Source organism: Gymnoscopelus braueri (genome assembly GCF_963280865.1).
Source record: "Gymnoscopelus braueri genome assembly, chromosome: 13".
NCBI lineage: Eukaryota > Metazoa > Chordata > Actinopteri > Myctophiformes > Myctophidae > Gymnoscopelus > Gymnoscopelus braueri.
The window spans coordinates 12899236-13042533 of record NC_137615.1 but is presented as its reverse complement, the minus strand read 5'-3'; the positions used below and the strand labels follow the sequence as shown (position 1 = coordinate 13042533).

Below are 143298 nucleotides of genomic sequence, written 5' to 3'. Positions count from 1 at the left end.
ATCTGGATGGATGATGTGGGTTGTTCAGGAAGTGAAATGTCTCTAACTCAGTGCCCACACAGAGGATTTGGTGAACATGATTGTAAACACGGCAAGGATGCTGGTGTCGTCTGTTCAGGTAAGAGTGGATGTTGTTTCTCTCATCTCAAATAAATGATTATTTATAAAAAACAATCACAAAGGTGCAACACTATTTTTTTGTTTCTTTCTGACTAAATCCAGTGGTGAGGCTGGTGAATGGTAGTGGACGGTGCTCTGGCAGGGTGGAGGTCTATCATAACAACCGCTGGGGAACAGTCTGTGATGACTCCTGGGACCTGAATGATGCTGAGGTGGTTTGCAGAGAGCTGAGCTGTGGGACGGCACAGAGTGCTCCTGGAGGAGCCTATTTTGGCCAAGGGAATGGTTCAACCTGGCTTGAAAACATGGGTTGTTCAGGAAGTGAAAGGTCTCTAACTGAGTGCCCCCACAGAGGATTTGGTGAACACAACTGTGGACACGATGAGGATGCTGGTGTCGTCTGTTCAGGTAAAAGTTCTGATTTATCTAGGCCAGGCCGAGATAAGATTCTTCCACCCCTGTGTGTGTGTCGGGGGGGTGGGGGGGGGGCAACTGCTGGAGTGTTCAATGCCAAACATTTCTTGCACGCAGCCAGTAGGCCAAGGTCAAACTGAAAATTTCAAGTCTTCAAAAGAAAATAATGCTCTATCAATATTCCTCTCCCTCCAGAACTTCCATTCCTTCCTCCCTCCCTCCCTCCTCAACCTCCAGAATGTCCAACATATCGTCTGCTGGTGTTTGTGACTGTAGCAGCTCTGCTCCTCCTCGTACTCCTGCTATTAATTTGTCGCTGGCTGATGTACAGAAAGCCTGCAGCCAAGACTAACCAAACAGTTTGTGAGTAATGTTCTTGTGGGGGCACTTGGCTGCTTTGTTTATTTCTGTAACACAGTTCTTATATGACGCAATCTAAGATTCCCCTATGGTAAATCCAATGCAAAAACAAATAACGCTGTGTCCCAGGGGGATAGCGCCCTCTAGCGGCAGTGATGTGAGACTTCGGTGCAAGGCAAGGAAACTTTATTTAGACAGCACCTTTCGTACACCAAGGTATTTCAAAGTGCTTTACGGGATAAGAATACAATCAGAGTGCAACAATGCACTTTAAAAAGAAATGGAGAATATAATAGATACAATTACAGTAAAATAAGGTAAAGGAGTATATACTGTACATTATAACAAATACTCCCACCTTTGATACCATAAATATTAAAAAGTGACAGCACAGCTCATTTAAAGCCCAGGCAAGACCTAGCTGTTCTTAGTCATTATTGGGTAGAGTAAGCAATGTTAAATAAATATGAACGGCTATGGTTGGGGATTGTCTAATGTAACCTGGAATATTGTTCCAGGTTTGTGGTGCATAGTGGTGAAATGCTGCTTCACCATGTTTTGTTCCAACTTTCCTTGCCTTCATTCTCGCACGCATGCATGCATGCACGCACGCACGCACGCACGCACGCACGCACGCACGCACGCACGCACGCACGCACGCACGCAAGTTTATTTGATTTAACATATGACACCAACACTGATATACCTTTATGAATGTATATATTTCTTCTAAGGTGTGATGAACGCCTACAATATAGAGGGGAGAGATGATGAAGAGGTTGAAGAAGACTATGTCAATGCAGAGGTCTCCACCTGTCACCAAGGCACAGATGATGACAGTGATGATGACTATGAGAAAACGTCAGTACATTGAGGGTTTGAACTGAACCTTCTTTTCTTCCTATTCGAAGTAGATTTTTAATGCAGGCTAAATGTGTTCCCATCTCCTGTGCTGGTCATTAACTCATTCACTGCCACAATTATTGCTGGCCGCGTTTGCCCACTGCCAGAGATTTTTCATTTAAAAAAAAAAGTACTCAGGAGCCGAGATACAGAATTTTTAAGTTTTAAGTTAACAAGGAAGTGGATGGGAGTGTAGATCTTTAAACAATCATATCTCCTTGGTCTTTGGGTCAAATTTGAAAAAAAAACTAAAAAAAAAAAAAATGTCTTCTCATGTCGATCTCAGAGACTGCATGGCAGCCAGCAACATACACAAACACGTCTGCAACCCTGATAAGGAGGAGAATGACGTTATCTACGATAACACAGACATGTACCCCGAGAGAAGCACCAAAGAACATCCCAACCCTGGAAGGAGAGCAATGGAGGGCCAGAGTGTCGATGAAGAAGGACACTACGTGGCCATGCATCCCTGCAATGGACATGAGCAGGACGACATCTATGTTAACCCAGACATGTTCCCCGAGAGCAGCACCAAAGAACATCTCAGCCCTGGAGGGAGAGCAGCAAGTCTACTAAGTGTTGTTGTTGTTGATAAAGAAGACGACTACATAGCCTTTGAACCCTGCGATGAAGATAAGGAGGACAACATCTATGATAACTGATGCCTTGTAGGCTAAGACCATGTTCAACGTGTAATTATGATTCAGTTTTATTAAATCGAAATCTGTTTTACTTCGGGCAGAGAGAGGAGAGAAATGCGAAACAAGACTGTTTTGGATTGGAATCCAGGTCCTCAAATACCAACTGGCTCAGCCAGTTGAATGTAATGTATTCTATTTATTTATTGAATAGAATACAACATACGCAGGATGTTTGTTATTTTGAGTTGATACAGTAGGAGCAGACTTTATTATTAAGTTTGTGATATTTTATATACCATAAGTATTTTACGTTGACTAAACCGTTATGATAAAGAAAGTTCTTCGAATAATTAAATGATATCCAAACACATTTGGATGTCAGGAGATAGACTTCCTCAGGTAGAATTTTAGTTCAGGTTTGCCGATTTTGAAACATTCCGGTAAAAAGAAAATGCGGAATTGTCCTTACAATGAGCGAATGAAAATAGGCTAGATGTCTCTTTTATACTGTAAATAAGCTGCTTTTTGTTATTAGTTTGCATGCATTTTAATTAAGGAAACCTTTGTAATCTATTCTAAACAATCATAATGTGACAATTGAGAGAAAACTCACAAATATTCCAAAGGAATTGGTTTTGGTTGTAATTTTGCTTTTCTGTTATTTGTTGCCATTGCTTTTGCACACTTTAACATGGAGGTCAATTCTGGCCTGTACAGTATACCATGGATTCTTTATGAAATATGAGGCCTGGTTTGTTTTTGATGACTGTCAACTGCAAACAACTCACCATCTCAATATGATAGTTTGACTGTGCACAAGACCCCCATAATTCCTCAAAACTGTATATTTATGATATTTCTTTTTTTCATTTCTAAACAAACAAAAGTAATGGTTGGGATGTTAAAGTTTGATTTGGAATAAAGATACTGCAGACTGTACAGAGAATATGTTTCAATATTCACTGTGTTAATCCTCCATCCATTCATCCATCTATCCATTTATACATCTATCCATTTATCCAGAGACAGACAGGCAGGCCGGCAGGCCGGGCATCTAGGTACCAGCATGGAGATATGATACCGACACCTTGTCCTCGGTCTTCCCTGTGGCCTCCTCCCAGCTGGTCATGCATGGAAAACCATCCCTGCAGAGACGATCAGGACGCATCCTTAAGATGGCTGAACCACCTCACCTGGCTCCTTTCTATATATTTATTGAGCACAGAATAGATTTGTTTGCTCACATACATTTTTATTTGCTTACATACAATTTTTCTTGAAAATATAATTCATGTGCTTGCTTCAAATCTACCATTGCTCACTCAGGAATGAGGCACTTACAGTAGGTGTATATAACGCCATAATTCAGTCCTGCTAGCAAGCTTATGGAATGACTTGTAGGGCCACTAAATGGTGTTTTCCTATCTTTGAACAGTAGGATAACTTTTGCTTCATTCCAAACCTTGATTGGCTGTTTCATGCATGCAATTATGTGACAAATTGGGCTTGCATTTGTGATCTGGCTCAATAATGAGGAAGTCTCACCATTATCATGGTTTCCTGCACACATTCATTGTAGAACTCACCACTTCTTCCTAGTTTAGTCTTCACCTTCACCGGAGACTGACAGAGAAGACCCTATCAATTTATCTCTGCACCATGGGACTCGTAATATGGAGAAAAATCCTGTATTTGTACATGAGTGAGTGTCAGGTTTTATTATTCTATCAATTGATGTTTCCGGTGTATTAATAGAAAATAAAGGTATGACTATGGGTGTGTTTTTCTATTTCAATGAAGTGAGGGCTCCTTCGTAACATTCTAGGGCAATTTATGATAGTACAGTAACTGGTGTTGAGTTGAGGGATTGCTTGATTGATTGAATACTTTATTAGTCAGAAATGTAAACAGCACGTGTTGCAGTAAGACATTAAGGCTAAAAGGATAACACAAGGGGCATCATTGTATGTATAAATATTTACTGCATGGTAAATGCATAATAAAAAGCCCAGCTTTTCTGCACAGTGTTGTCTGCTGTAAGATATATCCCAGAAATGCACAATGCTTTGCTAAAGGCAGTCGTTGTGGGCACTGAGGGTGAGCATCCTCGGTGGTGACTGTGCCCGAGGTGCGCTCAGATAGAGGTGGTGGACGGAGACATCCACAGTAGCTCCTCAGCGTTCCAAATGATGCTCGTATCCTGGGATGTCAGCCAGGCAGGTTCTTATCGGTCACAGTTACGCCTATACGGAGGGTCCCTTTTGCTCTTGCCAGGGTCTACTTCCCGGTCACAGTTTACATTTTAAATTGGTGGTGACAAAACCTGAGACAGGGAGTTGTGGTTTTCACCGAGGGTCCCAGGTCGGACCTGGGAGAGAGAAGCTTCCGTGTCAGCGAGGGCTTGGCGCCAAACGCCATTCATGTCAGATGTCACAGTTTAACCCATTAAGATCTGAGGCCGATTCTACAAATGCCTTCTAAATCAGTAGATCTACTGTTTTTAAACGCAAAAATCTGAAATGACACGGATGCTTCCCCGGTTTTAATGGGTTTCAGCTTGGCCTATTAGACCGATCCTGTGCTCCGTAGAAGAGGGATTGATTGATTGATTGATTGATTAATTGATTGATTGATCGCGATCGATCGATCATTATAGTTTATTGAATTTAAAAAGCGTTTGAATGGTAACCTGTGTCAGTTATTATTATTATTATATATATGTGTTAATCTCTACACTACTGCCTCGTTGCATCCGGTCTCTAGGATCAATTTAAAAGGGCATTTGAGTGAATTCCAATCAGTCGACGATCGATGAGCGTTTAGATGTGTGTGCCATATCGATCACTTTTATTAGCAGGATTGTTAATTGTTCGTTGTACAGTACAGTCAAAGGTTGTACTAAAAGGATAACACAAAAAGCCCCAGGGTGCTTGTTTCCATTGTGGTCCATGACTGGACGGCAGTTTCACTGTGCAGCCCTTCTGTAGTTTAACAGTGTACTGTATTACAAATGGATAATGGCTGCATTCAAAACTTTTCAATCCTCTTATAATTTGAGAAACCTCTGTCTGTTTGTTTGTTTGTTTGTTTGTAGTGCGTGGTGAGACCAAAACTGTTCTGCCCGGTTCTCCTCAGTGGCTGGAGCAATTGATCTGAATTTGCACACAGCCATTCATAGTAGTAGTAGTAGTAGTTTATTTTGGTCAATTTAAAAGCATATCAATACAACGCCTTCATTAGTTGTCATAGTAACATAGACCAAAAAGGTGTAGGCTGAAGCCTTAGCTTATTATACCTACCCTTTTTATCTTTGAATAGCTATCAAGAACTTTGTAAGAAAAAACTAAACATAACAACAAAAACAAACAACGGAGAACAACAGAGACAACAACAAACAAATATAACAGACTATATAAACAAGAAAAAAACTAAACAAAACAAAACAAACTAGAAAAAGTGCTCCTCGGAGCACAGGTCTCCGCCAGGTCAGGTAGGTTATTGTGGCCTCCTGGTGGCGCTATAATAGGCCAATGTGAAAAGGGTGCCATTTCTCCTTAGGCCTTGCACGGCAATCGGACACTGCATTCATGATTTGTTTTGCTAAATTGGACCTGCTGGTGGTAAATACACTGCTAAACTTCTTTGGATCAAATCGGAAGGAGTAATATAAAAAAATGTGTTTTACATAAGTCGGCCTCCTGGTGGCGCTATAAAAGGCAGATGTGAAAAATGCAGGGCAAGGGTTTTTCCTTGACCTCTAGGGAGTGTGCTTACAAAGTTTTACACAGATCGGTGCAGTTATAGGTAAAAACACGAATCGGCCTGTTATAGCGCCACCATGAGGCTGATTTGAAAATTTTCAAGTGGCTTTTCGTCCTCTGCATAGTGGGAATATGCGTGCACAATTTCAAGGAAATTGCATGCTGTGTTCATGATTTGAGGCATTTTGTTCAAAACGGAGCACTCCTGCAAATTTTGGAAGCCATTTTTAGCCAATCAGGATGGAATATGAAAAATCTGAAAGATACGTTTCGTTTAATGACTATAGAGATACTGTGTACCGATTTACGGGGTTTTTGGACAAGATCTGTAGGAGTACTGTCAAAAAATATGTTTTGCACAAATCGGCCTCCTGGTGGCGCTATAAATGGCCCATGTGAAAGATTTGGGGCAGAGGTTCTGCTGTGGCATCCAGGGAGTGTGTGTGCACAGTTTCACTGCGAGCAAGCAAACGGTGCCGGAGATTAGCTGTCCACAGACAGAATGACGGACGGACGGACGGACGGACGGACGGACACACGGACGGACGGACGGACAGGGGGCAAAACATACTCTCTCGGACGGACGGTTACACACGGACGGACGGACAGGGGGCAAAACATACTCTCTCGCCATGCCTTTCGGCCTGGCGGAGACAACAAACACACAAAGACAGAAAACAACTAAATCAATAATATATATGTTACAGTATGATTGGAGAACCAGTACGATTGAAGAAAGCGCACTCGTTTTTACCACCCACCCAGCACTAGAGGGAGCCACAAGCCAGGCTTGTGCGCAAACATATATGGCCACACACACACACACACACACACACACACACACACACACACACACACACACACAAGCGCACACACACGCGCACGCGCTCATGCTTTTTTTGGTTTATTGAAAGCAGGACTGTTTAGATACTTTTATTGTGTTCTGGCTTTTGTTTTACTTTCTCCCTGACACACACACACACACACACACACACACACACACACACACACACACACACACACACACACACACACACACACACACACACAGTGATCCATGAAAAGAACTATTCTGTCCCTATCGGTTTACAACTCAAACGGCACTGAGTCGTCTAGTAGAGCATCGGCCGGTCAGCGCGGGCACTCGCGCCTGGAGGCGCGAGGGCGCGCTTCCTCGGCCTCAAGCTCTACTAGACGGCGCGCCTCCGTCATGGACAAGCGTGTGCGTGTGAACGCGTGTTCAGCGTTCCCCTCATAGATATTATGGTTCCCCTAGCGTAGTGTCCTGGTTGCTATGTGGGGGGGAACAACAAAAGACAGGTCTGCGTCGGCGCATCAAAGCCCCGCCTCTCCGCGTTCTCCTTCTCCTCCTCGGAGGAGGAGGAGAAGGAGAGAAGGAGGACGGTTTATTACGCGAGGAGGAGGAGGAGGAGGAGGAGGAGGCTCCTCTTCCTCGCGAGCCTCGCGTAATAAACCCCCGCCTCGCAGCGCCGCGTCCTCCTTCTCCTCCTCGCGAGCCTCGCTAATAAACCCTGTCTCGAAAAGCCCCGCCTCGCCCCGAAGGAGCCCCGTGCCTAAAAACGAGCGCTCTGTCTTCAATCGTACTGGTTCTCCAAACGTACTGTGACATATGTAAAACAAAAACAGATCACTTGGGTTTCTAGAACGTAAAAAGAAAAGAAAACAAGTACGTAAACCAACCTTCTGGTTTCCTAATATATAATATCAGTCAAGTATAGTAAAATAATTTAAAATAATTTGACATAATATATATACTTAAAGTATATTTCACATTATACAAATATTCTATATTTATCTATTATTTTAGATCTGTACATCCCTTTAAATTTGTTTATTGAGCTACACTTCTTTTGTTTATCATCTAAGCTATTCCATAATTTTACCCCTTTAACCGATATACCTTTATTATTTATTCTAGCATGCGTTTGTTCAAAAATGGCAATTGCTCTCTCTAGGCCGGAACAGCCTCTGGATACAGCGTGGGAGCAGGTGATTGTGTGCGTTGTACATTATTATTGCAGTATTTTGGTTGACTAGATCTTGTAGTTTTAAGGTGTTCAGTTTAATAAATAGTGGATTAGTTGGTGCATAATAGTCAGTTTGGTTAACAATTCTGATGGCTTTCTTCTCGAGTAAGAATATTGGATTTATAATTGTTTTATAGTTGTTCCCCCATACTTCCACACAATAACTGATGTATGGGAGTACGAGGGAGCTAGGTTTCTATATCTATGATCATTGCCATGTGCACGGAACAGCAAAGCCTGTTTTTCTATTTCACCAAATGTCAGCTGTTTATTAGAGCTGGCTCCTGGGTTGCCAGATCTTGTGCGATATCCCCCCACGGGTATGGACTAGTCTTCCTATAATTCTACAAACCTCTGTAGTGGTGTTGTAGTGGTGGTGAGACCAAAACTGTTCTGCCCGGTTTTCCTCAGTGGCTGGAGCAATTGATCTGAATTTGCACACAGCCATTCATCATTACCATGTGCACGGAACAGCAAAGCCCGTTTTTCGATTTCACCAAATGTCAGTTGTTCATTAGCGTTTTTGTGTTCGCTGGCTCCCGGGTTGCCAGATCATGTGTGCATATGCCCCCACGGGTATGGACTAGTCTTCCTATAATTCTACAAACCTCTGTAGTGGTGGTGAGGCAAAATTGGTTCTGCCTGGTTCTCCTCAGTGGCTGGAGCAATTGATCTGAATTTGCACACAGCCATTGACCATTACCATGTGCACGGAACAGTGAAGCCCGTTTTTCGATTTCCCCAAATCTCAGCTGTTTATTAGCGTTTTTGTGTTAAAGAATGTCGCCATGGTTACGGCTGCCCAGCTGTGGGATGGCCCTGCGAGCTATGGGATGAATGATCAACAGAGAGTGTGTGTGTGTTCGCGACGGGACCCGGGGTGGCCGCAACGGGACGCGGCGGGGGGGTGGGGGGGTACCGCGACGGGGGGGACGGGGGGCGTTTGCAACTACTTTCGCCTGCGCACTTCACAGGGTATGGACTAGTTAATGATAATAATTGATAAACCATTCATACTGATTGTTCAAAGAACATGAGCATGTGGTCTGTTTCATGCATATAAATAAATACACTGCTAAACTTCTTAATGTTGATAAACACTTTAATAAACAATTCTACTTCTTGATGACCATTTAAGACATTTATAGTACTGTTTGGAATTTGTACAATAATGTGCAGTATACTTTTTTATTTACTTTCACACGCACGCATGTCGCACACACGCACGCATGCACGCACACACACACACACACACACACACACACACACAGAGTGTATGTATCTATGTGTAGAGAGAGTAATTATTGAATTAAATAATAATGAACAGTAATTGTGTCCCATCTTGCACATGGTATCGTGTCATTTCTCATCTCTTGTGTTTTTGTGACAAGAAGACTGAAGCCATCTCATGATGATAGTGCGTGATAGTGCGTCACCAGTCAGTCATGTAGTGTGGAAACCACAATTCGAGCGAAAGTTGTAGTGTGAACTTCACAATAACTTGACGACTGGCGTGGAAGGAAGTCCTGCAGTGTGTATGTGTCTGCACGTAACTGTCAAAAGCTTAGTTCAGAGCATTGAAAGTATTATTTTAATCCCACCAGTGGTGAACTTACTAGGGCCCCAGGCTCTAGCTGGGGGAATGAACTACTTCTATCAAGTAATACGCAGCTAGGTCTGTCTATGATGTATGCCCTTGAAGGGCCCCCTGGCCTGGGACGGCTGTGGTGCTGTAGGTTGGCTTCCAATCAATCAATCAATCAGTCAGTCAGTCAGTCAGTCAGTCAAGTAAATGTTTTAGTTTATAAATGTTTTAGAAATTGCTAAGTCATTTCATGTACAGCTCAGGATGAAAGCGTGCAAATGTGAACACACACCCTGTTGCCTGACCATCTTCTACACACATGCACAGAGGCAGCTGTGCACATAATCACACATAGCTCATGCACGTCCTCATTAGTTGAATGTCCAGATATAGGGGGCTTTGCTGGCTTCGCCCTGCAAACCACATCCACAAAGAGTAAAGGCGTGAAAAAGAAAAAGTTTGAAAATAGTTTTATCTCTAGCATTCATGTGACTTGTTGTTACTGAATTGTTAGTAAGAAGATTTTCACTTTGAAAAAAGTTAACATTTCTTGTCAGGGTTTTAGTAAGATGGAATTATTGTGAAAGTAATTTCGAAGCTGAATCTTTGTATGTAGTATGTATCTTTGTATGTAGTGTAGTATGTCAACGTGTTTCAAAGTGTAATGTCACTCACTGAGGATGTGATATGTTGACACCAATAGAAAAAACAACAACATGAAAGTAACTCAGCATGCTCTGTTTTTCCACCTACAGTGTCTGTTTGCCTGTACATACCTTCACATGCAGGTAAGCAACTTCTCTGAAAAAAGAAAAAAAATTTTTTTTGAAAAAAGGTAATGTTATGACATTGTAAATGTGAATTAATTTCTTTTTGATTGATAGAAGCTTCTCAGATCAGATTAGTTGGATCTTCTTCTCGGTGCTCTGGGAGAGTGGAGGTCTATCACAACAACAGCTGGGGAACAGTCTGTGATGACGACTGGGACCTGAATGATGCTGAGGTGGTTTGCAGAGAGCTGAGCTGTGGGACGGCACAGAGTGCTCCTGGAGGAGCCTATTTTGGCCAAGGGAATGGTTCAATCTGGATGGATGATGTGCTTTGTTCAGGAAGGGAAAAGTCTCTAACTCAATGCCCACACAGTGGATTTGGTGAACATAATTGTCAATATAATGAGGATGCTGGTGTCGTCTGCTCGGGTAAGAGCAGTGGATGTCATGGAACAGATAAATGTTTGTATAAACATCACAAAGTTGTAACACTATTGCTTTGTTTCTTTCTGAACAGGTCCAGTGGTGAGGCTGGTGAATGGTAGTGGACGGTGCTCTGGCAGGGTGGAGATCTATCATAACAACCACTGGGGAACAGTCTGTGATGACGACTGGGACCTGAATGATGCTGAGGTGGTTTGCAGAGAGCTGAGCTGTGGGACGGCACAGAGTGCTCCTGGAAGAGCCTATTTTGGACAGGGGACTGGTTCAATCTGGATGGATGAGGTGGGATGTGCAGGAAGTGAAATGTCTTTAACTCAGTGCCAACACAGTGGGTTTGGTGTACATGGTTGTAAACACGGCAAGGATGCTGGTGTTGTCTGTTCAGGTAAGAGCAGTGGATTTCATGGAACTCATCACAGATACATGTTTGTATTATAAACATCACAAAGTTGTAACACTATTTATTTCATGTTCATGTTCAGTGGTGAGGCTGGTGAATGGTAGTGGCCAGTGCTCTGGCAGGGTGGAGGTCTATCGTAAAAACAGCTGGGGAACAGTCTGTGATGACGACTGGGACCTGAATGATGCTGCGGTGGTTTGCAGAGAGCTGAGCTGTGGGACGGCACAGAGTGCTCCTGGAGGAGCCTATTTTGGCCAAGGGAATGGTCCAATCTGGATGGATTATGTGCGTTGTTCAGGAAGGGAAATGTCTCTAACTCAATGCCGACACAGAGGATTTGGTGTACATGATTGTGTTCACAATGAGGATGCTGGTGTCGTCTGTTCAGGTAAGAGCAGTGGATGTCATGGAACTCATCACAGATACATGTTTGTATAAACATCACAAAGTTGTAACACTATTTATTTCATGCTCAGGTTTAGTGAGGCTGGTGAATGGTAGTGGACGGTGCTCTGGCAGGGTGGAGGTCTATCATAACAACCACTGGGGAACAGTCTGTGATGACGACTGGGACCTGAAAGATGCTGAGGTGGTTTGCAGAGAGCTGAGCTGTGGGACGGCACAAAGTGCTCCCGGAGGTGCCCATTTTGGCCAAGGGAATGGTTCAATCTGGCTGGAAAACATGAGTTGTTCAGGAAGTGAAAGGTCTCTAACTGAGTGCTCCCACAGAGGATTTGGTGAACACAACTGTGGACATGATGAGGATGCTGGTGTCGTCTGTTCAGGTAAAAGTGAATGCTGTGTCACAAAACACCAGAGGAGCAGCTTCTGGTAACTTAAGAACAAAAACAGCACCAAAAACTAATTTTCTAAAACTCACTGGTGCCAAAATGCCTTTTAAGTAACTTGTCAAGTATGTAACTGTTATTTGTGTATTTGTTTAATTTGACTGGATTGTTGGATTTGATTTTAAAATGTTAATGTGTCTTTTTGTATTCATTAATTTTTTTATTTATTTTTTCAATTTACTATTATTAGTATTTTTAGTTGTACATTTGTATTGTATTTTCTTTGTTCAGGACTCCAGGAACACTAGAGGCTCATTCACGTGACTTTAATTGGGATCCTTTAATAAACATAAACATAAAATGACAAAACGTACAGTATATAAAATCACAAAAGTGCTACACTATTTATTTCTTTCTGTTTTATCTCGGCCAGGCTGAGATTCTTCCACCTGTGTGTGTGTGTGTGTGTGTGTGTGGGTGTGTGTGTGTGTGTGTGTGTGTGTGGGGGGGGGGGGGGTCGCCGACTTCTGGAGTGTTCAGTGCCAAAGTCTTCCAAAAAAATTATCTCTATTAATATTCCTCCCTCTCTCCCTCCTCGCTCTCCAGAACTTCCATTCCTTCCTCCCTCCCTCCCTCCAGAACTTCCATTCCTTCCTCCCTCTCTCCCTCCTCTCCCTCCAGAATGTCCATCATCTCGTCTGCTAGTGATTGTGACTGTAGCAGCTCTGCTCCTCCTCGTACTGCTGCTGTTAATTGGTCGCTGGCTGATGTTCAGAAAAACTGCAGCCAGGACTAACCAAACAGTCTGTGAGTAATACTAATTCTATGCACGAGAATGCTACGCACACCATAATCACCAAAAAGAAACCAACGTTTTGGCAGTTACCTGCCGAAACGTTGGTTTCTTTTCACTCTGCGTCCAAAATAAAGTATTGGAACTTTGGCTACCAGTGTGTGCGACCACTTTCTAATACTATTTCTAAACATAGCGTCTTCATCTTGAAGCATCAATTTAAACCGATCGGTCAAGTCTCTGGTCGAATAGAAAACACAAGGTAATAATGTGAATTGCAGGTGTGATTAATTTAAGTTTGTGTGCCAGCATGAAGTTAGCTAAAAAGGATTTCCATGCTGGCACATAAACCCCAGCATCCTTATTGTGGGAAATACTTTAGCAGAAAATAGCAGATCAAAAAGCTTGTCGATCGGCTATTTTCAGCAAAAGATTTCCCCACAATGACAGAAAACAGAAAAGGCACTAGCAGAGCACTGAAGGAACATTTGTGGTTTAAGTGGTTAATAAACCTCCCTGTAGTGTGAACACTAGTCCTGGTTTGACTATTGTGACCTGACCTGCCAGAACTAACGCTATGCTCAGTATATCCTTTTATCCTTTCTGCACTGCATTTGTTTGAAAAAAAGTTACTCATGAGCTACTTTCACTTTCAAACAAGTAATTTTAGTTTTACTTAAGTAAAGCTTCCTTATAGTACTCTTACTCTTTCCTGCCCCATGGTCAGTAGTTGCTGAATTCGAAATAAGAGTTAGGGATTTCTTGTATAATATTCGCACGCATTCGCTCGCACGCACGCACACACACACACACACACACACACACACACACACACAGACGCATGCACGCACGCACACGCACACGCACACGCACACGCACACGCACACGCACACGCACATATTGATGTTATTGATGTCCACACGTAGAGACAGGATACAAGGACGTTTGTGTCCTTACTGTTCACGGAAGAGGCAACGTCGGCCGCCGTAGACTACATCAGAGTAGTGCCTTCCTGTATGCAAGCCAGATGATGCCATATAGCCACAGAAGTTGCAATAATGCATCTAAAATCTGCACCTACTACATTAAAGCTGGTAGTTACAACGGGTGTGGTTGTTAGATGTTACAAAAAATAACACAGGCGTCTCACCGCCATTCTCACTCACACACACAGACACACAGACACACACACACACACGCGCACGCACACGCACACACACACACACACACACACACACACACACACACACACACACACACACACACACACACACACACACACACTCTACATTTAATAATGTGCAATCAGTTTCTTCGATGTTTTTTTTACAGTGTATTAGGGTGTAATATAGAGGGTGGATCATCTACGTGTACTAAGTCCCAGACTAGGAATTGAATAATGAGATCAAGTTGATTTGATTTAACATATGACACCAACACTGATATACCTTTATGAATGTATGTATTTCTTCTAAGATATGATGAAAACCTACAATACAGAGGGGAGAGATGATGATGAAGAGGATGAAGAAGACTATGTCAATGCAGTGGTCTCCACCTGTCACCAAGGCACAAATGATGACAGTGATGACTATGAGAAAATGTCAGTAAATTGAGGGTTTGAATTTTTTTTCCTATTTTAAGGTGATTTTTAATGCAGACTAAATGTGTTCCCATCTCCTGTGCTGGTCATTAACTTATAGATATCACGCTGAACTAATGTCTTCTCATGTCGATCTCAGAGACTGCATGGCAGAGGAGAATGATGAGACAGACATGTACCCCGCACCAAAGGAACCCTGCACCAAAGAACATCCCAACCCTGGAAGGAGAGCAATGGAGGGCCAGAGTGTCGATGAAGAAGGACACCACGTGGCCCTGCATCCCTGCAATGGACATGAGCAGGACAGCATCTATATTAAACCAGACATGTCCCCCGAGAGCAGCACCAAAGAACATCTCAGCCCTGGAGGGAGAGCAGTGGCAAGTCCACTAAGTGTTGTTGTTGAAGAAGAAGACAACTACATAGCCTTTGAACCCTGCGATGAAGATAAGCAGGACAACATCGATGATGACTGATGACTAGTAGGACCATGTTCTTTGTGTAATAACAATTCAGTTTTATTCAATTTAAATCTGTTTTACTTCAGGCAGAGAGAGGAGAGAATGCGAAACAAGACTGTTTTTGATTGGAATCCAGGTCCTCAAATACCAACTGGCTCAGCCAGTTGAATGTAATGTATTCTATTTAATGTTTTGAATAGAATACAACGTACACAGCAGGTTTGTTATATTGAGTTGATACAGTAGGAGCAGACTTGTTATTATTAAGTCTGTGATATTTTATACACCATAAGGTATTTAACGTTGACTAAACACTTATGATAAAGAGAAGTTCTTTGAATAACTAAATGACATCCAAACACATTTGGATGTCAGGAGATGGATCTCCTCAAGTAGAACTTTTGTTCAGGTTTGTAGATTTTGAAACATTCCAGTAAAAAAAAAAATCTTTGTCCTTACAATGAGCGAATGAAAATAGACTAGATAATCTCTTTGATGCTGTAAATAGACTGCTATTTGTTATTAGTTTGCATGCATTTTAATTAAGAAACATTTATAATCTATTCTAAACAATCATAATGTGAAAATTGAGAGAAAACTCACAAATACTCCAAAGGAATTGATTTTGGTTGTAATTTAGCTTTTTGTTTATTTGTTGCCATTGCTTTTGCACACTTTAACATGATGGAAGTCAATCCTGGCCTGTACATTATACTGTGGATTCTTTATGACATATGAGGCCAGGTTTGACTGTGAACGAGACCCCCATAATTCCTCAATATATTAATGTATTAATTTTGTTTTTAAGGTACATCTACAGTGCTCGATTTGTTGAAAGAAATGACAGCAAATGCATTAAATGTCAAAATGCTATTTGACTGCGACTGAATCCTGGTCCAGGACATGTGCTGCATTTCACTGCTCTCTTAAAAGATAGCACAGGGGTCCGTCCCCCTTGTGACCTTTGTGATCTTTAAGTTTCTTATATACTATTTTGTTCTTTTGATTTCTGCACAAAAGAAAGTAATGGTTGGGATGTTAAATTGTTTAGTGTTATTTTGAATAAAGATACTGCAGACTGTACAGAGAACATGTTTCTATATTCACTTTGTTGATCATCCATCCATTCATCCATCTATCCATTCATCCATACTGTACATTTATCCATCCATCCATACATACATACATCCATCCATACATACATACTGTACATATACATACATACATACATCCTGTACATATATACATTCATCTTCATTAGTTCCTGCAGAGAATCCCAGACTTCCCTTTCCCTGGCCACATCAGCCAGCTCTGACTGGGGATGCTTCGGTGTACCTAGACCAGCATGGAGATATGATACCTCCACCTTGTCCTCGGTCTTCCCTGTGGCCTCCTCCCAGCTGGTCATGCATGGAAAACCATCCCTGCGGAGACGATCAGGACGCATCCTTAAGATGGCTGAACCACCTCACCTGGCTCCTTTCTATGTATTTATTGAGCACAGAATAGATTTGTTTGCTCACATAAAATTGTATTTGCTTACACACAATTTTTCTTGAAAATATAATTCATGTGCTTGCTTCAAATCTCCCATTGCTCACTCAGGAATGAGGCACTTACAGTAGGTATATAACGCCATAATTCAGTCCTGCTAGCAAGCTTATGGAATGACTTGTAGGGCCACTAAATGGTGTTTTCCTATCTTTGAACAGTAGGATAACTTTTGCTTCATTCCAAACCTTGATTGGCTGTTTCATGCATGCAATTATGTGACAAATTGGGCTTGCATTTGTGATCTGGCTCAATAATGAGGAAGTCTCACCATTATCATGGTTTCCTGCACACATTCATTGTAGAACTCACCACTTCTTCCTAGTTTAGTATTAACCTTCACCGGAGACTGACAGAGAAGACCCTATCAATTTATCTCTGCGCCATGGGACTCGTAATATGGAGAAAAATCCTGTATTTGTTCATGAGTGAGTGCCAGGTTTTATTATTCTATCAATTGATGTTTCCGGCGTATTAATAGAAAATAAAGGTATGACTATGGGTGTATTTTTCTATTTCAATGAAGTGAGGGCTCCTTCGTAACATTGTAGGGCAATTTATGATAGTACAGTAACTGGTATTGAGTTGAGGGATTGCTTGATTGATTGATTGAATACTTTATTAGTCAGAAATGTAAACAGCACGTGTTGCAGTAAGACATTAAGGCTAAAAGGATAACTCAAGGGGCATCATTGTACGTATGAATATTTACTGCATGGTGAATGCATTTATATATTAAAGCCCAGCTTTTCTGCACAGTGTTGTCTGCTGTAAGATAGATCCCAGAAATGCACAATGCTTTGCTAAAGGCAGTCGTTGTGGGCACTGAGGGTGAGCATCCTCGGTGGTGACTGTGCCCGAGGTGCGCTCAGATAGAGGCGGTGGACGGAGACATCCACAGTAGCTCCTCAGCGTTCCAAATGATGCTCGCATCCTGGAAGTCAGCCAGGCAGGTTCTTATCGGTCACAGTTACGCCTATACGGAGGGTCCCTTTTGCTCTTACCAGGGTCCACTTCCCTCTGTTTGTTTGTTTGTAGTGCGTGGTGAGACCAAAACTGTTCTGCCCGGTTCTCCTCAGTGGCTGGAGCAATTGATCTGAATTTGCACACAGCCATTCATAGTAGTAGTAGTAGTAGTAGTAGTTTATTTTGGTCAATTTAAAAGCATATCAATACAACGCCTTCATTAGTTGTCATAGTAACATAGACCAAAAAGGTGTAGGCTGAAGCTTTAGCTTATTATACCTACCCTTTTTATCTTTGAATAGCTATCAAGAACTTTGTAAGTAAAAACTAAACAAAACAACAAAAACAAACGGAGAACAACAGAGACAACAACAAACAAATATAACAGACTATATAAACAAGAAAAAAACTAAACAAAACAAACAAACACACAAAGACAGAAAACAACAAAATTAATAATATACATTTATAAAACAACAACAGATCACTTGGGTTTCTTAAAAAGAAAAGAAAACAAGTGACGTAAACCAACCTTCTGGTTTCCTAATATATAATATCAGTCAAGTATAGTAAAATAATTTAAAAATAATTTGACATTTAATATATATACTTAAAGTATATTTCATATTATACAAATATTCTATATTTATCTATTATGTTAGATCTGTACATCCCTTTAAATTTGTTTATTGAGCTACACTCCTTTTGTTTATCATTTAAGCTATTCCATAATTTTACCCCTTTAACCGATATACATCTACCTTTATTATTTATTCTAGCATGCGTTTGTTCAAAAATGGCAATTCCCCTTAGGTTGTACCGGCTCTCTCTAGGCCGGAACAGCCTCTGGATACAGCGCAGGAGCAGGTGATTGTGTGCCTTGTACATTATTATTGCAGTATTTTGGTTAACTAGATCTTGTAGTTTTAAGGTGTTCAGTTTAATAAATAGTGGATTAGTTGGTGCATAATAGTCAGTTTGGATATTGGATTTATAATTGTTTTATAGTTGTTCCCCCATACTTCCACACAATAACTGATGTATGGGAGTACGAGGGAGCTAGGTTTCTATATTTATGATCATTGCCATGTGCACGGAACAGCAAAGCCTGTTTTTCGATTTCACCAAATGTCAGCTGTTTATTAGTGCTGGCTCCTGGGTTGCCAGATCATGTGCGCATATCCCCCCACGGGTATGGACTAGTCTTCCTATAATTCTACAAACCTCTGTAATGGTGTTGTAGTGGTGGTGAGACCAAAACTGTTCTGCCCGGTTTTCCTCAGTGGCTGGAGCAATTGATCTGAATTTGCACACAGCCATTCATCATTACCATGTGCACGGAACAGCGAAGCCCGTTTTTCGATTTCACCAAATGTCAGCTGTTCATTAGCGTTTTTGTGTTCGCTGGCTCCCGGGTTGCCAGATCATGTGTGCATATCCCCCCACGGGTATGGACTAGTCTTCCTATAATTCTACAAACCTCTGTAGTGGTGGTGTAGTGGTGGTGAGGCAAAATTGGTTCTGCCCAGTTCTCCACAGTGGCTGGAGCAATTGATCTGAATTTGCATACAGCCATTGACCATTACCATGTGCACGGAACAGTGAAGCCCGTATTTCCCCAAATCTCAGCTGTTTATTAGCGTTTTTGTGTTAAAGAATGTCCCCATGGTTACGGCTGCCCAGCTGTGGGATGGCCCCGCGAGCTACACTGTATGGGATGAATGATCAACAGAGAGTGTGTGTGTGTTCGCGACGGGACCCGGGGTGGCCGCAACGGGTCGCAGCGGGGGGTGGGGGGGTACTGCGACGGGGGGGATGGGGGGGACGGTGGGCAACTACTTTCGCCTGCGCACTTCACAGGGTATGGACTAGTTAATGATAATAATTGATAAACCATTCATACTGATTGTTCAAAGAACATGAGCATGTGGTCTGTTTCATGCATATAAATAAATACACTGCTAAACTTCTTAATGTTGATAAACACTTTAATAAACAATTCTACTTCTTGATGACCATTTAAGACATTTATAGTACTGTTTGGAATTTGTTCAATAATGTGCAGTATACTTTTTTATTTACTTTCACACGCACGCATGTCGCACACACGCACGCATGCACGCACACACACACAGAGTGTATGTATCTATGTGTAAAGAGAGTAATTATTGAATTAAATAATTAATAATAACAGTAATTGTGTCCCATCTTGCACATGGTATCGTGTCATTTCCCATCTCTTGTGTTTTCGTGACAAGAAGACTGTAGACATCTCATGATGATAGTGCGTGATAGTGCGTCACCTTTCAGTCATGTAGTGTGGAAACCACAACTCGAGCGAAATTTGTAGTGTGAACTTCACAATAACTTGACGACTGGCGTGGAAGGAAGTCTTGCAGTGTGTATGTGCCTGCACGTAACTCTCAAAAGCTATAGTTCAGAGCATTGAACGTATTATTTTAATCCCACCACTGGTGAACTTACTAGAGCCACAGGCTCTATAGCCTGGGTGAATGAACTACTTCTATCAAGTTATGCGCAGCTAGGTCTGTCGATGATGTATCCCCTTGAAGGGCCCCCTGGCCTGGGACGGCTGTGGTGCTGTAGGTTGGCTTCCAACCAACCAATCAACCAATCAATCAATCAATCAATCAATCAGTCAGTCAGTCTAGTAAATGTTTTAGTTTATAAATGTTTTAGAAATTGCTGAGTCATTTCATGTACAGCTCAGGATGAAAGCGCGCAAATGTGAACACACACCCTGTTGCCTGACCATCTTCTACACACATGCACAGAGGCAGCTGTGCACATAATCACACATAGCTTATGCTCTTCCTCATTAGTTGAATGTCCAGATATAGGGGGCTTTGCTGGCTTCGCCCTGCAAACCACATCCACAAAGAGTAAAGGCGTGAAAAAGAAAAAGTTTGAAAAGAGCACAAGTTTTATCTCTAGCATTCATGTGACTTATGCTGAATTGTTAGTAAGAAGGTTTTCACTTTAAAACAAAAATCTCGTCAGGGTCTTAGTAAGATGGACTCAAACAAGGTCATTTAGCTTTATTGTCCCTTTGCAATTATTGTGAAAGTCATTTCCCAGCTGAATCTTTGTATGTAGTTTGTACCTTTGTATCAAGTATATTATGTCAGCATGTTTCAAAGTGTAACATCACTCACTGGCGATATGTGTTATGTTGACACCAATAGAAAAAAATCACACCCTGTGTGAAGTGGGCGGTGTCTTGCTAGCTAATCACAATACTGAATGGAGTCAACCAATCATGTACAAAAGATAAATACATTTATTGAAACACTCTTTATGATGGACGAAACCATAACTTGAAAAAAACCAAATTTGGTTTTTTTCAAGTTATGGTTGCTTATATAGGGCTATGCACATGTGTCATGTGACACTGGCCAATCACAGTCCTGAATAGACTGTGATTGGCCAATCACAGCGCAGGATAATTGTACAAATTTCCTGGGCCCAGATCACAGCGCAGGAAAATGTACATTTTTCCAAATCTCACTTATAGGGGCGGTTTCACCGCCCAAAAACAACATGAAAGTAACTCAGCATGCTCTGTTTTTCCACCTACAGTGTCTGTTTTCCTGTACATACCTTCACATGCAGGTAAGCAACTTCTCTGAAAAAAAAAAAAAAAGGTATATTTTGAAAAAAGGTAATGTTATGACATTGTAAATGTGAATTGATTTATTTTTGACTGATAGAAGCTTCTCAGATCAGATTAGTTGGATCTTATTCTCGGTGCTCTGGGAGAGTAGAGGTCTATCATAAAAACAGCTGGGGAACAATCTGTGATGACGACTGGGACCTGAATGATGCTGAGGTGGTTTGCAGAGAGCTGAACTGTGGGACGGCACAGAGTGCTCCTGGAGGAGCCTATTTTGGCCAAGGGAATGGTTCAATCTGGATGGATGATGTGCTTTGTTCAGGAAGGGAAAAGTCTCTAACTCAATGCCCACGCAGTGGATTTGGTGTACATGATTGTAATCACAATGAGGATGCTGGTGTCGTCTGTTCAGGTAAGAGCAGTGGATTTCATGGAACTCATCACTGATGAATGTTTGTATAAACATCACAAATTTGTAACACTATTTATTTCATGTTCAGTGGTGAGGCTGGTGGATGGTAGTGGACGGTGCTCTGGCAGGGTAGAGGTCTATCAAAACAACCGCTGGGGAACAGTCTGTGATGACGACTGGGACCTGAATGATGCTGAGGTGGTTTGCAGAGAGCTGAGCTGTGGGACGGCACAGAGTGCTCCTAGAAATGCCCATTTTGGCCAAGGGAATGGTCCAATATGGAAGGATGATGTGCGTTGTTCAGGAAATGAAAAGTCTCTAACTCAGTGCCCACACAGAGGATTTGGTGTACAGAACTGTGGTCATAGTGAGGATGCTAGCGTTGTCTGTTCATCAGGTAAGAGTGGATGTTTTGTCACTCATCTCAAATAAATGATTGTTTATAGAAACAATCACAAAGGTGCAACACTATTTCTTTGTTTCTTTCTGACCAGCTCCAGTGGTGAGGCTGATGAATGGTAGTGGACGGTGCTCTGGCAGGGTGGAGGTCTATCATAACAACCACTGGGGAACAGTCTGTGATGACGACTGGGACCTGAAAGATGCTGAGGTGGTTTGCAGAGAGCTGAGCTGTGGAACGGCACAGAGTGCTCCTGGAAGTGCCCATTTTGGCCAAGGGACTGGTTCAATCTGGATGGATGATGTGCGTTGTTACGGAAATGAAAAGTCTCTAACTGAGTGCACACACAGAGCATTTGGTGAACATGATTGTGAACACGGCAAGGATGCTGGTGTCGTCTGTTCAGGTAAGAGTGGATGTTGTGTCACTCATCTAAAATAAATTATTGTTTATAGAAACAATCACAAAGATGCAACACTATTTCTTTGCTTCTTTCTGACCAAATCCAGTGGTGAGGCTGATGAATGGTAGTGGATGGTGCTCTGGCAGGGTGGAGGTCTATCATAACAACCACTGGGGAACAGTCTGTGATGACGACTGGGACCTGAATGATGCTGAGGTGGTTTGCAGAGAGCTGAGCTGTGGGACGGCACAGAGTGCTCCTGGAAATGCCTATTTTGGCCAAGGGAATGGTTCAATCTGGATGGAAAACATGGGCTGTTCAGGAAGTGAAAGGTCTCTAACTGAGTGCCCCCACAGAGGATTTGGTAAACACAACTGTGGACACGATGAGGATGCTGGTGTCGTCTGTTCAGGTAAGAGTAGTAAGTAAATCTAAAATAAATGTACAGCATATAAAATCACGTGTCGGGGTGGGCTGTCTGTCTGTCGGTCTGGGATTCCTCGCCATCTGCTGGAGAGTTCAATGACAGTGCCACACTTTTCATGCACACAACCAGTAGGCCAAGGTCAAACTGAGGTGAAAGTCTTCAAAAAGCGTAATCTTCCAAACACTAGCAAGGACAAACACTAGAGAAAGATGCCTATCTACCACCGGGGTAAACATTTGGAATAAATTAGACAAAGAACTTAAACTGAAAATTCAAATTAACATATAAAGCAAAGGTAATAAATAGATATATGGAATCACTAGTGATAAAGGTAATTTACATCTTTTCACATATGTACGTGTGCATACGAGCACACGTGCGTATTTATACGATATATATATATATATATATATATATATATATGTGTGTGTGTATGTATGTATGTATATATGTGTGTATGTATACTAATATTTATGTGAATCTAATTGTCCTCAAAATGTAATATAAACAATGAACATATTTATATATATGAAGCTACCACTTCATATATATAAATACAAATATATATATATATTTTTTTGTTTTTTTCTGTGTAATTGACGCAAAGCTAAAAATGTTTCTCTTCGTTCTGTTTCGTTTGTTTTGATATGTAAGACTTGTAGCATCGTTGACACTTGGTTTTCTTTTGTTTGTTTTCTGTTTTACCCCTTGTTTCCTTTTCTTTTGAGACAAGTAATTTAAATTAATAATTTGAATATTAATGAGGTGGGCATAATAAGCTTCGACTTCAGCCCAAACCTTTTCGGTCAAATGATCTTGTTGAAAATATTTTGTATGCTCAACTGTTTGTTTTTGTAAACCATGACCGAAACAAATAAACTGACTAACTAACTATTAATCTTCCTTCCTCCCTCCCTCCTCTCCCTCCAGAACCAGGATCTCGTCCACTAGTGATTGGAACTGTAGCAGCTCTGCTCCTCCTCTTACTGCTGCTGTTAATTGGTCGCTGGATGATGTTGAGGAGGAAATTCAGAAAGCCTGCAGCCAAGACTAACCCCACTGTCTGTGAGTAATACTAATCCTAAACATAGCCTCTTCATCTTGATGCATCAATATAAACCGATGGGTCAAGTCTCTGGTCGAATAGAAAACACGCAACAGTCTGGGGTCTGCAAGGCAGAAGATGCAAACAGTTCATGAAGATGTTGGCAAATGGGTAGTTGTTGGATGATGCAATTATTTTACTTCTGCGGATTTTGCCCTATCTGGCGTATTATGTCAGTGTAAGAACTGTGTATCTGTCTTTAGTCTCTACTTCATTATGCACCAGGAAGTTCAAGTGACAACACACACTACATTAACTAATGTGCAATCAGTTTCTTTAATGTTTCTTACAGTGTATTAGGGTGTACTATAGAGGGTGGATCATCTACGTGTACTAAGTACCAGACTAGGAATTGAATGAGATCAAGTTGATTTGATTTAACATATGACACCAACACGGATATACCTTATGAATGTATGTATTTCTTCTAAGATGACTACAACGTCAATGCAGAGGTCTCCACCTGTCACCGAGGCACCGATGATGACAGTGATGATGACTATGAGAAACTGTCAGTACATTGAGGGTTTGAAATTAACCTTCTTTTTTTCCTATTTCAAGTTGATTTTTAATGCAAAACTAAATGTGTTCCCATCTCCTGTGCTGGTCATTAACTCATAGATATCACGCTGAACTAATGTCTTCTCATGTCGATCTCAGAGACTGCATGGCAGAGGAGAATGATGAGACAGACATGTACCCCGACTACCCCGCACCAAATAAACCCCGCACCAAAGAAAATCCCAACCCTGGAAGGAGAGCAGTGGAGGGCCAGAGTGTCGACGAAGAAGGACAATACGTGGCCATGCATCCCTGCAATGGACATGAGCAGGACAACATCATTGCTAACCCAGACATGTCCCCCGAGAGCAGCACCAAAGAACATCCCAACCCTGGAAGGGGAGCAGTGGAGGGCCAGAGTGAAGATGGAGAAGGACACCATGTGGCCCTGCATCCCTGCAATGGACATGAGCAGGACAACATCTACGCTAACCCAGACATGTCCCCCGAGAGCAGCACCAAAGAACATCTCAGCCCTGGAGGGAGAGCAGCAAGTACACTAAGTGTTGTTGTTGAAGAAGAAGACAACTACATAGCCTTTGAACCCTGCGGTGAAGATAAGCAGGACAACACCTATGCTAAATGATGCCTTGTAGGCTAAGCCAGGGTTTCTCAAAGTGGGTGCCGTGACTCCAGTCCAGGGGTGCCGCAGAATACTTTGATAATATTTGTTGGTATGTATTTTTGGTGAACGTTCCCCCCAGACTAGGGATGCTGGGGTTTAAGTGGTTAAACGTCAAGTATAAAGTTATTTTCAGTCTGTTCTAATGGAAACGGATATTCCTCTGTGACGTACTGTATCGGAGGGGGAAAGATTTGCATATTTACGTAGCGTAATATGAAGATTCCAAATAAGATTCAAAAAATAAACAGTGTAATTTCAGGGGTGCTGTGGATGAAAACGTTATTTGCAGGGGTGCCCTGACTCAAAAAAGTTTGAGAACCACTGGGCTAAGGCCATGTTCAACGTGTAATTACAATTCAGTTTTATTAAATTGAAATCTGTTTTACTTCGGGCGGGAAGAGGAGAGAAATGCGAAACAAGGCGGTTTTGGATTGGAATCCAGGTCCTCAAATACCAATGGGCTCAGCCCCAGTTGAATGTAATGTATTCTATTTAATTTATTGAATAGAATACAACATACACACAGCATGTTTGTTAGTTTGACGTTGACTAAACCCTTATGATAAAGAGAAGTTCTTCGAATAACTAAATGATATCCAACACATTTATATGTCAGGAGATTGGAATTGGTTTTGGTTGTAATTTAGCATTTTGTTTATTTGCTTTTGCACACTCTGGAAGTCAATCCTGGCCTGTACATAATACTATGGATTCTTTATGACATATGAGGCCAGGTTTGATTGTGCACGAGACCCCCATAATTCCTCAATATGTTAATGTATTCATTTTGTTTTTAAGGTACATCTACAGTGCTTGATTTGTTGAAAGAAATGACAGCAAATGCATTATATGTCAAAATGTTATGTGACTGCGACTGAATCCTGGTACAGGACATGTGCTGCATTTCACTTCTCTCTTAAAAGATAGCACAGGGGTCCGTCCCCCTTGTGACCTTTGTGATCTTTAAGTTTCTTATATACTATTTTGTTCTTTTCATTTCTGCACAAACGAAAGTAATGGTTGGGATGTTAAATTGTTTAGTGTTATTTTGAATAAAGATACTGCAGACTGTACAGAGAACATGTTTCTATATTCATTTATGAATATATTTCTATATTCATATATGTTGATCATCCATCCATTCATCCATCTATCCATTCATCCATACTGTACATTTATCCATCCATCCATACATACATACATCCTGTACATATATACTGTACATTCATCTTCATTAGTTCCTGCAGAGAATCCCAGACTTCCCTTTCCCTGGCCACATCAGCCAGCTCTGACTGGGGATGCTTTGGTGTACCTAGACCAGCATGGAGATATGATACCTCCACCTTGTCCTCGGTCTTCCCTGTGGCCTCCTCCCAGCTGGTCATGCATGGAAAACCATCCCTGCGGAGACGATCAGGACGCATCCTTAAGATGGCTGAACCACCTCACCTGGCTCCTTTCTATATATTTATTGAGCACAGAATAGATTTGTTTGCTCACATAAAATTATATTTGCTTACATACAATTTGTCTTGAAAATATAATTCATGTGCTTGCTTCAAATCTACCATTGCTCACTCAGGATTGAGGCACTTACAGTAAATGGTGCATTTGTATAGCGCTTTTATCCAAAGTGCTTTACATAGATTGTGCATTCCATTCACACACCGATGGCGGAGGAAACCATGCAAGACACCAACCTGCTCATTGGGAGCAATTAGGGGTTCAGCGTCTCGACACTAACTCTGGGGGAGCCCCCCAGCCCGGGATTGAACTGGGAACCTTGCGGTTTCCATTTCACTCTACCCGGCCACTCTACCCCTGAGCCACTGCCGCCAGTAGGTATTTAATGCCATAATTCAGTCCTGCTACAAGCTTATGGAATGACTTGTAGGGCCACTAAATGGTGTTTTCCTATCTTTGAACAGTAGGATAACTTTTGCTTCATTCCAAACCTTGATTGGCTGTTTCATGCATATAATTATGTGACAAATTGGGCTTGCATTGTGATCTGGCTCAATAACGAGGAAGTCTCACCATGATCATGGTTTCCTGCACAGTTTCTATAGATGACAACTCACCACATTCATTGTAGAACTCACCACTTCTTCCTAGTTTAGTCTTCACCTTCACCGGCGACTGACAAAGAAGACCCTTTCAATTTATCTCTGCGCCATGGGACTCGTAATATGGAGAAAAATCCTGTATTTGTTCATGAGTGAGTGCCAGGTTTTATTATTCTATCAATTGTTTCCGGCGTATTAATAGAAAATAAAGGTATGACTGATGTGTGTTTTTTTATTTCAATGAAGTGAGGGCTCCTTCGTAACATTATAGGTCAATTTATGATAGTATAGTAACTGGTATTGACTTGAGGGATTGCGTGATTGATTGATTGAATACTTTATTAGTCAGAAATGTAAACAGCACGTGTTGCAGTAAGACATTAAGGCTAAAAGGATAACACAAGGGGCATCATTGTATGTATGAATATTTACTGCATGGTGAATGCATTTATATATTAATGCCCAGCTTTTCTGCACAGTGTTGTCTGCTGTAAGATAGATCCCAGAAATGCACAATGCTTTGCTAAAGGCAGTCGTTGTGGGCACTGAGGGTGAGCATCCTCGGTGGTGACTGTGCCCGAGGTGCGCTCAGATAGAGGCGGTGGACGGAGACATCCACAGTAGCTCCTCAGCGTTCCATATGATGCTCGCATCCTGGGATGTCAGCCAGCCAGGTTCTTATCGGTCACAGTTACGCCTATACGGAGGGTCCCTTTTGCTCTTACCAGGGTCCACTTCCCGGTCACAGTTTACATTTTAAATTGGTGGTGACAAAACCTGAGACAGGGAATTGGTGGTGACAAAACCTGAGACAGGGCCGCGTATGTGTGTTCGCGACGGGGGACAGCTCTGGCCGCATGAGGGTGTGTGCGTGTGCGTGTGCGTGTGTGTGTGTGTGTGTGCTCGCGACGGGTTGCGCGTGTGTGTGTGTTAGCGACGGGGGACGGCTCCGGTGGGGGGGCCGCAACGGGACACGCGAGAGGAGGGGGCTACGGGACGCGCAACAGGACGTGCAATAACCCCATGTTTGCAACTACTTTTGCCTGCGCACCTCACCGGGTATGGTCTAGTTATTTTAATTCCACCACTGGTGTACCAGGGGCCCAGGCTCTAGCCTGGGCCCCTGGTAGTGAATGAACTACTTCTATCAAGTTATGCATAGCTAGGTCTGTCTATGATTGCGAACGCAGCGGAAGGAGAGAAGGCGCGCCTCCGCGCAAGTGGAGCTTACTATGACACCGTGCTCGGCTTGTGTGTGTGTCTGTGTGCACTATACAATAGTGCACTGCCTGTGTGCATAATGTCCAATATAGACGTACCATACATCAAATGAAAGGTCTTTGAAAACTGAACACACCTGTCAAGGTTGCGTTTAAGCCCGGAGAAGGCTCCTAAAAACACCCCATTGAAACCCCATGTTAAATGAAAAGTGCCCGAATCGCTCCGAAACTTTTTCTACCCCCCCTAAGTGGGGGTCTACGAACAAATACCTCGGGCTCGGATTTTGGTTCCGCCCCCCGGAAGTGGGTGAAACAGGCACTTCAAACACTTTGTTGAATTGTTCAAAAACATTCAAAGTTTTTTTTTGGTGAATTTGTATTTTTCTAATATGCTCCTTTTAACGCAGAATTTTGTTGTATTTCTTTTTTTTTCTTTTTTTTGGTTACCTCATTTTATTTTATTTTTTTTTCATTATTTTTTTGCGTTCGCTTCCCGCGTTCGCGCGTCTTACTTGTGTATGCCCTTGAAGGGCCCCCTGGCTGTGGTGCTGTAAGTTGCTTCCAATCAATCAATCAATCAGTCAGTCAGTCTAGTAAATGTTTTAGTTTATAAATGTTTTAGAAATTGCTGAGTCATTTCATGTACAGCACAGGATGAAGGCGCGCAAGTGTGAACACGCACCCTGTTGCCTGACCATCTTCTACACACATGCACAGAAGCAGCTGTGCACATAATCACACATAGCTCATGCACTTCCTCAGTAGTTGAATGTCCAGATATAGGGGGCTTTGCTGGCTTCGCCCTGCAAACCACATCCACAAAGAGTAAAGGCGTGAAAAAGAGAAAAAGTTTGAAAAAAAAAGTTTTATCTGTAGCATTCATGTGACTTATACTGAATTGTTAGTTAGAAGATTTTCACTTAAAACGTTTTCTCGTCAGGGTCTTAGTAAGATGGACTCAAACAAGTTCATTTAGATTTATTGTCCCTCAATTATTATGGAAGTCATTTCCCAGCTGAATCTTTGTATGTAGTATGTATCTTTGTATGTACTATGTAAACATGTTTCAAAGTGTAATATCACTCACGATATGTTGACACCAATAGAAAAAACAACATGAAAGTAACTCAGCATGCTCTGTTTTTCCACCTACAGTGTCTGTGTTCCTGTACAAACCTTCACATGCAGGTAAGCAACTTCTCTGAAAAAATTTAATATATATTTTGAAAAAAGGTAATGTTATGACATTGTGAATGTGAATTAATTTCTTTTTGACTGATAGAAGCTTCTCAGATCAGATTAGTTGGACCTTCTTCTCATCACAGATACATGTTTGTATAAACATCACAAAGTTGTAACACTATTTATTTCATGTTCATGTTCAGTGGTGAGGCTGGTGGATGGTAGTGGACGGTGCTCTGGGAGAGTAGAGGTCTATCATAACAACAGCTGGGGAACAGTCTGTGATGACGACTGGGACCTGAAAGATGCTGAGGTGGTTTGCAGAGAGCTGAGCTGTGGGACGGCACAGAGTGCTCCTGGAGAAGCCTATTTTGGCCAAGGGAATGGTTCAATCTGGATGGAAAACATGGGCTGTTCAGGAAGTGAAAGGAATCTAACTGACTGCCAACACAGAGGATTCGGTAAACACAATTGTGGACACGATGAGGATGCTGGTGTCGTCTGTTCAGGTAAGAGTGGATGTCGTGTCATAAATCTAAAATAAATGTACAGTATATGAAATCACGCGTCGGGTGGTCTGTCTGTCTGTCGGTCGGTCTGGGATTGCTCGACAACTGCTGGAGTGTTCAGTGCAACGCTTTTAATGCACGCAACCAGTAGGCCAAGGTCATAAAAAATTAAGACTAAACATTTCAAGTCTTCAAAAAGATAATCCTCCAATATTATTTCTCTATTTATTTTCTTCCCTCCTCTCCCTCCAGGACGTCCATCATCTCGTCCACTCGTGATTGGAACTGTAGCAGCTCTGCTCCTCCTCTTACTGCTGCTGTTAATTGGTCGCTGGTTGATGTTGAGGAGGAAATTCAGAAAGCCTGCAGCCAAGACTAACCCCACCGTCTGTGAGTAATACTAATTCTGTATAGCCTCTTCATCTTGATGCATCAAGGTATTCCAATCGGTCAAGTCTCTGGTACAAGACAGGAGAAGCCTGATGAAGATGTTGGCAAATGGGTAGTTGTTGGATGATAGCATTATTTTACTTCTGCGGATTTTGCCCTATCTGGCGTATTACAGTATGTCTATTTTATCATGTCAGTGTAAGAACTGTGTATCTTTCTCTAGTCTCTGCTTCAAGGGAGTTTGTGATCTCATTAGCTGTGCACCAGGAAGTTCAAGTGACAATTAATACATCGAACAGCTGCCCCTAAATATGCATGAAGTTAGCTGTAAAGGATTTCCATGCTGCCACATACAAATAAATCTGCTGTGAGATGGGTCTATTCTGTGTGTGTGCTGGCAGACACTATGTGGAGCAATTCATTGACATATTTAGCACATTTTATAGTGTAAACACTTTATTTCATGATCACATTTCAACTATTTCAGTCAGGGCCACTTTTGTTAAATGAAAATATGATTTGCTATCTTAAAGCAGTATTGTTATAATTGTCAGTATGAGCACACTGATAAATTGAGACATGTGTGAAGGAGAAGCTGAGTGGTGGTGGGTTTAATGAGAGCAGACAGACATGCAGAGCAGTGAGACCGTTTTAACCACCTAAACCCCAGCATCCTTATTGTGGGGAAGACTTTCGCAGAAAATAGCAGATCAACAAGCTTGTCGATCGGCTATTTTCAGCGAAGGTTTTCCCCACAATGACAGAAAACTTTTAACGTTTAAGTGGTTAATAAAGCTCCCTGTAGTGTGAATGACCAATGAGCATAATGATTGCTAGTCCTGGTTTGACTATTGTGACCTGCCAGAACTAACGCTATGCTCAGTATATCCTTTTATCCTTTCTGCACTGCATTTGTTTGAAAAAAAGTTACTCATGAGCTACTTTCACTTTCAAACAAGTAATTTTTGTTTTACTTAAAGGAGAGATCCGGACATTTTAAGTGTTATCTTTGATGTGTCACAGACGCCAGGTTCTGTGAGAGAAACAAGCAACCAGCGTCGTCTCGTTCTGCACGAACGATAGCTCGTGCGCGACTTTCAGTGCATGTTTGAGTATCATGAGACTCCACAATGAGCAGTAGTAGAGAAAAAACTAACTTTGCATCGGTTATAATAGACGAATTTCACTCTTACACGGGCTCCCATTATGCCACGGAGGGGGTCGCCAGACTGCACGACACGGGACTCTCTGGAATAACTCAACGTCCATTTCAATGATGGTGAGTGATTAGCGACACATCAAAGATAACACTTAAAATGTCCGGATCTCTCCTTTAAGTAAAGCTTACTCTTAGAGTACTCTCTAGAGTACTTCCAGCCCCATGGTCAGTAATGGCTGAATTCGAAGACGGACACACCACAGGAAGGCCGCCGTGTCCACTTCCTCTCCTCCCGGCAGCTGTTCACAGAAGGGGCCGTCAGGCAACGTCGGCAGCCGTAGACTACATCAGAGTAGTGCCTTCCTGTATTCACCGCCATTCTCGTGCACACACACACACACACACACACACACACACACACACACACACACACACACACACACACACACACACACACACACACACACACACACACACACACACACACACACACACACACACACACTACATGAACTAATGTACTCACTGTATGTGCAATCAGTTTCTATAATGTTTCTTACAGTGTATTAGGGTGTATACTGCATTAGGGTGGATCATCTACGTGTACTAAGTACCAGACTAGGATTGAATGAGGGCATGTTGATTTGATTTAACATATGACACCAACCTTCTTCTAAGGTGTGATGAACGCCTACAATACAGAGGGGAGAGATGATGATGAAAAGGATGAAGAAGACTACATCTATGCAGAGGTCCCCACCTGTCACCAAGGCACCGATGATGACAGTGATGATGACTATGAGAAACCGTCAGTATATTGAGGGTTTGAAATTAACCTTCTTTTTTTTCCTATTTCAAGTAGATTTTTAATGCAGACTAAATGTGTTCCCATCTCCTGTGCTGGTCATTAATTTATAGATATCACGCTGAACTAATGTCTTCTCATGTCGATCTCAGAGACTGCATGGCAGACTGCATGGCAGAGGAGAATGATGTTATCTATGATAACACAGACATGTACCCAGAGAGGAGCGCCAAAGAAAATCCCAACCCTGGAAGGAGAGCAGTGGAGGGCCAGAGTGTCGACGAAGAAGGACACTACGTGGCCATGCATCCCTGCAATGAACATGAGCAGGACAACATCTATGCTAACCCAGACATGTCCCCCGAGAGCGGCACCAAAGAACATCCCAACCCTGGAAGGAGAGCAGTGGAGGGCCAGAGTGAAGATGAAGAAGGACACCATGTGGCCCTGCATCCCTGCAATGGACATGAGCAGGACAGCATCTATGTTAACCCAGACATGTCCCCCGAGAGAAGCACCAAAGAACATCTCAGCCCTGGAGGGAGAGCAGTGGCAAGTCCACTAAGTGTTGTTGTTGAAGAAGAAGACAACTACATAGCCTTTGAACCCTGCGATGAAGATAAGGAGGACAACATCTATGCTAACTGATGACTAGTAGGCTAAGACCATGCATGTTCAACATGTAATTACGATTCAGTTTTATTACATTTAAATCCGTTTTACTTCGGGCAGAGAGAGGAGAGAAATGCGAAACAAGACAGTTCGGGATTGGAATCCTTTTCCTCAAATACCAACGGGCTCAGCCACTTGAATGTAATGTATGTATTCTATTTACACATACACAGCATGTTTGTTAGTTTGACGTTGACTAAACCCTTATGATAAAGAGAAGTTCTTTGAATAACTAAATGATATCCAAACTCATTTGGATGTCAGGAGATGTACCTCCTCAACTTTTGTTCAGGTTTGTAGATTTTGAAACATTCCGGTTTAAATGTAAATGTTGAACTGTCCTTACAATGAGCGAATGAAAATAGGCTAGATAATCTCTTTGATACTGTAAATAAGCTGCTTTTTGTTATGAGTTTACATGCATCTAATGAAACCTTTATAATCTATTCTAAACAATCATAACGTGAACATTTAGTGAAAACTCACAAATATTCCAAAGGAATTGGTTTTGGTTGTAATTTAGCTTTTTGTTTATTTTTTGCCATTGCTTTGGCACACTTAACATGGAGGTCAATCCTGGCCTGTAAATTATACTATGGATTCTTTATGAAATACTGTATGAGGCCTGGTTTGTTTTTGATGACTGTCAAATGCAAACAACTCACCATCTCAATATGATAGTTTGACTGTGCACGAGACCCCCATAATTCCTCAATATATTAATGTATTCATTTAGTTTTTAATCTACAGTGCTTGATGTGTGAAATGACAGCAAATGTATTTTATGTCAAAAGGTTATGTGACTGTGACTGAACCCTGGTCCAGGACATGTGCTGCATTTCACTGCTCTCTTAAAAGACAGCAGGCCCCTTGTGACCTTTGTGATCTGTATAGTCTCTTATGTACATATATATTTTTTCTTTTCATTTCTGCACAAACTAAAGTAATGGTTGGGATGTTAAAGTGTTTTGTGTTATTTTGAATAAAGATACTGCAGACTGTACAGAGAACATGTTTCTATATTCCCTTTGTTGATCATCCATCCATTCATCCATCTATCTATCCATTCATCGTCCTGCTAGCAAGCTTATGGAATGACTTTTAGGGCCACTAAATGGTGTTTTGCATGCATGCAATTATTTTGTGACAAATTGGTCTTGGGCTTATGATCTGGCTCAATAAAGAGGAAGGCCCACAATAATCATTATTTCCTGCACGGTTTCTATAGAACTCACCATATTAATTATAGAACTAACCGCTCCTAGTTTTGTCTTCTCCTTCACTGGAGACTGACAGAGAAGACCCTATCAATTTATCTCTGCACCATGGGACTCTTAATATGGAGAAAAATCCTGTATTTGTACATGAGTGAGTGCCAGGTTTTATTATTCTATCAATTGATGTTTCCTATGTATTAATATATAGAAAATAAAGGTATGACTATAGGTGCGTTTTTCTCACTTACAGATCCTTGAAGTTTCTATTTGAATGAAGCGAGGGCTCCTTCGTAACATTCTAGGTCCATTTATGACAGTATAGTAACTGGTATTGAGTTGAGGGCATCATTGTATGTATGAATATTTACTGCATGGTAAATGCATATCGTCTCTGTCGGGTGGAAACCGCATTATGTCCAAAACTGTTACTTTTCAGGATTCAGATAAAAACATAGCAAAAGTAGCAGATCGACAAGCTCAAAACGCTTCGCGTGGATCTGCTACTTTTTAATCTTAATTTTTTTACAATCTTTTACATTTTAACAAATATTATACTGTCTGATGTATCTTTACCCGCAAAACCCTTTTAATAAATATTTAATAATATACCTGCATTTAAAGAGAAGCCTGAATAGTATTCTATTCTGTCACCATGGATTTGATCCATTATTCACCATTCTCCTGGTTATAATGTAAAACAATAGTATTGTGAAAATTGACGGTTAGCTTGACTAAAACTAATACCACCAAAAGTATACTTGGTTTGAAATAAATAATGAGACAACAAACAACTAATCCAAAAGACAAAAGCAGTTAATTGTGGTTATCTGAAGGCAATCCTATTTACGGGTGTAGACTTGCTGGAGGATTGTAAGCGGGTAACCATAAAACATTAATATATAAAAACATCCATATATATGTGGCTGTAGCAATGTCAGTTAATTTTGTCATGAGGCCTAACATGCCCTATAGGAATATATCAAAAAAGAGTGTTGATATTGAGGGATGATCTGGTGCCTCATCAAATTTCCCAAGTAGGGCAACTTGTGTCGGATAACAGGTCCCAGGTCAGACCAGGGAGAGAGAAGCTTCCGTATCAACGAGGGCTTCGCTCCAAACGCCATTCATGTCACAGTTTTAAGTATAGCCCTTCAGCTTGGCCTATTAGACCGATCCTGTGCTCCGTGGAAGAGGGTTTGGATGGCAGTTTCACTGTGCAGCCCTTCTGTAGTTTAACACTGTATTACAAATGGGTTATGGCTGTATAGATAACTTTTCAATTAATAATAAGTGATAAACCATTCATACTGCTCGTCCAAAGGACGTGAACATGTTCTGTTTCATGCATGTAAATAAATACACTCAACTTCTTAATGTTGATAAACACTTTAATAAACAATTCTGCTTCTTGATGACGATTTAAGACAGTTATAGTACTGGTTTGAATCTGTACAATAATGTGCAGTATACTTTTTTATTTACTTTTACTCACTAACACGCATGCACGCACACACACACACGCACACGCACACACACACACACACACACACACACACACACACACACACACACACACACACACACACAGTGGAAGTTGTAGTGTGAACTTCACAATGACTTGACAACGTGCGTGGAAGGAAGTCCCGCAGTGTGTGTGTGTGTGTCTGCACGTAACTCTCAAAAGCTTAGTTCAGAGCATTGAAAGTATTTTAATCCCACCACTGGTGTACTTACCAGGGCCCCAGGCTCTAGCCTGGGTGAATGAACTACTTCTATAAAATTCTGCTCTGTAAAACGACTTTGAGTACCTAGAAAAGCACTATATAAATCGTATGTATTATTATTATTACTATTATTACTATTATTATTATTATTATTATTATGCGCAGCTAGGTCTGTTGATGATGTATGACCTTGAAGGGCCCCCTGGCCTGGGACGGCTGCGGTGCTGTAGGTTGACTTCCAATCAATCAATCGATCAATCAATCAATCAATCAATCAATCAGTCAGTCAGTCAGTCAGTCAGTCAGTCAGTCAGTCAGTCAAGTAAATGTTTTAGTTTTTAAATGTCTTAGGAATTGCTGAGTCATTTTATGTACAGCACAGGATGAAAGCGCGCAAGTGTGAAAACACCCTGTTGCCTGACCATCTTCTAATCTACACACATGCACAGAGGCAGCTGTACACATAATCACACATCCCACACACAGATAATTTATTATGATTGAACACATAAACATAAAACGTGCGTATTGTTTAATACTCATTTATTATTTATTAATCTTTAATAGATATTTAGCCTGCTTCATAATTTCACAAAGAATAACATCACTGGAAGAGTATTAGCCTGTCTGCATGTTGCCTTGCTTGGAGGCAGATTTGCAGGTTCTTGTATTCCAATATGGTTGAACTGAGGGAATTGCTGGATTTCTTTCTGACTTTGCTTGTCTGACTTTACATTTTCATTAAGTTGGCAACCCTCACCCTCAAAAACCTAATTTTGCTTTTATGGCATTTTCCCACATTTTGGTAATTAATCGGCATAATGAGCATATTAGATTATTATCCTGGATCAGGTTTTGATTGGCACCTATCGCAGGCTATTTGTGCCTCATATATTTCCGTTATACCAAAATAAGCAGCAAAGTGCCTTAGTAACTCTGATTATGTTAATACTATGTGTGATGCTTTTCTTTCTTCAGGCATGTTTTAGAAAGCACCACATCTCAACTTTGTACTACTTCTTGTTTGCTCTGTATGTTCTATTCACATGACATTAACGCTAAACACTCTCATTGTCGGGTCTTTGCTGGCTTCGCCCTGCAAACCACATCCACAAAGAGTAAAGGCGTGAAAAAGAAAAAGGTTGAACAGAGCACAAGTTTTATCTGTAGCATTCATGTGACTTATACTGAATTGTTTGTAAGAAGGTTTTCACTTTGAAAAAAGTTAAGATCTCTCGTCAGGGTTTTAGTAAAACAAGTTAATTTAGCTTTATTGTCCCTTTGCAATTATTGTGAAAGTCATTTCCTGAATCTGAATCTTTGTATGTAGTATGTATCTTGTAAGTATGTACTATAATGTCACTCACTGGCGATATGCGATATGTTGACACAAATAGAAAAAAACTACTTGAAAGTAACTCAGCATGCTCTGTTTTTCCACCTACAGTGTACATACCTTCACATGCAGGTACTGTAAGCAACTTCTCTGAAAAAATAAATTTTTTTTTTGAAAAAAGGTATGTTATATTGTAAATGTGAATTATTGTCTTTTTGACTGATAGAAGCTTCTCAGATCAGATTAGTTGGATCTTATTCTCGGTGCTCTGGGAGAGTGGAGGTCTATCGTAACAACCGCTGGGAAACAGTCTGTGACGGCAACTGGGACCTGAATGATGCTGAGGTGGTTTGCAGAGAGCTGAGCTGTGGGACGGCACAGAGTGCTCCTGGAGGAGCCTATTTTGGCCAAGGGAATGCAATCTGGACGGAAAACGTGTACTGTTCAGGAAGTGAAAGGTCTCTAACTGATTGCCCCCACAGAGCGTACAGTGGTGTACGCTCTTGTGGACATGCTGGTGTCGTCTGTTCAGGTAAAAGTGGTTGTTGTGTCATAAATCTAAAATAAATGTACAGTTTATAAAATCACGTGTCGGGGTGGGCTGTCTGTCTGTCGGTCTGGGATTTTGACAGTCTCTGATTTAGTCTTAGTCTTTTGAATAACACCCCATTTAGTTTTAGTACTACTTTTGTAGTCATCTGAAATTGTTTAGTCTTAGTCTAGTCTTAGTCAACTAAATATCAAAATATTTTTTGTCTTAGTCTTAGTCAACAAAATTAACACTGCATGGTACCTAGATACCAGTGTTAATTTTGACAGCAAATACTGATTTAGTCTTGGTCTTAGTATTTTGAATAAAACACCATTTAGTTTTAGTCCTATATTTTAGTCATCTGAAATTCTGAAAAAGTCAACTAAATATCAAAATCTTAGTCTTAGTCTCTCCAACTGCTGGAGTGTTCAGTGCCAAACCTTTCATGCACGCAACCAGTAGGCCAAGGTCAAACTGAAAATGTCAAGCCTTCAAAAATGTAATCTTCTAAAATTATTTCTCTATTAATCTTCCTTCCTTCCTCCCTCCCTCCTCTCCCTCCAGAACCATCATCTCGTCCTCTAGTGATTGGGACTGTAGCATTTCTGCTGCTCCTCTTACTGCTGCTGTTAATTGGTCAATGGAGGAAATTCAGAAAGTCTGCAGCCAACACTAACCCCACCGTCTGTGAGTAATGCTAGTTCTAAACATAGCCTCTTCATCTTGATGCATCAATTTAAACTGATCGGTCAAGTCTCTGGTCGAATAAAAAACTAGCAGCAGTCTGGGGTCTGCAAGACAGGAGATGCAAACAGCTTATGAAGATGTTGGCAAATGGGTAGTTGTTGGATGATGCAATTATTTTACTTCTGCGGATTTTGCCCTATGGCGTATTATGTCTATTATCACGTCAGTGTAAGAACTATGAATGTTTAGTCTCTGCTTCAAGGGAGTTTGTGATATCATTAGCTGTGCAAAAGTTGCAGACACCAGCCTTATCCCTAAAACACCTGCGCTACCCGTTACATTATGCATAGGTGTGGTGTCGTATCTCGGGTCCTGTGCTTATAGAATAAATTACTTTATAAATACATTTTAACACAGGAACTCTTAGAGTGTTTCCTGTCAGAACGAGACCAACAGGACGAGGCTAAAGTCATTAAAACAGGCTTGCAGACTGACAGAAGTAAATTAGAAGTACAGAAGTAATCGTGAAATGCTTATTAGCCTCTTCTAAATTCACATTTAGATATGAGCTTTAGTAAAATATAGTTGAAGACCTTTAGTGGGATCTGCTACTTTTGTCTGACGCTGTAGTATGATCAAGTAGGGAATTAATTTATAAAAAAACACAAAATATGGAGAATTGGAGATAAGAGGTTTCAGCCCGACAGCAACGATTATGTGAAGGAGGAGCTGGGTGGTGGTGGGTTTAATGAGAGCTTGAAGATAGACATAAAGAGCAGTGCCAAGTGTAGGTAAGGGAAACAGTTTGTGTGCGCGTGCGCACGCACGCACACACGCACGCACGCACGCACGCACGCACGCACGCACGCACGCACGCACGCACACACACACACACACACACACACACACACACACACACACACACACACTACATTTACCAATGTGCAATCTGTTTCTTACAGTGCATGAGGGTGCATTATAGAGGGTGGATCTACAGTATGTGTACCAGACTAGGAATTGAATGAGATCGACTTTTCACATATGACACCAACACGGATATACCTTATGAATGTATGTATTTCTTCTAAGGTGTCAATGCAGAGGTCTCCACCTGTCACCAAGGCACCGATGATGACAGTGATGATGACTATGAGAAAATGTCAGTACATTGAGGGTTTGAAATTAACCTTCTTTTTTTTCAATTTCAAGTTGATTTTAATGAAGGCTAAATGTGTTCCCATCTCCTGTGCTGGTCATTAACTTATATTACACTGAACTAATGTCTTCTCATGTCGATCTCAGAGACTGCATGGCAGCCAGCAACATACACAAACACGTCTGCAACCCTGTTGAGGCGAATGATGCTATCTACGCTAACCCAGACATGTACCCCGAGAGGAGCACCAAAGAACATCCCAACCCTGGAAGGAGAGCAGTGGAGGGCCAGAGTGAAGATGAAGAAGGACACTACGTGGCCATGCATCCCTGCAATGGACATGAGCAGGACAACATCTAGTATGCTAATTGCTAACCCAGACATGTACCCCGAGAGCAGCACCAAAGAACATCTCAGCCCTGGAAGGAGAGAGTGGCAAGTCTACTAAGTGTTGTTGTTGATGCAGAAGACAACTACATAGCCTTTGAACCCTGCAGTGAAGATAAGCAGGAACATCTAGGAACATCTATGCTAACTGATGACTAGTAAGACCATGTTCAACGTGTAATTACAATTCAGATTTATTCAATTTAAATCTGTTTGAGAGACGAGAGACATTCGAGAGACATGCGAAACAAGACGGTTGAATGTAACTTTTTAAAGACGGGGTGCCGTGATTTTCAGTGATTCCCCCCACCCCCCCCCAAAACATAATCATCAGGTACCGTATTATGGTTATACTAGGAGGAAGATTTTTTTCAAAAAAGTGTACAGAAATTGTTAAAATTATGTTTTTATGTGGACACGCCTCCAGTTCATTAAGTATGCCTGTTTCTCACCTTAGCACCTCCTCCACCACCTTAGCACCACCCCCCTGTCCTAGTCCCTCCTCCTCCTCATGCCCACACCTGTTGTGTTATGATAATGAGGGGGAGGGTATATTTTTACTATGTCACTAAAGGGCTGTTTTTCTATTGGCACGTTTGACCCTCAAGGTTTCAGCCTCCAGGTAGAAACTCAAAATAGTCAGAGAAGACATAAAACACCATAAGAACACCACCAGGGGGCTTAATGAAGTTCTATCAACCTCATAGACACATTAAAAACAGAAAAAGTGCAAAACCATGGCACCACCTCTTTAATGTATTGAATAGAATACAACATACACAGCATGTTTGTTATTTTGGGTTGATACAGTAGGAGCAGACTTGTTATTATTAAGTCTGTGATATTTTATACACCATAAAGTATTTTACGTTGACTAAACCCTTATGATAAAGAGAAGTTCCTCGAATAACTAAATGTAATCCAAACACATTTGGATGTCAGGAGATGGATCTCTTCAGGTAGAATTTTAGTTCAGGTTTGTAGATTTTGAAACATTCCGGTAGAGAGACATTTTCAAACTGTCCCTGCAATGAGAGAATGAAAATAGGCTATAGATAATCTCTTTGATACTGTAAATAGGCTTGACTGCGACTGAATCCTGGTCCAGGAAATGTGCTGCATTTCACTGCTATCTTAAAACAGGTTGAGTCACCATTATTAAGAAATGTGCCCATAATCAATCGCATGTGTCTGCTCACTCATACATAAGTTGTAATGAATCAGTTAACATGAGTTTAGTATAGATGGTTAAGAGAACACAATAAGGGTAACATGGGATAGGAATGGATCAGTGGTTCTCAATCTTTTTTTTTAGCTCTGGACCACTGGCATATCTCAGTTAAATAATGACTGTTAAGGGCCTGATTTAATTCGTTGCGCGTAATATCGTGCAGCAAATTAAATTAAACCCTTAACAGTCATTATTTAATTTCAAGCTTTTTCCCCCACACCACTCCCATATCCCCACCCAACACAACAGTGGTCCCCAGGTTGATTCTTAATCAGGTTGGTGGTCCCTGGTTCACAATCAGTTGAAAACCCCTGGGTTAAAAGATAGCACAGGGGGCCCCCTTGTGACCGTTGTGATCTTTAAAGTCTCTTATATTCTCTTTTATTCACCTTTTAATTTCTGCACAAATGAAAGCAATTGTTGGGAATGTTAAAGTACTACTTTGTGTTATTTTGAATAAAGCTATACATACATATACTGCTGCAGACTCTACAGAGAACATTCTTCTATATTCACTCAGTTTTTTTATGACTTACATTTTATTGAAGATTTTAAAATGTTCACAGGTTATGGACTGCTATATTCACTTTGTTGATTATCCAATAAATATCCATCCATCCATGGCTCAGCTTTCTTTTCGTCATAATAGTCATGACAGTCATGTCAGTCATGTCAGTATTATGGTCAGTATCATGTCTTTATTATGGTCAGTAACATGGTCAGTATAATGTCAGTATTATGGTCAGTATCATGTCTGTATTATGGTCAGTATCATTTCAGTATCATGTTAGTATCATGGTCAGTGTTGGAATAGTTACTACAACATAGTAATATGTTACTTATTACATATTACTTGTTTAAAAAGTAATGTAGTTACTTTACTTATTACTCCCTGCCAAAAGTAACTAGTTACTTATTACTTAGTTACTTTTTTTTTCTCGCCCCCAGTAATTGCATCCTTTCTCCCCAAAAGTCTGACTTTGCATTTTCAACATTAGCAGTTGTTTTTTTTCTCTTTTCTGCAGCCTACATTGTAAAATCCTCATTGTTGATTTAACTCTGAAAAGTGTTCTGTACACATGACGGGTCCATTTGGTTCTATTTGTACACTCATTTCAATTATATTAACACTAAGACTTTTACTGTGTATGAATTCATAACTTACAGACTAAATGAAAACCATTTGACTATGAATTGAATACTAAGGACCTCAATGGAAACAAGACCGCAAGGAATTTTTTGGAAGTATTTTAAATGTATTTCATGTATTTTTTGCCTAAAAAAATATTCAAATTCAAACACCTGGGCTCAAACAGATAATGACTCATCATGAGACACAATCTTTGAACAACTTCTGTTGTTTATTAAACAAAATGTATTCTAATAAAATACAAAAATAAAAAGGCTCCCATAGCAACACATATCATCGTGGCAGAATGTAGGAGCAAATGCAAGTAAAAAAAAATCAATCATTCTGTATGACTGCTGAAAATAAAGTGCTTCATTTCTTTGTAAACAAAAGTAATTCTAATAGAATAAAAAGGCTCCCATAGCAACACATATCATCGTGGTTCGTGGTGGGTGTAGGAAATGTAAACTTCAACAAAACAATCATTCTTCTGACTGACTGATATTTAGTGCATCATTCAGGACACAAAACAACATATCAGGAAAACAAAACAAAACAATATGCTGGTGGACGCACTTACAGCCAGCCTCTCAAAAACCTTTTATCTGACAGCAACCAATTAAACAAAAAAACTCTTCATAAAGTGCTTAATTTCTTTGTAAACAAATGTATTCTAATAAAATAAAAAGGCTCCCATATCAACACATATCATCGTGGATGTAGAAGAAAATGTAGGTAATGTAAACTTCAAAACAATCATTCTGTCTGACTGATATTTAGTGCATCATTCAGGACACAAAACAAAATATCAGGGAAAAAAAACAAAAGTGTGTTCCACTTCCTAGCAGCCTATGTACTAGTCTAGGCCTACAGTTAAGTGGGCATTGGGCAGCAATGGGCAATATGCTGCTGGTGACTTGCCTAATAGCCTATTGCTCACATCTGAAATGGCGATTATATCTCATGAGGAGAAGCCTGCTGTGCCGCCCTTCCGCAGCTGATAATTCACACATAGACAAGTGCGCAACGTTTCCGTATCCGCTCTAGACCGGATCAGCAAGCAGCCTGCATAGCAACTGGATCCCAACCAGTCTACCATTATATCAATTGACCAAAAACAACACAGGATCAAATAAACACACTCAAACCCAGAGTACCACCAAGGCTCGTGAAAAAAAGTAATAAGTTACTTTTTGAAAAAAAGTAAAGGTAATAATATTACTCAAAACGTGAAAGTAATTAGTTACGTTACTAGTTACTGGGAAAAAGTAATAATATTACTTTAAGTTACATATTACTTTAGTTACTTTCCAACACTGATCATGGTCAGAATCTAATCGTCATAATCGTAGGGCAATACAGTGCTTGCTCTATGATTCTCTGTCTCCATCCTCCCCTCATTTGTAAGACCGAGGTATGGACTTGGTGTTCATACCCTTCACTTGGGGTATGGACTCATTCCATACCTGGACTGGACAATCCACTGGTTTCCTGCTGAGAAACATGGCCTCAAATTTAGAGATGCTGCTCCTCATCACAGCCACTTCACACTCAACTGTGAAGCACAGTATATGAATTTATAAACAACATTATATATTTAGAGTACATTTTCATCCCTGGGCCCTTGAAATAATTTGGCGCCAATTGATGTGTATGAAGTTATAACTCATTCAGAGTCACACTTTGTATTTAATTTGATCACCCCTGTGTGTGTGCGTGTGTGTGTGTGTGTGTGTGTGTGTGTGTGTGTGTGTGTGTGTGTGTGTGTGTGTGTGTGTGTGTGTGTGTGTGTGTGTGGTGTGTGGGTGTGTGGGTGTGTGTGTGTGTGTCCACATGCTAATCTCGCATACCACTACGCCGATCAGCATGATATTTATTCTGCACGCTGACAGCAGGCCAGTCTCCACAATTCGCAAAAATATTTCATATCGCTCGATGACAACTACGTCAATTTACCAAGCCTCCGACACCCTCTCACCATGCCCACCCTGTACATGCGTGTGGGTGCACATGTACACACGCATGTGTTTTGTAATAACGAAACCTTTGCCATTGAGGAAGTACATTTCCTGTATTTCGGTGGCTTCTGAGACCAGATTAAATAAGGATACTATGAAATGATAAAGCTGCTGCATATCTTACACCTGACACATATTTGTTAAGCTTATAAGCCAAACTTTCACCTAAATCTGGCAGAGATATTGCAATCACCCCTGTCTGTGTCGGTCTGCAGATATTCCTGAATATTTGTAAAATTGCTCAATGTCAATTCACCAAGCCCACCTCCATCCCCCATGCACACTCCATGCCCCAGCCCGTACATGCGTGTGGGTGCACATGCACACGTGCAAACACAGTTCTGTAATAATGAAACCTTTGCCATTGAGGAAGTCAAGTTCCTGTACGGTATTTCTGTGGCTTCTAGGTAACCAGATGAAATAAGGATACTAGTATGAAATAATTAATCTATTGTATATCCTACACCTGCCTCATTTGTTAAGCCTAAAACAAACTTTCACTTAATTCTGGCGGATATATTGCATTCATCCCAGTCTGTGTGTCTGTCCACAGCTTATCTAGCAAAATACTGTACTCTGCCGATCAGTGTTTTGTGATTGCTGCCAGCGGGCCAATGACCTAAAATTCCGAATAGTTTTCAAATCTGTCTACGTATGTCATTTTTGTATAACGCAGAGCAATCATTCCTTCAGGCTATGAGATCCAGTGAGGCTATGTATCATCAATGTTATAATTAGACTAGTTTTGCTTGTAAATAATGATCTCTGATCTGTCATTGTTACGACCCTAACAGTTACTGCCGTAACAGTCATGTTGCATGATGTCATATTGATTAAGTCGGTCTTGCCTAAATATGGAGGGATGGTGGGATGATGGGTCTTCACATTTTGTGAGTTCAAAGTCTCAGGATTATGAATTCCAAAAATACAAAAATGTTGCAATAATATGTGACAAAATAATACACACACACACGCAAGCCCGCACGCACGCACGCACACGCACACGCACACGCACACGCACACACACACACACACACACACACACACACACACACACACACACACACTTGAATATCTACTAAAGATTTTGGAGTCCTGTTTTCAGGTTGCCTATTTTCCCCTTTCCTTCACATTCCTTTGAAATGTATCTAAAATACACTCACTGATGATCAGCCATGCAAAACACCTACAGAGAATGTAAATGGAAGTGAACTGCATGTGATAGGGTGGAAGTATCACCTGCACAGTTTCTATATGAGCTTTCACCACATTATATGTATTATAGAACTCACCACATCTTCCTATAGTTCAGTCTTCAACTCCACTGGACAGTGACAGAGAAGACCCTATCAGTCTCTCCACCATGGAACTCGTAATGTGGAGAAAAATACTGTATTTGAACATAAGTGAGTGCCAGGTTTTATTATTCTATCAGTTGATGTTTCCTATGTATTAAGATATTGAAAATTGAAATGGTCCTAAATGAAATTCTATCTACCAGTATAGTAACTGGTATAAACTTGAGGGTATAATTGTGTTTATGAATGTTTACTGGTCTCAACCCAGCTTTTCTGCAGTGTTGTCTGTTGAACAATAGACTGTTTAATGGTATATGGTATAGCCTATCAGAGTATACACATGACTCATGACTGTGGGCTTACAGTATGTTTAGACATGTAAAAAAATATATATATTTACATATATATATAATATAATATATATTTTTTTACATGCCAGTCACACAAATCTTACGGGGAATCCTCAGCCAACAACTAGGAAAATAATGAATGCTTACTGTACACACGCACCAACAAGGATTCAACATGAACACATTTATTTGCATGGTTATACAAAGGGGTCCTTGTGAGGTGCCAGCCAACGGATTAAACACTGAAAGATCAAGCAGTAGAGCCGCACACCTGTGGCTGCTGATGCCAATATTTTATTGTGGACACAGAGACAGAAAACACCAACGTTTCAGTCAGACTAGGCTGCCTTCTTCATTTATTTGAATGTTAACTATATCGATTTTTCTATAAATGTATTTTTACATTTTATTGTAAGGAATGAAACATTGTTTACATCTCAAGTGAAAATTCTAATTGAACATACAGTAACATTAAAAAAATGTTATGTCAATGGGCAACAGCAGAAATGAATGTTTTATAAGCCAGCTGGTTGAAATGAATAGGTTTTATTAACTTACCTTTTTAACAGACCTTTTCTGATCCCATGGGGAAATTCAGTTGACATAGAAGCACCGCGATATGAAACACAGGACCGATATTGGGTTGAAGAGATACTGTATATCTAAGCTTTAAGAATACAAATACTCCCAAAGATTTTATTTTAATATTTAATATTAAATAAAATCTTTGGGAGTAAACAGAGAATAACATACAGGGACTTGAAATAAGGAACCAAAAACCGAAGCGATTCTAAGGTCTTACCTGAACTGGCCCTCTGCACTTGGACCTCCATTTAACATACGTAGCTATTAACAGCTATAAATATAAAGGTTGTCAAAGTGTACGCAAACTATCTATCCACACCAGTCAAAGTACATAAGGAATATACAGTATTTAGCTTAATACATACATACGCATGCACGTGCATGTGCACGTGCACGCACGCACGCACGCACGCACGCACGCACGCACGCACGCACGCACGCACGCACGCACACACACACACACACACACACACACACTCTTATTTGAGATAATACACAATCTATCCACAGTAAAATACATTAACAGCTTGCTTTAGCAGGCTGTTAGTAAGATGATATTCATTATGAAAAATCTACAATATCACTTTTACACGTGTAGATAGATGGACACGAACAAGATACAGGAAGGCAATTTACACAAATCACAAAAGGTTATGTTTTGCTTTATTGTCCCTTTGCGATCATAAGTAATTTTTCAGTATGTAGACAATGTGTTTCAAAGTGCCACTGGTGATATGATTATGTTTGCACCATTTGAAAAACATAAAAGTCACTCTGCATGTTCTGTTTTTCCACCTACAGTATCTGTTTTCCTGTACATACCTTCACATACAGGTCAGCATATTACCTCAAAGAAATTCATATTTTGGGGGGTGGGGAGGTTGGGGGTGGTTAATTAAATGAAAGGTTTAATGTTTTTTGTTTCTTTCTTTCTTTTTTACTGATAGAAAGTGTCCAGATCAGATTAGTTGGGTCTTCCCGGTGCTCTGGCAGGGTGGAGGTCTATCACAACAACAGCTGGGGAACAGTCTGTGACGACAACTGGGACCTGAATGATGCTGAGGTGGTTTGCAGAGAGCTGAGCTGTGGGACGGCACAGAGTGCTCCTGGAAGAGCCTATTTTGGCCAAGGGAATGGTCCAATCTGGATGGATAACGTTGACTGTTCAGGAAGTGAAATGTCTCTAACTCAGTGCCCACACAGTGGATTCGGTGTACATGATTGCGGTCATGGTGAGGATGTTGGTGTCGTCTGCTCAGGTAAGAGCGGATGTCATGTCACTCGTCATCTCAAATCAATGAAAATCACAAAGGTGCAACACTAATAATTTTTCTTTTTTCTTCCTAACTTTACAGTGGTGAGGCTAGTAGGTGGTGGACGGTGCTCTGGCAGGGTGGAGGTCTATCATAGTGGTCAGTGGGGGACGGTGTGTGACGACAGCTGGGACATGAATGACACTGAGGTGGTTTGCAGAGAGCTAGGCTGTGGGGCGGCTTCAAGCATTGAAAAGTATGGGCAAGGCAGTGGTGAGATCTGGTTGGATGATGTTGCTTGTTCTGGTAGTGAATGCTCTGTGACTCAGTGCTCACATCCAGGATTTGGGAGAAATAACTGCGGCCATTTGGAAGATGTTGGTGTTGTTTGTTCAGGTGAGATTTATAAAATGTATTAGAATCTTGTTAAGATACAATTACTTTAGATGGAAAGTTAGTTGATTCTGATTCACTGGAAATTTGCAACAAAAAGAGATGTTTTCTTCTGCAGGACAAACATCTCCTAGACTGTCTGCATCCCACTCAACACTGTCACCAGGAGAGCAGTTGATCCTCACTTGCTTAGCTCCACTCTGTGGAATTCTTCATGTGAATTTTTACAAGGGTGAATCCTCCATTAAACATCAGGCATTTCTAGAATCCCAACAGACCGGTGTTGGGAGGTTAACACTGTCCAATGTTGACTCTTCCCATGAAGGAAGTTATACCTGTCAATACTCTACTCACAGCACCACAAGCTCCAACAGCAGCCCAGTAAACGTCACAGTTGGTGAGTATGGAGCTTTTATGAAACTTTTATTGAAGCCAGAGATCATGGGGGTTCAGTAGACAAAGCTACAATCCTTTTCCCTTGTCTCCTTTTCCTGATGGAGCCTTTCTCCATGTGCGACAATGTCCGAACTACAATAAACATGGTGGTGCATCTAATGTCTGATCATAGTCATCCATGAGGTGTTGAGGTCTCAAGGGAAGAGTAGAGAGACCACCTCCAAAGACTATTGTATTAATATTGATATGCTCTACCTAACCAAAGATTGGTTTTAATAATGTACCGGCTTGTATGGTGCTGAGGGTTTAACTCCAAGTAGACTCCAAATTGGATTCAAACTCGATTTTATGAACACATTTTCAACTTTTGATGAAAATAAAACCTACTGTAGCAAATTGTCTCACTTGAAACTGATGCCATGTTTTTTTTAAATGTTCTGTCAAACTAAGAAGCTTACGTCACTTGCCCAAGAGATAAAACCCATACACTGGGTTAGATTAGCTGCTTTTATAAAAGATACAAACAACAACACTTATACATGTTTGTCAAACTAAGCATTAAAAACCTGACAAATAAAATAATATACAATGCTAATAACTGAAATGGTTTATTCTTTCCCATTCATTTGCTACAATTTTCAGTGAGTCTCCCAAAGCCCAGCATCTCAGTGAATCCTGTCAGTGAGGTTACCTGGGGTAACACGGTTGACATCACCTGTTCCATCTCAACTCAGCATTTGGGTGGAACCTTCACTTTGCAGCAGACCTCTGGTTCATTTAGAAAGAAACAAACCACCAGTGGCTCGTCATATACCTTCAACATCCCTAATGTGGACTTTGTTCACGAGGGGTCGTACCAATGTCAGTATGAAACGACTGTTTCAAGTAGACACTTCAACTCTCCTCAAAGTGACCCTGTTATGTTCTCTGTTACAGGTGAAGAAATAACTAGTGCATTAATCAAGTTATTTTAGATAACAATGCAGTCATTTTTCTCAATAATATACTATACAATGCTAATCATTTAAATGGTTTATTCTTTCCCATTCATACTATTTTCAGTGAGTCTCCCAAAGCCCAGCATCTCAGTGAATCCTGTCAGTGAAGTTACCTGGGGTAACACTGTTGACATCACCTGTTCCATCTCAGCTCAGCATTTGGGTGGAACCTTCACTTTGCAGCAGACCTCCAGTTCATTTATAAATATCCAAACTACCAGTGGCAGGTCATACACCTTCAAAATCCCTAATGTGGACTTTGTCCATGAGGGGTCGTACCAATGTCAGTACGAAAAAACTGTTTCAAGTAGACACTTCAAATCTCCTCAAAGCGACCCTGTTAGGTTCTCTGTTACAGGTGAGGTAATAACTTGCTTTAATTGAATTATTCTAATTAACAATTAACTCCAAGGCAGGGGTTTCAAACTGACTGGCCATGGGCCAAATGCGGCCCGCGAAGATGTCCAATCCGGGTGGGAGCTGTGCGTTATGCTGAGCGGTAGCCTACTCCTAATCTTCATAAATGAAATTAGGTGCAATTATGTAACCTGCATTTACAATTTGATTCGACCTTTGTACATTTGTGTCTGTTAATGTTAATATTAAATTATTTATTAATGGAAAGAGTGGGGCCAAACAGCCAAATAGCACTGTGTTGTATTCTCTCATCACAATTTACTAGCCCATGACTTTAAGTTGTTATTAAAAGTAATGCTTTATATGCAAAACATTTTAAAACTGTAAAACTGTAATAGATGAGAGAAGAAAAAGAACAAAGGCGACCCGTGCACACAATATTGGCTCAGTCAGTCTGAAGACGAATTCTTCCCAATCCGGCCCGTGAGCCAATACTAATCAGACAAGTAAACCGTCATCTTCCACAATCTGTGCAAAAAATATTTCTCTATTTATTTTTCTTCCTTCATTCCTATCTTCACCCCCCTACTACTGTACTTCCAGACCCTTTTACAGCCTCTCCAATCCCTCTGCTAGTGGGAGGGACCGTAGGTGTGGTCCTGCTCTTACTGCTGCTGCTGATTGGTCTTTGGCTGATGTGGAGGCGGAGACACAGAAAGTGTACGGCTATCACAGATCACACAGTCTGTGAGTAATTCCAATCATACCCTCTTCATCTTGATTCATCTTACAATCTTACAATAAATGCACAGAATCTCTGTGTGTACGTACACGTATCTCGAGAACCGTTCGACCGACTGTCTTCAAATTTGGCACGCGCGTCGCTGATGACCCGGGCGAGTGCAGTGCCCGGTGTCGAGTCAGTTGGATAGGCGGTTGTCCAGCACCGCCGGGAAAGGCTTTGGCCGTGGCCAAATGAGTCAATTGATTGCCATGGCAACCCCAGCCTAAGCTTGATTTGGCAAATTCCCCACACCTGTCGAATTCCCCACACCTGCCATTTGATTAGTTAGTCAGTCCACTTTCCAGTCAGTTTGCACCTTCCACACATTCTCCACAGGTGTTTACCACTCCACAAGGACTTTTCCATATGGGCACAAAAGGGACACATAGGGTGCGTTCGGAAATTACGCACCGGAGCACACTCGCCTATTAGTTTGTATTGGCCAGTGCGCTCAGTGCTGTATTTTCGAACACACCCATATAGACAGACAGACGGTTATGATTAGTCAGGCGGTTCTTGAGATTCATAAACTACAGACACACTCACATGCACGCAGAGATTTTGCACATTTATAGTAGGATACAACACGTTCTGCGTATTCTGTGACTTTTTGTTGAAATTATAACTCATCTTCGGGTTATGCACTACAGGAAAACTGATGAGAAGTGATACGAGAACTGAGTAAACAACTCAAAGATGAGTTATTATAATGTTGACAAGAAATCACAGAATATGCAGAATGTGTATCCTTAAATGTCCAAAATCTCTGCGTGCCCATGACTTTAAGTGTGTCTGTAGTTGAGTTAAAAAAGTTAGTTGAGTTGAATTAAAAAAAAAAGCTTTTTTGTGGATGTGGTCTCCTCCACCGTCATTACCTTGCCCAACAGCAATGCCTGGCAGGGTATTGTGATCAGTCTTGTTTGTTTGTTTGTAATATAATATCATCAGAACCGATGTGTTAAGATACTTGGAGGGAGTGATTATTAGGTTTCCCTAAACAGATGCTTACGAATAAATCCTACAGGATAAAGTTAACATTGTGTTCAGGTTGTTTCAGCTGTCACTGTGGCTGACATTGGACTTGGGCACCGCACTGTGGTGCCCTTTGGAGACCGCGTGCATACCAGAAGGAAGCACATACTCACTGCATTTACTAATGTGCAATTGCATGAGATCTGATGAAACATATCGTCGCTGTCGGGCAGAAACTTCTTATCTCCATATTTTAACTTTTTGTGTTTTTTTCCCCCGTAAATTAGCGCCCTACTTGATCATACTACAGCGTCACACAAAAGTATCAAAAGTAGCAGATCTGCAAGCTCGAAACGCGCCGCGAAGCGACGCGCTTTGAGCTTGTCGATCTGCTACTTTTGCTGTTTTTCTATTTGAATCCTGAAAAGTAATTGTTTTGGACACCCTGTTTCCACCCAACAGAGACGACATACTATGTGACACCAACACTGATATACATAATATGTATGTATTTCTTCCAAGGTGCGATGAACATCTACACCACGGTGGGCAGAGATGAGGATGATGAAGAAGACTACGGCAATGCAGAGGCCTTCACCTGTCACCAAGGCACCGATCACAGTGATGTCTGTGATGCTATCTATGCTAACCCAGACATGTACCCCGAGAACAACACCAAAGAACACCTCAGCCCTGGTAGGAGAGCAGTGGAAGGCCAGAGTGATGTCGATGAAGAAGGACACTACATGGCCATGGAACCCTTGCCATGAACACGAGCAGGACAATATCATGCTTACTAGTTTATAAAGACTATTAGGCTAAGATCATCAACTTAATTTGATTCATTCAGTCAGTTATTGATGCGAGAATTCAGTTTAATTCCATATAAAGCAGTTTTAGTTTGGAAAGAACAAAGTAGTTGTTTAATTAAACATTTTGTAATGATTTATTTTAGGCAGTTTGGGCATTAATTTTTTCAGACAGATCAGTGTTGAAAGTCCAAGGGCAGAGACTGAGGTGAGACATGCGACACAGGACAATGGTTGGATTGGAATCGAGGCCGTCACACTCACTATTGGACCAAATACCATGAGCCAGTTGAATATAAAGTATTCTATTTAATGTATTGAATAAAATAGAATTCAACATACACATGTTTGCTATTTGAGTGATAAAAGCAGACTTTATTATTAAGTGTGTGATATTTTAAACACCTGTACGTATTTTATGTTGACTAAACCCTTCATATATATGTTTTTGAATAACAATTGAAAGATAACATGTCAGCAGATGGGTCTCAGGTTTGTAGATTTTGAAACTGACCTTACAATGAGCAAGAAAATGTGAATTATTTTAAAGCTGACCAAAATAGGCTAATCTAATGTATTTTATGCTGTAAATAGACTGCTTCTTTGTTATTATTTTGCATGACCTTTATCATCTATAAAAACAATCAGCATTTTAAAACACACAAAGGAATTGGTTTTGGTTGTAATTTTGCTTTTTGTTTTGCGGTTGCCATTGCTATTGCAAATTTTAACATGGAGATCAATCTTGGTCCAAAAAACAAGTTATTGTTTTATTTTATGTAGGCTACATTATGTGACCCAGTGCAGCGCTTTGATCCTCATGTATGCCATGGTCATGTTTCAGCTTTTTACAGATAATGAAAATACAGTGTGCTGCATTTCACTGCCCTCTAAAAAGACAGCACAGGGGGCCCCCTTGTGACCAAAAATCTATCTTAAAAATCTCTCATGTTCACTTTTGTTCTTTTTATTTCTGCACACACCAAAGTTATTGCTAGGATGTTAAAATATTTTGTGTTATTTTGAATAAAGATATATATAGGCCACTACTGCAGAGTTTATATTTTTATATATTTACTTTATGTTGTCCGTCCATCCGTCTGTCCGTCTTTCCCTAATGGCTGCATTGGGGATGCAGCCAGGAGGAGGCATCGTGTTGCCTGATTTACACTTAGTTGCTAGCTGGGGTCTCACACATAAAATTGCAGATCTACAAGCTCACAACGACAACGAGTCACGCTGCAACTTGTTGTGAGCTTGTAGATCTGCTATTTTCAGTATGTTACACAATGCGCGCAGCTAAGAGTAAATTAAGTTTTACTAGATGAGCTGGCTCCTTTCCATGCAAAGCAGCAGTGGCTTTATACCTTTTGTCTCACGGATGACTAATCTTCTCACTCTAACCTGTAATCTATCTCTCATAACACTCCACTGATCAGTGTGACATTTCTTGTGCACACTGAGAGAGGGCCAGTCACCACAATTCTCCATCATCGATTATCAGTTAATCAATTTTTTTTACTTTTGTTTAATTGGAAAAAACTGTTACATAGCATGACTTTAAGCTACAACCGTGCAGAGAATGTAAATGGCAGAGAACTAACTGTATATCAGTATAAGAGGAAGTCTCATCATTCATGATGACAGTTTCTTAAATGAGCATTCACATTATAAAGAACTCACCACATCTTCCTTTCAGTCTTCAACTCCACTGGAGAGTGACAGACAAGACCTTTCTCAGTTTCTCCACCATGGAACTCGTAATATGGAGATCGACATCACACATCAGCCGATCGACAAGCTCACAACGAGTTGCAGTGTGACATGTTGTGAGCTTGTCGATCTGCTATTGTCTGCAGAAGTTTTCCGCAGAATTTGGATGCTGGGGTTTAAGTGGTTAACCAATCACGATGCTCATCAGTCTAATCCACTTATTTGTGGATGTGATTGTACTGATTGTAAGGCTTGTACTATGGCTTTTTCTTCGCTGTTTGAGAAACTCATGATCATAAAATAAATCCCCTAATGTCCTAAACAATGTTCTATCAACATCTCTTATTCCATCTGGTGCGTCAACCCTGTTACAGTGTTCAACTTGTTGCCTCTGAACCTGTTACTGCTCACCTGTCTTCCCAGGTGAGATGAACGCCTATACAACACAGTGGGCAGAGCCAATGATGATGAAGATGATGATGAAGAAGACTACCTCAATGCAGATGTCTCCACCTGTCACCATGGCAATGATGACAGTGATGACTATGAGAACGGGTCAGTACGCTGAGAGTTTGAAATGAACCTCATTTGAAGAGCCTCTTAAGAGATAATAATTATCATCATCATTATCTTCTTGATTGTTATAATCACCATCGTTATTTTCATTGCACATGAGGGTCTTTAGTTGGTTTTAATGTTCCCATCTCCTGTGCTGATCATCAACTTATATACTGAACTCATGTTGTCTTCTCTTGTTGACCTCAGAGACTACAAGGGAGCCAGCAACATGCAAAAAATAAATTTGTTTCCCACACAATGGTGTAACAATGAGCTGCAGACGGTGCACAAGTACGCTGCATAGTTACTAGTTATTTACCACGCAGTGCAGCACGTACAACGTACACACACACACACACACACACACACACACACACACACACACACACACACACACACACACACACACACACACACACACACACACACGCACGCACACGCACGCACACACACACACACACACACACACACACACACACACACACACCCACCCCCCCCCCCCCACACACACACACACACACACACACACACACACACACACACACACGCGCACACGCGCACACGCGCACACACAAACACACACACACACACACACACACACACACACACACACACACACACACACACACACACACACACACACACACACACACACACACACACACACACACTACAAAGACAGTGTTCTATTTCACAGTATTTTACAGTTACTTGTATTGGAAATCAAAGAGCCATGTGTATTATGCAAATCACAGGAGCTAGACGTCTGGTCAATGACACACGCACACATTTTAACACAAAAAGGTCCAATAAGCCTCACAAACACCCTGTTTTCACAACCCTATAAAATACAAAATAAAATAAATTGCATTGCATAAATATCCAACAGGCCTGCCGCTCTGCACGCCGGCAGCAGCAGAAGCAGCAATAAACAAATACAAAATTGTCAGGCAACCCCTCGTGCGTGGAGATCGATTTGCATGCCCGTGGACAGCAACTAGCCTATTTTGTTAAGACAATACTATGACCCCAAAAGGTTATAATTGTAATCCAACAATTTTTTTGCGGGGTCTATACACAATGGTGGAAAAAGTACTCAAAGTGTTTTACTGTACAGTAAGTAAAAGTAATAGTATCAATACGGCAATGTAGAAATACCCTGTACAAGTACAAGTTTGGAATTCAAAATGTACTTGAGTAAAAGTACAAAAGTATGGGCATCAAAAAGTTGTTAAAGTACCAAAAGTAGAAAGTACTCATCATGTCCCGTTTCACAAGTTTTCAAATGTATAAAATGTATTTTATCCTAAAAATATTTTAGTTTTTAGGATTCACATGTCATGTTAGCTTGAAGATGTCTTTAAGGAGGGGGCCTTCATGGAAGGCAGGTTGTGAGAAGTCAATGAAAAATGTCCAACAAAAAGGGAAGGAAGGATTTACAAATGAATCTTACATTTCAGCTCTCATTCTCTTCACTCATTCGTTGTATCAAGAATTGTCATTGTAGTGGAATTGTATAGCTGTTTTAGTTTAATAACCTGCTTGACAGTTATTTTCATGATTAACTTCAAGGCTTTTCTTCTAGTTTAATCAACTGAAAAAAGACAAAGAAAATAATCTATATTCCAATTTTTTTTGGTCTGACTGCTGTATTTATTGACATATAGTGTTGATTGCTTCTTATTGTTAGTAAGAAGGAAGTCACACTAGTGTTCATGATGTCGACGTGCACACATTCTAGATGACCACAGCACTCATTACATCTTCCTAGTTCAGTCTTCAACTCGAGACTGGCAGAGAAGACCCTATCAGTCTCTCCACCATGGGACTCGTAATATGGAGAAAAATCCTATATTTGAACATGAGTGAGTGCCATGTTTTATTATAATTTTTCCTATATATTAATATATTGAAAACATGTTTTCCCCCATTTACAGATCCTTAAAGTTTCTGTTTGAATCTTCCTGAAGTGAGAGAATTTCTAAGTAACATTCTAGCTCAATTTATGATAGTATAGTGGTATTGAGTTGAAGGCTTCACTGTATGTATGAATATTTACTGGTCACAGCCCAGCTTTTCTTCACAGTGTCTGTAAGATACTAAGATTTATCCCAGAAATGTATTGTGACATTGACATGGTGAGTTGTTAAAGATGCTAGACTGTCAGCCTTTTGACATCCAGAAGTCAAATTCACAGTGTGTACATTTCTCCACATGACCGTACTGCTGTGGGCCTACAGCAATGCTGACTGACATGTTACAAAATGCTTACAGTGAATACTCAGCCAACTAGGAACACAATGCATGCTTACAAAAATGACAACAGTGATACACTTGTTTACTTCAACTAAATACTTTTTGCATTTTCCCATGAATACGAAATTTGTTTACAGCTCACCTTAAAATGAACATCGAACGCTGGGTAAAATTAATAGTTATTATTAACTTAGACATAATGTCCCATATTGTTATCTGTCATGTGTTTATCTATCATACTTGTATGTAATTTGCGCTGTCAATCAGTCCAGCACACACATATATATATATATATATTATATACTGTATTGTATAGCTACAATACAGTATATAAAATATTAAGTTTCAATATACTGTATACTGTAAATTATGAGTGACAACTTACCTTCCTATACAGTATAGTCTAAAATAATATAATAGAGCTCCTTTTGTGTCAATTGTATACTTCCTTTTCTCTGTTTAGACAGACATATAGCTCATGTACTTCCTCATTAGTTGAATGTCAAGATAAATAGGGCTTTGCTGGCTTCACCCTGCAAACCACAACCACAAAGGGTAAAGGCCTCATTGTCTCCGCCAGGCCGAAAGGCATGGCGAGAGAGTATGTTTTACCCCCTGTCCGTCCGTCCGTCCGTGTGTCCGTCCGTCCGTCCGCGTGTCCATCTGTCTGCGAGCGGCTAATCTCCGAAACCGTTGGCCCGGTCGCTGCGAAACTGTGCATGGCCCTGTTATAGCGCCACCAGGAGGCCGATTTGTGCAAAATCTTTTTTTTATATTACTTCTACAGATTTTATCCAAACATCACGCAAATCAGTACACAGTATCTCTATAGTCATGTGATCAACACGGATCTGTCTGATTTTCCATATTCCATCCTGATTGGCTAAGGTTGGCTTCCAAAGTTTGCAGGATTGGTCCATTTTGAACTAAATGCCTCAAATCATGAACGCAGCTTGCGATTTCCGTGAAATTTCACACGCACATTCCCACTAGGCCGAGGAAGAAATGCCACTTGGAAATTTTCAAATCAGCCTCATGGTGGCGCTATAAAAGGCCAAATTGGGTTTTTAACTGTAACTGCACCGATCTGCGTGAAACTTTGCACGCATACTCCCTAGAGGCCAAGGAAAAACATCTGCCCTGCATTTTTTACATTAGCCTTCTATAGCGCCACCAGGAGGCCGACTTATGTAAAACACATATTTTGAGATTAAGCCTTCAGATTTCATCCAAATTTCACACAAATCGGTTCACATGATCTCTATAGTCATGTGATCAAGATGGATTTGATTTTTCATATTCCATCCTGATTGGCTAACATTGACATTAAGTTTGCAGGAGTGGCCCGTTTTGAACAAAATGCCGCAAATCATGAACGGAGCGTCCGATTGCGGTGCAGCTTTGCACGTACATTCACACTACGTTGAAGAACAAACGCCACCCTTTTAAAGGGATACTTCACTTTCAAATAAAATAAACATTAAAAAAAAATATTTAAAAAAAATGAAAGAAGTTATGGCAAAATAAAGGCCCCCTCACGCATTAGAGTGTCCTACTAATGTGTGAGGGGGCCTTTATTTTGCCATAACTTCTTTCATTTTTTTTAAATTATTTTTTTAAATGTTTATTTTATTTGAAAGTGAAGTATCCCTTTAACATTGCCCTATTATAGTGCCACCAGGAGGCCGATTTTTCTTTTTTATATTACTCCTACAAATTTTGTCCAAACATCATGCAAATCAGTGCACATTATCTCTATAGTCAAGTGATCAAGATGGTTCCGTCCGATTTTTTATATTCCATCCTGATTGGCAAATTCTGAACATTGCTGGCCCACAATAACCTACCTGACCTGGCTATTACTAAGATGGACACAAACAAGATCCATGAATACATTCCTAAACTCTCAAAAGGTTCTGTTTTACTTTATTTATCCCTTTGCAATCATGGTGAAAGTCATTTTCGAGATGTGTCTCTGTATATAGTAGTAGATGTTGTATCCATGTGTTTCAAAGTGTAATGCCACTGGTGATTATGTGATATGCTGACACATTAGAAAAACATTAAAGTAACTCTGCTTGCTCTGTTTCCCCCTGCAGTGTCTATTCTCCTGTACATACCTTCACATACAGGTAAGAATGTTCTCTGGAAAAAGGGAATAAAAAAGAAACAGCTATATTCAGAAAAAAAGGAAACGTTAATGAAATTATCATTTTAATGTGGATGTTTTTTACTAATATTTTTCCTCTTTCTTTTTACCGATAGAAGGTGCTCAGATCAGATTAGTAGGGTCTCGATGCTCTGGAAGACTGGAGATCTATTACAGCGGCCTCTGGGGAACAGTCTGTGATGACGACTGGACCATGAAAAACACTGAGGTCGTTTGCAGAGAGCTAGGATGTGGGACAGCTTCAAAATTCAGCACGTATGGGGGTGGCAGTGGTAAAATCTGGTTGGATGATGTTGCTTGTTCTGGTAGTGAATGCTCTCTGACTGAATGTTCACATCGAGAATTTGGGGAAAATAACTGTGGCCATGGAGAAGATGTTGGTGTTGTTTGCTCAGGTAATATTTGTAATCTCTTCCTTCAAAATTGATCTCGTTAAGATAGAATTAACATTGATAGAACCTTTCTGAATATTTGATTCCGAATCACTGAAGTAGTGGAGTCCAATGTTCACAAACGCAGTAAGACCTAGTTCATCATAATAATTAGATAATAATTAAGATGAACAAAATGTATGTTTTCTTCTGCAGCAGGACAACCATCTCTGTCGTCATCCAGTTTAGCTCTTTCACCAGGAGAGACGTTGAGCCTCACTTGCTCGATTTCAACCCTGCTCTGTGCACCTCTTGATGTGATTTTTTACAAGGATGGATCTGACATTGGACGGAAGGCTTTAATATCCAAACAGACCAGTGGGATATTAACACTGTCCAATGTTGACTCTTCCCGCCAGGGAAGTTATACTTGTCGATACTCAACTCAGAGCACCACAAGCACCCACAGCAGCCAAGTAAACGTCATTGTTGGTGAGTAGGATGCTTTTATGAACCCAGAGATCATAGAAAATCTACAAACTTAACCATAGTACTGAGGGTCAGACTATGAGTAGACTCCAAAGTAAATGGACTCCAGGATTAATGGGAATGGGATTGCAACTACTGTAGCAAATTGTCTCACTCAAACCACATGCCATGATTTTTAAAACTTCTGCCAAACTATACCTCACTTTTGTTGAAGTGACACAAAACACAGAAATTAGGCTTGATTGGCTGCTTTTATGAAAGATACAAACTACAAACATTATACACGGTCAAACCGGGCATTTGTCAAAAGCTGGCAAAATATATTTTATTTGTCAGCTAGTTGTTTTCTTCTAACCATAACCTTAAAATAATATACTGTACAATGCTAATGATTAAAACAGTTAATTATTTTTATTTTCAGTGACTTTCCCAAAGCCCAGCATCTCAGTGAATCCTGTCAGTGAGGTTACTTGGGGTAAAACAGTTGACATCACCTGTTCCATCTCAACTCAGCATTTGGGTGGAACCTTAACTTTGCTGAAGTCCTCCAGTTCAATCATCAAAACCACCAGGGGCACATCAAATACCTTCAACATCCCTAAAGTGGACTTTGTTCACGAGGGGTCGTACCATTGTCAGTATGAAACAACTGTTTCAAGTAGACGCTTCAACTCTCCTGAAAGTGACCCTGTTAAGTTCTCTGTTACAGGTGAGGAAATAACTATTGAATTAATTACATTATTTAAAATTACAATGTAGTCATACATTTCAAACTAATATACAATGCCTTTTTTTTTTAATTAAAACTTTTTTTAAATTTCCCACTCATATCCTACTATTTTCAGTGAATCTCCCAAAGCCCAGCATCTCAGTGAATCCTGTCAGTAAGGTTACCTGGGGTAACACAGTTTACATCACCTGTTCCATTTCAACTCAGTTTATGGGTGGAACCTTCACTTTGCAGCCCCACGGTTCATTTAGAAAGGTCCAATTTTCCAATGGCAGATCCACCTTCAACATCCCTAATGTGAACTTTGATCATGAAGGGTCGTACCGATGTCAGTATGATACAACAGTTTCAAGCAGACCCTTTAAATCTCCTCAAAGTGACCCTTTTACCTTCTCTGTTACAGGTGAGGAAATAACTATTGCATTCATTTTTTTTTTTTTTAATAACAATGTAATGAAATAATTCTGAAAGTACATCTGCTGCGCAGCAATGGACAGGCCGGGCAGTTTGAGGACTGGTTTGGCCCTACAGTATGCTACAGAGTTTTGTTGATGCTGTACTGAGTTGGCAATGGCTGAAATCAAACCTAGAACCTTGTGACTCAAAGTGGAGTGCTCTACCAACCAAGCCAGGCACACACCATGTTAGTTACTGTTCAGTACATGGATTTAGTGAGAAATATAAGCAGGCAAAAGTGTGTTGTTTAAGGGAGCCTTTTGCAGAATTGTACTTCCACTTCCGCTTATAGAGCACCGAAGTCTGACGTCACTGCCGCTAGAGGGTGCTGTTCCGCTGGTTCGTGGCTTTATTTTTTGTGTTGAAATCCCCATTGAGGAATCTTAGATCACGTCATATAAGAACTGTGTTCCAAACATAAACACACCACCCTAGCATTTCTGTCAGGGGGGTGGCTCTGCATCGTTTATGATATTCATTCATGTTTGATACAGCCTGTTTCTGGTGAAAATTGAATTAATTCTGCCTTAAAAGTCTTAAGAACTACACTTCCGGGTCTGAAAATCACTGTCCCTACAGCAGCCGCGTTCATGTGAAATGTAGTCTTTGAGTTGTTTGACTAGTTTCTAGCGTTTATTTTGTTACTCTTTGGGTAAATGTGTACATTTCCACCTTCAGTCGATGCTTCATATCCATATGAGTAAAATCGCCGGGGTGGTGTGTTTATTTTTCGAACACAGTTCTTATATGAGGCGATCTAAGATTCCCAATGGGGATTTCAACACAAAAAAATAAAGCCACAAACCAGCGGAACAGCGCCCTTTAGCGGCAGTGACGTCAGGACTTCAGTGCTCTATAGTTTATACTCAAGGCCATTATATACCACAGCATGAAACTCATCTACACCCTCCGTTGACATGATCAATTGCTAAGTATCTGGTAAATTTGATCAGTTGAAATGTTACTCCTGCTATTTAGTTCAAATCAAATTTGAACCTTTGAATTTCTTACATGGAATATAATGGCAGATTTCAAGTGTAAGAAATTCAGTTAACAAGACAAAATACTCTACATTTTTGTCCCTCTAAAGTCTAGGGAGAGTACAAAACTGTACGGATGTTTTTCAAATAAATTAACTTATTTGTACAAAGATTGATTGCTCCATAAAATAACTACTGTTTAAAGATTTTTATTCATTGACTGCAATTAGTTACATAAGGATATACTTGAAATTGCTGTCAAAAAGTCATTTTTGAACTATGATGTGAAATAAAAATGACAAAATCCATGAACATTGGAGCTTTTATTTAACAAGAAGTTGCTGTATCCTCACCTTTATGGAGGGTAGTCTGAATATGCTGTGTGTAGCCAGTTTGGCGTCAAATAAGCAAAAGATGTGGGAGGAGAAAGGTTTAATTTGTATTACAATGTAAGACAAAAATAGAGTGATGGACTCATCTACTGTACCAACTCAAAGTACATAAACAAGTCCTAAACAGTCCCTACATTTTGGTGAGAGTTTCAAAGTGATAGCATAAATGACTGATTTTCATTTACAAAATTTAGATGGTTAATGTAGCGACACCATTAGGAGAATAGGCCCACAATGCCAGTTGAGGAAGTTTGTCATAGGAATGGACCTGTGTGCAAAGTTTTGTTTATTTTCATGCAGGTTTCCTTATTGGAAGAGAAATAATATACAATAATAAAACTATTGCATTAATTTGATTATGTTAGCTGCTTGAAATGTATAAGAATTCACACCCAGGACTCAATGGTATACACCAATAATTTATAATGAACTAAGACATTTCTTAAAGTTCCAGCATAAAACTAAGAAATATGTTTCTGTGTGACCAGTGAGGCTGCCGCAGGCCAACATCTCTCTGACGACTCCTGGGCATTCAGAGGTCACCAGGGGTTACAGCTTCTCCATCACCTGCTCCATTCTCCCCCAGTATCATGGAGGCATCTTCTACCTCAACTTCTCTGGCTCCAACATGACTAACATGAAGGCAGCAGTCAACCACTCTGCCTCTTTCCAGTTCCCTGCAGCAGAGTATGAACACCAGGGCAACTACAGCTGTGTCTATGAAGTCACTGTCTCCACACGCAATTTCACTTCTAACAGCTCAGAGCTGCTCAGCGTCTCAGTCAACCGTAAGAATATTATTTATATAAAGGATCAGCAAATACACACACTATCACAAACTAGATCTCTGTTACTTGCATCTTGAACATTTTTCTTTCTTTCTTTCTTTCTTTCTTTCTTTCTTTCTTTCTTTCTTTCAGCCTCTCCAATCCCTCTGCTAGTGGGTGGAACTATAGGAGGTGTAGTCCTACTCTTACTTCTGCTGCTGCTTGGTCTCTGGCTGATGTGGAGGCGGAGACACAGAAAGACAGCGACCAAAAAGACTGATGACACAGGCTGTGAGTAATTGCAAATGGTGCATCTTTATCCAAAGCGCTTTACAAAGGCAACAATGCAAGGCACCCACCTGCTCATCAGGAGCAGTTATGGGTTCAGTGTCTTGCTCAAGGACACTTCAACACTAACCCAGGGAGAGCTGGGGATCGAACTGGTAACATTCCGATTCCCAAGTGGCCACCCTACCACCTGAATCACTGCCCTAATACTAAACTAATCTTCATCGTGATATTTCAATATATTACAATTGGTCAAGTCTCTGGTCAAAACTAGCGGCAGTCTTGGTCCCCAACCCTGGATTAAGACTCTAATTCCGGTTCAAAATGGTTAATGATAATGACATTTGAGTATACCACAATGAAAATAAATGTGGACGTACAGTAGATGTGACTGAATGTGAAACTGTTCATTGACCCTAAATGCCCACGAAAAAGCCAATGATAATAATTTCCCACACTATCAAATTGTTTTTGTAGGAAAACAAATTATTACTTCCACTGTTATTTGTTTTAAAGAGTAAATGATGTTGAGGAATGAGGAAGTTCGTCAGTCTCCCTCTTATAATTATACACTGAGCATTCTGTGGCTTCCTGTCATCATTAGAACTTGTCTTTGGGTTGTGAACAACAGGAAAGAGGATGAAGTGATACGAGTGAGTACTATTTGTGTACTGATGTAGCTGTATTCTTTTTAAAAGAAGTGTAGCGGTTAGAGCATATGCCTTCCATGCAGAAGGTCGTGGTTTCGAGCCTTGTCGACGTCAGCAAGGGCATGCGGTCGCAACAGGTTCCTGTAACGCTAAATCAAATGGTTCCAAATCTGAGCCATGTCTCCTGCAGGAGGTGCGTCTGAAGCCTGTCCTGGAGTCTCAAGACGTAAAAAACAGATGATGATGTAGCTGTATTATTCTCTGCCTTTAGACAGTGGCAATCAGTCACTGTGTTCCGGAGTTTTTCCACCTGAATGTTCCATTCGGATATTCTGAATGATTGTAATCGGATCAGAATCAACTTTATTGTCACATCCGCCCTATTAGATTTCAAAGATTGTTTAATCATTTTTCGTTTGAGCTCTCAACATTGCAGTTACACTTACAGGAAGGGTTAGAATCAAGCCAGAAAACACCATTCAAAACCGAATTGAAGATAGTGGCCGCGTCCATTGAGTTCTATGGAGAAGTGGCGCCATGTTATATTCGGTTTGTCATGTATGTGTGCATTTCTTCCAAGGTGTGACAAACCCCTACAACACAGTGGGAGGACATGCTGTTTACGTCAATGCTGCCTTCACATGTCACCAAGGCAACGATGATGACAGCGATGACTATGTCAATGGGTCAGTACACTGATAGTTTTAAATGACTCCCAATTGAATATATGTCTTAAGAGAATTAACCTCAGTGGAAAAAATGGATACTAGTGTAATACTACCACTGGTAATAATCATCATAGCCATCATCGTAATTGTGCATGAGGTCGAAGTTCAACTTGGTTTTAGGCTAAGTGTTCCCATCTCCTGCTGTTTAAATTAACTGAATATAGACATTATACTCAAATTACATCTTCTCTTGCCAGCAACATGCACACACAGGTTGACAACCCGGGTGAGGAAGAGGAAGAGGAGGAGTATGATAACATGCACAAACAGGTTGACAACCCGGGTGAGGAAGAGGAAAAGGAGGAGTATGATGACATTGATGAAAAAGAAGAAGATAACTATGTCACTGTTATTGGATGAGTTTTTGTTTGGAAATAATAAATAATAATCAATTAGTTTACGCGGTGCCAGCCGCATGACACACGCAAGACACGGCACTTTGCAGTATTTGCGTACTTCAACACCTGGGTGTAATATGCTTCAAGTGGCATTGTTGACCAGCCTAATGAAATTAATGGACTGGGATTTAACATTGTTCCTCTATAGTTCATACTTCATATACAGTATAGGGCATAGCAGTGGCGGCCATTTGTGGTGCCACAGATAGAAAACACATTCATATTTCCCATAGATTTTTCCAAAAATATTTATATACATAATTTTAAGCCTGGAACCAAGCCATCCAGGCTCCTGGTGAATCATGAACATAAAACATTTTATTATGTGTCAAAAGATATTTGAATATTTAATGATATTATATACTATATTTAATAAATATCAATTTTTTGTGGTTTTCAAATATTGTTTTGGACACAGAATCAAATGTTTTATGGTCATGATTCACCAGGAGCTTAATCTCTCAAGAACAGATTCCAAACTGCCCTACTGCAAAGGAAGAAAATAGCAGAGGGCGCTGTTTTTTCCTTTTTTTTAACGATGGGTTCCCAGATTGCGTGGATCCTGGATGGCTTGGTTCCAGGCATAAAATTATGTAGGCTACTGTATATAAGTATTTTCGGAAATCTTTATGGGGAAACTTAATGGGTTTTCTATCTGTGGCACCACAAAATGGCCGCCACTGCTATGCCCTACAGCTCATTGAAATAAACTCATCAAAGGCACTGCTTACTTAGAGAGATTATTCTTCTAAACAATCATAATTTATTTTTAAGTTGAGGTAAACCTCACACTTGTTCCAAAGGAAATAGTTTTGGTTATATTTACGGGGCCAGGCTCTGCAGAGCAAGGCTCCGTTTTGTTATTGGCATTATTCTGTTTCTTCTTCTTCTTCTGCCGTTTTTGGCAGTTCTGGCTTAACCGTGCATACGCTTTTTACGAAACTCGGCCATATGCTAGATGGTCATGAAAAACTATCAAGTAATAATTCTCACACTCATTCGTCAAAGGGTGGCGCTATAGCACTCAATTGAAAGTGCCAACTTTGAACAGGTACAACTCATGCCCTGTTCGACCTACAACCATGAAACTTCGATACACACATGCGTCTACTCATGATGAACAACTTTCACACTCTGACTTTTGACCTCTGACATTTAGATCTCCCACCAATTTGAATTATATGAAAAACACTCATTGGCTCATAAAAGCTTAATTGAAAAATGCCCTACAGCTCATTGAAATAAACTCATCAAAGGCACTGCTTACTTAGAGAGATTATTCTTCTAAACAATCATAATTTATTTTTAAGTTGAGGTAAACCTCACACTTGTTCCAAAGGAAATAGTTTTGGTTATATTTACGAGGCCAGGCTCTGCAGAGCAAGGCTCCGTTTTGTTATTGGCATTATTCTGTTTCTTCTTCTTCTTCTGCCATTTTTGGCAGTTCTCGCTTAACGATGCATAAGCAGTGATCTAGAGTAGTTAGCAAAACAGAGGCTTGGTTCATCAGGGACGTAAAGACTTGAGAAAGGCAGCCTATGAATCCGGAGGTCACTGGTTCGATCCCTGTCCCCGACGATGTGTTGAGGTGATCATGATTTGGCATTCTTAGGCTTACGCATATATTTCTTGAGGTTAGGGGTAGGCATAGTTTTACTGAGGTTAGGGTTAGTGTGGGTTTAAAATGCTCATGTTATTTGCATGGTTTTTTTATCTCTCAAGTTCAGTCTTCTATGTTTCTATGGATTATTGTGCATATTACTTATCAGTGCTTCTTTCTTTTTTCTTTCTGCATTCCCTGGCCCCGCTTATCGCAGCTATATTTACAATTAAGATTGGCCTATCTGGCAACAGATAGGGAGATACCATGTCAAGTCACCATACAGGGTTATTAAACGCGATATAAACTGCTAAAAAAAAAGTTCTGAAACTTAACTTTGGTCAATTATATCTCCCCTTTAATAATACCAATTGGTATTGTGTTCGGGCATTCGTGGAATGGGTGATTTTGGCAAATTATTTGGAGGTGCTACCCACACGTTTAGCTGTGTTGCTCATTCCACGAATGCCCGATCCTTACAAGCTGTACCATGTTGTAAAGGTGACTAATCAATGATAAAAATGATATAAAACACAATACCAATTGGTATTATTAAAGGGGAGATATAATTGACCGAAGTTAAAGAGCTGGTGCCATGTTTTTGCACTTTTTCTGTTTTTCATGTGTCTATGAGGTTGATAGAACTTCATTAAGCCCCCCGGTGGTGTTTTATGTCTTCTCTGACTATTTGGAGTTTCTTCCTGGAGGCTGAAACCTTGAGGGTCAAACGTGCCAATAGAGAAACAGCGCTTTAGTGACATCACAAAGCCATACCCTCCCCCTCATTATCATAACACAACAGGTGTGGGCATGAGGAGGAGGAGGGACTAGGACAGGTGGGTGGTGCTAAGGTGGTGGAGGAGGTGCTAAGGTGAGAACCAGGTATACTTAATGAACTGGAGGCGTGTCCACATAAAAACTACATTTTAACACTTACTGTACACTTTTATTATTTTTGAAAAAAAATCCTTACATAATAATAATACCTTATGATCAGGTTTTAGGGTTGAAAAATATCATGGCACCCCATCTTTAAGTTTCCGAACTTTTTTTGAGCAGTTTAGATAGGGGAGTATAACACGTATGAAAAACAAAAAAATGGATTTTAAAGGGACTACACCATGAATTTTTACTTTTTCTTCTTTTTTGTGTGTTTTGGGTCAAAAAAATACCCCAGTTTGAACACTCAGGCTTTCACAGCAAATCTGGGGTTTTCTGTAAATTGGTCTCAAAACAGGCCAAACTGATTTGCACCCTGACCTGACGTCACGTCAGGGTACAATCCCTCCCGTTTTTCAGTTCCAACAAAAAAAACAATTTTTTTTAATATATATATTTATTTCTTTCTTTTTTTTCCCCCACACAGAACCAGGAGATAACATGCATACAAACTGACTCAATAGCGCCTCGTGCCAAACAGGACAATGTGGTATTGCAGGTGAAAGTGCTTTATAAGCCAGAGAGAAGTTGGAATGAGTATATCTGAGGCTTGATTTAGGCTCAAACCTTTTGAAAAACGTTTGAGGGACATAAACAATATGATATTAAATGTTATTATTATTTTTTTAATTCATGGTGTAGATCCTTTAAAATACAAAATTAAAAAAAATGGTATGACCCGCCCACTCTCTCTCTCTCTCTCTCTCTCTCTCTCTCTCTCTCTCTCTCTCTCTCTCTCTCTCTCTCTCTCTCTTAAACCCTTACTTACTTAAACCCTATAGACTTCGTTGACCGGGAACTCCCAGGGTTCTGTACTTGGTCCACTCCTCATGTCTTCTATACTCATCATGTGTAATGAATGTCTGTTTGTTGTTCTTCTGTAGAGATGGACCAGTCTGGTCAGATGGACAGTGATGACGGTGAGAAGTTGAACCAGGAGAACGTGAGCATAAAACAGTCTCTTGTGAAGTGGATTCAGCCCATACGTCAGCGATCAACATCTCCCCTTCCTCTTGGTGACGAGGTGATTATAGTTTTTGATTATTATTTTTTCCATAATTGATAGTCCATCAGTTCAAACATTAGCAGAATATTTAACACAATTAACACAAATGAAACAGACGGGATGCCGATGGCCAAGTGGTTGAGGTGCATATCCCATAGGGCCCTATCCCTTATGCCTAATCTTATTGTCTCCGCCAGGCCGAAAGTCCGTCCATCTGTGAACAGCTAATCTCTGACACCGTTGGCCCGATCGCAGCGAAACTGTGCACACACACTCCCTGGATGCCAATTCAGAACCTCTGCCACCAGGAGGCCGCTTTTTGCAACAAAAAACAATTGGCAGTACTCCTACAGTACAGATTTTGTCCAAACATCACGCAAATCTATCCTGATTGGCTAAGAATGGCTTCCAAAGTGTGCAGGAGTGCTCCGTAGTGAACAAAATGCCTCAAATCATGAACACAGCATGCAATTTCCGTGAAATTTTGCAAGCACATTCCCACTAGGCCGAGGAAGAAATGCCACTTGAATCTTTTTAAATCAGCCAATTAAATCGGCCAAATCAGTTACCTGTAACTGCACCGATCTGTGTAAAAGTTTGTATGTGCAGCACTCCCTAGAGACCAGGGAAAAACCTCTGCCCTGCATTTTTCACATCTGCCTTTTATAGCACCATCAGGAGGCCGACATATGTAAAACACATGTTTGAATATTACTCCTTCAGATTTGCAGGAGTGGTCCGTTTTGAACAAAATGCCGCAAATCATGAACGCAGCGTCTGATTACGGTGAAACTTTGCACGCACATTCGCACTACGTTGAGGAACAAATGCCACCCTTTCAACATTGCCCTATTATAGCGTCAACAGGAGACCAAACATTTATTTTATAATACTCATACAAATGTTGTCCAAACATCACTCAGATCGGTACATATCATCTCTTTAGTCAAGTGATCAAGACGGAGCTGTCCAATCCGTCCGATTTTTCACATTCCAGCCTCATTGGTGAATTCCGCACATTGCTGGCCCACACTAACCTACCTGACCTGGAGGAGACCTGTGCTCCAAGGAGCACTTTTTCTAGTTAGGCATGTTATACTATTTTGAAAAAGTAAAACAACAATCGACATGGTGATTATAGTTTTATTTTATTTATTTTTGTTTTAGTATTTTACATAATAATGTAAAACGTGTATTATAGGATATTTGTCAGGATTAAAACAAATCTGGAAAAAGTATTGTTGAAGAACCTAACCAAACTGCATACCATTAAAAAAGTTATCCACCCACAATATTGCTCATCCTATTTTTGACACTTGTCATTTATGTGAACTTGGTTTTACTGCCAGAGTATAAACAACTAAGTAAGGCCCAGACTGCCAGCGATTTTCTTACCTTTTCAAGTAGTCACAGAATATTTATCTCCAGTATGATCGATCCCCTGATGGTTGCTAATCACGGAGGGTTTCACTGTGCTTCCGCAAAAAAAAAGAAATGTCATCACGACCTCCCGTTCGCTTGTTATACGCCGTTAAAAATAGCATGTTTCGGCAAAAAAACATTACAAAACAAAAACACACAGGAGCCGAGATACAGTATTTTTAAGTAATAAGTTAACCAGGAAGTGAATGGAGCAGTAAATCTTTGGATCACGTTATCTCCTGGTTCTGTGTGAAAAAATAAAGAAATAAAAATCGTCCAAACTCGTTGGCAGGCTGAGCCATAGCAGAATTCGACGAGTGAACCCGTCCATGGCAGGCAACTGTCATACTTCTTCTAAGAAAAAAGATGACAAGCATATTTCAGTTTTGCGCTTGATTTTATAACTGATAACATTTTAGTACAGCTACCTACCTTAGAATTTCATAACAATACATATTTGTAAGCTGTCTTACACGCTGTTCTACACAATTTACATTAAACAGTTTCTGAGTCATTGTTCTCCCATATGGCCTGATCTTATGAATGTCAATTATTGTCAATACCAACACCAGCGTTGCCATATTTTATTGGAGAAACAAGCCCAAAAGAAGTGACTAGGCTGTATGATCACACACACAGGGGGTCCCCAGCAAAATGACTTAATATAGCATCAACCAATAATAATAATAAATATAGCTGCAAGCAGCAATAAGCGGTTTCGAGGGATAGGGCAGAGACAGACAGACAGACAGGCAGACAGACAGTGAGAGAGTGAGAGAGAGGCAGACAGGCAGACACTGACAGAGTGATAGAGAGGCAGACAGGCAGACAGTGACAGAGTGAGAGAAAGGCAGACAGGCAGACAGACAGGCAGACAGTGACAGAGTGAGAGAGAGGCAGACAGGCAGACAGGCAGACAGACAGTGACAGAGTGAGAGAGAGGCAGAAAGGCAGACACACTGGCAGACAGTGACAGAGTGAGAGAGAGGCAGACAGGCAGACAGTGACAGAGTGAGAGAGAGGCAGACAGGCAGACAGTGACAGAGTGAGAGAGAGGTAGACAGTGACAGAGTGAGAGAGAGGCAGACAGTGACAGAGTGAGAGAGAGGCAGACAGGCAGACAGTGACAGAGTGAGAGAGAGGCAGACAGTGACAGAGTGAGAGAGAGGCAGACAGGCAGACAGTGACAGAGTGAGAGAGAGGCAGACAGGCAGACAGTGACAGAGTGAGAGAGAGGCAGACAGGCAGACAGACAGACAGTGACAGAGTGAGAGAGAGGCAGACAGGCAGACAGTGACAGAGTGATAGAGAGACAGACAGGCAGACAGACAGGCAGACAGACAGTGACAGAGTGAGAGAGAGGCAGACAGGCAGACAGGCAGACAGTGACAGAGTGAGAGAGAGGCAGACAGGCAGACAGACAGGCAGACAGTGACAGAGTGAGAGAGAGGCAGAAAGGCAGACAGACAGGCAGACAGTGACAGAGTGAGAGAGAGGCAGACAGGCAGACAGTGACAGAGTGAGAGAGAGGCAGACAGGCAGACAGACAGGCAGACAGACAGTGACAGAGTGAGAGAGAGGCAGACAGTGACAGAGTGAGAGAGAGGCAGACAGGCAGACATTGACAGAGTGAGAGAGAGGCAGACAGGCAGACAGTGACAGAGTGAGAGAGAGAGGCAGACAGGCAGACAGACAGTGACAGAGTGAGAGAGAGGCAGACAGGCAGACAGTGATCAGAGTGAGAGAGAGGCAGACAGGCAGACAGACAGTGACAGAGTGAGAGAGAGGAAGACAGGCAGACAGTGACAGAGTGAGAGAGAGGCAGACAGACAGGCAGACAGTGACAGAGTGAGAGAGAGGCAGACAGGCAGACAGACAGACAGACAGACAGTGACAGAGTGACAGAGAGGCAGACAGGCAGACAGTGACAGAGTGACAGAGAGGCAGACAGGCAGACAGTGACAGAGTGAGAGAGACGCAGACAGGCAGACAGGCAGACAGGCAGACAGACAGACAGACAGTGACAGAGTGAGAGAGAGGCAGACAGGCAGACAGTGACCAGAGTGAGAGAGAGGCAGACAGGCAGACAGTGACAGAGTGAGAGAGAGGAAGACAGGCAGACAGTGACAGAGTGAGAGAGAGGCAGACAGGCAGACAGACAGTGACAGAGTGACAGAGAGGCAGACAGGCAGACAGGCAGACAGTGACAGAGTGACAGAGAGGCAGACAGGCAGACAGTGACAGAGTGAGAAAGAGGCAGACAGGCAGACAGGCAGACAGTGACAGAGTGAGAGGCAGACAGACAGACAGACAGACAGACAGTGACAGAGTGAGAGAGAGGCAGACAGACAGACAGACAGACAGACAGACAGACAGACAGACAGAGAGAAAGTGACAGAGTGAGAGAGACGCAGACAGACAGACAGACAGACAGACAGTGACAGAGTGAGAGAGAGGCAGTGACAGAGTGAGAGAGAGAGGCAGTGACATAGTGAGAAGAAGTGAACATGCATTAATTAACAAAGTCATGATTTTGGTTCAGTAAATTATATTTGGACTGGTTAAATTGGGGTTTGAACCAGGGACCTACAGACTTGCGGTTAGACAGTGTAAAGGATAAGGATAATTCCTTTAACAGGTCCGTTGATGAAAGTCCTTGCGGCCTTGTTTCCAATGAGGGCCTGTGAGCAATTAGGGGTTAAGAGTCTTGCTCAGGGACACATTTCATTTCATCGACACAGTTGCTGGCCTGGCCTGGAATCGTACCTGGGGCAATCAGGGCCTCTGGCTCCGTAGGCGGGCTCACTAACCACTCAGCTATGGCCGCAGTACGGACTGAGCTATTGGATAGACAGGATTCTAACTACTCTAGATCACTGGTTCACATAACATTTACATTTACAACATTTAAGTTTTTTTTTTGTCTCCTCGGAATGGGAACTAGTGAAAATAGTCGATCTACAAGTTCACAATGCGTTGCTATCTAAAAAGGTGTGAGATTGTAGATCGGCTATTTTCACAAGAAAGTATGTCATACATAAAAAACAACTACTCTCAAAAGCATTTCATGTTATTGTTTAAAAATGTCACATGTCTGAATTAACAGGGTCATGTTATGTACAATGCAATTCATATGTAAACTGTGATGAGTGGGATTTGAACTGTGGACCTCCGGTACATGAGGCTAACACTGAACTGATTAAGCTATTCAATTCACAGCCTCAGACAGTGAAAAAGGAGAATCCAACAAAACAAAACAAAAGAGGGAATGAAATACGTCATACATTGAAAATAACTACTCTCAATAAGCGTTTCATTTAACAATTGCAAGTTTATTCATTGATACAGTCATGTCGTGTGCAATGCAATTGAGATGAAGTCTGCATGAGGTGGGATTTGAACAGGCGACCCTGTGGTTTCAAGACAAATGATTAAGCGATCAAGCTATTGGACCAAGAGACCTGAACTGGTGAAAAGGGAATTCACACACGACACACTTTCACGCAAATTGCTCAGAAATCCTGGGTTTAAATGTTTTTCAAACTGCTCAAAATTGCAGACAATCTAAGGGCGGAGCTTACTGGTCAAAGTGATAGATATGTTCCTCATGAGTCAAGGCACATGTGTAAGCAAGTTTCACGGCTGTCGGCCAAACGAGGCATGACTTTTGCCTGTTTAAAGTTTGCATTTTCAAAAAATTGCTATAGCGCCCCCCTTTGACCAATTGGAGTAAGATTGGTTTCAGTGATACTTGGAATGACCCTCTACAATATTGCAAAGTTTCAAACAAATGTGAGTCTGCATGTATGTGTTAGGGGCAGACGAATAATTTTCATAAAACTGCAATATTCATTGGCTCATAAAAGCTTAACGTTTTCACTTATGGAAAATCCGCTTGCTCACGTCTGTCGGTATAGGTCCAAAGTTCATGTGTAAAACGTTTCGTGCGGATTGCTCAAAGATCCCAGAAAGCTATAGATTTTTACTGCTTTTCATATAATTCGAAATGGTGGGAGATCTAAAGGTCAAAGGTCAAAAGTTAGAGTGTGAAAGTTGTTAGGCATGAGGAGACGCATGTGTGTATCGAAGTGTCATGGATGTGGGTCAAACAGGGCATGAGTTGTACCTGTTCAAAGTTGGCATTTTTCAATTGATTGCTACAGCGCCACCCTTTGGCCGATGGTTTTGAGTTTCGGGCCTTTGCCGTTTGGCATAGCCCTCTACCATATTGCCGAGTTTTGTAAAAAGTGACCACGCGGTTAGGCCAGAACTGCCAAAAACGGCGGAAGAATATGGAAAGTGTAGAGACGTAATAAGGCTTCGAGAGCCTGATAGGCCTCGAAACCTTAATAATACTAATAACAATAACAGCACAAAGCCCCTAAAATGACAAAATCCCAGGCCTGTCCTGTAAAGAAAATGATTATTTCAGATTATTACTATTTATTTAACTAGTCTATACCCAGTCGACGCATCCGTGGGGGGATATGCGCACATGATCTGGCAACCCGGGACGCAGTTCGTCCCATAGCTGGGCAGCCCCGTAACCATGGCGACATTCTTTTACACAACAACGCTAATAAACATCTGAGATTTGGTGAAATAAAAAAAACGGGCTTCGCTGTTAGGTGCACATGGTAATGGTCAATGGCTGTGTGCAAATTCAGATTTTTTTTCCCAGCCACTGAGGAGAAACGGGCAGAACAGTTTTTGGCCTCACCACGCACTACAGACAAAAACAAATATTGGTTTCTCAAATTATAGGAGGATGGTTGAGATCTGTAAATTACTTGATAATTCTCTAACAAAAAAAGCTTCAACTTATTACTTTGAAAATAACAATGTGTAGAGATAATCAGTAACAAACAGTGGTGGAAGTAACAAGTAACCATAGCTATTCTGGCCATGACATGATAGGTGAACAAAGATAGGTAAATATTTGCGTGAAGCAATGGTACCTCTCATCATGACTGGAGGGAGGAGACTGAAAACACCTGCTGTAATGTTTCTTCATGGACCGCTTCATATCTTAGATTGGCATGAACACTTTTTGCCCAGCTAACAGCCTATGATATGGGTGCGACCCATTTTGCTCCATTCTGATTCTTGCATTAAAGACTTGGATGTTGGGGTTAGAATCTTTGCATAAAGGCTTAGATGTTGGGGTTAGAGTCTTTGCATAAAGGCTTAGATGTTGGGGTTAGAGTCTTTGCATTAAGGCTTATATGTTGGGGTTAGAGTCTTTGCATTAAGGCTTATATGTTGGGGTTAGAGTCTTTGCATTAAAGGATTGTAGGGCCAACACATGAGAATGCAGAATAACTGTGTTGAGACAGTAAACACAGCAGAATAAATTCATACGGTATTAAAATAATACATTACATAATGTATCAATAATACATTAAATAACACATTCACTTTTCTCCTCTCACCCTGGCAGACTGTTCTCTGGTTTCACCCTGAAATATTGGCTTAATACTGAGTCACTCTGATTTGAACATACCTGCGGCAAATACATATTCTGAAGTATTATTAGCGGTCATTAATGCTTATCTGTGTGGCTTTGTTTAGGCTGAGTGACATTTACTAGTGTGTCAATGTGGTTAATAAGTTAAATGTCCATGATTTAATTTCCTTTTCCTTTTTTTAGGGAACTGGGAATGAGTATACTTATTCCCATGTTGTCTCTGGGACTACATTAAAAGAAGAGAAGATGAGCACTGTAAAGCAAAAAGGATGTCTCACAGCCTCCTCCTCCACAGCTGAAGGAGTGAAGCATAGTGCGATGGAAGACACTTTAGGTCAGAAGATAGAAAAAAGCAGAGTAATGGTGTTCTCTGGAAGAAGGCGAGAGTATATGAGAGGGGTTACACATAGTGAGATGGAAGACACTTCACATGACAAGAAAGTGTTAGATGTAGAAGAAGACAGAACAAGAGTGAAGCATATGGTGTCTTCACAGAGAACACAAGACAGAAAGAGAAGAAGAGAAGAGTTGAAGGAGACTGATCTTCCCTCATCAAACCTCCCTTTGCTTCCCTCTTCAACCTTAGATGAGTTAGATGAGTCTGATACTCCCTCTTCCCAAGATGCTCCACAGGAAGTAATTACACCCAACATGAATCCCTCCGTTGTTATAGTCTCCCCCATGTTGTCTTCCACATCACAACAGTCCTCCCATGATTCCCCAGATAAAATGATGACAGCCTGTGATTTGTCAACCACAGACCAGCCTGTTAAAGAGTCATTTTCCTCTCTACATCCCTCTCTGGAGCTCCAAGATGAAACTGATCTAAGTAGATGCTTCAGTGGTTTGAGGATAGAAGAATCCATCTCTCTGCCTCGTTCTCACAGCTTACCCTCACTGAGCCAAATTCCATGTTTAGAGAACAAGGCAGGTTTCAGAGCAAAGCGCTCCCACAGCTTAAATGATGTTACACTACTGGACAAAACACAGAAGATTACACCTGATATCATTATTGTGGAAAACAAGGAAAGCTACAGGTTCCACTGCACCCAAGCAGGACTGTTCCAATGCAGCGTGACCGGCCTGGTGTTTAAGATGGAGGCAGAGGGTGAAGTGACCTACAGGACAGTCCCCTGGGACCGAAGGCTTCTATCCCAGCTTAGCAAGAGGCCTGCAGGACCACTGTTTGACATCAAAGGTTCTCAGAGGTCTGTGTGTCAGTTACACTTTCCACATTGTGAGATCCTCTCCATGGGTGGAGGCAAATCCTTGTCTGTTGTCCATGTGATGGATGATGATGGCATTGAGCTGATCAAACCCTGTGTGATCACAGAAACTCATGTTATCATAAATGTAACTGGATTATCTTTATTTGGCGTCATCATGGAGATGTTGTTCGGGCCCAGTCCTGTCCAGGCATTGGTGTCACTGTTTTATACACCACCGATTGAAGATGATGATGATCCAAGTTCAATCCTGAATGTGTTGCTGCTGCCTGGGAACGTTGCACGGCATGACGTGCTGAAGGAAAGAAGGCGCATACGAGAGGAAATTTACATTGAAAAGCCTTCCTGTGAACTAATCCCAAACCATGAATACACCCTTACCACTTCCACTCAAGATGTTTCCATCCAAATTGAACCAAATAAGGCAAAATTTAAAGTTGATGAATCCTATCACAATTACATTTCAACATTTGAAGTGACATTAGAGGCAAAGTTTAAGCATATTAAGCTGCTTCTAAGACACAGTAAAACCTCTGACTGTGCATGGGAACGCTGTGTAAAGCTTTCAGCTCCTGCTTTAAGAAAACAACAAGTTCAACGCACACTGACTCTTCCAGCAGAAGACAGGCTGTTTGCTGTGCGGAGCAGCTTCATCAACAATGTTTCAGTTGGCACTCTCAGAATTCTCCATGACAAGCTTTTAGAGAAGAGGGTGATAAACGATGCCGATCAGGATGAGGCCAACGCGATGCAGGTGAAAAATGAAAAGGCACGTTTTGTCATCGATACAGTGAGGAACAAAGGAACTGCTGCGAGTTCAATCATGATATTCATTCTCTGTGATATTGACCCATTCCTCTCTGAACATCTTGGGTTGATGTAAAACTGCACTGATGTACTTAAGGTGGACACACTGAAGTTGGATCATTATATTTAAGTGTTGATACATGATACAGAGCAACTTCAAAGGAAATGAACAATGACAGGTGTAATGCCTTGCTCAAGGACACACATGGAACCACAGTGGCTTTTTCAGGGAAACATGATGTTTTTCAGTACGACCTCAGGACACAAAGATTTGAGAAAATACTTAAAAAAATGTTTTAACTTCAAAACATGAAATGGAATCAGTTTGTTTTCATAGAATCACAGCATCCCTCGTTAAGATTTTAAATTATTTTTGTTATTTTTATCCTTATGAACTGTACTTTTGCTTAGCATACTTAAATGTGTTGGTTTTCCATTGTTTTTTTTTGTTTGTTTTTTTTGCACATGGTGGCACAGTGGTAAAGTCCCTGCCCACCACTGCTGAGGTTGTGGGTTCCAATCCACCACGGTGCATCCGGCTTTGTCGTGCGTCAACACGAACAAAATGGCATTGCTTGTACTCCTACCGGCTGGGGGCGGAGCCTGTCAGCAGGGAGTGTTGGGTTGGACGAAGCTCCACGTCCTCACGGTGGGGGCTACTCACTGGCGTGGTGTTTTTTTTTACGATGACAATTGTACTGTAGCTGCTACATTAATGATTTACTGGCTTTGTTGAGGCCTTTCTATGTGTGACATTGTAACCAAGTGGAACTGATTTTATTGTTACTCTCAAAGAGAATTGTAACGAGAATATTACATAATAATGAAATAATAATACACAAAGGGAATTATTAACATATTTATGGGTCCAATGGTGGTGCAGTAAACAGGGAGTGGCATGTGATTGACAAACATCAGGGCAGAAGAGATTACACTTGTACAGAAGAGATTAAACTCTTTGTTTACGTTTTGATCACAGGGAGTCGCAATATTCTTTTTTGTATTATTTCTTGTTATTTATCCCCTGAAACCTCAACTTGGGGACGGAACGCAGATCTTTTCTTTAATCATTTATTGGCATTGATATACACAGCTAATATACACAGCTAATGTACTAATGTATGTAATGTACTGTGGTGATATCTGTGGTGATTTGAATAGTCGAATTGCAGATCTGGAAGATTATGTTGATGAAGATGATATTCCTCCTAGGACTGCATTGGACACAGGTGTAAATAAACATGGGCAAACCTTCATTGAATTTCTGAAAGATTCTAAATGTTGTGTGCTTAATGGAAGGTTAAACCCAGAAAAAGATAACTTCACGTCTATTTCTACGCGGGGTAAAGCTGTGGTAGACTATATTGTGACCCCACATGCTGATTTAAACTTTAAATTTTGTGTTTACACTCCCTCTGAACTTGTAGAAAAAATTGGCTATGATGCTGTTAAACTGTTGGATGAGCGCAGCAGACTGCCTGATCATTCGGTGCTCTGTGTGCGTTTTCAGGCAGGTGAAATTCATACTCAGAGGACTGTAGACTCGCAGGCGCAGCAGGGTGTAAAAAGATGGAGTAGACGTCTCCCAGGAAACTTTTTGTCTTCTGAGACGTGCCAAAATGCTCTCCTTGAGGTTACAAATCAGCTGCAAATGGTAGCAGAACTCAGGACAATATAGATTTGTGTTATGGACGATTGTGTAATCTTCTGTATGAAGAATTAAATAAACACTGTGCCATTAGAAATAATGATGTTAAGAAGTTTTATAGAACCAAACAACCATATTGGAATAATGAACTGAATGGGTTATGGCTTAATCTGCGCACAGCTGAAAAGGTGTTTTTAAAATGTAAAGATCAGGGTAGGAAGAGGATTCTTCAGGATGAATTTAAAAAATGTCAATTTAATTTTGATAGAAGGCTTAGGTTTGTCAAGAGACGTTTTAAGAGAGGGCAAGCTTTACAGTTAGATCAAGCACAGTTTAATAATCCACAGCTATTTTGGAGAGAAATAAATAGATTGGGTCCCCAAAAGAGCAAGCTGATACCAATGGAGATCCTAATGGAAAATGGTGAATCCTCATTTGAAACCAATCCGATTTTAAAACAGTGGGAGAAAGATTATAGTGGTCTGTATGCTTGCTGTAACCTTCCTCTCTTCAATGAGCAATTTCTAAAAGAAACTTGTAAATTAAAACGTGAACTTGAGGAGGGGGTGTACAATGAGCATACAGCATACCAACATTACACACTAAATAATGATATAACAATACAGGAGGTTCAGGATGCTGTAGACAGAGCCAGATTAAAAAAGGCAGTGGGTGTGGAGGAACTCCCCAATGAGGTGCTTAAATCCCCTCATATGTTGTCTGTACTGCACACACTATGTCAAACTTGTTTCAATACTAGCATCACACCTTCTGTGTGGGACTTATCAATAATTATACCCATTCCAAAATCTCCAAAGGCCGACCCTAGAGTCCCTCTAAATTATAGAGGCATCAGCTTGCTCAGTACAGTTTATAAGCTGTACTCCAGTGTTTTAAATAAGAGACTTACTGATTATCTGGAGTTCAATAATGTGTTGGTGGATGAACAGAACGGTTTTAGAAAAAACAGGGCTTGTATTGATCATATTTTTGTTATTTGTTATTATTTGTTTGTTTTGTTGATTTAAAAAAAGCCTTTGATTGGATCAATAGAGACTTGTTGGAATACAAGTTACTCTGCTCGGGTATTAACGGTACATTGTATAATGCCATCAAAGCTTTATACAAAGCCCCAGTCGCTTGCATGCAGTTAAACGACCTCAGAACCGGCTGGTTTCCCACGCCATTTGGTGTGAAGCAAGGTGATGTGCTCTCACCCACTCTGTTTGCTCTTTATGTAAATGATTTAGCTCAGGAAATCAAGCAGGCCAATTTGGGTCTATCAATTGAAAATATTAATTTGAGTATTCTTTTATATGCTGATGACATTGCTCTGATGGCTGAAAATGTGTCAAATTTACAGATTTTGATATTTTTTTTTTATGATATTGTGGGTCTATGGTGCAGTAAATGGAGACTTACCATTAACAGAGAGAAAACTCAGATTATACATTTTAGAAGGAAAGCTGAACAGCAGAGTAACCATAGTTTTACTTTTGGGTCAATGTCTTTGAGTTATGTTCCCTCATATAAATACTTAGGTTTAGTTTTTCATGAATTTATGAGTTTTTCTGAGGGGAGGAAAGTATTGGCTGACTCAGCAGGTAGAGCATTAGGTGCCATATTAAGTAAAGTGAAACTGTGCCCTGATTTAGGTTTTGCTACATTTACCAAGCTTTTTGACTCTATGGTTTCTTCCATTTTATTTTATGCAGCAGGTGTATGGGGCTTTGAGGAGGCCACCGAAATATTCAGAGTAGAGCTTTAAGGTGTTTTCTCGGGGTGCACAAGTATACCACTAAGTTGGCCATTGAAGGTGACACAGGTTTGGAAAGCTGCCTCACAAGGCAGAGATGTGAAATGATTAGACTGTGGAACCGCCTCACCCAACTGCCAGAAGAGAGGCTTACGAAAAGTATATTTAATTGGAATAGAAGATGTAATCATCCATGGATAAGAGAGGTCTCTTCAATATTTTCACTTTCTGATTTAAATGCATATTTTATGAACAACCTTCATTGTAACATAAATACGGTCAAACACAAATTATCAATGTTACATCAGGAGCAATGGAGGGTGGACATTTGGAAAAAAGCAAAGTTAAGAAATTATGTTCAATATAAAGAGAATTATATCACTGAACCTTACGTTGCATTCAATCTAAAGAGAGGACAGAGGTCTCTCTGTGCCCAGTTAAGATCTGGTGCATTACCTCTGGCAGTTGAGGTGGGTAGATATACTGGCATTCCTGAGGAGCAGCGATTGTGTGTTCTTTGTGACCTGGGAGTTGTGGAGGATGAGCTTCATTTTGTTTTTCACTGTCCACTGTACAATGATGTACGAAACTCTTTATTTGAAAAAATGCAGGATAAGAATCCAGATTTGTTTTGGATGTTTGAATGTTATATGTTAAAGGAGGAGTTCACCCAAAAAATGAAAGCTTCATGGGGTGTGTAATTGATAGAAAATAAGTCATTTTTTGGGTGAACTACTCCTTTAAGTTGGCTATTCAATAAGTTCAGTCAGACAACTCTTAGATTGGATTAGAATATATATTTATTAGCAATATATATTTAGCAAGCTTGAGCATGGTATAGAAACAAGAGGAAGCATAGTTTGGCGTCAGGCCTCTGAATCCATTCATTCCCTGTAAGGATAACATTTTAATGAATGTTACATACCAATTAGCATTTACAGGGAATGAATTAAACCCCCAAGGGGATCTAGAAACAGAGCCTACAGGTGGATGCCGGGGAGGCGGTGGGATGAGACTATTCATGGTCAGCAGCATACGTAGCAAGCAAGGGCAGCAGATCCGGCAGGATCTCGGCAGCAGAAGCAGCGTCGCACGTCAGAGCAGCAGAAGAGCGCAACCAGACTGAACAGGTAGGCAGAGCATTACTTATAACTCACCGACCAGGAGAAGAGTGCATGTGACTTAGTCACCTGATCGGTTAGCCCAATCCCTTGAGTTGCCTGGCCTGAACTAGCTCCGTAAACTGCGCCTCATTTCAGTCAGACAACTCTTAGATTGGATTAGAATATATATTTATTAGCAATATATATTTAGCAAGCTTGAGCATGGTATAGAAACAAGAGGAAGCATAGTTTGGCGTCAGGCCTCTGAATCCATTCATTCCCTGTAAGGATAACATTTTAATGAATGTTACATGCCAATTAGCATTTACAGGGAATGAATTAAACCCCCAAAACAGCAAGAACCCCCAAAACGGCTTGAGAGCACAGGGCCTGACGCCGGACCAACCATCTGTGAGAATGGTGGAGCTCCATGACTTGTTTCTTACTAACATGATAGTGTTCCTCACATTTAATTTTTTAAGTTTAACTTGCAAATGCAGCATGCACCATGTGTTCAACAAGCCTGATGAATCCAGGTACCTGTTGATCCTGAACCCAGGAGTCCTAGACGGTATCCTAACACTACGGTGTCCACTGCTGTGCCGCACCACGAGTAGGATTCGAAAAGGACATTCTATATTTATTTCTTTTTCAAAGAAATCTGCTATATATATATACATATATATATAAATGAGGTCATCCTATGATGAATGATAACTATTGTTTATCATCCATAATAAATAAAGTGTACTGACTATGTGTGTAAAGACGTGCTATCTTTACTTAACATCTGAATCAGTACCCAACGATACCTGAGCGGCAATTACTAATAGACTGAGCTTGATATGATTAGCCTGACTGCATAGTCATAAAAAACCCAATTTTTTTTTAGCGCTACCATAGAAAGCCCAACATTTTTTAGCACCATGACATCACCACTAAACTAAATCCCCAGCAATCCACCCGAGTTGTAATTAAAGCGTCAATAATGCGCAAGCAGCATTTATTGAATTAGCGATAGAACAGCGAGAGCACTCATACTCATGAGCTTTTTGCCTGCAGAATGTCATCCTTATTAACCAATATCTACGTAAGCTCCTGAGGACCCTCGCCCCATAGATTTAAGAGAAGCAGAAGACAAGCAGCGCTGCAGGTGTAGCTACACCAATACGGAGGATGGAGAAAGCCCGCAGCTTGAGCAGATCTCTCGCAGCTTTGCAGTGAACCAGTTCAAGTTTAGGCCTACAGATGGAGAGACAAACACAGTGTTATTGCAATTAGCCCGGCCATCCTATGACCATTTTAACCCATTTTGGGTTCATGTTGCCATTTACCGTATAGCAACATGCATTTTTTATTTTTTGAATAACCATTTGAAAATTTCCAGAACTTACTCAGGATTTAGAAGGCGATTTTAGAATCGGCCTCGGTCTAAATTGGTTAAGCGCCCTGTGGCGCATATTAGCAATTAGCCTCATAGCAGTTGATGCAGAAAGAATACGGTATACAAGCTTAAATTATAGCTTGCAGAGCTTGACGCAGATTATTAGACATGTGAATAATATTAACTAACGCCGATATCCCTCTCCATCCATAGCCTAATAGATTTAGCACGAAATGCCATCTGTTGTAAGTCTGGATCGGCCCAATAGAGCCAGACGCCAGAGGTTGGCAGAATTGATTTAGCAGAGTTTAGCAGCAAGGCTAGGCAGCTCAGTAGATGATGCAGCATAGGTGCCGAGAAGACATTGAGAAGCCCACATCTCAAGCAGCTCTCTCACGCTGCCTTGAGAGCCTTGTGCTAGCCCGCACAGTAGATGATGCAGCATAGTGCTGAGAACATTGAGAAGCCCACATCTCAGCAGCTCTATCACGCTGCCTTGAGAGCTCACAGTGCCGCCAAGAGCGTAGGTAGCTCAACCTGGAATCTAGAACCAGAAGCAGAATTATTCTTGCAATTACCATGATAAGCCACCCTGGATGAGATGACGCCGTTATAGACCGCTGGGACAGGAATTTACTTCCTGAAGCCACTCACATAGCCACGGTGAATCGTGCGTGCTTCACTGTGGATGAGTGGGGACGCATGCTGCACGTCAATGCACGAGTGTGGCCTCAATCCTGACACAGTCAGTCGCACACCGCAAGCTGCTGGTTGCGCTGCAACACTCGTCACCAGTGATGAACACACCGTGATGTGGTGCTAAATATGCCGTGAGCATCCCACTCTGGCGGATACAGCAGCGCCTCTTATACGGGGACAAATACTTCCAGTCACCCAGCTTTTGATAAGCATGAGACAAGCAAAGAGCCCATCAACATAGTGTAACTATTGATAACAGGAGCAGCCAGGATCGGAGTCCCTCTTTTATCAGTCCTGCGAGATATGTCACGGCAAAATATATATATATATATATATATATATATTTTTTTTTTAATTGATGCGCACCAGCCAACATGGACAAATGACTGATATCTTGACTCTACTGAAGCCCCACTATCTATCCTGTTGCAATAACTTAACTTCTGTAATCTTGATGCTCATCACTTGGCCACCAACTTTTCTATATACCATGTACCTCCCACATGGAAGCAAGCATGCAGTGTTTAGCTTGTGCTACGACAATCCAGCGCTATCTACATAAGTAAGCATGCTGAGTTTAGCTTGTGCTACAACCAATTTGATAGCTTTACGCATGGGAAGCAAAACATGCTGTGTTTAGCTTGTGCTACCAACAATCCAAGCTTCCACATGAGAAGCAAACATGCTGATTAGCTTTTGCTACGAACAATCCAAGCTTCCACGTGGGAAGCAAACCATGCTATGCTAGCCTGTGTTACAAACAATCCAGAGCTATCCACGTAGCGAGCATGCTGAGATAGCTTGTGCTAAGACAATTCAAGCTTCCACGTGGGAAGCAAACCATGCTATGCTAGCCTGTGCTACAAACAATCCAGAGCTATCCACGTAGCAAGGCATGCTGAGATAGCTTGTGCTAACAATCAATTTGATAGCTTTACGCATGGGAAGTAAAACATGCTGTGTTTAGCTTGTGCTACCGACCATCCAAGCTTCCACATAAGAAGCAAAACAACTGAATTAGCTTGTGCTACGAACAATCCGAGCTCCCACGTGGGAAGCAAAACATGCTGTGCTAGCCTATGCTACAAACAATCCTGAGCTATCCACATAAGAAGCAACACATGCTGTGATAGCTTGTGCTAAACAATTCGCCTCCACATAGGCAAAACATGCTGTGCTAGCCTGTGCTACAACAATCTAATCTTCCACATAGAAGCAAACATGCTGAGCTAGCCTGTGCTACAAACAATCTAAAGCTTCCACATAAGCAAACATGCTGTGCTACGACAATCTGAAGCTTCTACAAGAAGCAAACGTACCGTGTTAGCCTGTGCTACAACGTCTCTACCATCTCTTATCCAAGTGTATGCAGTAAAATGAGAATCCCTTTAGCTCATCCTGATCCTTAACAAGTGTAATTTAGCAATACAAGAGCATAACAACGGTAGAATGCAACCCATAACGTCTAATCTGCACTGCAAGTTCATTTGATTATTTCATCGTAATATGAAACGGCCTACTTTACCTCCACCACATATTAGAGCAATTGAACTGCTACATGATTTGACACTGACACTGTCACTGTTGAAGACACAAGGCCTGCAAACCTGACTTCCCCAGTATCCAAGGTGAACAGCACTCATCCCCATCGGCATTAGGCATCCCATCACCATGCATTAAGCCGGACATGGAAAAAGAAGCACAAAGCAGAATATCAATAAATGCTGATAAATGACTTTGCGTGATATTGCTTTCAATTGCTAAATGTGAGGTAGATGAATGCAGTATTAATGAGGTAGTGGCCATAGCACTAGTAGTAACTTAGCATGTTCATGATCGGCACGTTTGCAGCAATTTTTAGTACTAGCAGCATTAGTCGATTATAGCAGTGGTAGCAATGTAGTCCACATCATTAGCATAATCATGATTAGCAGACATTTTGCCAGCAATTGCAGAATGAGTAGCATTAATGCAGTAGCCTAGGAATGCAGTCAACATAATTAGCATGATCATCATGATGGCACTAGTATGAGTAGCATGCATTGACTGCAGAAACAATGTCAGCAATTTTAGCCTAATCATGATCAGCAGTCAGTTAGTAGCAGTTGAAGAACGACTAGCATAATCTGAACAGTAGAAGCATGCAGTGAGGAGCTTTAGCATAATGGAGACCATCGTGTTGATGGCAGCAATCTAGTACAATTTAGTACAGCAACTTCAGCACTAACATGAACAATGAGATGATGGCAGCAATTTAGTGCTGCAACTTTAGCATCAACATGAACAGTGAGTTTTCCTACTTTGCAAAGACAGACAGCTACACGAGAGATAACTAATTTCAATGAATTCTAGCAGCATTAACATTTAAACTGCAGTGCAACTACTTCTTGAACACTACTCACAAGTTAGCTTCCCCTCTCTCCTTCGCATGGGTAGAGAAGTGTTCGGTCATCAACTATAAGCCTCAAACAACATCCGGTGGACGAGCTCTTCAGAATAAGAGTACTGTCTAAAGCCACTGAACTATCCATGAATACAATAACTATAAATTAAGCAAGATGCAGCCAACTGAGCATATCCGTGTTTTAACCAGTAGCCTACATAAAGATATTAATCTGAACATTAGAGCCAGAACAAGCAAAGCGACTCACAAAGTGACGCCATGCCCTCTCTCTCTCTATCTACCATGGCAGTAGCACTTACCAGCCATATCGCGCGCATCCGTTCCTCTGTGAACGATTGATCGGTGATGTCATCTTTTGAGAGAGAAGCAAGCAACTAGGTCTAGAAACCCAATCTTGAGATAAAGTGAACTACTTTGAACAAATACACGCTAAACTGGGGACCATAACAGAACCCCAAGCCCATCGTTGCTACGATAAGGAAACAGAAACTTAAGCAACACTGTTGGTGAACTACCGTTAACCCAGTGCCATAAAGAGAGTTCTGACACTAGCGTCGACTCCCATTGTAAGAATGGAATGCGGAAGTGCTCCGTCTATCTCAATGAGGCAGGCAGTCCCAATGTTTGGAACTATACCCAAGGAGCCCGTTTGCGGCGGGATCAAGCGTGTCGTTACTCTATTTCTACACTCTCTAGTTGACCATACTGAGATTGATCAATGACGAACGCTACTGCTTTTGAGCTGAGCGTTTAGGAAGCGATTTTTAACTTAAGTAAAGAAAGTAATACCACGTTTAGAACCAGTAGCACACAGCTGAGTAGCTATGATTAGCGCAGCATGGACAATGGCAGCACGCCAATAGCCATCAACCAAGGAACAATATGAGACTATTCATGGTCAGCAGCATACGTAGCAAGCAAGGGCAGCAGATCCGGCAGGATCTCGGCAGCAGAAGCAGCGTCGCACGTCAGAGCAGCAGAAGAGCGCAACCAGACTGAACAGGTAGGCAGAGCATTACTTATAACTCACCGACCAGGAGAAGAGTGCATGTGACTTAGTCACCTGATCGGTTAGCCCAATCCCTTGAGTTGCCTGGCCTGAACTAGCTCCGTAAACTGCGCCTCATGAAGTTTTTGTTTTAGGAAAATTCATAGAGAAAGCATGGCAGTTGAGGTGGAGGACACACACACGTACACACACACGTGCGCGCGCGCGCACTCAAACACACCTGGGACACACCAGGGATCGTCAATGTGTCCGTACATGGACAAACATGTCCGTGGCAAGATTTGTCCATGTCCGTGGCAAATGTTTGATTTTGAGAAAGACATTATGACAAATATATAGCCTATTTTCTTTTTTTTGCTCCTGCAAATAAAATATGTCTACTGTAAATAATCACATCTTTTCTAAATTTACATACTTTGTTTAAGTGTCGGGGTGACGTGGACATTCATATGTTGCAGCTGCATGACGTTTGTTGTTTTGGGGTATCAGTAGCTGATTGGATCATAATGTGGGCAGGTGAGGACAACAGGAAAGCTCTGTTAAGCTGGCTCCAGACCAGACCGACTTTGGGCCGACTTGGCGTCGGGAAGCGTCGTATATAGTCGTCCAGTCGGTTAGGGGTCCGTCGGGTGGTCCGTCAGGACCTTAAGGTCGACCCAGAGCCGACCGAACATGTTCAGTCCTTTGGCTGACCGGGGCCGACTGGAGTAGCTATGTAGCAGAGATGAAGTGACAACAAAAGGCTGTCGGTGTTGCCAGATTATGTGAGAGAAACAAGCGACCGTGTCTATGAAAACCTACATTCACTGTTTCTCGTTGTCGCTCCCAGAGAGAGAGATTGATTGATTTGACCTACTTTTGCGCTGTGGTGATGTAATTTATTGGGAGCAGGTGTGTAAGATTCCAATAGTATAAACATTTTAATTGGCTTTCATATACTCTTAATATATTTTTTTCAAATTAGATTTGGCCTTATAGATCGAAATGTGCTCAGTTTTGGCTATTTTCTGGGTGCTAATTTCAATAAATTAATTAATGTATTTAATTTTGATTATTCGAATAACCGTTTTCAAAAATGTTGTGTACACGTCAGCAGTGGTGGAAAAAGTACTCAAATGTTTTACTTGAGTAAAAGTATCAATGCAATCAGGGCAGGAATTTCACGGTGGCCACGATGGCCATGGCCGTCTTTGCCCCTCTCATTGGCCGTGTGCCCCTCGAATAATGACATGCCTTCACGGCCACAGTGGCCGTGGTGCCCCAGCTGCGCCCAGCAACTGATATCACAGTTTTTCCTCTGGGCTTTGGTGCGCAACACAACCCTCGTTTAAGTAAATTGCTTTCACCTGCTGCTGCTGTGCGGAGTGTGCGCAACAGGGCATATCTCCGCCTAGCCCTGGTTCAGAGCGTTAGTGAGTTCCCTCTAACGCCCTGGAAGACCCCTCGCTCTGCGCATGTACAAGGAATTCCACTGCCCTGCCAGCGCTCAAGAGTAGTGAAAATAAACTAAACCATTTCGCTACTCACCGAAGCAAAGGCTGTTTTGTGTTGTTGAAAGTCTATTCTCTGAATGCGCGGGCCTCTCAGCACCCCACCTACTCTGTAAAATACACTTTTTGGGCAGAAAATAAAATATGTCAGCGAGACGGAAATTATTTGTATTACTCCACAGTGCCCTCTACAGATTTTGGTTGATTGTAAGCAAATCCTCCAGATCTGTAGAGGGCACTGTGGAGTAATAAAAATAATTTCCGTCTCGCTGACATATTTTATTTTCTGCCCAAAAAGTGTATTTTACAGAGTAGGTGGGGTGCTGAGAGGCCCGCGCATTCAGAGAATAGACTTTCAACAACACAAAACAGCCTTTGCTTCGGTGAGTAGCGAAATGGTTTAGTTTATTTTCACTACTCTTGAGCGCTGGCAGGGCAGTGGAATTCCTTGTACATGCGCAGAGCGAGGGGTCTTCCAGGGCGTTAGAGGGAACTCACTAACGCTCTGAACCAGGGCTAATCTCTGCCAAGCCAGGGTGAATTACCCAGGCCCATGAAATTCATATGCAGGCATAGTAGCCAATTAAAATGAAATTTGCAAAAACGGACTCATATACTGATACAGAACCGTATATTGGCTATATATTATGGCTGTCGGGTGGAATTGTGGAAATCTTGTATGTTCCTTTTTTATTATTATTTAAAAACAATTTAAAATCGTGAAAATAGCCAATCTACAAGCTGTAATTATTAATAATTAAGAAATACTATATTTTAAAGAGTGAAAAATCAACTAAAGTCATTATTAGTGCAAGTTCAATCACATTTCATTTGAATGAAAATAACTTGTGGGTAAAATACATTCTGTGAATCTATTTACTTGAGTAAAATAATTCAACATTTACTTGAGTAAAAGTACTAAAGTATTGGTATAAAAATGTACTTAAAGTAAAAGTACTAAAATGTTTGAAAATAGCAGATCTACAAGCTCAGAACGCGTGCATCGCAACACGTTGTGAGCTTGTAGATCTGCTATTTTCAAATAGCTTATAGGTATAAAATAGGGCTAAAGTGGTTTAATGTATGTTTCATAATGATTTATATCTGCAAAGTAACTAGTAACTAAACATTTCAAATAATTGTTGTGGAGTAAAAGTATAGACAATTGGAAATACTCCAGTTGTTTCTAGCCACCTTCATTAGGGTTAGGGTTAAGATGCCTCAACCCATGCTTAACCTTTTATCTTTTTAATGTAGCACTTTCTTTTATTGTTTTTCCTCTTAATAAAGTTGGTTCCTTCCCTTTCTTTCGACTTTGGATACTTAGAAAAGCGTTATATAAATCTGAGCTATTATTATTATTATTATTATTACGGGGCCAGGCTGCCAGCATGGCTCCGTCTTGATATTGGCATTATTCGTCATCTTCTGCCACTTTTCGCAGTTCTGGCTTAACCGTGCATACGCTTTTTACGAAACTCGGCCATATGGTAGATGGTCATGAAAACTATCAAGAAATTAATCTCACAATCTTTCGTCAAAAGGTGGCGCTATAGCACTCAATTGAAAATGCCAACTTTGAACAGGTACAACTCATGCCCTGTTTGACCTACAGCCATGAAACTTCGATACACATGTAACCTTTTGAGGTTACTAACTACTACTACTGACTACGCCAGTTGGAATTTCACCAACAAGCAATTAAGTTTTTAACTTAAGAAAAGGAGTTTCGTAACAGAGCTTTAAAGAACTGGGTAGGGAGGCTCAGGAAAGACACCAGGTTAAAGTTGACATTTTATTTATATCAAGTTAAAACAGTGCATTAGGCCACATTAATAAATTAGGCATGGTCTTCCTCAATAAGTTACCATTTCATTCCATTGTTGACTCAATAAACACAAATTAATACACAGCAAACAAAGCACACAACACTACAAAGAGGGTTTACTGCAATCTCAATGAGATATGGCATATAAAGGAGGGAGGACCAACATTCTAATAAATAAGTGGGTTTAAAACACAGATAAAACAAATACATATTTTCAGAAACAAGCTAACATTACGTGCACGTAATACCTAAAAACACTTACCACGGGGCGAGCAGAGTGCAGCGCGCCTTCGCAGAAAGCTGCCTCACTTACATCTGCAGTTCTAACCATAAGCATTAGACATCATTTACAAATCAACCCCATACCATAAAAACATCCCTTGTCGGTCACGTTGGATCCCACTCTGCTCGCTCCATGTTCAGTCTGCCTTTCTGCCAAAACACACTGCTTTTAAAGAGCACTGGCACCACACCCACAACCACCTGCTATCAATGAAACAAGCAATTAGTTGGCCTCAATGACACACCCACACATAGACACCAGTAGGACTACAATACATGACACATCAAAACTCCACCCGGTTACACACATATGCGCATAGACATATAAAGGTAGACGCCTCCTCTGGCTCTGAAGCGTCGGCACGGCGGGCGCGCTTCCGCTTCCTGGGCAAGGAAGCTTTTGTTCCTGGGGGACAGCTGGAAATTTCCGCGTGCGTCACAGAAGGGTGCGTTCAGTAGGCCAATGAGAGGCAGGTGGGGGCGGGACAACTAGATTCTGACAAGTCCTGGAAAAGACGCGCTGTGATTGGCCAGTGCCCGTTCCCCCCATTTCCGGGGGGGACGGGCACTGGCCAATCACAGCACGTATGGCGGCCACCATACCAAACAGATCGCTCCAACGAACTGCAGAGGCCAATGAGGTATCTAGGTTTCTATATCTATGCATTATGCGTCTCCTCATGCTAAACAACTTTCACCCTCTGACTTTTGACCTCTGACCTTTAGATCTCCCACCATTTTGAATTATATGAAAAGCAGTTAAAATCTATCTCCTCCTGGGAGAGAAACTTTTTACACAAGAACTTTGGACTAATATCTAAAATCCCACTTGAAGAGAAGTTTGTAAGTTAAAAAATGTAGCTTTTAAGAGCCAATGAATATTGCAGTTTTATGACAATTATTCATCTGCCCCTAACACATACATGCAGACTCACATTTGTTTGAAACTTTGCAGCAATGTAGAGGGTCATTCCAAATATCACTGAAAGCAATCTTACTCCAATTGGTCAAAGGGGGTGCTATAGCAATTTTTTGAAAATGCAAACTTTAAACAGGCAAAAGTCATGCCTCGTTTGTCCGACAGCCGTGAAACTTGCTTACACATGTGCCTTGACTCATGAGGAACACATCTATCACTTTGACCAGTAAGCTCCGCCCTTAGATTGTCCGCAATTTTGAGCAGTTTGAAAAACACTTAAACCCAGGATTTCTGAGCAATTTGCGTGAAACTGTGTCATATGTTGAGCTCCTTTTTTACATGTTCCTGTCTGTTAGTCCAATGGCTTCTCTCTACAGTATCTGCTTCGCAACCACAAGGTCACCGGTTCAAACCTCACCTCAGGCAGGCTACTTTTCAATTGCATCGCACAAAACACGACTGTATCAATTAATGCATATGCAATTGTTAAAGATAACCTGAAATGCTTATGTGAGAGTATGTTTTTTCAATGTATGACATACTTCATTGTGAAAATACATGTAGCCGATCTACAATCTCACAACTTTTTTTCAGATAGCAACTCTTTGTGAGCTTGTAGATCGGCTGCTTTCACTGGTTTCGGTTCCGAGGAGATATACAATTTCTCTATTGGTAAATGGTTTGTGAACGAGTGATCTTAGTGTTAGTGAAACAGGGGCTTGGTTCATGACAGAAGAAAAAAGTTTATGATCTTCAACAGACAACATCAGCCTGGACAAAGCTATAGCACTATCGGTAGTGTCTCAGCCTGTGAGTCCGGAGGTCGCAAGTTCGATTCCTGTCAATGGCAATAGGTTGAGGTGTCCACAAGTGAGGTTCTTTACTAGGTTTATTTTTCTTTGTGCTATTATTGCACTTTGCTTTTTGCGCTTCATTCTTGGCCCTGCTTATCGCCATCTGTCTGTCTGTCTCTATCACTTTGTCTGTCTCTCTGTCGCTATCACTCTGTCTGTCTGTCTGTCTAAATTCTTGGTCTCTCTCTCTCTTTTTTTTTTTTTTTTCTTTAAATTTTTATCCCACGATTTTGTAACCCTATATTTTACACCCAGTGCCAATTATCTATGTAATCCTGGGCACTACCTTCCCTCTGCCAACCTAGGGAGGCCAGGGCCGAGCTCATGCCTCCTTCAATGCATGAGAGCCAACTGACCTTCTTGTCACCTGACAGGGGAGAGTTTCCCTGGTTGGACGTAGCGCGTGGAAGGAACACGTTATTCCAACCAGTTCCCTTCCCCTCCATCAGGCGCCCCGGCTGGCCAGGGGGAGGCAGTATAGTGACCAGGATTACTGCATGTTTTTGTGAGGGTACCTACCCTAGGAGACACGGGGAGAACATGCAAACTCCACACAGAAAGGCCCTTTCGCCAACCCCACCTAGGGTATGGGCACTGATGACGTGGAGGAGAGAACACACCCCCAGCGCCCACAGCGCTGGGGGTGTCTCTCTCTCTCTCTCTCTCCACTGGCCCCGTATTATCGCTGCTTGCAGCTATATTTTAGCTTTTTGTTTTGCTGTTGCTGTTGCTATTGCAAACTTTAACATGGAGATCAATCTTGTTCTTAAAACCAAGTTATTGTTTTATTTTATGAACATTCTATATGACCCAGTGCAGCGCTTTGATGTAGGCCCTGGTCATGTTTCAGCTTTTTACAGATTTATAAAATACAGAACATAAGCTGCATTTCACTGCCCTCTAAAAAGATAGCACAGGGGGCCTCCTTGTGACCCAAAATTGTGTTTCATATTGTCTTTTGTTCTTTTTATTGCTGCACACACACCAAAGTAATTGTTAGGATGCGGAGGCAGCAGTTTCAGCAGAGAATCTCAGACTTCCATTTCCCTGATGGCCACATCAGCCATACTTTGACTGGGGGATGCCGTGGTGTTCCCAGGCCAGCATGGAGAAATAATACCCAAACTGGTCCTCGATCTGTCACATGGCCTCACCCCTGTTGGGTGTGCCTGGGAAACCTCCCTGGGGATGCAACAAGGAGGAGGCATCATGATGTCCGTCCTTCCGTGTGTGTGTGTGTAAACATTCTGTCTGTGTACAGCTAATCTCCGGCACTGTTGGCTTGATCGCAGCGAAAACTGTGCACACACACTTCCTGGATGCCAGAGCAGAACCTCTGCCCTTTTCACATGGGCCATAGCGCCACAAGGAGGCCGATTTGGCCATTTCCTGACAGTATTCCTACTTTTGTCCAAACATCCCGCAAATCGGTACACAATATCTCTATAGTCATAAAACAAAACTGGTCCTTCAGATTTGTCATATTCCATCCTGATTGGCTAAGATTGGCTTCCAAAGTTTGCAGGTGTGCTCCGTTTTGGACAAAATGCCTCAAATCATGAACACAGCGTGCGATTTCTGTGAAATTTTGCACACACATTCCCGATACACATAGGCCAAGGAATAAATGCCACTTTATATTTTTATACTTTATATAAAATCAGCCTCATGGTGGCGCTATAACAGGCCGATTCGTGTTTTTAACTATAACTGCACTGATCTGTGCAAAACTTTGTATGCGCACTCCCTAGAGGCCAAGGAAAAAACATTTTTCACATTTGCCTTTTATAGCGCCACCAGGAGGCCGACTTATGTAAAACATTTTTTTTGTTGTCTATGTTTAGTCTATATATCTTGTATAACCCCGATAACATTCTCAGGGGTGTACGGTGTGTGGTTTGGATGTGATAAGTTAGCAGATCCCCTGGGCTAGTCCACACGTGGTAAACATGGTGAAAATATATTACTAAGGTGTAATATTACTAAGTGAAAATATATTACTAAGGTGTAATATTACTAAGTGAAAATATATTACTAAGGTGTAATATTGACAATTGTGTGAAGATATATTACTAAGGTACACAAGGTACACATGTAATATTGGCAATTGTGTGAAGTGTGGATATTTCTTTAGCTGTGTTGTAGAGGGCAGTGGCCACTACATTTAAGTTATATCCATTTGTGTTGTAGTTGTGTAGTGGCGAGGGCCACTGCATTTTACTGCATTTTACTGCTTTTATTTTATTTTATTTTTGTTTGCTTTATTGTTAAATTGGTTCTAACTGTAATTGTATTCTTGCTATGTAAAGCACTTTGAGCTGCATTTCATGTCATGAAAGGTGCTATACAAATAAAGCTTATTATTATTATTATATTACTCCTTCAGATTTTATCGAAATTTCACGCATAAGGTACATGTGATCTCTATAGTCATGTGATCAAGACGGAGCTGTTTGATTTTTTATATTCCATCCTGATTGGCTAAGATTGACATCTAAAGTTTCCAGGAGTGGCCAGTTTTCAACAAAATGCCACAAATTATGAACAGCGCTCAGGTCCTGGACCTGGTGAGACGAAGGAGAGGCCCGGACAGGAGGCCATCCACAGAGCCTAGTCCCTCCACGTGCCAGAGCACTGGAGGGACTGACCGAGTGACCGTGGGTAGCTACTGGGACGTGAGTCGGGGGCTTGATCAACCCCGGCTGGGTCACCTGGGCGAGGGTGTATGTTGCGAGACCCGAAACACCCGTCGACCCCAGGCTACAACACTGATGATACGTCCCAGGAGTAGTGTCCTTTATGCGGCATATCATTACACCCTAATGGCCACTGGGGGAATAGGTGGCGCTGTTGCGCACATTTCTATTTATATTAATCTATATATATATATCTATTAATATATACATAAAAATAGCCTTTCTATTAATAACATCATTATAAATAGATTTAATCCGAATAGGTATATTTAGAATTTAATTATTTAATCCAATTATTTAATTCGTTCATTAATTAATGCATTCTTAAAATCGGTTTTGTCACAATAAGACCCATTTATCATTCTATATTCCTATGTATCTCTGTGCCGTGCTGTGCTGTGCTGGGGTGTGTGTGTGTGTGTGGGACTCTGTGAATGATGTATTCTCTATGAGTGAACGGATCTCACGCTATGGGAAAAAAAAAAAAAACATACTTTTCACGGTCATTGTATTGGGTGGTACAGCAACCGGCTAGAGTCTACATGTGATCTCCTGTTTTCCCGTGGGATCTGAAATAATGGAAGTGTTATTATAGGGTTAGGGCTGCGTGAATACCGAAGGTGTCATCACCTCCCAGGGACACTAGCATCTGAAGACAGCGATGAGGTCGAACAGCTGAGTGGCCCAACATATGGTATAGCTTCAGAGCCCCCAGACGTGTATTGGGTTGAAGTATGGTCCTATGGCCCCATCTAGTGGCAGAGCATGAGTTATGCATTGAGACGCTAAATTTCGAGGGTTATGGTGAGATAGGTGTTACCTATGTGGGCAATAAGACCCATTTATCATTCTATATTCCTATGTATCTCTGTGCCGTGCTGTGCTGTGCTGGGGTGTGTGTGTGTGTGTGTGTGGGACTCTGTGAATGATGTATTCTCTATGAGTGAACGGATCTCACGCTATGGGAAAAAAAAAAAAAACATACTTTTCACGGTCATTGTATTGGGTGGTACAGCAACCGGCTAGAGTCTACATGTGATCTCCTGTTTTCCCGTGGGATCTGAAATAATGGAAGTGTTATTATAGGGTTAGGGCTGCGTGAATACCGAAGGTGTCATCACCTCCCAGGGACACTAGCATCTGAAGACAGCGATGAGGTCGAACAGCTGAGTGGCCCAACATATGGTAAGATTCAGAGCCCCCAGACGTGTATTGGGTTGAAGTATGGTCCTATGGCCCCATCTAGTGGCAGAGCATGAGTTATGCATTGAGACGCTAAATTTCGGTGATTGGGTGAGATAGGTGTTACCTATGTGGGGGGGTGGGGGTGTGTTCATGTATATAATACCCTGAGTTTTACATGATTAGACCATTATTTGTCTTTTCGATACAGGACGTTGACGACCGCGTTGATAACCACGGAGTTATTTTGAAGAGATAGATAGATAGATAGATAGATAGAAAGAAAGAGAGAGAGAGAGAGAGAGAGAGAGAGAGAGAGAGCTCAGAATATTTGTTTTTGTTTTTGTTTCTCGTTTTTTTTTTTTTATTGTTATATTGTGTGTTTTATTTTAAATCATCAACCATCTATCATAAGACATCATGTCTACACCTGGTAAGTTTTATTCTATTATATATATATATATATATATATATATATATATATATATATATATATATATATATATATATATATATATATATTTTTTTTTTTATTTTTGTTTTAACCTCAGATTACACAAATTATGTATATATCTTTAAAACATAGTGCTTGATAGAGTTTTCTAATGATACATACCGAGTTTTTCAGGGGTTTTATATTATATGTTATTATTCATATAGTACTATAAACAACTTGTACTGTTTTTCTACTATATATATTATCTACGTTGTGTAACACGCAAGATCTGCGTTATATTTTGTGTGTTTTTTAGTTAGACCTGCAGAGGGCGCCATTCATACATTAATTGAGCTTGTTAGTGGTATAGCTAGTGAGTCTGTCTATGGACCCCAGGGAGGGCTGTGATTGTATTGGATCGAATCAGGGGTCCGACAGTATACACGTCGATGAAAATGTGTCCATGTGTAAGACTCTTAACCGTCTATTCGTTCACATGGATCAATGGAGACAATACAGCAACGACTTTCATGAACAATGTGTTAAAACACGTTCTTGTGTATCTCATTTTTATAGGACTGGTATAGCTCCTGGTCCCCCTACAAACTATACCGTCCTCATAATGATTGGGGTATGTAATTCATTTTTATAGCCATACACTATAAATATGTGTTACAAATAGTATTATCATTTAAAATCTAAAGTACAGTATTAATGTTTTCGGAGTATTGATATTTTATAAAACTTTTTCCCCATCCTGTCAATAGGCAGTGTGAAACCACTCGTGTTAACGAGATCGCCGACAGCCAACCAAGACTGGAACGTAAAACGCAAGACCCCCAGAGTGAACAATTTATCGTTGAAAAGGCGCAAAACAAGCAGAGGTAATTATATTTATATATATGTATATTGTATTCATCCGTTGAAGAGAAGGGATTGTCTAGCGTAGTGGTTAGAGGGGCGGCCTTGATACCGGAAGATCCCTAGTTCGATTCCGACTCGGGGACAATGCATTTTTTTTTCTCACCTCCCATTATATATTTTCGTGTGTGTATGTGTGTGTGTGTGTGTGTGTGTGTGTGTGTGTGTGTGTGTGTGTGTGTGTGTGTGTGTGTGTGTGTGTGTGTGTGTGTGTGTGTGTGTGTGTGTGTTGCTATGCGATCCTTCTGACACATAGTTTAGCCCTCGTCTTCTTTTTTATGTGTTATCCAGGGTCTTTTATATTTATTTATTTTTTCTACGCTTATAAACAGTCGATTATGTCTAGGACTCCATAGTCTATGACCATTGTAACGTTCATAGAAAGCGGAGTTTTGAAAACTTAATCAGCTGTTTGTATTCCTCTGCCTAGGTAGAAGGGTTATATAGCGTAGGGGATTGTAGGGCGGACTTGCGATTCGTACGCCCCGGGTTCGATTCCGACTCGGGGACGGGGGCAATGTATTTTTCTAGCCCCCATTATATATATATATATATATATATATATATATATATATATATATATATTTTCGTGTGTGTGTGTGTGTGTGTGTGTGTGTGTGTGTGTGTGTGTGTGTGTGTGTGTGTGTGTGTGTGTGTGTGTGTGGGGGGTGGGGGGTGTGGGTGCGGGTGGGTGGGTGTGTGTGTGTGTGTGTGTGTGTGTGTGTGTGTGTGTGTGTGTGTGTGTGTGTGTGTGTGTGTGTGTGAGTGTGTGTCATCATTAAATTGTTATTTATTTTCTTCTTTCTTTTTTTTTTTTTATTTAATCTCATTTTAGATGTGAAAGAAATTGGTATCGTACACCCTGTCCTGAGGCCTACAGTTGTTGTTCTACCTATCGAACAGCCAAACCTTGGATCTATAGCCCATCCAGATGCTGAGCCTGAAGCATTAGGTATGTACTATTATATACGATATATTATTATTATTATTTATTTATTTATTTATTTATTTATTTATTTATTTATTTATTTATTTATTTATTTATTTATTTATTTATTTATTTATTTATTTATTTTATTTAATTTTTTTTTTTTAAATTTATTTAATTTATTCTATTTTTTTTATTTTATTTTTTTTTATTTTTTTTTTATTTTTAATGGTTATTATCTATAATTTAAGTAATCAAATGAGTATTAACCGAGTGTTATTATTTCTGTCTTACAGAGCAACCATCAATAGATACGCCCGCTCCATTCATCGATCTGACGGTTATACCACTACCTGTCAATGCACCCTCAAGACCTAATACATCGCAGGTAGCTGAGCCTGAAGCATTAGGTATGTACTATTATATACGATATATTATTATTATTATTATTATTATTATTATTATTATTATTATTATTATTTATTTATTTATTTATTTATTTATTTATTTATTTATTTATTTATTTATTTATTTATTTATTTTAAAAATTTTTTTTTTTTTTTTTTTAAATTTATTTAATTTATTTAATTTATTTTATTTATTTAAATTTTTTATTTTTATTTATTTATTTATTTATTTATTTATTTATTTATTTATTTATTTATTTATTTATTTATTTATTTTTTAATGGTTATTATCTATAATTTAAGTAATCAAATGAGTATTAACCGAGTGTTATTATTTCTGTCTTACAGAGCAACCATCAATAGATACGCCCGCTCCATTCATCGATCCGACGGTTATACCACTACCTGCCAATGCACCCTCAAGACCTAATACATCGCCGGTAGCTGAGACTGAAGCATTAGGTGTGTACTATTATATACGAAATATTATTATTATTAATATAAATATATATATATATATATATATATATATATATATATATATATATATATATATATATATATATTTTATTTTTTATTTTATTTTTTTATTTTTTTTTAATGGTTATTATCTATAATTTAAGTAATCAAATGAGTATTAACCGAGCATTATTATTTATGTCTTACAGAGATACCACCGACTGCTACAACCATCCCCTTCATTGATCTGACAGTGGAGACACCGTCCCAGAACACTCGTGCCTTAGGATTACCGGTCACCCATCAATCTGCTGTCGCCGACATACATAACGCCGCAGATTCCAGCTACCCCGATATCCTGACACCGTCCTCACCGGCACCAGTACAAATATATCATCCTCTAGTGAGTACCCCCCGATATACTAATGATATATCGGGGCCTTTTATGGACCTATCGCGAATCCCGAATGTACATCCCAATATTACGGATGCTGATATAGAATTGAACGCTGCAATAGCTAGTATAGACCAGAATGTACATGATGATGATGATGTTGACCTAGAATTGGACGCTATCCTTGTAGGTATAGTAGACTTTGTGGGCACTGACAACTACTTCGCAAATGCTGAGGGGGTTGACAATGCAGGCCTACCAATCCTTACTACCGACATCGCACCAGAGGCATTGTATTTAGCTGGTATTCCACTGCCTATCAATTCGACATGGGGGGGGTCAATGGATTTTTTTGACACATATATTGAGAACACAACTACTTCTTTTTTGTCTCCTAACGGGACTGCTTCCTCAGAGGTTGTGTCAAATGTATACAACGTTAACACACATCCTATCATCCCAGACCAACATGTATCTATAGGCCAATTTGATACCCCGTCATATGATACATACGATAATCCATACGTCGCCGCACATGCACCGGCATTCATGCATGGTTTGATTATAAACGATATTGTCGAAGGCATCCCTACTGAATTAATCGACAGACGCATACTCCATCCCCCAGTACACCCCGCTGACGAAGGTATTCCTACGGGGTTAATTAATAGTGGCATACGCCAACCCCCCGTACACCCCACTGATTCAGAGGTCACGGGGTTCGTGACACAAGTTTCTGACAAGTTGGATAGCTTATACAATGTGATCGATGAACAGAATATAAGAATTCAAGTTCTGACCGACAATAACTCACGCACCAGTACTCATTTACACCGTATAGAGACATTGCTACATGCCCATACATCAGAGAACAACGTTCGCCGTACTCAATTCGAAGAATTGGATGCTAAAGTTGTGATATCGCTCACAACAGCCGAATCCTGTATGCGCAGTATGCTCAGTGTTCTAGAGACTGGTAATGTAGTCCCCAGGGGGTCGATACGTATGTGAGTGCACGGGTGAGAGTGTCTGTGTCTATCTGTCTGTGTCTGTATCTATGTGTCTGTGTGTGTGTGTGTGTGTGTGTGATGGGGTGTTAATGCTGTTGTAAAGCGGGTGGTTCTGGTTATATTATGTGATTTAATAAAGCTCCACGATATTCTATTAGATAGGTTTTGTAGTTTTATAAGAAAAATGGCTGATATCAATAATACTGAGGGGTTACCTATCCTTAATAACGACAATATTTTTGAGTCCTTAATTGATCGTATCAATCGAATAATTGAATCATGCAGGGTCATTCAGATGGATATTAATACAGGTATACACCCCCGTCATACGCCTGTAAACAGAATTGATGCTGTAGGTGAAATGGATGTATCTATCCAATCTGGTAATATTAATACATCTCTAGTCAACGTTGAGGATGAGCGTATCGACGACAGTGTGATTCAAAACACCATCGTCGACACATTCATCCACTCCGATATACCACACAATATACCACCCAATTTGGATATAGCTGTAATTGATAACGACAACAACATCATCATTATCTCTGATGACGATGATGATGATAACAACATCATCATTATTTCTGATGATGACAATGATGTTGATGACGGCGACGACAATATCGATGTAAATATCGATAATGAACAAAATAGTATCTTAACCCATGCAGGGACAGGTGCTAGTTTACCAGTCATTGTACCTGAAGACGAACCTAGCATAAATGCTGATGATCCTACTGTCCAGGGGGGTGGGGGTGCTATACAGGATGATGGGGGTGCTGTCGGAGATGACAATATAGATGTAACGCATATCCGATTATTTGAAGGTGAAAAAATACACAAGCGTATTGATCTGAGGGACATTCCTTTAGATGATATCGAAAAGGTGCCTACTCTAATTCGTAATAAATTAGCCGGTACTATTGAATACGCTATGGGACTAGCTAAAACATCTAATAGTAAAGTATCTATTTCTCTAATGGGTCCATCACTACCAGCAGGCGTCCATGATATGTTAGACCCTAGAAATCCAGATAATACCGAACATTTTCTTGATGTGTTATCTGATGTAATACAAAGCAATGATACCACCCTGACTGATGATGAGCTACACATGGTTATCTCCATAGCAAACGAAAGGACTGGAGGGGGAGGTACTCGTAAAACCTTGAAATCCGTAATGTACGATGATCTGCTAACAGTGAAATTTAGATCATTATATAACCCTAAAAATACTAAGCATATATGTTTTGCCCAATGCATAGTATACCATGCTAATTCGAAATTGACCGCTGAAGTCCATAAAGTCCAAGCATTGAATTTGCATACATCACTAGGTTTTGACCCTGAAAAAGGGATTACCTTATCCGATGTGGAAAAATTTGAGAATCACCTACAAAAGAAGATAGTAGTCTTTTATTATGCAGAGGGTCAGAATAAGTTGCTGCATTATGAAACTACTAGACCTTATCGGAAAGATCGCATATGGCTATTATTGTATAAGAATCATTATTGTCTCATTAAGAATAAGACTTCTTTCTTTGGTTCTAGCTATGTATGCGAACGTTGCTATGCCCCTCACCAAAATAGGGTGCTACACTCTTGTCCATATAACTGCCGTACATGTTTTTCAGAATGTGAGGGTGGTGTTAAAGGGGAGAGTATGACCTGTGTAGATTGTAATGCATATTGCAAATCCCCTAAGTGCTATAGATTGCACAAAGAAATAATATTACATAACACTCCTGCTTGCACTATGATACATAGATGTAAAAAATGTTATGTATCATACTATGTTATGACATCAAAGAGGGATAATGATGGTAATTTAATACCTAGAATACATATATGCGCCCCTCCTGAATGCGGATTATGTAATGAAGAATTAATTGACGATGTTAAACATGAGTGCTACATACAATGTGTGCCTCTAGATAAAGCTCCATCCGACAAATATCTATACTATGATTTCGAAACCCGTTATCACGATGGTCAGCATATAGCCAATTTTGTAGCTGTTAAACGTTATGACCACTCCACAATATGGTATAACAAAACCACCGATTGTGTAAAGAGATTTCTCGATGAGCATAGGGTGAATAAGTACAAAGGCAGTACATTCATCGCTCATAATAGTGGCGGATTTGACAATTTCATAGTCTTGCAGGAATTAATCAGACAGAAACAGAAAATGCACATTATTATGCAAGGTTGTAGAATCATATGCATGACCGATAAGATCTATAATCAGAGATGGATCGATAGCTACTCGTTTTTACCCATGCGATTGGCTAACACCCCTGAGGCCTTAGGATTTGTGGATGAAATGGGGAAAGGATATTTCCCTCACAAATTCAATACAGTGGCAAACGAAAAGTATATTGGATCTTTTCCACCCCCCACTGATTATGGTTTTGATGACATGACATGTAAAGACCAAGAGAAATTCATGACATGGTACTCGGCTGTTAATCACGGGGAGTTTGACCTCATGAAAGAGCTCATACGATATGGCAAGAACGATGTAGCCGTTTTACATAAAGCCTGCACAATTTATCGAGATGCATTCATGGAGTGTACACAAGTTGATCCATTCAAATATACCACATTAGCGTCGAGCTGTATGGCTGTGTACAAAACTCTATTCTTACCAAAGGATGCCATAGCATTGACATATAATGGCATGTATATTAATCAGAACAAGGCTTTCTCCAGTGTTTCGATTCAGTGGCTTGAATATCTACGCTATATTCAGGGATTGGATATACAACACGCACTGAACCTTGGAGAACGTAAAATCGGGCCTTATTATGTGGACGGCTATGAGGCAGATACTAATACATGCTCAGAATTCGCAGGTTGTTTTTTTCACGGATGTAAGAAGTGTTATACTAATCGTAGCCTCATCAACCCTGTTACCAAGACAACGTACGGACTCTTACACTATCAGTTCGAGGGTAAATGTATGGCCCTTAGACATGATTACAAGATGACTACCAGGGTGATGTGGGAGTGTGATTGGCATCGCATGAAAAAGACAGACCCTGACGTAATGGCATTTATGGCCATCTACAAACACCCAGAGAGACTTGATCCAAGGGATGCATTGTTTGGGGGCAGGACTAATGCTATGAAGCTATACCAACGAGTAGAGCATGATATCCTATATCTGCGGTACGTAGATTTCACATCATTATATCCTTTTGTTCAGGCTACAATGCCTTACCCTATAGGACACCCGATGGTCATCCTATCCGATTTCGGGCCTATTCAGGATTATTTTGGTTTTGTGAAATGTACAGTTTCACCTCCAGGGGATCTGTATCATCCTGTATTGCCTGTAAAATGTCACGGGAAACTAATGTTTCCGTTGTGTAGGACCTGCGCTGAAGAGTTGAACCAAACCACTAATTGTTCTCATACTGTTGAGGAACGACAATTGACAGGTACATGGGCCACTTTTGAACTCACGAAAGCTCTTGAAAAAGGCTATATACTGAACTCAATCGATGAGGTATGGCATTTTACCCAACAGTCCACTGATTTATTCAAAGGATATGTAAAGACATTTCTAAAATGCAAGCAGGAAGCCTCTGGGTATCCTGTCAATGTGACCACCGATGATGAAAAAGAGAAATACATTCACGATTATTTAATCCGTGAAGGTATTCAACTAGACAAAGAAAAGATATGTGTCAATAAGGCCATGCGTAGTTGTAACAAGCTGTTACTGAACTCTCTCTGGGGGCGTTTTTGCATGAATCCTGATAAGCCTATCACCGAGATAATAACCGACCCCCAAGATTTTAATAAATTTATGTTTAACGACGCATATGTGGTAAAACATTTTTGCTATTTGAATCCTGCGGTAGCTCTGGTCCAGTATAACCATAGCAATCCTACTGCTTCACGGATGTCCAATGTAAATGTTTTTATTGGAGCGATGACTACCGCATACGCGAGACTGAAACTGTACGATCTTTTAGATGCCTTAGGACCCAGGGCAGTGTACTGTGACACAGACTCTGTACTTTTCACATCAAAACTAGGTGAATGGGAGCCTCCACTTGGCCCCTATCTAGGTGATTTAACAGACGAGTTAAGTGAAGGAAACGGTGAACCCACAGACCATATTATTGAATATGTGTCAGGAGGCCCAAAGGCTTATGCGTATATCACTCGTAACAACAAGACTGTTGTTAAATGGAAAGGTATTACATTGAATGCCAAGAACGCTAACATCGTAACTCACGATGCGTTGAAAAAACTCGTCACTGCATTTGTAACCAATCAGGATGATCAGCAATGCATTTTTGCAGAAACACATACCATAACTAAGAATAAGAACACCTTGCAATTGAAGAACGCCACAGTTATTAAGAAGGTACGGGTTGTATATGATAAACGACGAGTATTCTCTGATTTCACCACTCTCCCTTATGGATATCAGTAGAGGAGGTTTTAGAGATGCTGATGGTTTTCAAACCAAGTTACAACATCCTTTTAGCATGATGATAGCCGGTCCGTCAAACAGCGGAAAAACTTTCTTTGTAAAAGATATAATTGAACATGCTGAGAAGATTATCTCCGTTAAAGTTGATAATATTGTATATATTTACTCATGCTGGCAACCTCTGTATGACCAGTTGCTGTTGATCAGACCTATAAACTTTGTACAGGGTATACCCGATTCCTTATGTGATGACAATCTTCTGCCTCCCAATGTACATAATTTATTAATTATAGATGATGTTATGGATTCTGCATGTCAGAGCCAGGAAATCCAGAATGTTTTCACAAAGTACGTCCATCATAGGAACCTGAGTTGTATATACATGCTACAGAATTTATTCATACAGGGCAAGGCTAGTAGAACCATAAGTTTGAACGCTAATTACTTAGTTTTATTCAAAACAGCCCGTGACAAAAATCAGATAATGTTATTAGCCAGACAAATGTACCCTGGAAATACGAGCCTATCATGATGCAACCAGTCAACCATACGGGTATTTACTTGTAGACTTTAAAACAACCACGCATGACCAGTTTCGTCTCAGATCAAATGTGTTATCAGACACATCAGTCGTGTATATACCTAGAAAACCCTTGACATAACTATGTCATCCCTCATTCGTAGAAATTTATCCTTACTGGAGAGGTTATATAAATCGTCACTCAGTACCAGACGTGTTATTTTGAATAATGCAAGTCCTGATTTTCTGAACGCTCTGTGTGAAATTGCACTCAATGTCCTCCGGGGACATATCCCTTTATCAGCCAGACAATATACCATGCTACAGAAGAAAAAAGGACTGGTTAGATTAATAGCGGATAAACGTATTAATATTGCTAAAAAGAAGAGAATTATTAATCAACGAGGTGGTTTTCTTCCACTGTTACTAGCTGCTTCATTACCTTTTATATCCGACCTTTTTTCACGGAGATAATCATTATTTCTTTTTTTTTTTTTTTTTTTTTTTTTATTAATTTTATTTATCATCGATATGGACCATGTACAAAAAATGTATATGGTTCCACAGAACCAGCTTGATAGTTTAAAACATGCATCATCATCATCATCGTCATTACCCCCTGTGTCTATTAGACAAAGCGTTGAGAATGAATTAGATAAGGCTATAACCAGTGTACTTAACACCCCTGACACAGATCTTTATACAAAAGCAAAAATGTATACTACGGTTTTACAGAGGTATTTGGCTATGGTTAGACGTGGGGAGGCTGAAACGGGGTCTTTGACATTGATGTTACCAGGGGGTGACAAATCTCCTTTGGGGGATGTTGCTAGCCCTAATATCATTACACCCCAGGAAGACACTGTTTTAAAGGAAATTTCAAATCATATGCCTGTTAAGAATAAAAAGAACGCTATGCATATATTTGACACTCTATCTCATTTTAAAAACGATATATCATGGACACCTCACGGGGAAATAATCATTGATGGAGTTATTTTAAAAGGTACTCATCTTTTTGATCTACTAAGGCACATAACCTCACATCATAATGTGTCTGTTGATAGAAGACCCCCCGGGTGGTCAGTGTTTCTGAAAAAAATGGCTGTCCTGAATATACCTCTGTCCGGAGTCCCTAACAACATGATCAGACAATCTATTAATGATATAAAAAGAGGCGATATCTCTCATACTAAAAGGTCTTCTGATATTAGTGATGATATCTCTCATACTAAAAGATCTTTGGATATTAACGAGGATCACACCCCGATGAAAAGAGTCAAGGGTAGACGTCAACCCCAATATACCCCTTCACCAAAATGGGTAGCCTATGATTGATTTGTTCTTGTTTATCTTTTTTTTTTTTAAATTTTATTTTATTTTTATTGTTTTATTGTTTTATTGTTATATATTTTTCACTGTATGACAACATGATTTGCACATCAATCACCATGAATGTATACAAGATATGATTTCATTTCAATGTATTTATATTGATTGTCTGTATATGTATTTTCCTGTGTAACAACAAAAATAAAGTTGACACATTAGAAATAATTAATATCAGTGTATTTATTTCATTGTTGCAGATCATATGTATAAATCATTTTACATCACTTTTACAACATTTATTTTTTTAAAAGAAAAAATAAACTAAAATATATATATATATATATATACATAAATTTCATACATCATATTCACCGGTTCACATATTGTACACATTGAACACAGCTAAAATCATGGTATTTACATATCCGGGGGCGAATTCTACTAACAAACGTACACACCATGGCATCATTACAATGTAAATTATGTCCATACATACTCATTACTTTTTTAAAAGAGTACCCCTTCTGTATATGACATAGAAAAAATACACAATGTTCACCACAGGTGGTGGCCATATCATCCTGAACCTGTCTTGTAGCATAGAACACATTCACACAATTCTTCTGTAGAAAGATATTTATATCTTTTGAGAATTCAGGGTACACAGGTGAGTGTCCATACGAATCAAAAAAATAACCACATCTATCAACTGTGATATAAATGGCTAACCAATGCGATCCTGGCATCGATGATGGTTGAGTATTAACAATAGCCATACTGGGGATATGGATGATATTATCTGGGAGTTGGTCCGATGCTAACACACCCATGAAATGTATGTTTTTCCTAACCTTCTTTTTAAGAACGCTTGTTAATTCTATCGTATTCATTATGGTATAGGATAATACTCAATAATAATCTGTTAAGACCTGTCTACGGTTTGAGATTTCAATAACTGAATCATAAATCGCATAGCATATCATATTGAGCGTGCGCATTAAAGGGGCCCTGAATCTAACTTCCATGCGAACATTACCCGATCTGATTAACGATACATGCTGACCACAGCTTTCGTCTGGGGCTAGATTGAAACAGTATAATGCATAACCACTACCAAAATCCTTACGGTTAATAATCAATCCTCTATCTTTCAACTGACGTCCCGTAGCTTGTATCATCTGATAATATTCACGACCATACAACCCCTCGTTATAATTTGGTTGAAATGGTCTCCCGGGGAATGATTGACCATTTACAAGTAGATTTAAGAACTCCACATTGTGATTCGCGAAATTGAACGGATTCTTGTCGTAAGCACCTGTAAAACCTTCATGGTCTACGAAACCGATTACTATGAATTTAGGTTCTACGCCTAAAAATAAGTTCTCCTGATTAAAAACCCTAGACCCATTAGGTACAGAAACAGTTTTTAAACACACTCTATCAATAGGGTATTTTACATTTGTTTGAGTGATTGCTCTGGCATGTGCCAACCGTACACCAGGGGCCACCGTTACTTTCTTTATATAAAGACTGGCCGAAAAGATTTTAATAGTAGGGGCGACAGGGGCCTGAACTGTACTTGTAGCCATCAGACAGAATTCATCTTTAGCACGGATGAATTTAACTTTAATGTCAACGCCGGATATCAGCAGTTTTTCCTGAAAAAACATGTCCGAATGAATCGGGGCTATTATGTCCACTGTTCTGCTCTCTGCAGTATATGAGGCTCTCTTGGTCAAACCCTTGTTATCCCCTGCAGGATTAGTGGCGTTCATATGCCCCGAGGTGTCCTTAATAAAAAGTCCACTTCCGAACTGGCTGGTCAGCGTGTCCTCACCGTAATTTAATAGACACTCTATCACGCCTCTGTATGGATATGTGTTAGATGAATGTGTAATGAGTGTATCCCCAAGCATGATATCAACCTGCGAGAATAATGAACATCCGGGGTAATTAACAAATCCTACTTGGGCATCAACAGCCAGGTTCGTTCTATCTGCATTGGTGATTTTAGCTTGAATATGTATATATGTATTATTCAGGTCAATATAGTCCTCAGAGGAGCCGGTGATATAAAATTCTATTGGAGACGTATCTGTGATGGCAGACACAGGATTTATCTGAAGGTAAGTGTTTCTATCTATAGAAGTCTGGGTCATCGGTACTGTGAAAAGGTCCAGCTCGCTTTTAACGCATTCTTCAGACATATTATGGACCAGCGACATGATGGATGTAGGGTCAGGGTTAAAAGATGTCTCTGCTTGATGGTTTAGTGATCCTTCTGACACATCGTTTAGCCCTCGTTTTCTTTTTATGTGTTATCCTGGGTCTTTTATATTTTTTTCTACGCTTCAGGACACGCCCATGAGAATGGGATCTTGGGGGTCGTTTAATTCCTCTCCTATTATGATACATTAAACCTGACCCCTCCTGCTTCTGCTTTGAAGGTCTGTTCATAACATGGGTAACCACATCGCCTACGAAACTCTTAGCAGCTGTTTTCAGATGAGGCTTAGCTATACTGAATCCAGTCTTTAGAAGGGGCATTGCAAACCGGAAAAGACTTCTAAACATACCCCCTAACCCTGAGCCGTATTGAGTCGCTGAACCCGTAAACCCCGGTAATCCTGATCCTGCTTGATTTGTATAATAGGCCATATAACGCCCATCATTACTAATATGAGGAGACCCTCTCATTATGATCTATGTCTAATAGGTCTAAAGTGTAATTTAACAATCACCTTTCCGTATGTAAATGGAACGTATAGATTTTGATCGGTCTTTAAGGATATCTCGATATCCCCTATCGTAGATCTGGATAAAGCGGTGTAATGCGGCTTGTCGTACACACTATGTGGCATGTCTTTGGTTTCGTCTGTGATATTTATACTTCTCAAAAGACGAACATAACTGTCACCCACTAACTGATAATCTGCAATGTCTGTGTAGACGTATATATTATAACAGCCACCGTATATATCAGCAGGATGCGGAGCAACACGTTTTGCCTCTTTTGATGTAGGTATTTCAAAAGGAACCCCCGGTTTAAATCCTAGAATTATTGCCAGACTACCTCTAAACACTATACACAATCCTCCTTCAGTTGAACTAAAAAATACCCTGTTTTTTATAACATTATACAGTATGGTTAACCTCTTTGTACTACTATCTCCATGTAACAAAATATTTATCTCCTTAATAATCTTATGTACACTACCATATACCCCCGGGGGTAATATTAACACCGGGCCTGCTCCATTGGATTTACTGTCAATAATGGTTATCCAACCATCCTCCGCAGGGAAACTATTCCAATTGCGTGGGTATTGTAACTCGATTAAACCCACTTCGTAAGGCTCTTTGAGGGTAATAGGTTTTGATAGTTTGGTTCTATAATGCCATATCTTATTATTCGGATATACGTCAATAGAAGCATTACTGGGTAGGGTTATATAGAACCCTTGACCGTCCATCATGTATATACACCTTTGTATGCTACTCAACCTCCTGATCCCTTATGAACATATATATTCTAGACACCCTGCTTTTAAAAAGGATTCATATAATGACAATCTTCTATGCTAGATCAATAATTTGAGCTTCAGGTATCCAAGAGTTGAACTTATCACCCCATCCTAGCCATTTCACTAATACTATTTTCTGCCCTCCCCTCTTCTTCTTTTTTAATATCTTTTCTATTTTAAAATCTTTATTTTCATCTATAATAACTTTCTGGAGCTCCTTTTCATAAAATGTACCCTGTATGTCCTCATCCGCTGTATCTTGCAGCTTGTATACGGGAGGGATCCTATGGACACATTCTTTTATTTTAAAGAATTCATCTGTAAATGTCTGCTCATACCCTTTCCTAAATACACCCCTATGTTTAGACATACGTACAGTGTCTCCTATGCTATATTTAAATTTAATCGTATCCTTATTCTTAGACCTGTATAGGTTATTGAACACTACATGCTCATTATCCTTATTAACTGTAGCGGGGGTCATTTTGATGGATCTATGGTATGAACCGTTATACGCTTCAACTAACTGTTGTAGAACATCTATATATCGTCGTGAATTGACCGATGTCAAGTATCGCCACATCTTTGATTTAAAACTACGGTTAAAACGCTCCACTATGCTAGCTTTTGTCTCATTACCCGTTGAGAAATGCTTAATCTCATAGTCACTCGTCAATTGGTGGAATGTCTTATTATAGAATTCCTTTCCAGCGTCCGTTTGTAATTTTTGAGGGACCCGCCCCTCGCTCAAAATGTCTTTAAAGGCTTCTGTGACACATGCCCCTGTCTTATTATGTAAGGGTCTAACCCATGCATATTTTGAAAATACATCTATACATGTTAAAAGATAACGTACTCCATCATTTTCTTTAGAATATTCCCCCATTTCCACTAGATCGACTTGAAATTGTCTATCTATTCCGCTGACAAACACCCTGTTTCTCTGAAAAAACCTCCCAGCTGGAGCGTGTAGGGTGTAAACATCCTGTTTCTCTAACCAATGTTTAACCTCTGTTATTTTAGGGGTAACCCCTTCCTCTGTTTTCACAGCTGTGATCAACCTGGATACCCCGCCTAACCCTCCAGGGTTACCCGCATCATAATAGATCTTCTGTAAAACTCCTTCCATCATGACACCATGAACATCAATGAATACATTATATAGATACACATACTTTTTATTTACATGATTATTAAAAACATATACCGTTATCAATCATGTTCATATACAATGTACACGATACCTCATCTATATCAATCATCCTCTGTACAACATATACAACATTACGCATAGACCAATCATGTGTACCTTGTTGATACTTTAAGACACTCATATCAACTATATACGCACACATAATCACAACATACCCCAATCCTTTTGAATCTCCTTGTTTTTTATCATAAAAACTATCAACTACACCCCTTACGGTTATATCATTAATAACACAAACCTTACGATTAACATATTGTGTTATTAACTCTTTATATGTAGTATTATTAGTTTTTACATAATGAATATGACTTTTAAAAATATCATACCCCTGTGGCAACGATATAATTACACCAGGGTTTATATACTGTTCAATTACAGTATTAATAAGGGTTATAAGTCTATCGTAAACACATTCCGCAACACTAACCTGTCCCCCCATTATATTCACCATTGGTATGGTGATTTCTGAGGAGCTTCGGCCCATCTATGTTCACATTCCACCACGACCGGTTGAATCTTATATGTTACGAGGGTATCTCTAATATCTCTCAGCTTCTCTATAATATATGGTTCAGAGATCCACTCACACATAATAACATCGGCTGCTCCTAGAATTCTATACGCTGACACCTCTTTTCCACATAATGTATACAATACATACTCTAAAGCATTACTCAATGAAGGTTTAAACACCTTAGCGTATATGTCCTCATAATGTCTCTCGAAATAAAAAGAATCTTGTTCGTTCATACATGGATGATGCAATTGACTAGGATGGTTGACTTTACAACCATAACAGTCTGCTTGTAGTTTCTTCAGAATCACCGTCTCAGTAAGCCATCCTAACACTCCTCTCAACACTGAAATTTCCTCAGGACCCAAACGCTGATCCTTATCTGTATATAGCGATGTGTCACAATGCTCTGGAGTGAGCGGTGATGACCGATTTTGCTGTCCATTGGTCTGTCCATACTCCTTTATCCATGCGGTGACGGTATCATCCTCTAAATGAGACGCCGTATAATCAGTCTCATTATCTGTAGAGACACACATGTTATGAGTACATTGTTCTGGATAAAACATGTACATTATATTTATAATTAATATCCGGTGATATGTATAATCAAATATACATATAAAATAATTAAAAAAAAAAAAACAAAAAAAAAAAAAATACCCCCCCACTATTTACCATTTTTATTGAGATTCATCAGAAATCGAGTCTTCTGTTGACCCTCGATTCACACAGCAAAGGATCGGTATACAGAGTATCATAGTAACTATACGTATTATTGTCGTAAAGAATCTTTCTCCTGATGTATTTGTATTCGTAACTGAAACATCCTCCGGGGATTGGTTCATCAATCTGATCGAACACTCCTTACAGGTAGTCCATATCATACCGCTGTATAGCAAATAGGATTCTATTTTTTTATACATATCAGGATGCGTATGCTCTAGAGTCCTCTCTGGCCCACCCCCCCCTCAGACATTAGAATACAGTCTATAATCATATATCTATAATAGCAATCCTATACGCACCTATCTTCACCGTCGTACACTATATGTAATACATGATCATTACTCCTAGTACATCTACGGATTCCACCGTTCTTCTTTTTAGGAGCATGAAAAATATTTCCATCGAGCATTACATCATTAACATTAGCATGAAGATCAGTATCAGACGTACCTTCAACATTCTTAGACGCCATATTGTCATACAAAATGAGAGAGTAAGAGCAGATACTGAACACCCATACCCTTCCCTATATATACCTTATAGTAACCCCCTACCCACAATGCATATACATAATAGAACACACCCCCAAACACCTTGGCTATCATAAGTTATTTTAAAAACACTAACACCACATGACCTATTAATATTAAATTCTAAATATACCTATTCGGATTAAATCTATTTATAATGATGTTATTAATAGAAAGGCTATTTTTATGTATATATTAATAGATATATATATATAGATTAATATAAATAGAAATGTGCGCAACAGCGCCACCTATTCCCCCAGTGGCCATTAGGGTGTAATGATATGCCGCATAAAGGACACTACTCCCAGGTGCATCCATGTGATATTTTTAGGGTTTTTATATAGCGCCACCAGGAGGCCGATTTTTGCAAAACATATTTTTTTATATTATTCCCAAAGATTTTTTCCAAACATCACGCAAATCGGTACACATTATCTCTATAGTCAAGTGATCAAGACGGATCCATCCGATATTTCATATTCCATCCTGATTGGCAAATTCCGAACATTGCTGGCCCACAATGACCTACCTGACCTGGCGGAGACCTGTGCTCCGAGGAGCACTTTTTCTAATTTATAATTAGTTGTGCGCTGGCGTCTCTCGCCAAAAATAGCAGATCTACAAGCTCACAACGAGTCACGCTGCAACTTGTTGTGAGCTTGTAGATCTGCTACTTTCAGTATGTTTACACAATGCGCGCAGCTAAATTAAGTTTTACTAGATGAGCTGGCTCCTTTCCATGCAAATCAGCAGTGTCTCTACACCTTTTGTCTCAGGGATGACTGAGCTTCTCGCTCTATCCTGGAATCTATCTCTCACACTGATCAGTGTGACATTTCTTGTGCACACTGAGAGCAGGCCAGTCACCACAATTCTCGATCATCGATTATCAGTTAATCGAACATTGTTACTTTTGTTTAATTGGGGAAATAAAGTTACACAGCATGACTTTAAAGTAATACTAGGTAACGTTTTCAACAAAACTAAAGTTAAATTGTATATCTTTTGCGAGTGGCAAAAGTTTCACAACACCCACTCCGTGAATTTCACCCCCGGAAGCCTTTTATTTATATATTTTCTATTGAACGTGTACGGGGGGGACTTTCCCGGGAAAATGACGTTCCTGGCCAACGTCATGACGTCGTGGCCGACGTCCTCAGGAACTACCGCAACGGTTTCCTGTTTGGCCAGGAACTACCGCGCTATTAACAAAAAGGAACCTCACGCTGATTTTAAGATAATGTAGGATTAGAAGATCGAAAAAGAACAGAAAAAGAAAGCTCAGCTCATGGTAACTAATGCTCCACTGGCTAAGAGAAACGATCCGTAGATAGTATAAAACAATTAAAAGATCGCTTTTTGAAACGCTTCCGGCTTCCGGTGAAAACGAATGGAATTCTGGGTAATCGAGGACTCCGGAAATTGTATGCAGTGACGGTAGTGACCAGCAGAGGTTGCTAAAAATCGTTAGTTGTGAATTTGCATTGTACAACTTTAAGCAACTTCCCTGCAGAGACTGTAAATGTCAGAGAACTAAATGTATATCAGTATAAGAGGTAGTCTCATCATTCATGATGTGGTTCATGTGGTTTCTTAGATGAGCATTATAAAGAACTCACCACATCTTCCTAGTTCAGTCTTCAACTGGAGACTGGCAGAAAATACTATCAGTTTCTCCGCCATGAGACTCGTAATATGGAGAAAAATCCTGTATTTCAACCTGAGTGAGTGCCATTTTTTATTCTTTGATCAATTGATAATTATATTAAAATATAGAAAATATATTTCCCCTTTTCAGATACTGTACTTAACGTTTCTATTTGAATCTTAGCGAAGTGAGAGAGTTTATATGGAACAAATTGACTTTGACAGAAATGTATTGTGACATTGACATTATGAGTTGTTATGACTGTTTGATTATTTCAGTCTTCTGATATATCCCAGGGGTCAAATTCACAGAGTGTACATTTCTCCGCATGAATATACAGCTGTGGGCCTACAGTATGTTTGGATTGGCAATTGGCATGTAAAAAACAAACAAAAACTAATAATCTTACAGTGAATCCTCTGCCAACAACAATGATATACCTAAATCTATTATATGCTGCTGCTGTATAATCATTTATTGCTGTCATTTGTTTACCTATCATTATGTAATATGACTTATTTTCTATCAATTACACACCTCATGAAGCCTTGAATTCATTGATATATTTTTTTCTTTCCGGCGGAAAGATGCTAATGTCTCCGGTAGGAGACTCAAACTTGACACTTTACCAGAGCCGCCGCCGGTCATCAAATTATTGGCTTAGGAATGCGACAAAAACAAAAAAGTCTCCATGAATTCAAGTCTCCATGGGGTGTGTAATCGATTAAAAAAAAACATTTTTGGGGGTGAACTATCCCTTTAAGTTATCACTGCATCGTGTTTAGCTTGGTTTGATCACTTTGCAGCTGCTGGGGTCTTCAGATTCTTCAACCATCACATGGTTTCATCATGTGTCCATGGTGAAGGCAAACAGAATTTTTGTATTTATTCATATGTTCAATGCCAAAAACGAATTATTAGTGTGACAATAATCATCAACTTAAAATTGTAATCGTGACACTACAGCCCTACTGAGCTGTTATTAAGAAGATTTTCACTGCGGAAAAAGTTTACATAATCTAGGTTTTACTAAAATGGACACAAATGACAGAAAGCTATGTAGATGTTGTCATCCACGTCAATGTGTTTCATAGAGTAATGCCACATAGGAAAACATGAAAGTAACTCAGTGTGCTCTGCTTTTCCACCTACAGTGTCTGTTTTCCTGTACATACCTTCACATACAGGTCAGCATCGTCTCTGATTTTTTTTAATATATATATATTTTGACAAAATAAACAGTTAATGAAATTACATTTAAAATGTGAATGTTTGGTTTTGGTTAATAGAAGCTGCCCAGATCAGATTAGTCGGGTCTTCTCTGTGCTCTGGAAGAGTGGAGATCTTTTACAACAACCACTGGGGAACAGTCTGTGATGACTTCTGGGATCTGAATGATACTGAGGTGGTTTGCAGAGAGCTGAACTGTGGGATGTGTGTCATTTTCTCTCTTTCTGTCCAGGTCCAGTGGTGAGGCTAGTAGGTGGTGGACAGTGCTCTGGCAGGGTGGAGGTCTATCATAGTGGTCAGTGGGGGACGGTGTGCGACGACGCCTGGGACAGCAATGATGCCGCGGTGGTTTGTAGAGCGCTGGGTTGTGGGAGCGTTACAGCCGCTCTCACAAAAAATTATGCAAAAGGCATTGGTCAGATCTGGATGGATAATGTTGCTTGTTCTGGTACTGAATGCTCTTTGACTCAGTGTTCACATCCAGGATTTGGGAAACATAACTGTGGCCATTCAGAAGATGTTGGTGTTGTTTGTTCAGGTAAGATATGTAAACTGATTGAACTTAATGAGAAATGTTGATAGAACCTGGATGAATATTTGATTCCAATTCACTGAATGAGAGGAGTTCAATATTCTCAAAAGCATTAACACTTAATTCATGATTGCAGTTGCTTCAAATAGTGATCTGGAACAGCAGTTGTTCAATGTGAGATGTTTTGTTCTGCAGGACCATCTTCTGGACCAGCGCCTAGATTGTCTGCATCCAATTCAGCTCTCTCACCACGAGAGCAGTTGATCCTCACTTGCTCAGTTTCACCCCAGCTCTGTACACCTCTTCTTGTTAACTTTTACAAGGATGGATCGTCCATTGGACTTCAGACCAATGGTGAGACGTTAACACTGTCCAGTGTTGACTCTTCTCACCAGGGACGTTATACTTGTCAATACTCAACTCACAGCACCACAACAAGCTCCTACAGCAGCGCAGTTAACATCATTGTTGGTGAGTCAGGAGTTTTTATGGGACCTTTTGGAGCAGGAGATCATGGTAGAAACTCTACAAACCTAGCCGAGGATCCAGCTCCAACTAGACTAAACTATGATTAATGGAACTACGTAGTATGTTATTATTATTATTATAATTGGCCTTTGACATAGATTAGAGGGAAATAAAAACGATTGTAGAAAAATGTCTCAGTCTACATTGATGGCATGTTTTAACCACTTGAACCCCAGCATGCCTATTCTGGTGGGAACATTCGCCGAAAATAGCCGATCTACAAGTGACTTACAGATCGGCTATTTTTGGCGAAGAGATTTGGTGTAGATGGAAAAAAGCGGTCCAAGTACAGCTGTAACTGAGGTCTGTTTTTACTAAGAATAGATAGAGGGTTTCCGTGCTTAAATCATCTGTCAAACTACTACTTGTTTCCAAGTGACATAACATCCAGAAAGTAGGCTTGATTGGCTTTATAAAAGCACAAACTACAAATATACATTGTCAAACTAGGCATTTGTCAAAACCTGACAAATAAAATAATATACAACAATTATTAAAACGGTTTATTATTTTACATTCATATGCTACTATTTTCAGTGACTCTCCCAAAGCCCAGCATCTCAGTGAATCCTGTCAGTGAGGTTACCTGGGGTAACACAGTTAACATCACCTGTTCCGTCTCAACTCTGCATTTGGGAGGAACCTTCACTTTGCAGCAGATGTACGGTTCATTTAGAAAGGGCAAAATTACCAGAGGCAGTTCCTATACCTTCAACATCCCTAATGTGGACTTTGTCCATGAAGGGTGGTACAAATGTCAGTATGATACAACAGTTTCAAGCAGACCCTTCCAATCTCCTCAAAGTGACCCTGTTTTGTTCTATGTTACAGGTGAGGAAATAACTATTTCATTAACAATGAAATAATAATTTTACTTAACAATGTAGTGACATAATTCTGAAAGTACAGCTGCTGTGCAGCAATGGTCAGGCCGGTCTGGACCTATGTGCAGAGTTTAGTTGATACTCATACTGAGTTGGCAATGCCTGATATCGTACGCAGAACCTTGTGACTCAAAGTGGAGTGCCCTACCGACCAAGCTACCCAGGCACACACCATGTTAGTTAACTGTTCAGTACATGGATTTAGTGAGAAATACAAGCAAGTAAAAAAGTGCTGTTTAAAGGAACCTTTTGCAGAATTGTACTTCCACTTCTGCTTATAGTCTCTGCTTATAGGTTATACCACAGCATGAAACTCATCTATGCCCTCCGTTGACATGATCAATTGCTCTACCAAGTATCTGGCAGTGGTGGAAAGTAACTAAGTACATTTACTCAAGTATTGTACTTAAGTACAGTTCTGAGGTACTCCAATCCTCAATACTTTTACTTCTACTCCAGTACATCTCAGAGGCAAATATTGTACTTTTTACTCCACAACATTTTTTGGAAAACTTTAGTTACTAGTTACTTTGTAGATTAGAATTAATATTACGGGAGTCCGGTTATGGCGGACAGCTGAACAGTCGCAACTCCAAACGCTCCGACCGATTTACTTTAACTACCCGCTTACATCCACAAAAGACTTAACATAAAGAGCACATTTTGTGTAGAAAGTGGGAATGAATACAAGAAAGCAACAAAAAGAAAAAAAAAACAGCCTAAAGGAGACTGGACACGACGGGGACTGTGGCGTCACTATGGCTGGTGCTAATGCTAACCAAGAAGCTAGCGCCTCTCACAACGTCAACAAGGACAACGAGGTTCTGGCCGCAATTCATTCATTGAGGGCAGACGTCAATACAAGACATGATGAGGTCCTAAATGCCATACAAGGAATAAAAAAAGACCTAAATGCGTACTCAAGGAGAATGGACGAGGCTGAAACTCGCATTAGCACAGCAGAAGACGCCGCCACAGCAATGGGAACCAAATTGGACATGATGCAAGAACTAGTTGTCTCTCTCACCAGCAAATGCTTAGATTTGGACTCACGCGGAAGGCGAAATAACATGATTATAGTGGGCCTGGCAGAAAGTACTGAAGGCACAGATGTGGAGGGGTTCCTGGAGAAGTGGATACCTGATTTGATCGGCGACCCAGGGGTATTTTCCTCCCATTCACCCGTAGAACGCGGACATCGCCTAGGAAAGCCCAGGACGACGACGGCGACGGCGGCTAAACCTAGACCACTCATCTTGAAGTTCTTAAACTTCAGAGATAAAACAAAGGTGATGAGAACGGCCCGGGCTAAAGGGAAGATGATGCACGGTACCCAGCATATAATGTTCTTTAACGACCACCCACATGCTGTGATGGAAGAGAGGAAAAAATATGATGCCGTGAAAAAAGATCTCAGAGCCCATGGAATTGACGATTTTGGCATAATTCACCCCACCAAATTCCGCCTAAACCACGGAGGAAAACGTCATATGTTTGAAACCCCAGCTGAGGTCGGAACCTTCTTAAAGAATCTGAAGATTGTGGAACGTCAGCAGCAGGGAGCCGAACAGGAGACATGATGGGGGAGGATGTTTACTTTTGAAGAACCGTGACTGTTGTTTTTTTTTGTTAAATGGAGACATGAAGATGTACTTTTTCACTTTGACCTGAGATCTGAACTGTTAATCTGAGCGGACTTTTTTCTCTTTTTTTTCTTTCTTTTGGAGAGGAGGATGCACACCAGAGGATTATCTTTTTATTTGTATTGTTATTTTTAATACGATTATATATTTTATTTATTTTTGGCTTTAGACAAGACACTATGGACCTATTGTGGACTATCTAAAATTGGAGTTTGCTCCACCATTTGATTTTGACATGCTGACTGAACTCCTCAGTGTGAGATGACGGTCGGGTCTAACAACATTCCAGAAAGGTAACGTTACGTTAGGTTACATATGTAACCATGGTCCTTTTTATGTGATTCAAATAGAACCACCCCTTTTTCCATTCTCAAAGGTATGGACTGGACATACAAAGTTCTTTGTTGCCTTTTGTTATTGCTTCTAATTATACTTACTGTAATAAGGGTCATTTGATTTACTTTAGAGGTGAAATAGCTGAGGATGGAGTTTTTCAATTGGACTACATATTTGAGGTTATATCATATTATATTGTCTTGGCTTTTAAGATCCTCATATGATACTTAGGTTCTAGATACCTCCACTTTTATTTTACTAAAACAACATTCCAGAAAGGTAACGTTACGTTAGGTTACGTATGTAACCACGGTCCTTTTTATGTGAATCAAATAGAACCACCCCTTTTTCCATTCTCAAAAGTATAGACTGGACATACAAAGTTCTTTGTTGCCTTTTGTTATTGCTTCTAATTATACTTACTGTAATAAGGGACATTTGACTTACTTTAGATGTGAAATAGCTGAGGATGGAGTTTCTCAATTGGACTACATATTTGAGTTTATATCATATTATATTGTCTTGTTTTTTTTGTAAGATCCTCATATGATACTCAGGTTCTAGACACCTCCACTTTTATTTTACAAAAAAAAAAAAAAAAAAAAAAGAGAAGGAAGAAATGTTTTATTTTTATTTTTTTTACAGGTCTTGAGGATTGTTTGTTTCAGCAGGTCATGGGCTAGTAAACTTTGGGGATGAAACATGTTTCATCTTTTGATATGTCAAATAGTTGATTTTGATGGAGTTAATTTGTTGTTGATAATTTTGTTTTTATGTCGGGTTAAGAACTAAAAATACACTTTTCTACGGTCGGAGTAGGATTTTGTGTATTGTTGTAGGTTTTGTTCGTAACCGCTCCTCTTTGAAGGATCGGTTGTCTATAACCTAGGAATCTCAGATAGGTGTTAAGTTGGACTGCAATTTGTTTAGGCAGTCGAGAGGAGTTGATATGTTTATGTATAGTTTTTTATTTTTCATATATGTGTTTGAATATGGGTCTTTTTGTTTTTCTTCCCCTTCTACTTTAATGTGTGTATTCAGCAGAAAGGTCTTCCACTTTAAACCGCCAAAGCGGACATTTCGGCTCTACAGGGTTCCTTTATATACGATCTCTCTACAAACTGATTAATGGCATTCAATAATTTTAAAATATCTAGTTGGAATGTGAGGGGGTTAGGCAGATTAGCTAAGATAAAACAGGTAATGACTAGGATAAAACACATGCAATCGAAACTGGTGTTATTGCAGGAAACCCATTTGACAACAAACGAAGAATTAAAACTAAAGAGGAGATGGCAGGGACAAGTCATAACAGCAAACTATACATCACAGGCGAGAGGGGTAGCAATTCTAATCCATAAATCCATCCCCTTCCAGATCAATAACATTTCTAAGGACACAGGAGGAAGATATATAATACTACAGGGAACACTACTGGGTGAGCACTTAAACGTGGTCAATGTATATGGGCCAAATAATGATGACCCACAGTTCTTCAATAACCTATTTTTAATACTATCTACATTAAGAGGTAATATCTTATTGGGGGGAGACGTGAATGTGACGCCATGCCCTGCTATCGACAGATCGACGGGGCGAGACGTTTCCCATGTGCAGGCAAGAAAAGTGATATCACATTTTATGTCGGAACTAAGCCTGTGTGATATTTGGAGGGATTTAAACCCAGGCAAAAAGGAGTTCTCGTGTTATTCTGCCACGTATCGCACTCACTCTCGCATTGATCTATTTTTGATTTCAAAGGGTCTTGTGTCAAATATTAAAGGTTGTTGGTATAATAGCATTCTGATCTCGGACCATGCACCATTGACCATTGACTACGCACCAACAAAAACTTTCAAAGGACCACCAAGATGGCGATTTGATACAAAGTGGCTGCATTATCCTGAGTTTGTCAAATATATAGAGGGACATATAGACACATTTTTTGAAATAAATACTACACAGACCTCCCCCTCTGTCCGATGGGAAGCTTTCAAAGCCTATATTCGCGGACAAATTATCAGTTATACAAGCTCTAAATCCAATAAATTTAAACGACAGATGTTAGAATTGGAAAAAGAAATTGGACAACTTGAAAGGGAATTATTTTCAAATGACACCCCTGAACTACAACAAAAAGTAGCTATAAAAAGAGCTCAATACAATGAATTATCTTCAAATAAAGACCTTTCTGACCTGACCAGGCTTAGCCAATCCTTTTATGAGCAGGGTGAAAAAGCGGGGAAATTATTAGCATGGCGAATCAAAGCTCTACAAAGTGAGAGAGCCATAAGTGAAATAACTAACGTATCAGGAACACTGACAGTAGATCCCAAAGAAATAAATGATACATTTAAAGCCTATTATGAGAAACTATATACTTCGGAACCTCCCTCAAACCCAGAATTACAAACAACATTCTTGGATGGCCTTGAGATTCCCAGGCTGCCTGAAGAGGCAAGAAATCTACTTGATAGACCAATACAGCTTGCAGAGCTGGTTGAAGCGATGGGTGTAATGAGTGGGGGAAAGGCTCCAGGCCCCGACGGGATTCCTATTGACATGTATAAAATATTTAAAGGGAAATTACTACCCCCGTTCCTAGAAATGATAACGGAGGCCTTTGAAAAGGGCCTTCCACCAACATTGCAGAGTGCCCTGATAACAGTTATCTTAAAACCAGGAAAATCTCCCTCCAGATGTGAGAGCTATAGACCAATATCACTACTTAACTCTGACACAAAGCTATTAGCAAAGACATTAGCCTTGAGATTGGACGGTTACTTACCATCTTTGATAGGTCTCGACCAGAATGGTTTTGTCAAGGGGCGACAAGCCTTCCATAACATTAGAAGAGCTATTAATGTTATTAACGAAATGAAGGAAACCTCGGGGGCGGCCATTTTGTCCCTGGATGCGGAGAAAGCTTTCGACAGGGTGGAATGGCCGTATCTCTTTGAGGTACTAGCTCGTTTCGGATTGGGGGAGAAGTTCTGTAAATGGATTAAAGTGCTTTATGATAACCCAATGGCAGAAGTTATGACCAATGGTATAATATCTGTTCCGTTTAAGCTATCTAGGTCCACAAGACAGGGTTGTCCTCTCTCTCCATTACTGTTCACGCTCGCTGTTGAAATGCTCGCCATAGCTGTCAGAGCCCGCCCGACAATCACTGGTATAACAGTAGGTGGTGTTGAGAACCGTCTGGCTCTCTACGCGGACGATATATTAGTATTTGTGAGAAATTTGGCTCAGTCACTGCCGTCCCTCCTAGAACTAATTAAAGGTTTTGGTGCATTTTCAGGCTACAAGGTAAATGACACCAAATCCAACATTCTTTTCCTAAAAGAATCAGAGAGACTTAGCCCACCAGTTAATACGGTTTTTCACAATTCACCACAAGGATTTACGTATTTGGGAATAAAGATAACCCCCAAGATAGAAGACCTGATTCCATCAAATTATGATCCTATTATGACCTCAGTTACAGCATCTATTAATAGATGGACACTACTTCCCTTGTCATTAATTGGCCGTATTAACATAATTAAAATGAATATTCTACCCAAATTTTTATATTTATTTCAATCATTACCGCTGAGTCCACCCCCCTCATTCTTTACTAAAATGAAAAAACTCATTACTAACTTCATTTGGAACGAAAAGAAACCCAGATTACGATTGTCCCTACTTTTCTTGCCATATGAAAGAGGGGGGTTAAAGCTCCCCAATCTCTACTGGTATTATATGGCCACTCAAATAAGAGCAGCAATGTTCTGGTTCTCTGACGAAGCAGGCACATCTTGGGTACAGATGGAGCGTAACACAACATCCTCCCTGCCTTTGAACCTTTATTTATATTCTGACTCTCTTAAGAATTTAAAAAGTAAGACAAAGAACCCCTTTGTTAAGAACACGATTGAAATTTGGTTTAAGGCACAGAAATACTTTGGTTCAGATTCTAAACTCTCACGTTTTTCCCCCCTGTGGGGCAACCAGGAGTTTAAACCAGGGAGCCATGACAGGGGGTTTAAATCATGGGCAGACAAGGGTGTTGCCAAGATCTCAGATATGTATGAAGTTGATGTGCTTCTGTCTTTTGAAGGACTTTGCAGGAAATATAATATCCCATTAAACCATTTTTTTAAGTACTTACAGATAAGAAGTTTTATCTTAAAAAACCAAAATAACTCAACTCAACTGCCATCTCTATCAGTTTTGGAAAAAATGATAGTAGATTATTCTGATGGTCATGGTCAAGTATCTTTGATTTATAATGCGTTTGTTAAGATGTCTGGGGAATCCTCGGAGGATAGAAGATTGGCCTGGTGCAGTGATTTAAATGTAGAAATAAGCGTTGAAGATTGGCAGAGGGTTTGCTATAAAGCTCAAACGCAGACAATCAATACCAGATACAAGTTATTACAATACAAATGGCTGATGCGAACGTATATTACTCCTTCTCTACTTCATCATTTTGATCCTAATACACCAGACGAATGTGTAAAGTGCAATGTGGAAAAGGGTACATTATTTCACTGTTTATGGCAATGCCCAGAGATCATGAAGTTCTGGAAAGAAGTACTTGGTATACTATCCCAGATAGTCTCAGAAAATATTCCTATCTGCCCACAGCTGTGCATTCTGGGCATATTTCCTGATAATCTCAAAATTAACAGTAAAAAAAAGAGTATGATTATATACTCTCTTCTCCAGGCTAAACATACAATTGCGCTCTTTTGGAAAAACCCAGATAAACCAGACATCAGACAATGGTATAGAGAATTATCAAATTGTCTTGCACTTGAGAAGCTCACCTTTGCCATTAAAAAGAAATCTGCCATCTTTCAAGAAATTTGGGGACAGTTCATACAGTTTATGGAAGGTAACCCTTTGGGACCTGTGTAAATACTTCTGCAAATATATCTGCTATTTCATACTGTGGGAAGGAAGACTTTTTTTTGTTGGTTTTTGTTTTTTGATTTTCTGATGTTTTTGTAATGTATTTTTCTGTTTTTGGTTGTCATGTTATGTATGTGTATGATTTCTATGTGATGTCTTTTGCTCTGTTTTTATTTGATTATTTAGAGACATTTAATACAAAAGTCATATTATGTATGTCATATAATTGAAAATGCCAATAAATATATTGTTTAAAAAAAAAAAAAAAAGAATTAATATTACAAAACATACATTAACCACTTCAGCCCTATTTAAACGATCTACAAGCTCACAACGCGTTGCGATGCGACGTGTTGTGAGCTTGTAGATCTGCTATTTTTCAACAGATTAACACATTTTATACATTTTTGTTGATGCTACTCATACACCGAGTTGGCGGTGCCTGTTACATGAACATGTCCCTACATTTTGGGGAAAGTTTCAAAGTGATAGCAAGTTTTAAAATGTAGATGATTACTTTAGCACCACCATTAGGAGTATCGGCCCACAGTGCCAGTTGAGGAAGTGTGTCATAGGAATGGACCTGTGTGCAATTTTTTGTTAATTTTCATGCATGGGAAGGCAGGTTTCCTCATTGGAAGAGAAAAGAACAAGAATGACCGGCATCATACAGTAGCTGCTCGGGCCCTAATCTATTATACATTGGAAAGATGAAAAGCCATAATTTCCCCATGTCATTGTTTCGCAGTAAACACAACAACAACATATCACATGTCACTAACAACACAAGCCACAACGCGCACAATTAATTTACGGGTGGCGTAGGCTACTTTTCATTGCTCACCACACATTTGCCTCATCGGAGCATAATTAATTGCGGCCAGCACAAACTCACAACATTACGGTCGACCATGTTGTTCCCTAGCGTCACCGCCGACCACTGCCGAGCGCAACCGAAACACCGCGAGCCAGACAACATTTCGGGTACACCATTTTGTTCCCTTTAGCCGCCATTGAAATCTCCCCACAACAACAACACACGCAACCACTTCGCTTCAACCAGCGCCGTTGCTTTCACTTTAGTCATGTCTCTATCACACCACACTCACGGTAATATGTCCGTCATTCACGTGCCATGTACATCCCAAAGACAACATTATCAACTACGCTACAGTATTCACGGAAACAACGTTGCCAGGTTGTGCGCGACAAATAAGCAATCCGCTCTGTGAATTCTCCTCCATTCCTCCTCGCTCAAAGTCGCTTACAAGTCGCTTACAATTAATGGACATGGCAACATCTATCAATTACATATTAAAAGGTGTCTAGAGCCCCGTGCGCGGCTAGCGGGCCGGACCTCTAGTAATATACAATGCTAATAATTAAAATGTTTTTCTTCTCTTCCCCATTCATATCCTACTATTTCAGTGATTCTCCCAAAGCCCAGCATCTCAGTGAATCCTGTCAGTGAGGTTATCTGGGGTAACACAGTTAACATCACCTGTGCCATCTCAACTCAGCATTTGGGTGGAACCTTCACTTTGCAGCAGACCTCCGGTTCATTTAGAAAGGGCAAAATGACCAGAGGAAGATCCTATACCGGTACCTTCAAAATCCCTAATGTTAACTTTGAGCATGAAGGGTCGTACCGATGTCAGTATGATACAACAGTTTCAAGCAGAAGCTTCCAATCTCAAAGTGACCTTGTTAGGTTCTATGTTACAGGTGAGGAAAAAACTTTTGCATTTATTAAATTTTGTTAGCTGCTTAAAATGTATAAGAATTCACACCCTGGACTCAATGGTATACACCAACGTTTATAATTAGTCTGGTGTAAACGTATGAAATATGTTTCTCTGTGAGCAGTGAGGCTGCCGCAGGCCAACATCTCTCTGACAACTCCATACGCAGTGCTGGTCTGGGGTCCAGGGCATTCAGAGGTCACCAGGGGTTACAGCTTCTCCATCACCTGCTCCATTCTCACCCAGTATCCTGGAGGCATCTTCTACCTCACCTTATCTGGCTCCAACATGACTGACATGAAGGCAGCGGTCAACCACTCTGCTTCTTTCCAGTTCCCTGCAGCAAAGTATAAAGACCAGAGCAACTACAGCTGTGTCTATGAAGTCACCGTCTCCACTCGCAATTTCACTTCTAAATGCTCAGAGCTGCTCAGTGTCTCAGTCAACCGTAAGAAGATTATTTATATAAAGGATCAGCAAATACACACACTATCACAAACCTGATCTCTGTTACTTGTATCTTTCTCATTTTTCTTTCTTTCTTTCTTTCTTTCTTTCTTTCTTTCTTTCTTTCTTTCTTTCTTTCAGCCTCTCGAATCCCTCTGCTAGTCGGTGGAACTATAGGAGGTGTGGTCCTACTCTTACTTCTGCTGCTGATTGGTCTCTGTCTGAGACACAGAAAGACAGCGACCAAAAATACTGATGACACAGCCTGTGAGTAACTGTAAATGGTGCATCTACATAGTGCCTTTATCCAAAGTGCTTTACAATGGCAACAATGCAAGGCACCCACCATGCTCATCGGGAGCAGTTATGGGTTCAGTGTCTTGCTCAAGGACACTTCAACACTAGCCCAGGGAGAGCTGGGAACTGGGAACATTCCGATTCCCAAGTGGCCACCCTACCTCCTGAATCACTGCCACCCTAATACTAAACATAACTAATCTTCATTCTGATATATCAATATATTCCAATTGGTCAAGTCTCTGGTCAAAACTAGCGGCAGTCTTGGTCCCCAACCCTGGATGAAGACTCTAATTCCGGTTCAAAATGGTTAATGATAATGACATTTGAGTATACCATAATAAAAGTAAATGTGGACGTACAGTAGATGTGACTGAATGTGAAACTGTTCATTGACCCTAAATGCCCACGGAAAAAGCCAATGTCAATAATTTCCCACACTATAAAAAAAAAGTTGTAGGATAACAAATTATTTTACTTCCACTGTTATTTGTTTTAAAGAGTAAATGATGTTGAGGAATGAGGAAGTTCGTCATTCTCCCTCTTATAATTATACACTGTACATTCTGTGCCTTCCTGTCAACATTAGAACTTGTCTTTGGGTTGTGAACAACAGGAAAGAGGATGAAGTGATACGAGTGAGTACTATTTGTGTACTGATGTAGCTGTATTCTTTTTAAAAGAAGTGTAGCGGTTAGAGCATATGCCTTCCATGCAGAAGGTCGTGGTTTCGAGCCTTGCCTGTCGACGTCAGCAAGGGCATGCGGTCGGAACGGGTTCCTATAACGCCAAATCAAATGGTTCCAAATCTGAGCCATGTATCCTGCAGGAGGTGCGTCTGAAGCCTGTCCTGGAGTCTCAAGACGTAAAAAATAGATGATGATGTACAGTAGCTGTATTATTCTCTGCCTTTAGACAGTGGCAATCAGTCACTGTGTTCCGGAGTTTTTTCCACCTTAATGTTCCATTCGGATATTCTGAATGATTGTAATCGGATCAGAATCAACTTTATTGTCACATCCGCCCTATTAGATTTCAAAGATTGTTTAATAATTTTTCGTTTGAGCTCTCAACATTGCAGTTACACTTACAGGAAGGGTTAGAATCAAGCCAGAAAACACCATTCAAAACCGAATTGAAGATGGTGGCCGCGTCCATTGAGTTCAATGGAGAAGTGGCGCCATGTTATATTCGGTGTATGTGTGTGTGCATTTCTTCCAAGGGTTGACGAACCCCAACAACACAGTGGGAGGACATGATGACCCTGTCTACGTCAATGCGGCCTTCACATGTCACCAAGGCAACGATGATGACAGCGATGACCCTGTCTACGTCAATGCGGCCTTCACATGTCACCAAGGCAACGATGATGACAGCGATGACTATGTCAATGGGTCAGTACACTGATAGTTTTAAATGAATCCCAATTGAATAATGTCTTAAGAGAATTAACCTCAGTGGAAAAAATGGATACTAGTGTAATACTACCACTGGTAATAATCATCATAGCATCATCATCCTTGTGCATGAGGTCTCATGTTTAGTTCAAGTTGGTTTTAGTGGAGGCTAAATGTGTTCCCATCTCCTGCTGTTTATATTAACTTATAGACATTATACTCAACTTATATCTTCTCTTGCCAGCAACATGCACAAACACGTTGACAACCCGGGTGAGGAAGAGGAAGAGGAGGAGGAGGACCATGATGACATCGATGAAAAAGAAGAAGATAACTATGTCACTGTTATTGGATGAGTTTTTGTTTGGAAATAATGCATTCAACTGCTTCAACAACAACAAGTGACTGTGTGTATGTATGGCTCCATGGGCATGAACACCTGCAACTGATTGCAACAAATCAATTGCAGGTGCGAACAAAGTGCGAACGCACATGCGTGCAAGACACACACAAGGCCCTACCCGGGGTGGAACTGTATGAGACTTGGCAGGTACTTTGTGCCAGTAGCTCTGAGGATTTACAACGAGACACACAATGGTCGCTCTGCCAAGTCAACCGCAACATACAGTAACTTGGAATCATAGATGTATCAAGGACTCTGACCTCTAATGACACTTTTAGGGTACGGTTACTGTACTGATTGCAGTGTGAACAATGTCGCTTTTCTTTCGCATTGCACTGATTGTAATGGACACTTAAATTGTTCTGGGGTGGGATACGGTGAGGACACTATAACCTTGTGTCGTAGTTTTTCTGCATAGTGCAGGATAGTTGTATAGGTATATATACTGTTGTTCTGTATTGACGGTGCTTCTTTTTGTTTTTCTTGCCTTGTATTGCTGTTTACGACAGTACTTTCCATCTCTGTATAGGCCTACCTGTAATGGAATAGAATAAAACATACACAGCATGTTTGTTTTTTTGAGTTGTGATAGAAGCAGACTTTATTATTAAGTGTGTGATATTTTAAACACATGTTAGTATTTCATGTTGACTAAACCCTTCATACATGTTTTTTGAATAACAGTTGAAAGATAAACATATTATGATTTCAGGAGATGGGTCTGAGATTTGTAGATTTTGAAACTGTCAATGATCAAGAAAATGTCAATCATTTTAAAGCTGAAAATAGGCTAATATAATTTATTTTATGCTGTAAATAGCCTGCTTCTTTGTTATTATTTTGCATGATGTATTTTTTCAGGAAACCATTATAATCTATTCTAAACAGTTAGAATAGATAAAAACTCACAAAGGAATTGGTTTTGGTTGTAATATTGCTTTTAGTTTTGCTGTTGCCGTTGCTATTGCAAACTTTAACATGGAGATCAATCTTGGTCCAAAAATCTAGTTATCGTTTTATTTTATGTACATTCTATGTGACCGAGTGCAGTGCTTTGATCCTCATGTAGGCCCTGGTCATGTTTCATCTTTTTACAGATTATGAAAATACAGAATGTGTGCTGCATTTCACTGCCCTCTAAAAAGAAAGCACAGGGGGCCCCCTTGTGACCAAAAATCTATCTTAAAAGTGTCTCATTGTCTTTTGTTATTTTTATTTCTGCACACACCAAAGTAATTGTTAGGATGTTCAAATATTTTGTGTTATTTTGAATAAAGATATATACTGCAGAGAACATTTTTTATTTACTTTATATTAGTTCGTCCGTCCATCATTATCCGTGTATCCAGAATCAGGTCGCGGAGGCAGCAGTTCCAGCAGAGAATCCCAGACTTCCCTTTCCCTTTCCCACATCAGCCAGCTTTGACCTGGGGATGCCGTGGTGTTCCCAGGCCAGCATGGAGAAATAATACCCCAAATGGTCCTCGATCTGTCCCATGGCCTCTCCCCAGTCCGGTGTGCCTGGAAAACCTCCCTTGAGGAATGGGGATGCATCATGCCTGATTTATTTATACTTTTAAGTGCTGGGGTCTCACACAAAAAAATAGCAGATCTGCAAGCTCACAACAAGTCACACTGCAACTTGTTGTGAGCTTGTAGATCTGCTATTTTTTGTAAGTTACACAATGCACGCAACTAACAGTGTAAATTAAGCTTTACTAGATGACTGAGCCACCTCAGCTGGCTCCTTTCCATGCAAAGCAGCAGTGTCTCTACACCTTTTGTCTCACAGATGACTGAGCTTCTCACTCTATCCTCTAATCCTGCATGCCACTACACTGATCAGTGTGACATTTCTTGTGCACACTGAGAGCAGGCCAGTCACCACAATTCTCGATCATCGATTATCAGTTAATCGACAATTGTTACTTTGATTGGAAAAAAAGTTACACAGCATTACACCGCCAATGGGTAATTATATTTTTTTATTCTGTTTTTGAATTCCTAAAATGTTTCTCTAATTTTTTTGTATAAATTTATAACCCTAACCCTAAAGAATTAGGAGATAAAAAAAAAAAAAAATCCATTCACTTCAATGTTAAAAAATAAACGGACAAATAATTCACATTGTTTCTATAAAAAAATGATTAAAAACCCTGGCAGTGGGTGATTTTATTATGAATAAACTTTGGCGGTGAATGTGTTAAGCTACATCCCTGCAGAGAATGTAAATGGCAGAGAACTGCATGTCAGTAAAGAGGAAGTCTCAGTTTCTTCATGATGAGCTTTCACATTATAAAGAACTCTCCCATCTTCCTAGTTCAGTCTTCAACTCCACTGGAGACTGACAGAGAGGACCGTATCAGTCTCTCCACCATGGGACTCGTAATATGGAGAATATTCCTGTATTTGAACATGAGTGAGTGCCAGTTTTTATTATTCTATCAATTGATGTTTTAAGATATGGAAAATAAGGTTGTGGCTATAGGTGTAACTTTTCCACTTACAGATCCTTAAAGTTTTATTTGAATTTAGTGAAGTGAGAGAGTTTATAACATTCTAGCTCAATTTATAATAGTATAGTATCTGGTATTGACATGTGTGTATGAATATTTACTGGTCATTACCGAGCTTTTCTGCGCTGTGTTGTCTGCTTTAAGAGATTCCCAGACATGTGTTGTGACATAACTTTGACATTGTGAATTGTTAAAATGATGGTTTGAGTTTTCTTATATATCCCAGGAGTCAAATTCACAGAGTGTACATGGGTGGGGGGTGGGGATCGGAGACATTTGGGGTGCATTTTCTTAAGCTAATTGGAGTGTGCGTGCTAAGTTTCACCCCAATTGGACTATGAGTTCATGATTTGTGGCATATTGTGCAAAATGGGCCCCTCCTGCAAACTTTGAAAGTAACTTGACAATGACAATGACAATATGACAATGACAATGACAATGACAATGACATACTCTGTTTTTTCCACCTACAGTGTCTTTTTTCCTGTACATACCTTCACATGGAGGTAAGCAAAAGTTTGTTAAATTAAAATGTAAATGAGGAATTCTTATTTATTATTTGTAATTATAATTATAATTTTTTAGAAGCTGCCAAGATCAGATTAGTTGGATCTTCTCGGTGCTCTGGAAGAGTGGAGATCTATCATGAATACCGCTGGGGAACAGTCTGTGACGGCGACTGGGACCTGAATGAAGCTGAGGTGGTTTGCAGAGAGCTGAACTGTGGGACGGCACAGAGTGCTCCTGGAGGAGCCTATTTTGGCCAAGGGAACGATCCAATCTGGATGGATGATGTGGGTTGTTCAGGAAGTGAAACGTCTCTAACTGAGTGCCTACACGGAGGATTTGGTGAACAGAATTGTGAACACAATGAGGATGCTGGTGTCGTCTGTTCGGGTAAGAATGGAGGTTGTGTGTCACTCATCTCAAATAACTGTTTGTATAACATCACAATGGTGCAAACCTTTTTCCTTCATGTTCAGGTTTAGTGAGGCTGGTGGATGGTAGTGGACAGTGCTCTGGCAGGGTGGAGATCTATCACAACAACAGCTGGGGAACAGTCTGTAGTGACCACTGGGACCTGAATGATGCTGAGGTGGTTTGCAGAGAGCTGAGCTGTGGGACGGCACAGAGTGCTCCTGGAGGAGCCTATTTTGGCCAAGGGTATGGTTCAATCTGGATGGATGGTGTGGGTTGTTCAGGAAGTGAAACGTCTCTAACTGAGTGCCAACATAGAGGATTTGGTGTACATAATTGTGGTCATGGAGAGGCTGGTGTCGTCTGTTCAGGTAAGAATGGATGTCATATCTCTCATCTCAAATGAAAAAAAAAAGAAAGTTTAAAACATAACATTACAAAAGTTAATGCTCCAATTAACTCAAACAACAAAATAAACCAAAGCAACAATCACAAAAACACATGGTATGGGAAATGAATGACAAGATACAAACGAAATAACCTAAAGGACAAACCTTTTTTTTTACTGCAAAACTAAATCTTTCTTTCTTCCTCTCCTCCTTCCAGGCTCACCAATCCCTATGATAGTGGGTAGGACTGTAGGAGGTGTGCTGCTCTTACTGCTGCTGCTGATTGGTCTCTGGCTGATACACAGAAGGACAGCGACCAAAAAGACTGATGATGACACAGCCTGTGAGTAATTGTAAATGGTGCATCTACATATTGCCTTTATCCAAAGCGCTTTATAATGGCAACAATGCAAGGCACCCACCTGCTCATCGGGAGCAGGTATGGGTTCAGTGTCTTGCTCAAGGACACTTCAACACTAGTCTCATGTGGCCAGACTGTTGCCTCCCACAATTTTCAAATGTTTCCGATCATACAGTCTGGGACACGAAAGCGCTGATCATGACTAAAATATAAAGCGGATGTGAAGCCTCCTCCCCACTTCCGTTTGGTCTTTACAGTTGCGCAAATTTATGATGTAAAGATATTTTAAAATATATTTTAAAATATATTTTCGTGAACGGAAGTGCCAGCTTCCTCTCTCGGATTGCGGGAAGTGTAGTTCCAAACTCTATATAGCATTCGGAGATTGTGGAATAGTTGTCTGGCTACGCGAGACTACTTCAACACTAACCCAGGGAGAGCTGGGGATTGAACTGGGAACATTCCGATTTCCAAGTGGCTGCTCAACCTCCTGAACCACTCTAATTATGAACATAACAGCTATTCCAATTGGTCAAGTCTCTGGTCAAATTAGAAAAAAAAAAACTAGGTGCCCAAGACCGTAAATACAAACCATGGATGAAGACTCTAATTCCAAAAGGAGATATGTTCAAAATGGTTAGTAATGGCATGATAATGGCATTTGAGTATACCATAATAAAAAGTAACGTGGACTGTAGATGAGACTGAATGTAAAACTGTTCATTGACCCTAATTGCCCACGGAAAAAGCAATTTTTGCCCACAAAAAAAAAAGTTGTAGGATAACAAATTATTTGACTTCCACTGTTGTTTGTTTTAAAGAGTAGATGATGTTGAGAAATGAGGAAGTTTGTCATTCTCCCTCTCTATAAAATGATGCACTGCACATTCTGTGGCTTCCTTTCCTTTCATTACAACGTGTCTTTGGGTTGTGAACAACAGGAAAGATGATGAAGTGATACAAGAAGTGAGTACTGCATCCACTGAGTTCAATGGAGAAGTGGCGCCATGTTATATTCGGTTCCTCAAGCAAGCTATATAGAGAGGGAGAGAATAGAGAAGAAAGGAACACATAGCACAGAACTATAGTCAAATATGAAGGCACAGACAAATGAACAATTATACACAGACCAATATACATGAGATGGTTGTAAAAATAGAGGTCGACAGGTGGCACTACGGAAGGCAGAAGTGCTCCTCAGAGCATAGGTGTCCACCAGCCAGGTCATGTACTGTAGGTTAAATGCATCTGCCTCCTGGTGACGCTAAAACAGGCGTGCATGAACTTTTACGGCACTAAAGCGCTGCGTTCATGATTTGAGGCATTTTGTTCAAAACTATCCACTCCTGCAAACTTTAGATGCCAATCTTAGCCAATCAGGATGGAATATGACAAATCTGACAGATCCGTCTGGATCACATGACTGTAGAGATAACGTGTACCGGTTTGCGTGATGTTTGGACAAAATGGAGAGTATAATATAAAAAGAAAATAGGCCTACTGGTGGCGCTATAACAGGACAATCGGAAAGGGTGGCATTTCTTCCTCGGCCTAGTGAGAATATGCGCGCAAAGTTTCACCGCAATCGCACGCTGCGTATATGATTTCATTCAGTCCGATCTGAAAATTTGGGGCAGAAGTTCTGCTCTGGCATGCAGGGAGTTTCACGTCGATCGGGCCAACGGCAGTGGCGTAACGGTGGGGTAGCAAGTGATGCGGTGCGGGGGGCCACCAGCAGGGGGGGCCCCGCCTGCACTGATACAAATATTTTTACAGCAAAAAAAAAGAAAAAAGTTGATTTACATTGGTCAAATAGAACCGAATTAAACCCGAATTAAACCCGAATTAGACCGAATTAGACCCGAATTAGACCCGAAACGCACGCGTGCATGTACGTGAAACTCCCGCGGGGAGGCCCCGCGATTATGCGTTACGCCACTGGCCAACGGTGCCAGAGATTAGCTGTTCACAGACCTACGGACGAACACACACACGGGTGGACGTACGGACAGACGTACGGATGGACAGGGGGCAAAACATACTCTACACCTTCGGCCTGGCAGAGACAAAAATAGCAGCAGGTACTATACAAATCAAAGTTTCATGTGCATCACCACAGAAGAGGAAAGCAAGATTCAGTTTTGCTGACCATTCTACTGGAGACTGTACAGCCCCTGGACAATAAGTTATGCTAATAGGAAACAAGGGGCAATTGTATAATTTGCCTCAGAGAAACATGGATGTCTGATAGGACGTTTTGTAGCTTTTGTTGTGGCAGGAGACGTGAACAGGGCTAACCTGAAGACAGTACTCCCAATTAGCAACACTTAAGGTGAATGGGTACTACACGACAACTACCTAATTCTAGGATGGCTACAAGGCCCTCCTCCGTCCACCATTTGCCACATGTGATACACCACTCTGTTCAGCTACACTCCTTGCCTAATCAAGCCCCCAGAACCGTGGTGGATTAGTGAAGCTGCCGTTGCCTGGTGGTAAAATCTGGGATTGCAAGACTTCTGCATTTAGAATACTACTCCGCATGCTTCTATCGTCTGAAACGCCAGTACACCTGCTCTATTCAATGCAGGAAGTAGAGTTATTTCTTGGTGCTTCATGCGCTGGTGAGCAACTTTCATTGAAGTGAATAGTTGGTGGCGGCCCGTCCGTTCTCTAGATATATTATAACTCTATGTGCCTAATAGGCAGAGACAGAAACAGGAATCATAAAGCAATGTGAGGGAGGTCCGACCAATCAGAAAAATGCCAAAGGACTGTTTTGATCACGTGGACTGGGAGATGTTCGGGCACATCAGCATCGACTACGTCAGATCGAATATATCCCAAACATGTAGCACCAATATTAGGAATTGCATGAGATCACGCCAATATAACATATATGACACAAGAAATTGGGATACTGTATGTATGTAAATGGTGCATTTATATAGCGCTTCTATCCGAAGCGCTTTACATTGATTGTGCCATTAACCCATTCACACACACATTCATACATACACCGATGGCGGAGGAAACCATGCAAGGCACCAACCTGCTCATCGGGAGCAATTAGGGGTTCAGCGTCTTGCTCAAGGACACTTCGACACTAACTCTGGGGGAACGCCCCAGCCGGGGATCGAACTGGGAACCTTGCGGTTTTCCAGTTCGCTCTACCCGGCCACTCTACCCCTGAGCCACTGCCGCCCCTATGTATGTATGTATGTATGTATGTATGTATGTATGTATGTATGTATGTATGCATTTCTTGTACAGTATATGTATCATGTATCATGTATGTATGTATGCATTTCTTACAAGATGTGATGAACGCCAGCAACACAGTCGGAAGAGGAAATGATGAGAAGGATGAAGTCTACGTCAATGCAGAGGCCTCCACATGTCACCAAGGCAACGATGACGACAGCGATGACTATGTCAATGGGTCAGTAGCACACTGATCATTTTTTATTTGAATAACCAATTGAATAACCTCAGTGAAAAAATGGATACTAGTGCAATACTGATAACAATAATCATCATAGCCATCATCGTCAATCCGCATGAGGTCTCATCTTTTCTTTTTGAAGTTCAAGTTGGTTTTAGTGGAAGCTAAATGTATTTCCATCTCCTGCTGTTTAAATTCAACTTATATCTTCTCTTGCCAGCAACATGCACGCTGACAACCCGCGTGAGGAAGAGGAAGAGGACGAGTATGATGACATCGATGAAAAAAAAGAAGATAACTATGTCACAGTTATTTGATGAGTTTTTGTTTGGAAATAATGAATTATAATTAATTACTTTAAGCGGTGCCAGCCGCTACAACAAGTGTGTGCATGTATGTCTGTATGTCTCCATGGGCATGAACACCTGCAACTGATTGCAACAAATCAGTTGCAGGTGCGAACAAAGTGCGAACGCACACGCGTGCATGACGCACGCAAGACCAGGCACACAACACACACTATAGCAGCAGCATGCCATTTTTATCTTCAATTTGCAGTATTTGCTTTCTTCAACACCTAGGTGTGTGTTGGTTTGGCTTGGTACTTGGGGAACATTTAGTCTCTCATTTGTGTACAATTACAATAGATATTCTCTATGAGTATAACAACCAGTCCACCACTTGAGGGGCGAGTGACTGACAACTCTGAGGGGCCATTTCATTGTGGAATAGTCTTCCAGGTGATATTCGTATCATAAAAGGAAAGGCTTGTTTCAAAAAGAAACTTAGACTTTACATACACTCAGTACAGTCAAAAACATGTTCGCTTACATGATGGTTTTATGGTTGGTGAACCTTATTATGTCTACTTGATTGTATTGTGTTATTTCTGTTTATGTTATTATTTTCATATGTGGTACATAACTTGTGAAATGCTTTTCAAGATATATTTTTTAAGTCTGTGAAATGCTTATATCTGAATGAAAGATACATCCTAAGATGCACTGGGACTTGGCCCACAGATCGCTCCTCCTGATCCAAAGCCATCTGGAGGCTCTCTCTGCCGCCTCCGTGGTGGACTTGATGGCTTTGTACGATGCTGCTGAACAACTTTGCTGGGAGTTGTAAAGCTTATCACTTGGAGGTTCTGGGCTCTGTGGGGTGTCTCCCGGCCGTGCTCCTCCGTCGTCTCACCAGGACTGGGTCCTGTGTGCTGTGTTGCACTCTCCTGCACCAAACATTTCATTCTACCCAGATGGATTTTTAGGTCGTTCTTGCAGATCTTGGCGCAAATGCATATTTCTCAGTAGGTTGTTCTGTAGCTTGGTTGGGTTTCTCCCTCACGGAAGATGCAAGTTGGGATGCTACCTATCTAATATATATATATATATATATATATATATATATATATATATATATATATTAGATAGTTTTTTTTTTTTTTTTGTCTGTAATGTAATGTTTTGCTTATTGTTTAATGTATATTATTGTCAACCCCAGGAAGACTAGCTGCCGTTTGGGGATCATTTTAAGTTAACAAATAAACTGTCACTGGGACTGAGACAAAATGTGTATATTTAATTTATTTAAACTCATCTTATGTGTCTCTAAGCCTCATTTACATTGATGCATGCAAGGGCTAAGTGCAGTCAGGGTGCAAGCACCAGCAGCCTCCATGACTCAGTTCACCTGGAAGAATCCACTCTGAGTGCAGGTTCTTATAAGTCCACAACAGAGGGCTTGTGGCTGGCTGTGTTCAGAGTTGAGCTCATCGCACACTGACACTGCCTTGACGGGTTGTCCCTCCGGGACAAGAAGAGTGGGCACTAAGAATGGGCACTAAGGAAAAGTGGGCACCTCGATGGAAAATTTGCAATTTTGTGCAGAATGTTACCCCTACCCTTCAAAATTGTTTATGTCCAAAATCCTAATCAACAGGCTATCTCTGCCTTTGTCCAAAGTGCTTCAGCACATTAAACACTGGACACACCTAGCTCTGGTCCATAGCGGAGAACTCTTAACGCTATGGACCAGAGCTAGGACACAGTATGAGACAGACACATTCCTTCCCACCCTGAGAGAGATCAGGCACATGGACCCCTTAAGAAGTGCAGACATTTCCTGTACGATGGATGTGAATCGACCTGGAAATCTCCTGGTTAACTGGATTCCAGAAGATGTTGAATTGTGAGTGTGTGGAAGCTTGTTTCCTGGTATACGTGGGCTAACTGGGCTTAGCCCTCCCTATTTTTTTGAATAAAGATGAAAAAAAAATATTATTATTGTTATTATTAACCTTAGAATATATTTAAATGTTTAAATGCTGATGAACCAGAGCAGCAGCAACACCGAATAGTCACAAGAAAAACACAAAATATTTATCTCTAAATGGGCTTTCTACAGCCCATATTGCTTCCATTCACTTTCATTGTGGTAAGTGAGTGACAGGTGTCATGGCATGCTGCAGCCTACTTGATTTACTCATTATTTGGACTTAAAGGCTAAGCTCATTCTCAGCCCACAGGCCTGAGGGCCAATTACCAGTGTTGCCAAGTCTGCTTATTATAAGCGACTTTGGGCTTGTTTTACTGTAAAGTCGCTTGTTAAATATAGTTGCGGGTTGCAAACCAGTGGTTGTCAAAAAAATTCATATCAGTGACCCCTGGACCATATGTATTTGTGTAGGCTACACGGACCACCATCTGAAAATATTTTGTGCCAGGGACCCCCATACAAGTTTTGTGTAGGCTATATTTAAAATGTTTCAAAGATATAGTCCAAATATTAGACTTTTGTCCCCAAGATTTTTTGAAAGTAGTAGATGTACAAGCTCACAGTGCGTCACATCATGACGCGTTGTGAGCTTGTAGATCTGCTATTTTCAATAGCTGTTGTATAGGTTAAAAGTGGTTAAACTGATAGTCGCTTCTTTTGGGCTTGTTTCTCTCGCAACATCTGGCAACACTGCAAATTACAAGTACTGTACACCTGCTTGTGTGTGCTTCAAACAATAGCTGCCTCCTGCCTGCGTGCAGATAAAGGAGGATTGTTTACTTTCTCATCCATTGTCTTTTATGCCTTTGGAGTAAAAACATAGAAGTGAAGAGACTCCAGTGGGAACACATAGTCCGAATGATATTATAACACAAAATGGTAAATCTTGTGTAACTTGCTCTCAACAAAAGGAGTGCAGCTATAAAGTCACTTTTTTGTTTCCAATGCTTGCTTTTTGGAGGGGACACATTTTGGACCCAACAAAAGACAGACAACAATAGCAAACATGAAGGCAGCATATGTCCTTGGAAATAGGAGTGGTGTAAAATAACTAAGTACTTGTACTCAAGTACTGTACTTTGGAGTTTCCAATTTTCTATACTTTATACTTCTACTCCACTACATCTCAGAGGCAAATATTATACTTTACTCCACTATAATTATTTGAAAACATACATTAACCACTTCAGCCCATACATTTCGTCCATTTGAAAATAGCAGATCTACAACCTCACAATGCTTGTGACGCATTGTGAGCGAGCTTGTAGATCGGCTATTTTCAAAAGATTTCTATACATTTTATACATTTGAAAAACTTTTGAAATGGGAAATTCTGCACAATGAGTACTTTCTACTTTTGTTGCCAATACGTTTGCACTTTTACTGAAGTCCATTTTTTATTCTGGACTTTTACTTTAACAGAGTATTTCTACATTGCAGCATTGATACTTTTATTAAAGAAAACAAATTGAGTACTTTTATCACCACTGCAGGCACACATGGGGCTTGTAAAGAGGAACAGGGTTTGGAGTTTGCATGGATGTGAGCTTCTCTTAAATAAGGTAGGCTCAAGCAAACACATCTCTTAAAATATCACACATTCCCTTTCCTTTTCTGTATACATAGCCAATTGAATTATACACCTTTCTCTCATGATGACTGTCTTTTTGCTGTGGTTAACAGAGAGTTTTAATTGTGACATGTTTTGACACAAAATGTGTTGCAAAACAATGTTGTGATTCATCAGTTGCAGTTGCAGTAGGCTATGTCGTTACAGTTCGAACACCGTTTGTAATGCATCATATTTGGACCCTTTTAGAGGGTCACGGTGGCGCAGTCGGTATCGCTGTCGCCTCACAGCTAGAAGTTCCTGGGGTGTGGGGTCAATTCCCGCCGGGGACGCTGTGGGTGCTGGGGGCGTGTTCTCTCCCTCTGTGTCATCAGTGCGCATACCCTTGGTGGGGTTTGGCGAAAGGGCCTTTCTGTGTGGAGTTTGCATGTTCTCCCCGCGTCCCCTAGGGTAGGTACCCTCACAAAAAAACATGCAGTAATCCTGGTCTCTATACTGCCTCCCCTGGGGGCGCTTGATGGAGGGGAAAGGAACTGGTTGGAATAACGTGTTCCTTCCACGCGCTGCGTCCTACCGGGGAAACTTTCCCCTGTCAGGTGATAAGAAGCGGCCTGCTCACTCCTCATGCGTTGAAGGAGCATGAGCTCAGTTCGGGGCTGAGTGAGTGAGATTCTGTTTTTCATCAGGCCATTCTAGTGAGTGAGTGAGTATAGGCACCAGAACATAATGAGAACCAGGGCAGAGTTTACCATTGTCTGAACACATTTTAGGAATATGCCTCCCTTTTTTTTATTGATTGCCTATTATAATAATCACCATATCCTTATACTGTATCCTCAAGTCTCAACATGTGACAGGCTTGTCATCATCAGGACTGTTTGCCATTGGCTGAACATAATTCCTAATTGGCCATAATATTCCTAATATAATGACCATAACTCCTTTTCTTTATTCCCCCCCTTGCCAATTTAGTCATTATTATGACAATCCCCCCATG

General features: G+C 40.5%; 6 protein-coding genes across 6 annotated transcripts; all 6 read left to right on the top strand.

Moving 5' to 3' along the window:
• Positions 1-8339: 8339 nt before the first annotated feature.
• LOC308099404 (scavenger receptor cysteine-rich domain-containing protein DMBT1-like) lies at positions 8340-25139 on the top strand (the record flags this gene model as incomplete). The annotated part of the gene is given in 17 exon segments (XM_080448144.1): positions 8340-8355; positions 10720-11125; positions 11127-11443; positions 11532-11663; positions 11926-12234; positions 12919-13044; positions 14507-14633; positions 14773-15017; positions 16400-16581; positions 17518-17585; positions 21392-21657; positions 21746-22060; positions 22158-22463; positions 22567-22872; positions 23818-23952; positions 24425-24503; positions 24653-25139. Coding segments are annotated over 17 exon segments (3822 nt in total).
• A 2185-nt stretch (positions 25140-27324) lies between these two features.
• LOC308097965 (uncharacterized protein) lies at positions 27325-33918 on the top strand. Its single transcript, XM_080446145.1, has 6 exons — positions 27325-27396; positions 29620-29652; positions 29850-30155; positions 30408-30545; positions 32383-32512; positions 32662-33918. The coding sequence occupies exons 1-6, from the start codon at positions 27354-27356 to the stop codon at positions 33155-33157; spliced, it is 1146 nt and encodes a 381-aa protein (XP_080302271.1). The 5' UTR covers positions 27325-27353; the 3' UTR covers positions 33158-33918.
• A 12055-nt stretch (positions 33919-45973) lies between these two features.
• On the top strand, positions 45974-130781 carry LOC308099403 (uncharacterized protein; the record flags this gene model as incomplete). The annotated part of the gene is made up of 10 exons (XM_080448143.1): positions 45974-46004; positions 47633-47665; positions 47779-48090; positions 48187-48480; positions 48596-48874; positions 49516-49809; positions 49936-50229; positions 128409-128732; positions 130251-130422; positions 130670-130781. The coding sequence occupies 10 exons, from the start codon at positions 45974-45976 to the stop codon at positions 130779-130781; spliced, it is 2145 nt and encodes a 714-aa protein (XP_080304269.1).
• Positions 52512-65701, top strand: LOC308098596 (uncharacterized protein; the record flags this gene model as incomplete). Its single annotated transcript, XM_080447006.1, has 6 exons — positions 52512-52680; positions 54930-55061; positions 63397-63696; positions 63829-63966; positions 65194-65299; positions 65539-65701. The coding sequence occupies 6 exons, from the start codon at positions 52512-52514 to the stop codon at positions 65699-65701; spliced, it is 1008 nt and encodes a 335-aa protein (XP_080303132.1).
• LOC308097964 (uncharacterized protein) lies at positions 69257-79091 on the top strand. The gene is made up of 2 exons (XM_080446144.1): positions 69257-69302; positions 76357-79091. The coding sequence occupies exon 2, from the start codon at positions 76420-76422 to the stop codon at positions 78280-78282; it is 1863 nt and encodes a 620-aa protein (XP_080302270.1). The 5' UTR covers positions 69257-69302; positions 76357-76419; the 3' UTR covers positions 78283-79091.
• A 2415-nt stretch (positions 130782-133196) lies between the features above and the next one.
• On the top strand, positions 133197-139798 carry LOC308097966 (scavenger receptor cysteine-rich domain-containing protein DMBT1-like). The gene is made up of 7 exons (XM_080446146.1): positions 133197-133247; positions 133818-133850; positions 133930-134241; positions 134328-134633; positions 134869-134994; positions 138331-138454; positions 138678-139798. The coding sequence occupies exons 1-7, from the start codon at positions 133205-133207 to the stop codon at positions 138772-138774; spliced, it is 1041 nt and encodes a 346-aa protein (XP_080302272.1). The 5' UTR covers positions 133197-133204; the 3' UTR covers positions 138775-139798.
• Positions 139799-143298: the final 3500 nt, after the last annotated feature.

Coding starts and splice junctions, on each gene's coding strand:
- LOC308097965 (XM_080446145.1), top strand. CDS start 27,354: ATGGGACTCGTAATATGGAGAAAAATCCTGTATTTGTTCATGA. Junction 29,653..29,849: donor GTACAAACCTTCACATGCAG/GTAAGCAACTTC, acceptor GTTCATGTTCAG/TGGTGAGGCTGGTGGATGGT. Junction 32,513..32,661: donor GATGATGACTATGAGAAACC/GTCAGTATATTG, acceptor TGTCGATCTCAG/AGACTGCATGGCAGACTGCA.
- LOC308097964 (XM_080446144.1), top strand. CDS start 76,420: ATGAGCACTGTAAAGCAAAAAGGATGTCTCACAGCCTCCTCCTCCACA.
- LOC308097966 (XM_080446146.1), top strand. CDS start 133,205: ATGGGACTCGTAATATGGAGAATATTCCTGTATTTGAACATGA. Junction 134,242..134,327: donor TGCTGGTGTCGTCTGTTCGG/GTAAGAATGGAG, acceptor CTTCATGTTCAG/GTTTAGTGAGGCTGGTGGAT. Junction 138,455..138,677: donor AGCGATGACTATGTCAATGG/GTCAGTAGCACA, acceptor TTCTCTTGCCAG/CAACATGCACGCTGACAACC.